At 50.6% G+C, this 136256-nt stretch overlaps 4 protein-coding genes, 2 long non-coding RNA genes and 2 pseudogenes across 12 annotated transcripts; 4 read left to right on the top strand and 4 right to left on the bottom strand.

The window, feature by feature from the left end:
* The first annotated feature begins 7081 nt into the window (after positions 1-7081).
* On the top strand, positions 7082-7496 carry LOC112643214 (60S ribosomal protein L34-like). Its single transcript, XM_049106857.1, has one exon. It carries the CDS (start codon positions 7092-7094, stop codon positions 7467-7469), a length of 378 nt encoding a protein of 125 aa, XP_048962814.1. The 5' UTR covers positions 7082-7091; the 3' UTR covers positions 7470-7496.
* Positions 7497-16738: 9242 nt separating this feature from the next.
* Positions 16739-39334, top strand: ELK4 (ETS transcription factor ELK4). 2 transcript variants are annotated; one of them, XM_035711056.2, is made up of 5 exons: positions 16739-17277; positions 25237-25452; positions 26764-27636; positions 28977-29093; positions 31056-39334. In XM_035711056.2, exons 2-5 carry the CDS (start codon positions 25246-25248, stop codon positions 31152-31154), a joined length of 1296 nt encoding a protein of 431 aa, XP_035566949.1. In that variant the 5' UTR covers positions 16739-17277; positions 25237-25245; the 3' UTR covers positions 31155-39334. The 2 variants fall into 2 exon arrangements, with proteins under 2 accessions (XP_035566949.1, XP_025276887.1); XM_025421102.3 differs by lacking the exon at positions 16739-17277 and adding an exon at positions 17885-18017.
* Positions 39335-42343: 3009 nt separating this feature from the next.
* MFSD4A (major facilitator superfamily domain containing 4A) lies at positions 42344-71819 on the bottom strand. Its single transcript, XM_025421103.3, has 10 exons — positions 71517-71819; positions 60717-60915; positions 59835-60095; positions 56649-56817; positions 56114-56229; positions 54609-54782; positions 50437-50584; positions 47137-47207; positions 45662-45782; positions 42344-44528 (listed from the first exon to the last, which is right to left on the bottom strand). Exons 1-10 carry the CDS (start codon positions 71744-71746, stop codon positions 44473-44475), a joined length of 1545 nt encoding a protein of 514 aa, XP_025276888.1. The 5' UTR covers positions 71747-71819; the 3' UTR covers positions 42344-44472.
* Positions 46787-52350, top strand: LOC112643217 (uncharacterized). Its single transcript, XR_003125715.3, has 4 exons — positions 46787-46989; positions 47123-47245; positions 50073-50226; positions 50450-52350. It is a non-coding gene; the product is annotated as an uncharacterized LOC112643217 (long non-coding RNA).
* Positions 71820-71967: 148 nt separating the features above from the next.
* Positions 71968-79124, top strand: LOC125754530 (uncharacterized). Of its 2 annotated transcripts, none has more exons than XR_007409045.1 (3): positions 71968-74066; positions 74156-74310; positions 78493-79124. It is a non-coding gene; the product is annotated as an uncharacterized LOC125754530 (long non-coding RNA). The 2 variants fall into 2 exon arrangements; XR_007409044.1 differs by lacking the exon at positions 78493-79124 and adding an exon at positions 75229-75967.
* Positions 79125-79262: 138 nt separating this feature from the next.
* On the bottom strand, positions 79263-80379 carry LOC112642861 (actin, cytoplasmic 2-like; annotated as a pseudogene).
* A 2495-nt stretch (positions 80380-82874) lies between these two features.
* Positions 82875-85529, bottom strand: LOC112642919 (ribulose-phosphate 3-epimerase-like; annotated as a pseudogene).
* A 20304-nt stretch (positions 85530-105833) lies between these two features.
* CDK18 (cyclin dependent kinase 18) lies at positions 105834-133081 on the bottom strand. 5 transcript variants are annotated; one of them, XM_049106854.1, is made up of 17 exons: positions 132945-132965; positions 130862-130971; positions 115076-115225; positions 114790-114929; positions 113933-114058; positions 113317-113373; positions 112363-112477; positions 112078-112172; positions 111793-111855; positions 110812-110935; positions 110574-110694; positions 109725-109822; positions 109419-109524; positions 109262-109304; positions 108457-108547; positions 108054-108108; positions 105834-107272 (listed from the first exon to the last, which is right to left on the bottom strand). In XM_049106854.1, the coding sequence occupies exons 3-17, from the start codon at positions 115197-115199 to the stop codon at positions 106882-106884; spliced, it is 1749 nt and encodes a 582-aa protein (XP_048962811.1). In that variant the 5' UTR covers positions 115200-115225; positions 130862-130971; positions 132945-132965; the 3' UTR covers positions 105834-106881. The 5 variants fall into 5 exon arrangements, with proteins under 5 accessions (XP_048962811.1, XP_048962810.1, XP_048962809.1 ...); XM_049106853.1 differs by lacking the exon at positions 132945-132965 and adding an exon at positions 118983-119056 and having other exon boundaries at positions 130862-130984; XM_049106852.1 differs by lacking the exons at positions 130862-130971; positions 132945-132965 and adding an exon at positions 130610-130771.
* Positions 133082-136256: the final 3175 nt, after the last annotated feature.

The raw sequence follows: 136256 nt of genomic DNA, 5'->3' as shown, positions 1-136256 counted from the left end.
GAAGGCTGCTTCTCCCTCTCCCTCTGCGCCTCCCCTCTGCTCATGCTCTCTCTCTCAAATAAATAAATCTTTAAAATGTTCTATATTTTACTTTTATTATGGAAGATTTCAAGCACACACGAATGATGAGCCTGGTACAATTAACTCAATTTTAAACATTAACATCCTGCCAAGTTAATTTTCTCTACTCTCCTCCCTGACCCATTTGGGGGAGGTATTGTTAAAGCACACGGCAGACACAATTTCATTTCACCTGTGAATACTTCAGCATGTGTTTTAAGAAATAGGACTTTTTAGCAGCTTAATCATAATGCCATGAACATAGCCAACAAACAGCAATTCCTTATTATCACTGGTTACTCGACCCATGTAGAATTTTCTCCAATTGCTCAAAAATGGTGTTTCACAGTCGGTTCGTTCAAATCAAGATCCAGCCAAGATAAATTGTGCCTGGTGGCTATGTCTCCGGTTCCTTTTCAACTGTAACAATTTCCCTCTTTTTATTTTATTTTTGTGCCATGCACTTGTGAAGAAATAGCCCTGCCGTCCTCCAGAATTGCCCATATCATATATTGGGTTACTGTATCCTCAGTGTTCTTGAACATGTTCCTCTTTCCCTCCTTTTTTGCCTTTGAGCTGGTAACAAGATCCAGAAGCTTGATTAGATTCAGATTTGATCGTCTCATAGGGGCACAGGCCTTTAAATATTTAACGAACTTAAAAATGCCTCTGTATACTCGTCCTACATAATTTTGAAGCAATTTCAGACCTCCTACTTCATTCCGAAGTATTTCAGAATGTTTTTCTACAAGGTAAGGACTTTCAAACAAAAGAGGCATAACCAAAAAAAAAAAAAAAAAAAAAAAAAAAAAAAAAAAAAAAAAAAGAGGCATAACCACATTACTATGATCAGACCAAAAAATAATTTTGTAGTATAATCAAATATCTGGTGTTCACATTTCCCTGTCTCACAATTTTGTATAGTTTTTGCTCAAATTGGAACCTAAATAAGTACCAGATGTCACAGTTGGTTGATGGGTCTCCTAGATCTCTTGTGATCCATAGATACCTCCACAGTTTTGTTTTGTTTTTGTAATTTATTAAAGAAACTGCATTGTTTTCCTATAGATCATCTGGATTTTGCTGCTAACATTCCCATGGTGACATTTCACACGTTATTGCCTTTGTCTTTCCTATAAATTGGTAATTAAAGTCAGAGACCAGATCAGATTTAATTTTTTTTTTGTAAGAATACCTAATAGATTTCTATACTTCCATAAAAAGGAGCACATACTGCTTGGTTGTCTTTCTTTTTTGATGTTAGTAGTCACTGATAGCCTTACTTATAGCCATTATTTCATAAGCATGGGAAAACCAAAAAGTTTCTGACTCTTTCTTCATATTTACCATTTTTTAAAATAATAAATTGATTCTCAAACATCCCTTATGATGACAGAGAGGTCTTTTCCCTCAGAGTCATTATATGTTCACGAATTTAAACATATTTGATGTGTTTCAGCCCTTTGCAGCTGTCCTCTGTTCATATTCCTCTTCCTATTGGCCAGTGGGAGCCTCTTCAAGTAGATTTTTTTTTAAGATTTTATTTATTTATTCATGAGAGACAGAGAGAGAGGCAGAGACACAGGCAGAGGGAGAAGCAGGCTCCATGCAGGGAGCCCGATGTGGGACTCGATCCTGGGTTTCCAGGACCACATCCTGGACTGAAGGCGGCGCTAAACCACTGAACCACCCGGACTGCCCTTCAGGTAGATTTCTGAGTCCTTCTGACACTATTATTTTTGGTTCTTGGAAGCTTCTTTGCTTTTGGCCACAACTAGATGGCCAGGCTCATCTTGCATATTTCCTGCCACAGACTTGGAACGAGTTATTTCTTCTAAGGCTCTCTGATTGCTGTTTGTGGGATAAGGTTTGTAGAGACCATAATCTCTGCATCAGGTGTGCCCGTTCCTGGGTACGTCATCAGTTTTCGGCCTTTCCAGTGGACAAAACTGAGAAATGTTTTAAAGGTAAACACATTGAGAGTTTACACTGATACTTCCGATTCAAGTTCAAGACTGTACACACACACACTTTTCGTCTCTAATTTCTCCCAGACTGAAATAGGCCCGGCCCAGAGGCTTGTAGTGCGTGCATGTGAGATGTGAGAAGAAGCAAAAAAGAACTACCAGTTAACCATCGATGTGGGCCTGTCTACCATGGGAACATGAAACCTGGCCCACTGGACAGGTGGCCCTCCCCTTGACGTGTACCAACTGTTTTAGAGTACACGGGAGGAGACTGGGAGGAGACAGGGAGGAGGAAGTTGGGGCTCGACGGCGCTCTTTTAGCACAAGCTTTCAATATTTGGGACCAGCTACATCAACTCACAGACACTGGGGCCTTGTACTGGTATCTCCTCAGTTTTTAAACTACATTCCTCTTGGAAACACCACCAATTTGCTAAGACAGGGGAGGAGAGAAGGGAAGAAAGGGGACTCTGGAGTGTAGGAGGAGATGCAAGTGGCCTCAAAGATCTCACAACTAACATTCCTGAGTCCTCTCCACATGAGGTCTCAGACAACTGCAGTCTGGCTCGTGCCCTTAAAGACCGCTGAGTGTGAGAGGATTTAAGTGAATCAAATGTACAGATATGTATGAGGCAGGGTATGAGTGGAAAATGCAGAGCAGAAACTAGAGTTTAGAGGAGAGAAAAATAAGATTTTTCTGTGGCGGAGAGAGGAAGGGTCGGACTATTCTGCAGCCTGCTCTGGCCCCATCATGCAGGGCCCTGCCCATCTTCCAGAGACAGGTAGAGCCCTGGGCCCTAGCCTATGGTCTGAGCCTAGGAATGGGGATTCCTGAGGGGTACTCCATCCTTTGTATCTTCTCGGGTCTTCTCTCTGGCCTGGGTTGCCTGTGGTTGCAAGGCCAGTTACAGTGGGATGGGGAGCAGGAGGTGTAGAGGGGGGATTAGCTGGTGGGCAGCTTGGATCTCGGGTTACTTCTTGTGCTGTTGGGGAAAAACCCCTTGGTTTCCAGGGTCCTATTTGATTACAGCAACCTGGCCAGTCTTATCAACACTGGCTGGAGGCCTGTTGGAGGCAGGGGCCTTCTGACACCCAACACTGTCACTGGACCTCTGCACACATTGGGAGGCAGCTTGGCATGCCCTGGTGACCGGGTCACTTGACCCCAGTCTGCCCCTTACCTGCATGTGACTTCTCCATCCTTCTGTGCCTGGTGCCCCCTCTCCCCCATAAACCACTGAGCACTTTACGGTCCCCAGGTAATGTTCTCTCCTCCTTTTCATCAAATAGTTTTTGTCTACCTTCCCATGTACTGGAGTCTATGTTAGCCCTGGGTCTGTGCTGATGAAAAGCACGATGGCAGCTGGGATGGGGCTGTGAGGAGGCACACTGGGCGCTACCTCTGGTTGCCAGGAGCCCTGGGTCCTGGGGAGGCAGCAGGCCAGACCCACGGACCACCCCACGCGCTGGCCTCATCCCAGCGACTTTATTCCAGTGACATGGGGACAGCGTTGGGGGGCAGACACTGTTAGCTAATAGCAGCAGAAGCCTACTGAGAGGAGGTGACTTGTCCAAGGGCACACTGATTCAGGGCCAGTTTTGTACTATCACTGATTGCAAAAGGTGGAAGTGAGGCGTATACAAGAAGCCTTTGCATTATCCCTGAAGCTTTCCTGTAAATCTAATAGTATTTCAAAATAAAAAGGTTATTATTATTATTATTTTTAATGTGGAGGACTTTTGATCAGTCTTATCACCTCCTGATATGCACCAACCAGCCAGCTAATTAACCATGCCTGTTACCTGACAGATATCCCTGGGAAGGAGAAGACACCACAGTGTATACAATGAAGGCGGGGGGGTCTGAAGGTGTATGAAGTGTGCTCCTTGCTCTCCGAGTTCTCCAATTTCCCTATGGGAAAATGAGACAGGTTCGGGCAAAAGTTACTTCTAACAGTACGAACAGTCTGACAACTACCAGCCAGACACACAGGAGTGTAAAGCGGAGGCAGAGAAAGCACCACCAGGAGAATGTGGGTTTTTTTTTTTTTTGAAGATTGTATTTATTTATTTCAGAGAGAAAGAGAGAGAGAGAAAGAGTGCACAAGCAGGGGGAGAGGAAGGCAGAGGGAGAGAAAGAGGGAGACAGAGGAATAGGGAAAAGCAGGACCCCTGCTGAGCAGGGAGCCCAATGTGGGGCTCAATCTCAGGACTCTGGGATCATGACCTGAGCTGAAGGCAGATGCTTAACCTGCTGAGCCACCCAGGCGCCCCAGGAGAATGTTTTTAAAAAAATGACAAAGATCATTTCCTTCTTTGAAACATGTTCAATATGGTTTTGGCCCAATGAACACTTGAAATACATGAGCATTTTAATCACTTATATATACACCGTCGCTCGGCCTTCATGCAGTAGTCATAAAGAAAACCGCGGAGTCTTCTTGATTCTGCATCCGTACTATGCCTCATGTCGACTGCCTCATTGCTAGCCTCACCGCCACTGTCCCGTCACCTCTCTGGGGGACTGAGATATTAACCACACCCACCCCCCCTCCCTTCCACTGCAGCCTGAATTGATCCCAGTGCACTGGACCACTGCCCACACCTGAGGGACACAGCAGCCTTGGGTGACTCACCTGCACGTGGCAGGGAAGCTCCTTCACGGGTGGCTCCGTCCACCTCTTCACCCCCTTCATGACTACCCCAGCCTCTCAAACCTGCTCCGCTGCAGTGAGCTTCTTCCCACTGGTCAGCCAACCTTGGCTCCTTGCAGCCTGAGTCCCCTTGCCCTGCTACCCTCTCTTCATGGAAAGCCTCTTCTCTGCTACTGAAATTGTACTGCTTCTCCAACCCTCAGCGTTAAACATCTCCTTTCCTGGTCCCCGGAGCTTGATCACTTCCTCCTCTGGCTTCCCACTGCACACTACTCCTATGGCACTCATGCACGCTGGACAAAAGCTTATGTGACATATTCACCTGCTAATTCCTTCTACTGACATCTGTTAAGCAACTAGCATGGGCCAGGGCTGTGGCACGGTGAGAGATAGGAGCAGTCCCCACCGTTGGAGGTCCCCGACCAGTGAGAGGTTCAGAGACATGCAGAGGCAATCACAGTGTGTGCGACAGTGCTGTGTGGAGGGGACAGGGCCAAGGGAGTCACGGTGGGGTCCTAGCCCTGTCCGGGAGGAGGCCTGGTGCTGGGGATCAGAGAGGCTTCCCAGGAGAAGCTGAAGTCAAAGTAGGGATCTGTTACCTACCACGTTCTTCCAGGTAGAAGGCTGTGTCTCATTACCTTGTTGTGTCACCCCAAATCTAGATGGGTAGCCACACAGTAGGAGCTCAATAAATTTGCTTGCTTGATTAAATGAATAACTGAACAAACAAAATGAATTGGCAAATGAAAACCATCTTACTTTTAAGCAAGTGGACAACCTCACCTTACTCTTGCTTCTGCTAGGTATAGCGAGAGCCCAGGCTGAAGACCAAGGCTGTGTTCTGTCTCTATGGATCATGTGGTTTATTGTTGCACTTTCTGTTGGCCTTTATTTATTTTTAAAATTTTTATTTATTCATGAGAGACACAGAAAGAAGCAGAGACATAGGCAGAGGGGGAAGCAGGCTCCTTGTGGGGGTGTCCGATGTGGGACTCCTGATCCCAGGACCCCAGGGATCATGACCTGAGCTGAAGGAAGACACTCAACCACTGAGCCACCTAGGTGCCCCAACCTTTTTTTTTTTTTTTTTTAAGCTTTTATTTATTTGAGAGAGTGTGTGTGAAAGAGAGAACACGAGCAGGGTAAAGGGGTAGAGGGAGAAGCAGACTCCCCATTGAGCAGGGAGCCGGACGTGGGGCTCCATCCCAGGACCCTAGGATCATGACCTGAGCTGAAAGCAGACACCTGACTGAGCCACACATGGACCCCCATTGATCTTTAGAGTCAATTTAGTAACACTGTGTGAGTGGTGAGGAACTTTACACGATTTTGAATGAGTTTGTGGTTTTTGTTGCAGTATGCTACAGAAAGAAGTATTTCACTTAACTTATTAAGTCTATGGATTTCACGGACAATATTTTTCTTAAAATGCTTTTAAGAAAAAAATAAAAAATAAAAAAAAATAAAAATAAATGCTTTTAAGAACTTCTTAGTGGGAAAAAAGAATAAAAGGGGCACCTGGCTGGCACCTGGTCAGGAGAACATGTGACTCTTGATTTTCGGTCACGAGTTTGAGCCCCATACTGGGCGTAGAGTTTACTTGAAAAATAAAAAGTTGTGAAGTGGAAGTGGAAAGAAGTTGTGGTGGTGATAGATGGAGGGTCAGGGGAAAGGTGGAGTTAAATACCAAGGATGGCCCTGCCTTCATGTCCAAAAGGTCAAAAAAGTTTCCCATCTGATGTCTCTTATCACAACCAGGGCCAGGGCTTTTGGGTGACCATTATCTACTTCCACAATTAATTTTGTGTGTCAATTTGGTGAAGCTTTGGGATACCCAGGTGCTTGGTCAAACATTATTCTGGGTGTGTTTGTGAGGGTGTTTTTGGATGAGATTAGCATTTAAATTTGAAGACTGAGTAAAGCAAATGTGGGTGGGCCCTGTCCAATCAGTTGAAGGCCTGAACAGAACAAAAGAACTGACCTTCATCTGAGCAGAACAGAGTTCTTCTTCTGGACTGCATCATATTTGGGACATCAATATTTTCCTACCTTTGGACCCAAACTAAAATATCGGCTTTTCCTGGTCCCTGAGTCTGCTGGCCTCCAGACTGGAGCCATACCACGGTTCTGGTTCTCAGGCCCTCAGACTTGGGCTGGAACCACCTGCTGGCTCTCTCCATCTCTAGCTCACCGATTCCACCTGCACATGGTGGGAGTAGTCAGTCTCTGCAGTCGTGGGGGCCAGTTCCTTGTAACAAGTCTTCCTCTTGATATACATCCTACTGGTCATGTTTCTCCGGAGAAGGTTAACTAATACAAGGAGGTTTTACTACCACCGGACAAATCAGCGACTCGTAGATACCAGAGCTGGAAATCTGGCACCCCCCCCCCCCACTCAGTGGCGTTCAGAATGGTTCAGCGTTTGACATACTGTCGTAGGCTGTCCTACGATACAGCCTCTAACAAAACTAGGCTGTCCCGAACTCCTGGCAATAGAATCCTTTACCTTTATACCGAGAAGGTTGGGAAAGCGCCAAAGTCTGCGTGTGGCGTGTGTCCTGGCCGACTTCGAGGAGTTCGTGCGGTGAGACCTAAAGTCCTTATGAGATTGTCTAAAACGAAAAAACACGGCAGCAGGGCCTATGGTGGTTCCATGTGTGCCAAGTGTGTTCGTGACAGAATCAAGCGTGCTTTCCTTATTGAGGAGCAGAAAATCGTTGTGAAAGTGTTGAAGGCACAAGCACAGAGTCAGAAAGCTAAATTTAAAAATGAGGATTTTTTTGAGTAATAAAAATCAAAAAGCTTGAAAAAAAAATCCACCACCCCCCCCACCTATAGGTGACAACACAGAAGCGGCAGAAGGAAGGTTCTTCCCACTGCACATTTTACCAATCACGTTCACTTCCAAAATCCCCTTAACTGGAGACCATAATTAGAAATAAGACTTAAGCGGCACCTGGGTGGTTCAGTGGGTTAAGCACCTGCCTTCAGCTCAGGTCAGGATCTCAGGGTCCTGGGATCCAGCCCTGCATCCATCAGGCTCCCTGCTCAGCGGGGAGTCTGCTTCTTCCTTTCCCTCTGCTGCTCTCCCTGCTGTGTGTGCCCTCTTTTTCTCTCAGATAAATAAGTAAAATCTTTAAAAATCTTTTTAAAATTTTGAAAAGAAATAAGACCTAAGATGCAAATATCCCTGGGAAGATAAGGTACTGACGTGAATTCATAATGGAACGTAAGTGACTCGCAATGTTTTCTGAAGAGCACTTTTTCAAGGGGGAGTGCAGGGGTACAGGGTGAAAAGACAGAGTTCCTACCCTTTGGGAGGTCCTTGACCAGTGAGAGCTTTGGAGACGTGCCAAAGAGAGCTACGCAGAGTCAGAGGGGTTTGGTCCTCAAAAGTGAGAGGAGGAGGCACTCAGGACAATGGGAGACAAGGTCCAGGGAGGACAGGGCAGGACCACAGACCACACCTCCTTATTCCTTCGTGGAGGGCTGGCTCAGAGCAGCGCTGGCTCGGCTATCCTGGGAGGCTGAGACCGGACACATCTGGGGGATGCATGCATGGAGCTGGGCACATCTGGGGGATGCATGCATGGAGCTGGGCACATCTGGGGGATGCATGCATGCAGCTGGCCCCATCCTTAATTTCAGTGAGCTCACATAAAACTTCTGAAAATATGGATTTCTAGCAGTAGCCCTTGCATCTCTACCGAGATAACATTTTTAGGCGTACCGTCTGCCTTCGTAGTTACATCGGGATGTGTGGTGGGTAGAGTGGGTGGCAGGGTGTTTGGAGCAGTGAGGCAACCAGCAGCCTACTTCCAAACCTTCTGTGCAATGTTTTTGCGTTCTTCCTTGTATGATACTTATGATTGATTTTCTCTTTGGGTCAAGAGCTTGAAAGACAAAGCCCTTGTTCACCCAGTCTGGCCAGTACAGTGACTGCTCCTCCTATTTAGAGCAAGGGCAGGGGGCGAGATGGCGAGGCTGCCTGCAGTCCCATCATGGGCGGGAGGGGTGAGCGCAAGGAGGGTGTGAGCAGCTTGGCGGGAGGCCCCTGGGGAGGCAGGAGAGCAGGCTCCGGAAGGGCTGCCCCGGAGAGGCCGGGAATGGGGTTGTACCAAGTCCTACACAGGGCAGGGCTGGGAAGGGCTCTGGGAACACAGACTTGGAAAGTTAGAGGGGAAGTGGGTCACTGCGGGGGTCGGGGTTCCCTGCAGTGGAAGTACTAGAACACCAGCTGGACCAGCGAACGGTTGGGATCAGGGAGGAGAGTCACGCACACGGAGTGGTTGATCCACGCTGCTCTGAAGCGCCTCTAACCCTGGGATTCTCTGACGCGAAGCTGTAGAGGATGGTCAGTCGCCACAAAGCGCGGGGTCTGAAGGGGTGAACGTATGACCATCCATCCAACCAAACCTGTTGGCAGTAAGGAAGATGGGACATCATAGAGGCTATGAACGGGTGTACAGCCTTCTTCTTCCTCTGTTCCATACAGAACTAGGGTAAGGTGGCAGGTTTGGCTAGAACCTGGGAGATTGTTGTCAGGCAGCTAAGGGGAATGTCTCAGCAGGAGGGAGACGGTGGGTAGGACAGGCTGAGGGGACTAGATGAGGAAGATGCTGGGAGTGACGGGCCCTATGTTGTTGGGGGGGAAGAAGGGACTCTCGTGCCTCCTGCAGGTGCACCCGTGTCCCGCAGCCAGCACAGTAGTCATCCCATGCTATGGTCCAAATGTTGGCACCCCTCCCTCCTCAATGCATATTGCAAATCTTAATCCCTAAGGATGATAGTATTAGGATGTGGGGCCTTTGAAAACACTTAAGTTGTGAGGCTGGAACCTTCCAGGATGGGATTAGTGCCCATGTAAAAGCAACTCCACAGAGTTTTCTCACTCCTTCCACCATGTGAGGACGCAGAGGGAGAGAGAGCTGTCAGCTATGAACCAAGAGGGAGGCTCTCACCAGAATTCAACTATACTGGTGCCTTGTTCTGGGGCTTCCCAGCCTTCAGAACTGCGAGAAATAATATTCCTGTGGTTTAGAAGCTACGCTGTCCATGGTACATTGTTATAGTAGCCTGAATGGAGTGAGATATTATGGAACATTTGATTCATCCAACTCCTCGCCCTCCTCCAACTCTGCCCAGACACCACGCTCACCAATTAGCATGATGGTCATATTTTGGCTTTTCATATTAAATTCTCTACAGGAAAGATATGCGACAGCTTACCCCATCTTAGCACTTCTCTCGGGGTTAGAATTGTTTACTTGACAGTCTATTGCCCTTGAATGAATTTTCTTGTATCCCCCCCCCCTTAGCACAGTGCCTGGGACAGAGCAGGAACTCATGAAATACTAAGTGAATAAAGCCCGAAGAAACAATCACATCTCTTTGGGATGGAACATGGGAAGTGGTCAGGAGCAGCAGTGAAGTAGTGACATTTGAAAACTGAGAACTCTTCACTCAGTATTTACTAGGTCCCTGTCATGTGGCAGGCACAAGGCTAGGTAGGAGACACCAGCTTGTGCAAAGAGGACCAACACAGTGCCTTCAAGGAATTCCATGACATTCCAGGTGGAGAGAGCCACATTAACCAAAGGTGGAGCCCTGGCAGTGCTGGATGTGTCTGTGAGGCTGGAGGTCAGGCAGAAAAGGGGCCAGACTGGAAAGGGTCACTAATGAAAACAGGGAACACCAAAGGGTGATACGGTCTTTAAACTTTGCCCTTCACAGGTCTGTCAGGTTGGAGTTTGGACTTTATCTTGGAAGCAGCCAAGGAATCAGTTGTTGAACACCCTAAAACAGACGAGTGACACAGTCAAGTGCGTGTTTCTGAAGCTTCCTTGTGGAGATGGGCTGGGATGCCTGGATCTGGGGAAAGAAAGCAGAAGACCACGGCAATAGTCCTGGTGAGAGACAGTGAGAGCCTTGGGGACAGCCATGAAGAGGGGATGGGTGTGAGATATTCTGGAGATTAGACACAGATCATAGTGACCAATTGTGTTGGAGGATGAGAAGGAAGGCGTCGTTAGAGATGACAGAGATGCCCAGGTGATGCTTCCGACTGCAGGTGGGAAGGAGGATTTGGTTCAGGTGGCAGGTATAGGTAATGAGTTCAAGTTGTATGTTCTGAGGTGGAGGGGTTATGAGGACATCCAGGAGGAGAAACCCTTTAGGAAATTGGAGATAGGGATCCAGAGGTCAGGGGAGAATTCTGGGTCAGAAATAAAAGTTTGGGGCAGCCCCGGTGGCGCAGCAGTTTAGTGCTGCCTGCAGCCTGGGGTGTGATCCTGGAGACCCAGGATCGAGTCCCACATCAGGCTTTCTGTATGGAGCCTGCTTCTCCCTCTGCCTGTTTCTCTGCCCCTCCCTCTCTGTCTCTATGAATAAATTAAATCTTTAAAAAAAAAAAGAAATAAAAGTTTGGGGCCTTAACACTTGAGTAGTGAACAAAGCCTTGGAGAGAATAAGGCCCCTCATGGGGAGTTCATTGAAGGATCATAATCCAGGGAGAAAAGCCCAAGGCAAGGATAGGACCCATTCTTCTGAGCTGGTGGAACAGAAGCCCAGAAAGAGACCAAAAACAGAGAGAGGGAAAATCACAGAAGCCAAGGGAGGCCAGCATTTTGGGGAAGGGACAGAGAAAGGACATCCGAGCCTGCTTTGGAGGCCAGGGGATGTTTACCTGAAGCGGGAGGTCTAAGCTGGGCTTGAGGAGGACTAGGGGAGGGTGGGTGGGATGATGCCTGAGGGAGCCACCCGTGGGGACAGCAGACAGATTCTAGAGACTGGAGAGTGAGAGGGAGCTGAGTGGAAGCAGCAAAGAAAAAACATTATTTTTTGAAGTTTGATACTAAAGGGAAAGACAGGGGTGCCTGGGTGGCTCAGTGGTTGGGCGTCTGTCTTTGGCTCAGGGTGTGATCCTGGAGTCCTGGGATCGAGTCCTGCATCGGGCTCCCTGCAGGGAGCCTGCTTCTCCCTCTGCCTGTGTCTCTGCCTCTCTCTGTGTCTCTCATGAAAAAATACATAAAATCTTTTTAAAAAATAAAGTGAAGGAGAGGATAGGCTGATGGTTGAAGGGGAAAATTTTCTTAGGATGGGTGAGACTGAACATGTTGACTGGCTGGATGGAGAGGTGACAGGCCAGAGGGGATGAAGCGATAGGAGGCGAAGGGGGCAGGCTCAAGCTTTGGGCACCCCTGCACCTCCCATCTGCACCTCTGAGCTGTGCTGGGTGCCCCTCTTGGCCTCGCTGATCTAGCCACTTGAGCACTTACTGAGCAGCTCCTGGTGAGGGACTGTCCTGGGAGCTGGACTGTGATGCGGACTGCGACGTAGGCTCTCCTCTCAAGGACTCAGTCTGACAGATGGAAAAGACAGAAGAAGAAACTGGAGGTGAGCATGGTGAACGCCACAAGCAGGATCAGTGCTGGTCATGATGGAGACGGTGGGGTTCACCAAGCAGAGCAGGTGACACTGGAGCTGAGACCTGAAGTCAGAGCTGCTCAAGGCAGGGGAGCAGGAATATCCCAAACCCCCTCTGCTCTCCTCCAAGGCCTTATGTGCTCTGTGGAATCAGAGGATCCTCTCCCCTCTTTCCCTTCCCCCAGCACCATCCTCACTGATATTTAACTAAATATTTAACTAACACACCCTCCCATGTCAGAGTGGGTTTTAGCCCTTCATCTTTTAGAAAACTTCCCAGGGCAGCCCAGGTGGATCAGTGGTTTAGCGCCGCCTCCAGCCCAGGTCGTGATCCTGGAGATCCAGGATCGAGTCCCACATCAGGGTCCCTGCATGGAGCCTGCTTCTCCCTCTGCCTGTGTCTCTGCCTCTCTCTCTCTCTGTCTCTCTTGAATAAATAAATAAAATCTTGAAAAAAAAAAAGAAAACTTCTCAGGAGAGAAAACTGATCTTGGGTCATCTTTGCATCTCCTGAAGTATCCAGTGCAGTGCTCAGCACCAGCTTAATGCTTAAAACTTATATATATTTTTTATAAAGCATAGCTTAATTCTTTTTTTTTTTTTTGAAGTAAACATTACCCCCAATGTGGGGCTTGAACTCACAACCCTGAGATGGAGAGTTACACGTTCCTCTGACTAAACCAGCCAGGTACTCCCCAGACTATATTTTTTGCTAGGAAATTTTCTTGGGCTTGAGGACCACTATCTCTTAGTAAATTCTCCAGGGGGCCACTGGCAGAGTTAAAAGGGAAAAGGAAAGTAAGCAGAGAGAGAAAAACAAGGATGAGGGAGAAGGCTGGGGTGGCAGGCAGGCAGGCAGGAAGAAAACAAGTGTACACACTGTGGGAAGGGAGGCAGATCCGAACAAAAGCTAACCAGAGCTCTCTGCGCTCTGTGCAACCTTGTCGCGGGATTCTTCTTCGTGGGAGGAACCCCTTATCTCCCTTCACTCCAGGGCTCTCCCACTGGAGTCTGATTTCTAGACATTCTCAATCAGTGACATGCATCACACTGCATTTACTGAGGAGCAGGGAGAGGCTGAGACAAGAGGTGGGGGAAAGTCCTACAGACCCAACGATTTCCCCATTTTCGAGGTGAGCCTCGACAGAATTTAAATTCTCTTCCCCTGAGAGTCTGGAAGAGGGAAGCAGGTGGCTGAGCCACACTTATGAATTGGGTCTGCCACTCGCCAGCTACGTGGTCTTCAGCATGGCAAAATTCATTTCGTTTCGCGGTTGGACAAATAAAGGGAGGCAGGAAAAAGCTGGCATTACATGTTTCTGAATTAGCACCACGTCTTTAAAACTCCACCTCTCTCAGGAAATGTTCCTGAATGTGGTGGGAGGTGGTCATACTCCCCTCCTGCTCCCTGTCCCTTCTTGCCACAACACTGCAAGGCTGGCTGTAAGAGCCGCACTTAACCCCTTCAATTTGTCAGCCTGATTTTTCCTTCTGCATCATCTCTGGATCCTTAGCTGAAAATTTTTTTTTTTGTCTATGTCAATAGGATCAAAAGAAATAATGGGTGAGAACTGGAAAATTGATGGGAGTCGTGGAGAGTAATGATGGTCTCTGAGGTGTCAGTGCCTCTGGTCCATGACTGAAAATACCTAAAAAAAAAAAAAAAAAACAAAAAAAGAACAAAGCCTTTTTGGTGGTGGTTCCTCAATTAATCTTTTTTTGTTGTTCCTGAATTAATTTTAAGTGGAAAAAAATTCCAGCCAGTTATCATAAAATGGAAGCAAACTTCCAGCTTAAAATTTAGAGAAATACATATCCTACAATGAGTTAGTCAAACCCCCCAGAATCTTACATGGTTACCCACAAGGTGGATTTTCAATCAAGTTACATCTTTTCCAAAGGGCAGTTAGGAAAGAAGTATTCAGTTCTGTCCTCTTTCTCTAACACGTATTCTGCATGGATGTGAAGAAAAGTACATGCATGGAAGAGCAATAAAATTGTTTTAGGTTAAAAAATATTACTGGAGGGACCTTGGGTGGATCAATTAAGATCCAACTCTTTTTATTTTTTTTTTAAATGATTCTATTTGACACACAGAGAGAGCACAAGCAAGAAGAAGAGCAGATGGAGAGGGAGAAGCAAGCTCTCTGCTGAGCCGGAAGCCCAATGTGGGGCTTGATCCCAGAACCCTGGGATCCTGACCTGAGCTGAAGGCAGTTGCTTAACTGACTGAGCCACTCAGGTGCCCCACAACCCAACCCTTGATTTCGGCTCAGATCATGATCTCAGGGTTGAGAGCCTGAAACCCATGTCTGGCTCCATGTTAAATGTGGAGTCTGCGTGAATATTCTCTCTCTCCTTTTGCCACCTCCCCCATAAAGAAAATCTTAAAAAAAAAAAAAATTAGTGGAGGAGAAAAGAAGTAGATTGGGTGTAGATTCCAAAGAAGAACAGTATATGAAGTTATTTCTTAGGTGTATTTGAAACAGGTCATGAAATGTTTTAGATCAGTATATGCCCCAGGCAGGTAACTGCAGTAAGTCATGTCTTGTCATGTCCTCTCTGGGAAAACAGGGTGTTGTGTGAAGTTTACAGCTATAGGGCTGAAAGATGTTTCCATGAGCTTTTCTCATGGTTTAGAGGCCACAAATACATTGTTCAAAGACTTTTTCATTAGTTTTTCTCTGGACCTTGAATACCCTCTGATTATAAGTCTTATTTTTGGGGATGAAACTTCTTTGCCCAGAATAATAGTCTTGGTGTAGAGATATTTCTAACCATCATGCCACTGGTTGTCTTAGGTGAATTTTAGGGTCTTAATAAGTAATGGGGTTAGGAAATGCTGCTAGATTCAGGATCCAGCTAGCCTGCATTTTATTTTCAAAGGTAACTTTTCCTTTGACATTTCAAGTCCCACAAACATAATAACTATTGGGCCATTCAACAAGAACCCAAAGCCCACTTTGATCAACTATCTTTTTCTTTTCCTCCATCCACCACAGACTACAAGTGAAAGGTATGAATAGCTTTTATTTTTAAAGATATTGAAAGTGAGGCCCAGAAGAGATAAATCGAGAGGATTTTCCCAGGAGGATCAAGCTTGGAGTTTAGGGAAATTGAGAGGCTAGAATTCAGGAATCTCCGAGTTTTATTCCTTCATGTCAGACATGCTGCCGTCTGCTTCTCATCTGTCCTGATCTGGGGCTGTTGATGTTTCCTCCGACTTAGTTATTTCTTCTTTACTTCATGTGCTGTAAGATACTGCCTGGAAGAACAGCCGATGGATGGTTCCACGCTTGCTCAGAATCTATGAAATATTTCTTTAGGAAAAAGAGACACAAATTTGGGGTAATGATGAGGCAGCAACATTGAAGAGAGGCAAGGGGAAGTTGCTTCAGGAAGAAATAATCCTAACTAGGTGTTACTGGGTTAGGAAATGTAATTACAGGGGCGCCTGGGTGGCTCAGCGGTTGAGCATCTGCCTTTGGCTCAGGGCGTGATCCCCCTGGGATCGAGTCCCACATCAGGCTGCAGGGAGCCTGCTTCTCCCTCTGCCTGTGTCTCTGCCTCTCTCTATCTCTTATGAATAAATAACATCTTAAAAAAAAAAAAAGGAAATGTAATTACATTAGGGGAATAAGGGTGGCAGGGTTGGGATAACCAAAATGGTTGAAAAACACAATCGAGAGCAGGTCAGGCAGAAAAACATATATTAGACTTAGATACAATCTGCAAATTTTATTTGAGATAGCCCTGAGTAGCTAAGACTAGGATTCGAGATCTATCAAGCAAGAAAGTGACCAAACAAGGTAACAAAAAAGCAACATAACCACCATGGCGGTTGCAAAAACCACCATCTGTTGTGTGATGAACGGTGGAGAGAGATTCTATATTTTTAGAATCTTGAGTGGGAAAACCAGGCACATTAATAAACTTTTTTCCCCCAGTTCACTAATCCGAAACTGACTTTCCTTTTAGTGTCTCTGCTGTCAACATGCACTGTTTTTTTTTTTTTTTTAAGTCAATCTAAAAACAGAGGCTCGCTATGACTAATTTAAGAACTCCCAAAGTGGGCTCTTTTCCAAAAATAAACTGCAATCGACAAGACTGTCAACTCCTCTAAAGCAGTGGTGATGCCGCCATAGCCCGTGGGGCCGCATCAGAGAGGTCTGCTGCCAGTTTGGGCAGAGCAGGGTAGTCTAGCAGAGCTCCACAACCCTTACCTGTGTCTGGTCTAAGGCTTAAAATGAAATATTTCTAGGAACAGATGTTTCCAAGCGTGCATCTTAAACAGCCTACCTTAATCCTTATTTTTTCCTGTCTCTGAAATGGAAACTGTTGCGAGGAAACATCTCACACCAGAGGCCGAGAGTGCCAGGGTTTTGCAGCTATTGCACGTTTCCTCTTAATGGAAGCATGTTTGCACCCTCTGGCAGAGTCATTTTTAAGAAGGTCACACCTTTCGGTAGGGCCGCTTTTACCTGGGTGTTGTCATGACCCTGGATTTAGCGGGCAGGAGGGTTGGAAATGAATCCAAGCGCCGATTCTCCCCCAGAAGCCCCCACCCAAGGAAGAGAGGATCGGTCGCACCTCAACTCAGGGAGTTCAATTGACCCCACCTCGGATTCAGTTGCGGGGGGTGCGGCGGAGGCAAAAACGATGACGTCACCACTTGCCGGGCGTCCGGAAGCGCCCCAGGTGCGCCGCGGGCTTTCATCTCGTTCCAGCGGCGCTGAGCGCGGTCACCTTCCCTCTACACGAGGCACCGAGGTGCAGAGCGGAGCAGCCACTCACTGCGGGGCTTGCAGGGAGCAAATGGCCCGAGAGCGGGGGATTCGCACCCCGGCCCTTTGGTCTCGGGCTGAAGGCGACGCGGCGCCTGGTTCTCGGAGGCGTCGCTGGGCGCTCCCGCCCCGGGCCGCGCATCCCTCCGCGGCTCAACTCCGCCGACGGTCTTCGGGGCCCCGTGCGCCTCGCCTGCTTGGGAACCCCATTTAGAGAGACCGCGCGTGCTGGGAACCCCGCTGGGTGACCCGGGCGCCCGGCCCGCTTTGCCACCGCAACGCTGGGCCCCCGGCTTCTCTCCGTTTGACAGAGGATGAAGCTTTTGGGGAGTCAACAAAGCTGAGGTCTCCGGGACGGCGAGGCGCAAAGCCGCGGCCGGATTCCAGGTCTGACTGCGCCCGTCGGCCCCCGGGCCACGGCGCTGCGGGGACCGTTTAACAGTATTCACGGGGGGGGGGGGGGTGTTCGGTGCTCCTGGGAGCGGGCGCTCGGAGGAGCCAACGGAAAAGCCGCGACTGCTGGCCCAGGACGCAGAAGCCCTCGGGCGACGGCTCAGCGCCGACGGAGGCGGTCCCGGGCCCCCGCCCCGCGGACGGCAGCCTGGGCGCCGGGGCCGCGGCCAAGCGCAGAACCGCAGGTACCGCCGCGCCCACGCGCGCCCCCGGAGGCCCCGACTCGCGGCCCCGCCCCGCCCCGCCCCGGAAGTGACGCGTGGCGGCTGCGCCGCCGGGAGGGGCCCCGACGTAGCCGGGGGGTTTGAGAGTGGCGGCGGCCGCGGAGCGACTGGCAGGCCGGGCCCGGCGAGGAACGCCCCGAGCGCGCGCCCGGCGGGGAGCGGCCCTAAGACCCGCGCCGCCGCTGCCGCTGCCGCTGCCGCCGCCGCCGCGTGCGGGGGCGGGGAGGGCGGGGCGCGAGGAGCCGCGGCGGGCGCGGCGGCGGCTGGCGATGCGGGCGGCTGCGGGCCCCCGGCGGGCTCGGCTGGGCCGCCGCCGCCTTCTCCGGCTCCGCCGCGGGGGTCGCAGCGGCCGCCGCGCCGCCCTCGAGGTCCCAGCGTGAGGAGGCGGCGGGCGGAGAGAAGCATCGCGCTCGAGGCAGAGACCCAGAGGGAGCCCCGCGCGCGGCCTCGGTGAGCGGCCGGCCTCGCGCGCCCGTGCACCCCGCGTCCCCGCGGACTCTCGCCGCCGCCCCCGCCGCCGCCGCCGCGAGGAGCTGGGGGCCTGGGGCCGGGCCGGGTGGGGGGAGCAGGCGGCACAACAGGAAGTGAGCGTGGCGGCGGGGGCGGGGCGGGGCGGGGCGGGGGCGGGGCGGGCGCGCTCCCCGGGGACCCGCCCCCTCCCCTCCCCTCCCCTCCCCTCCCCTCCCCTCCCCCTCCCCTCCCCCTTCCCCCCGGCTCCGCGGCGCGCAGGTGGACGGCGGAGCGCGCGGGCCCGGCCTCGCCCCTCCTTGCGCCCCGCGACGTCCCGAGGGGCTCGGGGTGGCAGGGCCTTTGGCGGGGGGCGGGGGGGTGGGGGACGACGAATTCTGCTTCTTTGTAGCGACAGGAAGTCGGAAAACGAAAGTAGAGTAACTCGGTGCTAGCCGAGGCCGCGGGGGGTCGCGGGGGGCCGCGGGGGGCCGCGGCTCTTCCCCGGACTCTGATCTGCGCGGGGCGCGCGGTCTCCGAGCTGCTTCCGCTCCCCACGCGCGCTGTTCATCGGTGTCGAGTTTCGTCCCTTGTTCTCGTCCTCTCCGGACTTGGGGCTCCTTGCACGGCTGCGGCGGGGCCGGTCGCTTCTCGGTTCCTGCAGGCCCGCCGGGAAGCCTCCCTGGGGGGCGGCGTCGTGGCGGGGCTCGGCGGGACGCGCGCGGTGTTGCCGCTCGGTGGAGTGGGCGGAAGAGACACGGTCGGCTTTTTCCCAGGCTGTTGCTTTGCGAGGTGCAGGGCGTCGCCGCGAGCACCGGAGTCGCCTGCTCGTCACGCCGGCGGGCCGGGTCCTCCCTTGCCCCTGCCGGCGCCCAGCCCCCAGCCCCCACCCCACACCCCACGGTGCGGACGACTTGGTGCTTTCGTAGTCGGGACCGTTAGTGATGCTTTCATCGAAACGTATGATTCAGCCCCCGCTCCCGCCGCCCCGCCGCCTCCCCGTCGGGAATTCCCTTCTCTTTGATTTTACTTGAACATCAAAATGCTAAAGTGAGGGCACCTGGATGGCTCAGCCCTCGATCCCAGGGTCCTCGGGCTCCCTGCTCAGCGGGAAGCCTGCTTCTCCCTCTCGCTCTCCCTCTGCTGCTCCCCCGCGCCCCCCAGTTGTGCTCTCTGACGCTCTTTCTGTCAAGTAAATAAAATCTTTTTTTAAAAACCTGCATAAGTGAAATCTGTTACACTCTTAGGGGAGATGTTGTCTTCAAGTTTTCCTGCAGTGTGGCTGTACTTTCAATATTTTCTTAGTGTAGGGTACTGCACAGGTAAGAGACTCCTGGTCGCTTTCCGAGAACGTTGATGATTTTATTGTTTTTGTTTTTAAAAGTTTTTTCATGAGAGACACAGGGGGAGAGGCAGAGACACAGGCAGAGGGAGAAGCAGGCTCCCTGCGGCGAGCCAGATGCGGGACTCGATGCCAGGACCCTGGGATCAGGCCCTGGGCTGAAGGCAGAGGCTCGTCCGCTGAGCCACCCGGGTGCCCCGAAAACGAAGATGATTTTAATTCAAAAATTTTAATTCAAAACTTTAATTCAAAACTAATGCAGTCTTGATACATGATTTGGTTTTGTCTTATTGAAGCAGCACACTGAATCTGGAGACCTCGTATTTTGGTCTTAGCTGCTGTTTCTGAAAAAATAGTTGGGCTCTGGGTCACCACAGCAACTGGACTATGTGTGTTATAAACATGTTTAGGGTGGAAAAAGTTTCATTTACTAGAGACTTCCTTTCCCTAATAGCTTATTTCAACATACTTTCTTTCAGTTTACTTCTGGGACTGATCTACCTTTGAAGGATTAAGGTAGAATCAGTTATGTTTTCAACATTTAACTCTTCAATCGCATTCTTTGCAACAGTTAAATATTTCCCTCATTACACTTCTGGAAAGTTCTTCTAAAAGCATACTTTTAGAAAACTTGAGTTTTTCTGTGAAGGAAAGTAAAGGTCTATTAATAAGTAGCTAGAATAAAAGTTTTTGTGTTTTTTGATTCATCATCTTTTTAATAGTTTTCTGGAATTTATTCTTTAATTCTCTTTTATGCCTGAGGAAATGATTGAATTTTGTATTAATAGCACACTTTTAGGAACTGAAAGGAAGAGATTCAACTTGACTGTATACCCAGAGATTCACCAACTTTTCAGAGTATGGCCTGATATCAAAATTGAATGAATAAAATATTCCTTTATACTACCCATTGAAGATGTCCACTTTATATCTTTCTGTGAAGTGTTTTTTTGTTTTGTTTTGTTTTGTTTTTGCAAAAGAACATTCTTTTCCAGTGCTTCATTCCAAAACCACAATGCCCTTTGATTCTAAACAACCTTCTATCCCAGCGGCACTGTAAAGTACAAAAAAAGCATCAGTATTTTCCACAACAGTTAGGTTTTGCCCTGAAGTATCGGCAGCAGCTCACCAGCATTTGACTCCATAGGCTCCCCTAATAACCAGAAGGGAAAATAGAAGCTGAAAGGTGAAATCTGAACCCCTATGGGAGCACACATTCTTTGGGGACCCTTCCCTTTGCCCAGTGTGGCACTTGTGTGCTCGTTGTGGAGATGTTGATGCGTGTTTCTGTCTCCACATGTATACCTTAGCCATTATAAACCTGTGGGACTCAAGCATTATCTACATGATAGGTATTAAGACCCTAGGATTACGTTTGGGAATTTTTCCCAAAAAAGAAATGGAATTACGGGTACCACATTTGTGGTCGTTTTGAGATTTCAGTTATTTGTCCTTTCTCTTTTCCCCTCCCTCTCTCTCTCCCCAACCTCTTGGTTTCCTTGGTTTCCCCTTTTTTCTTTCTCCCTCTGTCTTACACACACTGATACCCTGATCTCTGTAAGCTTTTTTTTTTTTAAAGTAGGCTCCATACCCTGCATGAAGCCCAATTTGGCGCTTAAACTCAGGATTCTGAGATCAAGAGTTGGACACTTAACCAATAAGCCACCCAGGTGCCCCCCCCCCCATGCATTCTTGATATGAAGATGATATCTGGACACAGGGAGACACTTCTTCGGTTAAGCTAAAATTTACTAGGGAGTAGTTTTGACATGTTTAGACCAAAAAAGAATAATCATTTAGATGGAAAATATATGTAATGAAAAGGAGCTAGGCATGAACAGACATCATTAGAAGACAAGGTCTCAAAAAAAAAAAAAAAATAGAAGACAAGGTCTCTGGTAAATTGAGATAAATGGATCCCTTCCCATACTTGATGGATCATAACATAAAACTACTCTTTTTATTTAAGTAAGCCCTGTGCTCAATGTGGGGCTTGAACTCACAATCCCAAGAGTCACAGGTAGCCAGCTACTGAGTCAGCCAGGTAACCCCTAAAACTATTCTTTTAACACAGTTTAAGTGAGGCTGTGGGAAAGATTAGTGGGCACTGTTACGCAGTATTAAAGTGACACCTTATTTGTAGGCCATTATCACTTAGTATCTAATTGTAATACTTTTTTTGCAACCAGCTGGTAATGTGATTGCAGTTATCCACCTAGGGAGTGGTTCTCCTGGTGAAAGGAGTACATGACTGTGATGAAAGAGACTTGGCTTATTTATTTATTTTATTTTATTTTATTTTATTTTTTTTTATTTATTTATTTTAAAGATTTTATTTATTCACTCATGACAGACACAGAGAGAGAGAGGCACAGGCAGAGGGAGATGCAGGCTCCACGCAGGGAGCCTGATGCAGGACTCGATCCCAGGTCTCCAGGATCACACCCTGGGCTGAAGGGGGCGCTAAACCGCTGAGCCACCCCGGCTGCCTGTTAGTTTGTTTTTAATGATAAAAGTCATCTACTTGAGTTGTACAATACAGTGGTTTTAGTATATTCAAAGAGTTGTCTAGCCACCACCACAGTCTTTTTTTTTTTTTTATTTAATTGAGAGAGAGTGAGCAGGAGCAGGGGGAGAGACAGAGGGAGAGAGAAAGGGAGAAGCAGACTCTCCATTGAGCAGGCAGCGCAACATGGAGCTCAATCCCAGAATCCTGGGATCATGACCTGAGCCAAAAGCAGACACTTAACCTACTGAGCCACTCAGGTGCTCCTCCACCACAGCAATGTTAAGTTTAGAATATATACATCACCCCATAAGCATTCACTCCCCATTCTTCTCTCTACCCAGCCCCTAGCAACCACTGATCTAATGTGTCTAATACATTTGTCTGTTCTGGACATTTCATGTAAACAAGTACAATATGTGGTCTTTTGTGGCTGGCATTTTTCACTTAATTTTTTTTTTCTAAGATTTTACTTATTTATTCATGAGAGACAGAGAGAGAGAGAGAGGCAGAGACACAGGCAGAGGGAGAAGCCGGCCCCATGCAGGGAGCCCGATGCGGGACTCAATCTAGGGACTCCAGGATCAGGCCCTGGGCCAAAGGCAGGCGCTAAACTGCTGAGCCCCAGCGATCCCCTCACTTAAAGTTGTTGAGGTCTGTCCATGGTGTAGCGTGTACCAGTATTTTAGTCCTATTTCTGGCTGAATATTCTGTGTAGTTATACCATATTTTGCTTGTCCATTCATCGGTTGGTGGACATTTAGTTTCTACTTTTTGGATATTACTATGGAATAATGCTTCTGTGAACATTTCTGTACAGGTGTCTGTGTAGACATGTATTTTCAATTCTTTTGGGTATATACCTAGGAGTGGAATTGCTGGCTCATATGGTAACTCATATGCTGGTTAGCTTTTTGAGGAACTGTCACACTGTTTTCCAAAGTGGTTATACCATTTTATATTCCCACCAACAATGCATGAGGGATTCACTTTCTTTACATCCTAACCAACGCTTGTTGCTACTGTCTGTCTTTTTGTTTATAGCCATCCTAGTAAGCGTGAAGTGCTATTTTACGTGATTTTACTTTTTAGTTCCCTAATAATTAATGTTGAGTATCTTTTCATGAGCTTATTGTCAGTTTGTGTATCTTCTTTGAAGAAATGTCTTTGTACATTCTTATTTCCTAATTATAAGAATTATTTTTAAGATTTTATTTTTAAGGAATCTCTACACCATCATGGGACTTGAACTCATAACCCTAAGATCAAGAGTTGCATGTTCCACTGACTGAGCCAGCCAGGTGTCCCTAATTATAAGAATTCTTGGGGCACCTGGATGGCTCATTCAGTTGAGTGTGTCCAGCTCTTGATTTCGGCTCAGGTTATGATCTCAGGGTCCTGGGATTGACTCCTGTGCGGGAGTCTGCTTGAAGATTTTTCTTCCTCTTCCCCTCCCCTGGCTCACCACCCCCCCAAATAAATAAATCTTTTTTTTTTTAAGATTTTATTTATTTATTCATTCACAAGAGACCCAGAGAGAGACAGAGACGTAGATAGAGAAGCAGGCTCCCTGCAGGGAGTCCGATGCAGGAATCGATATCTCCACCTGGATCACGACCTGGATCATGTCCTGAGCCGAAGGCAGATACTTAACTGCTGAGCTACCCAGGCGTCCCAATAAATAAATCTTTAAAAAAATTCCTTCATGTATTTCTGACAGTCCCATATTTGAAAATATTTTCTCGGGTAGCCGGAGTGGCTCAAAGGTTTAGCGCCTGCCTTCGGCCCAGGGCGTGATCCTGGAGACCTGGGATCTAGTCCCACGTTGGGCTCCCTGCATGGAGCCTGATCTCTGCCTGTCTGCCTCTCTGCCTCTCTGTCTCTGTCTCTCTCTCTCTCTGTGTCTCTCATGAATAAATAAAATGTTGTGTTAAAAAAAAAGAAAATATTTTCTCCCATTCTAAATATTGCTTCTCACTTAATGATATTATTACAGCAGAAAAGTTTAAAATTTTGATGTAGCCCAACTTACCTATTTTTATAGTATTTTAATGGAATTGATTTAATTTGTTTACAAGTCCTATTCTGGTCCATTGAGATCTCATTCCTAGATAAGAAAAGGAGGGTTTTTTGCTCTTGTGTGTGTGTATAGTTCATTTATAGGCTTCTTAGGATGTTTATATATATGTTTGGCCAGAGTTTTTGCCCTAAATAATTCTTCCTAATAAATGGGGTATGGTTTTGAAGTTTTATGAGGAAAATAACTTTGTGAGAGCATTTCTTTGCTACTCTGTTCCCTAAACCAATGGTTATCAACTGGGATGATTTTGTCTCCCAGAACATTTGACGATGTCTAGAGACGTGTTTGTCACAATGGGGCAGGAGGTGCTACTGGCATCTGGTGGGTCAAAGCAAGTAAAATACACGGGACAGCTTCCAAGAACCAAGAATTTTCTGGCCCAAAATATCAATAGAGCCAAAACTGAGAAACTCTGGCCTCAACAGGGAGAGCCTAAAACCTGAGATATTGAATGATTTTTTCATTTCATGTCTTGATAATCAAAGGTCACTCATCAAATAAAGGAGGATCTCTAGGGGCACCTGGCTTGGCTCAGTTGGTAGAGCATGCGACTATTGATCTCAGTGTCCTGAGTTCAAGCCCCACATTGGGCAGAGGAGCCTCCTTCAAAAAAAAAAAAAAAAAAAATGTATCTAGGCAGATGGAATCCCTGTGGGCAGAATGGTGACAGAACTTGTAAATTAAATCAGGGAGCATTTTACTGAATTTTCAGTGCTGCCAATTTAAATGTAAATTAATTTATGAGAACGGAAACTATTCGGAGGAGAAATGCCAGTGGAGCAGAAGTAAATTATTCCCTATATCTTCGGGCCACCGTGAGACACACACATACTCCTGGCAAATAAACCAAGTTGGTTGATTTAAATAAATACTAAAATGGTGGTCTCAGGGGACAGGACAATGAGCTTTTCAGATAAAACTCAGTAGCAGTGGTACTCTGGTGATCGGCAATCATCAGACTGCTCCTGTGACTTATGGAACTAACTTTATCTCCCCACAAGACTTTTCTTAAGCACTGGACTTGCCTAAGGATTTGGACTCTGGGTCCAGATTGCCTGGGTTTAAATGTCAGCCCCACCATTTACTTGCTCAGCCTCAGACAAGTGGCTTGCTTATCTCTTTTCTGATCAGTTTTTTTCAAATGCAAAATGAGGCTCCAACAGTTACCTATTTTGTAGGATTGTCTGGGAATGAAAAGAAGTAATACTGTTTGGAGTACAGTGCCTGGCATGTGGTGTTCCATAAGTGCTGGCTGTTAATATTATTGTGTGTCTTATCTGTGTGCCTCTTTCAGCTCATTGCTATGGACAGTGCTATCACCCTGTGGCAGTTCCTCCTTCAGCTCCTGCAGGAGCCTCAGAACAAGCACATGATCAGCTGGACCTCTAATGATGGGGAGTTCAAGCTTTTGCAGGCAGAAGAGGTGGCTCGTCTCTGGGGGATTCGGAAGAACAAGCCTAATATGAATTACGACAAACTCAGCCGAGCCCTCAGATACTATTATGTAAAGGTAATTCACATCCACCTCAAAACAAGAATTCTCTCTTCTGTTGAGGTTATGATGTACTAATGTTCTGGTTTATTTTTAAGCCTTTTTTAATTGAGGCATAGTTGACATATAACATTATATTAGTTTCAGGTGTACAGCATAATGATTTGGGATTTGTATACATTGCAAAATGATCACTGTCCTCGTTTATTCTGATCTAGTTTATTTTATAACTTCAGCAGTTTGGAATTAGGATGAAACATGTAAATTGTTCCAGCTCTATTTCTGCAATCCCACTCCTCATCCTATTTTATAATTCCTAATTGCTGTTGTCTTTAAAGAAAAAGTGAGTATAGTGTTGGAATAAGGAAAAGAAAATTTGAGATTGTTGAGGATAAAATAAATATTCTTGTGTCTATCATAATTTAAAAATTGTCACATGTATGCTTGTTTTTTGGCTTTACTTAATTTTTACTTTTGAGGTTAACCCAGAGAACACAAATTAATACTTTATTATTATTATTCTTATTTTTAAAGATTTCATTCATTCATTCATGAGAGACACAAAGAGAGGCAGAGACACAGGCAGAGGGAGAAGCAGGCTCCCTGTGGGGAGCCCAGTGTAGGACTCTATCCCAGGACCTCGGGATCATGACCTGAGCCAAAGTCAGGTGCTCAACCACTGAGCCACCCAGGCGCCCCCAAATTAATACTTCGAAGAATAGCTGTTAGTACACAGATTTGATTGCTTGGTTCAAATTTATTTTTTGTTTAATTTCTTATTATTTTGGATATGTTCTTGGGCTCTGAGGTGAAAGTAATGGTTCAAATGGATAGAATTAGAATGAGAAGCTGAGATCTTAATTTCTTTAACCTTTACCAGCTTTCCAGAATGGGGGTGGGGGGGTGGGGGGTGTGGTGTGAAGTAAGAAACAGCTGGAACTCCGGGAGGAAGTAGAAGCCCAAGCAGAAGTAATATTCTCTTCCTTTGTGCTTACCCAGGATGTGCATGGCTGGTACCTTTGGAATTGTTTGAGATCGCAATTCGGTGATTTTTGACTTACTACAGATAATGTGATTGGGCGAGTTAGGCAATTGAAATTTGTCTTACACAACATCATTTCAGCTACTTGTGAGACAGTTAAATGTTCTCAGCTTATGCTCCAGGGCGCTAGGACCTGGGTTTGGTCTGGCTAGATAAATGGAAGTGATTCTGAAGCTCTTAAGTGAACTCCTTGCCAAACCGAGACCCCGTATTAGGTCAGCTTGTTTGTGAGCTGTGGGCGGCACATTTACCAGAAGGTATAAGGTGCTTGTTTTGTTTATCTACAGAATATCATTAAAAAAGTGAATGGTCAGAAGTTTGTGTACAAGTTTGTGTCGTACCCAGAGATTTTGAAAATGGACCCCCTGACCGTGGGCCGGGCTGAGGGAGACTGCGAAGCCCTGAGCTGCGGCGAGGTGGGCGGCGGCGCCAGGGACCCCGAGAGTGGGGGCCGGGAGAAGCCCCCCCAGCCCGGCGCCAGGGCCTCCAGCCGCAACGACTATATACACTCCGGCTTGTATTCTTCCTTCACTCTCAACTCTTTGAACTCCTCCAACAAGAAGCTTTTCAAACCCATAAAGATTGAGAGTCCAGCTGAGAAGCTGGCAGAGAAGAAGCCGCCTCCGGAGCCAACTCCGTCTGTCATCAGATTCGTAACGACCCCTTCCAAAAAGCTGCCGGGTGAACCTCTTGCTGCCGCCACGTCCCTCGGCCCCAGCATCTCTCCATCTTCAGAAGAAACCCTCCAGGCATTGGAGACTTTGGCTTCCCCCAAACTGCCTTCCCTGGAAGCCCCGGCCTCTGCAGCCAGTGTCACCGCCGCGTTCGCCGCCCCCCCCATTTCCTCCGTTTCCCCCTCTGTGCCGGAGCCCCCCAGGACCCCCACGCCGCCGCTGAGTCCTAATCCCGAGGTTGACACGGACATCGATTCCGTGGCTTCGCAGCCCATGGAGCTTCCAGAGAATTTGTCACTAGAGCCTAAAGACCAGGATGCGGCCTTGCTGGAAAAGGACAAAACAAGCAATTCTTCAAGATCCAAGAAACCCAAAGGGTTAGAGCTGGCGCCCATCCTCGTGATCACCGGTAGTGACCCAAGTCCACTGGGAATACTGAGCCCCTCTCTCCCCACAGCTTCTCTTACACCAGCGCTTTTCTCACAGGTAACTGACTCTTTCTTTTTAGTGCCACCGATGTTTGCATTGACTCACCTTTTAAAACATGCAGAATTTATAACCTCACGTTCTCATGCTGTTACCTGGGTCTGTCTTAGAAAAGTGGGCTGTGACCCAGTTCCCTGCGTAATCAGTGAGAGGTTTGGAGTAGCATCGTAGAAGAATCTGTTGTCTCTACAAGCAAATAAATATTTTTCAACTTCCTCCTAAAGCCAACTATTCTCTCTCTCTTTTTGGTCTTATAAAACTCAATGGTATCTTATAAAAAAATAGTGATAACATCAAAAGCTAGAAAACAATCCCAAGAACCTAAGAAAACCTCCTGGTGTGATGTTGAGTAACAAGTTTGTAGAGTTATATTAGTTATTTCTTAACTTACTCATCTCCTATAATATTTATTTATTTATTTATATAAGAGAGGGGGAGAAGGGGTGGGGAGGGAATCTTTTTTTTTTTTTTTAAGATTTTATTTATTTGACAGAGAGAGAGCAAAAGCAGAGGGAGCAGCAGGCAGAGGAAGAGGGAGAAGCGGGTTCCCTGCTAAGCAGAGAGCCTGATGCAAGCAGAGAGCCTGATGCAGGGGATGCAGGGCTTGATTCCAGGCCCCCCCAGGATCATGACCCAAGTTGAAGGCAGGCGCTTAACTGACTGAGCCAACTAAGGTGTGCACTCCCTTTTTAAAAAGTGAGCAGAGTCCAAAGTGCTGAGCACAGAGTCCAGCATGGAGCTCGATCCCAGGACCCTGAGGTCATGACCTGAGCTGAAATCAAGAGTCGGATGCTTAATTGACTGAGCCATGTAGGCTCCTCCCCGTAGCATTTTTTTTTTAAGACTTTATTTATTTATTCATGAGAGACCCAAAGAGGCAGAGACACAGGCAGAGGGAAAAGCAGGCTCCATGCAGGGAGCCTGATGTGGGACTCAGTGACCGGACTCCAGGGTCACGCCCTGAGCCGAAGGCAGACGCCCAGACGCTCAACCGCTGAGCCACTCAGGTGTTCCCCCTCACCCCAATAACATTTAAATAGACCTCCCATTACTAAGGAGAACTGTGTTTGTGAGTTAGTTACCAGTTCTTTCTCTGCCCTTGACCAGATTGGTTTCTCTATTTGGGAAAGACCCTACAAAACACAAATTAGAAATATTTTGCCATTTATATTTCTTAGGTTGTAAAAATAATTTCTGAACTTTTCTCATGATAAAATTTCAGAGATCCTTAGTGGAGAAGAGGACAGTATTTGGGTTTAAGGCTATTGATATATTATTATGAGGTTGAAATGTAAAACTGGCGAGTCACCTAGTGATCATTTTTGTTTTGCATATTGCAGACTCCCATCTTACTGACGCCGAGCCCCCTGCTATCCAGCATCCACTTCTGGAGTACTCTTAGCCCTGTTGCTCCCCTGAGTCCAGCCAGACTGCAAGGTGCTAACACACTTTTCCAGGTAAATCACCTCTAAGTTTGCCTCTTGTAGTTGGGGCCTGACACATGAAGAAAGAGGCCAAAAGGCAGTGTGTCTTCACTCTTTAGTCTAATCATTATAAAACTTGCGTTTAATAAATATGCTTTCCAAGGGTTAGTTGGTTAGTTTTCCAGTCAGCAGACGGTTCCAAAGATATTCACAGCAAGGCTTCCTTTCCCTTTTTTTTTTTTTTTAAGATTTTATTTATTCATGAGAAACAGAGAGAGAGAAAGAGAGAGAGGCAGAGACACAGGCAGAGGGAGAAGCAGGCTCCATTCAGGGAGCCCGATGTGAGACTCAATCCTGGGACCCCAGGATCATGCTCTGAGCCCAAGGCAGGTGCCAAACCACTGAGCCACCCAGGGATCCCGGCTTCCTTTTCATTCTTTACTGTTACATACATTTCAGTTAGACCAAGAATTGTTCAGTACTATAGTAGATTTTGAAACCACCTGATTTCTTTTTTTTTTTTTTTTTAAATCTTTTTTTTTTTTTTTCTTCAATTTTTATTTATTTATGATAGTCACAGAGAGAGAGAGAGAGAGAGGCAGAGACACAGGCCGAGGGAGAAGCAGGCTCCATGCACCGGGAGCCCGATGTGGGATTCGATCCCGGGTCTCCAGGATCGCGCCCTGGGCCAAAGGCAGGCGCCAAACCGCTGCGCCACCCAGGGATCCCGAAACCACCTGATTTCTTTGTCATTTTAAACGCTAGAAATTCTTTTTCTTTTTTGAAAAAAAAAATACATATATGTGTGTGAAAATTTGTGCATATAAGTCTCTTTTATAAGTCTATTTTACATGAGGATTTTTGAAAATGAAAACTTTTGAGAATGGCATATCAAATACTCTGTTTCTCACTCATTTAGAATTAATGTTTATCAAGATTTTATTTACGTATTATTTATTTATTTATTTTTAAAGATTTTATTTATTTATTCATAGAGACACAGAGAGAGAGAGGGGCAGAGACACAGACAGAGGGAGAAGCAGGCTCCATGCAGGGAGCCCGACATGGGACTTGATCCTGGGTCCCCAGGATCACACCCTGGGCTGCAGGCGGCTCTAAACCGCTGCGCCACCGGGGCTGCCCTTATCAACATTTTAAATATGTATTTAAAAAAGGATATTGTATACCCTTTAACCGAGATCATAGGGAAGGTCTTACAGCTTTTAACCAGTGTTTTGGCCCAAGCATCTAGACTTTAGAACTTGTAGAGTTTGTTTTGTTGATTCATTCACTTACTGGTAGACTTCCTTATATCTTGCAATTTAACTTTTTATTTGTTCTTTTGGGAAAAAAAATGAAGGAAAAAATTAAAAATCTTTCTACTTCTACATTTTTTTTGCGAAAAGTTCTGAATTATTGAATAGTGTTGAGAATGTCTCATAGTTTATTTTTTACATTTTTCCTTGCTTCTCACAGATAATTGAGTTCTAGAGTGATCTGAGACCTTAAACTGCACAGTGCTCATGCAGTTTCAGCATGGACTCTCCCTATAGAATTGATCTTAGAACACATGATGGGGGTTCTGTTCTAGCAGAGCATTTATGCATCAGTTATAAATAGAGTTAATGAATGGGCATCTCTTTCTGGACCTCTTTTTGACAGTCTGTGATTTGCTTTGTAATTGAATTATACTCTGTAGTGCATGAACTTTCTAAACATTTGTGTGAAGTTAAACGTAAAGCTGTATACCTTAGGCTCTGAGGGAAGGTTTGGTTTGTTCTTTCCATCAAGGTAGGCCAGAGAGTTAATATTTAACATGTAGGACAGTTTTTTTCTTTAAAGTTTTTGTTGTGACATCACATTTTCCCCTGATAAATAGTTACTACCTTTGTACCATGAGCCATTGCATGCAGCTTTCATGTTCTGCCGCAGGGACAGAAAGTGAAAGTTGGGGTTGAGTAATAGGATGATAATGTGTTTTATTTTCTTTCTCAGTTTCCTTCTGTACTGAACAGTCATGGACCGTTCACTGTGTCTGGCCTGGATGGACCACCCACCCCTGGCCCATTTTCCCCAGATCTACAGAAAACATAACCTATGCACTTACGGAATGAGAGAACCAAGAAATAAAGAAAGAGACATTCAACATGATTACATTGAAAGTGAGCGGTTAATAGTTCTACAATGCTAGTAATAGACTATTGTGATTTTTGCCATTCCCCATTGAAATGCCTTTTTAAGATTCCCTTTGAATATGACTCAAGTTGGACTGTATATAAAAATGCCTTAATTGGAGTCCAAACTCCACCTCCCTCTTCCTTCCTACCTTCACTCCTTCCTTCCTTCCTTTCTAAGTATTTTGAGCTTCATGTTAAAGAAATTTTTGGTGGGGTTTTGCAGCCAGCTATGCTTTGCAAGAGCAGTTAAGAACAAAGTTAGTCCTTCTGCCTTATTCAGACCCTTTGGCCAGGAAAACAGTCCTGCTTGGAGCATATTATTTGAAGAAATGTTAAATGCAGTGGCCATATCTTCAGGACCAAGTGTGTTCTGTGGAATAATGAAAAGTGAGCTGTGTATAAGCAGTGAAGGAAAAGGAGTCATTCCTATTTACACAAAGTAAGATTGGAGCAATATTACTAGATTCTCTTTTGCTGTGAACCGTAACATAGGTAAGCAACTCCACAAAAAGGCATCTTATTTACCTTTATCACGGTGGATCTCTTAGCTGTCTGTGTGATCTTGTCTGAACCTGTGAATGGAGCATGGAGCCTAGTCTGTTTCAACATAGGAAGATTTTTTAAACCTGGGGTTTAAGACAGTGTTTGCAACAAGCAGTGAATAGGGGACCTCATCTCCAGCACAGAAGTGCCGTCTGCTCTCTGGGCTACTGCCTAGATTATACCCCCATGGTACACAGCATGGTAAGTGATAGCTTTTAGGATGAATCTGGTTTTGAAGTCTGGAGGCATCTCTGAGTAAAACATTCAACTGAATGACTTGAAACAACATGTGGGGCTTTCCCAGTTAGAAGAGACTTTTTCTTTTCTGTTCGTTTTACCCTGTTTTCCACCGCATACTTACCTTCTTTTAAATTTAAGGTTGTTAGTGGTTGTGACTGTTTTAAAGATGTAATTAGGAAAATGAAAAGCAAAGTGAAACCTCCAAATCTACGGTGAGGTAAAGATGTGCTTATTTCTTTGAAAAAAAATTTTTTTTTAAATTAGCAACAGAATTTGTTTGGAAGTGCTCATACACAGGGATTGGATTGTTCACATCAGTAGTGAGAAATGTAGGCCTTCATCTCTTCATCACGTTTATAAAATATTATCATATGGTAATCAGTGGTAGATACCGACGGATTTGTGATTGATAGCAACGTCACAGTGGAATCTTCTGAAAAACTTGGTTTTTAGAGTCTAGGATTAGATTATATACCACCACCACAACACTGCCCATTTATCTTACCTTTTAACTCTAGAAACATTTCTATAATCAAGTCACATAAACTAAATGGAATGAAGGAGTAAGGATCTGAGGGCTCAAAATGACACCGAGACAAACCAGCTTCTTTTAGATGTAGAATACTCACTTTAAGTATGTTTCTGTACAGTGTAGAGAAGCTGTAGCATGAGACATCCATGCTAGGTTAGTAGCCTTGGAGGAACAATATTCAGGGAGCTGTCTTTATGTTTGTAGTGTTGGAGACCTGTTAACGGTTCATTTGTGGTTATCAGCTGAGAAATCTGTTGTTGAGGTGCGCAGTAGCAGTGATGAGGGCAGTGTTCCATAGTGATGGGGAACGGATGATGGCCCTTGTCTCCCACACTGTGTCATTTACTTCGCATGCTTGTTTGAAATCAGACCTCTCAGCAGCATTTTGGGATAGTTTTATTAGGTTAATGAATATTTTGTACTTCAAATGTAAGTATCGATGGCTTGATTTAACTAGATATTTAAAATTTTGAAAGCACAAAAGTATTTTATCTTTTTGAAGTAAAGGAGCAAAGCCATTGGTTGTTTTCATAGACAATATCTTTGAAGATTAACTGTCTCAGCACAGGTGCCTAGGGACCAAGGACACCATTAAAACTCAGTACTGGCAACTTCCTAGGAACCAGTGTTACCGAGTCCTCTGTCTGTAAACCTACCCTGGAAGCCTCCAAGAGGTGTGGGCCTCAGGATATTGATGATCTGCTTTCTCTTCGAGATCAATTGACATTGAGACGTGTGCTCTGTGTGTGTGTGTGTGCGTATGTATTTACTTTTTTAAATGAAAGTTTACAACCTTAGCTCAAGTGTATGAGGCAGACCGTTCTGTTTGTAAACTACCTCTTTCCTGGAAAAGTCTCAGCTTCATGTTTTTGGAACATCCAGAGTTGTTCTTAGCATCAAAAGGTGACATACCACTTAAGATCAATATTCACTGGAGACTTCTGTTTGCTATTAGCTGTTATCTATCACGAATCACTTTGCCAGGATGACTGCTGGTGGGTAAAAGCAATCTAAGTTAAGGTAAGGGAGCGGTTGAATGAGTTTTTGAGACATCTGTGATTGTCTTAGTTTTTCATCTGCTCTGGCTCATATCTACTTGTTTGTATGTTGGGGAATGTTTAACAACCAGGCTCTCTGAAGGGGAAAAAAAAAAGTCCTCAAATTGTAGGATTTGCTGATTTCCATGATGTAAATGACCAACCCTCCCACCGCACCTGATTATAAGCCACTTCCTTAGAGTTGAGAAGGAACGAACACAGGGCCGCACACTCAGCCGGCAGCTGCCACATTCTTCCATCCTAGGGTGGATCTTCACATAATTTCTAAAATAATTTTTTTCTTGTTCATATGCTGATTTTTTAAGATACAAAATTAAAATCACATGTCTAGCCTCAGTAATTTTTTTTTAATGGTTTGTCAGTGCTTTTGTGATGTGATACTCCTCATGGTGTATTTTGTGTGTTCTAACAAAGGTAGAAACTTCCATTAATTAAAAAAAAAAAACACATCCATAGGGGAATAATCCATAAATCCTTAAAAAGTCAACATAAGCTTTGGGGGTTAAAATATAGTTTTAATTTTTCCACATTTTGATGGCTAAAATATGAGTATAAATTTTTTCTTCAGATTTTGATGGGAAAAGTAAGCCCATGAGCCTGTGTATACATAAACATATGTATATATGGTGAAAGGGTACTGGATTTTTATTAACTGGAAGAATTCCTTGATAATATACACACTGTATTAGAGATCCAAAAAGTCAAGTCTGAAAAAAACAAACCAAAAAGTCAAGTCTGTTGAATCTATTCACCTGGCACAATTTCTAGTTTTCTTCATACTGTGTGTCACTCAGGCTTGGAGGGGAAAGGACATCAGAGGTTTGGGAGGCAGTGGCCGCCACAGCAGGCTGTTGGTAGTACCCCTGCAGGCCCATTCGTAGCTGGCATTTGTGAGGTCTGGCCTTAATAACCTTGTTTCATTCTGATCTCAGAATGTGTGTCAGGACTATGAAGTTCTAAAGGCAATGTTGTGTGTTCCTAGGGAGCATAAGCACCTGGAAGCACCCACTGGCATTTTAGAAAAGCAGTCTCCAGCCTTTCTGAACACACACCTTACTCAGTAGAAGTTTTTCAGCACCAGTTTCCTATTGTAAAATCATACATGTATAAATTAAGTTGTAAACCATGTGTGAAAGTCCTTCATACATTATAAGACATACACAGAAATAGGAATTAAGAATGATATAAAAAGGAAATCTTGACTGGAAGTTCTGTCTTTTCTTCTTGGCCCAGGGCACTGTCTTGTGCACCCTCTGGCAGCATGGCCTCTCTACCTTAAAGACCACTGACTCAGGATACTGTTTATGGTCTGATCTTGAAAACAAAATGTGGATGCTTTTGTTATAACATTTAGAAAATTCCTTTACATGTTTGATCTGATTTTCATGTAAAATCTCTAGAAGTTCAGTTTGGAAATTTTCAGGAAAGGTTGTCTTCAACTTCCTGAAATTCTATATTTAAAAAAAAAAAAAGATTTTATTTATTTATTCATGAGAGACACACAGAGGCGGGACACAGGCAGAGGGAGAAGCAGACTCCTCACAGGGAACCCGATGTGGAACTTGATCCCTGGACCTGGGATCACACCCTGAGCCAAAGGCAGATGCTCAACCACTGAGCCACCCAGGCGTCCCTATTAATTCTTTTTCCCATTACCCAAATGTTTGCCAGAGGTTTGTGCATATTATTTTTGACAGCCTACTGTCTCTTTTCTCTCCGAATTAGGTATGACCCTATAATTGACTTTTATTTTGCTACTCTGCTTATAAACTTCTTTTGGCCTTATTAATGTTATATTTTACCAACAAATTCTGAATTAAGTTGCTTTATCCTAAAATATATAACCACCTTTGTTTTCTTGCTGTATTTATAAGTTTTGATTTTTTATTTGTTGGAACATTTCAGCATCTGAAGAAATACTTTCCTTGGTGGGTCAGTGCTACTTACCACTTCACTTACTTGTATGTATTTTAGTTATCCATGCCAGAAATCTAGAATTGTGCTCAGGTGCCGCTCTCAGGTGTGTAGACCAGTGTGGAGACAAGTGCAGGTATCTCGGTGCAGAAACGTGGAGCTCTGAATGAATCACCAAACCAATGGGAAAGTGAAAAACACTAGTCACCATGTTATCTGAGGGAATGATAGAACATGTTATTTCTAAGTGGAGCTTAGAAGTTAATTGTTCGCCCCACAGTAGGGAAATGGAGGTCAACATTAATTATCTTTCTTTAGCAGGTACCCTGACCAGAGAATGGGCTCTATGGAAAACATTTTACTAATTATCTTCTTGGTTTGGGGTCAAAAAATAATTGTTACTGTTTTTAATGCTGCAGGCATAACCTGAAACAAGGTGCCCTGTTATTCCTCTTAGGTCATCAGAATTCTGCTTACTGAAGTTTAAGTTTTAATCTTAGAATCTAGAATTCTTGTGGGCGGTAGTGTATTAAGCAAGAAAAGAAGGCGGTTTGATTTCATTTCTCGTACTTGGTGGAACCTGTTAGCACAAAAGTCATGTTTTGACCTGTAAACAGAGCAGTCTGAAAGGTGAGTTGTTGATGTGGTTTAAATGTTCCATTTGAAGCTGCCAGTTTCTTCAGGCTTTTCTGAAAAAAAAAAAAAAAAAAAAAAAATTGTGATAGAGAGCCTGCCAGAAAATGGCAGTCGCTGGGATACTGCCATTTATCCTGAAAGCTGGAAGCCCGAGTGGCTTGTGTGAGTGGGGAAGTGTTGGCTTTCAGGCTTTCTGCAGAAACCAGGACATTCAAGCCTTTGTTAACATCATTTTAAATGAATCGCCTAACAAAACTCATGAGGGATACAACCAAACATAGTAAGACTCTTGAACTCTGGTTTTTTTTTTTTTTTTTAGTATAATACACATCAGAAAGTTTTGTAAGGTTTAAAATTTTAAGTATGTAATTGGGAGACTAGAGCATTACCTTCCAAGTCATTCTGGTGTATCAGCTGAGTACCTGTATATGTGTGGCTATGCTGATGTACTGAGTGTGTGCATGTGTGTGAGTGTGTGTGTGTAAATAGATCTTTCAGAGGGAACATACAGTTTTCATCCTCTAGGATGGCTCATAGACTATTTGATACTAAAACTTAAAAAAAAAAATTGGCCGCACTTTGCAGTTGCCACTTTTAAAAAATTAATGCCTTGCACATTTCATTTTTTTAAATCCCTAGAAGCATAAACCTGAAAGACTAAGTTGCTTGCCACCATTTTAGAACTAGAAGGCTGCACATGACACGTGCTTGAACAAAGCCGTGTTGACTTGCTCTCCCACACATACATCCCTGCGCAAGTGAGGAGTTCATTTCCTAACATTTCTACACTTGCACTTTTGTGTAAAATCCTCATTATGTTGAGGTCTAACTTTCAGAGACAGAGTTTTATACTAAGAGTAGTATTTCTAAAGTACAGATTTGGCCGTGAATTGATGAAATGGTGGGGGAGTTCTGGCACTGTAGCCTAGTTTATCCTTCTAAATTGTACATAAGAAGCATTAGCAGAAACCTCAGAATCTTCTCAGCTTTGCCTTGTTTCCCATCTCATAAGGGCCCATTCTGACTCTTGTCCCTCTTAAGGATTATGAGCCGTGCTAGGACAGGCCTGGGATCTTCTGGACAGGGGTGATTGTGCCCTGTGGCCGGGCCAGAGTTCTAGCCAGTAGAATCACTCAAGTATGCCTAGAATAGAGTTCAGGGGTGGGAATGCCACAGACTGGTATTAAATCACTTGGCACTTTTGGGGGGCACCATTATTAGCACTGTTTTGTTATTAATAACTGGAAGCACTTAATGATTATTTTGTTTAATTTTGACCTAAGGCTGTTGAGGGTCAGAGAAGTAATGTTTATTTCTCGTTTATGTTTTCTGGAATTAAGACTCTTTGGAGAAGAGATAAATGGATTACCTAATGAGCCATTGTTTCAGGCTCTCTGTAAGGTGTGCTCTATTGGCTAGGATGTTTAAAAATCATTTACAAGCTTTGAATACTGTGCTTTGTAGAAATGTATGGCTTTTTAAATGGTTTGCAGTTGAATGGAGTACACTTAGCTTTGTAAACTCTCCACTTTTCTGTTTCTTTTCTGTTTACTCTTTGTTGCTTATTGTCTGTTAGGCCAGGGACATGGTCCCTTCTAAGACATGTCATACTTTTTGGTTTCAAGGGCAGTATTACCAAGGCCTTTATATGTACATTACATTCAGTGCTTATGTGAGAAGTAGCAATGTGTTATGAACTTCCCTGTTCACAATTAGTGAAATTAACTGATGCGCATATATGTAAAGATAGAAATTAATACAATTACATTTTTTGATCACTCGCGGCCTATTTATTTGGTCTGGCCATTTGATTTTCCTAATCACAGTCATACCGGTTTCTGCACTTTTGCCTTCATGTAGTTTCACTGACCTCTGTGGGTAGGGAAGACTAAATATGAAACAGTCCAGTCATTCTGCTACTGGTAGCTTTGGTTTGAGGTGAATACAATTTTTGACTAAAATTAGAATTTTACACTTAATTGACCAGATAATCTAGTTGGCTTAAAAATAAAAAAGCAGATAATCTAGTTGGCTTAAAAAAAAAAGCATAAATTTGCATCTTGAAGAACAAACCAATAATTTTCTATGAGCCCTACTGGATCTTCAGGTGTGGCTATCACTTGAAAGTTGAATGTTATTAAATAGTAAACATTTGGTTTTCATCCACCCCGTGTCTGATGCAGAAGAAAAGCATAGTCCGCTGTGGCATTAACACCAGAGATGAGTATTCTTTTATGTCTGTGTCTTAGTTCAGGGTATATGGTAATAAGATCTTGTCAGGGTGTTTTCCTCCAGCCTATATCAACCTGACTGAGAAGACGGTTCCTTCATTGTTTATTTTTCCCCTTGTTTGTTGAACTCTATCTCTCACAATGTCCAGTATCCACCGGTCCTGTGTATGTGGAACGCTTCTGTGTAATGCAGATGCACACTTGCCCAAAGGAATGAAGGACAGGTAACGTGTCACTAATAACCTGTCTTAGTTTCGGTGTAATTTACATTAAGGAGACCTTCAAAGTATTAAAATCACTTTTTTTCTTCTTTTTCCCAAAACCACAACTAAAATGATGGTAGCTGCTAACATTTATTAAAATCGTACTGATTGGTGTTGCAGCCAGAGGGAAGCTGCTGTGTCTTCTAGCTCAGCCGTCTGACCTAGCCTATCCGGGGAACAAAGGGGTGCTGTTTTAAGGTCCATTAGGATTGACTATAGCCAGAGTCTCGGATTCTGTTTGAATGCAGCCGAGAACCTTCACACAGAGCATAGGGAGGTGAGGAGGAGGATGTGCTAGCACTTTGAGGGCTTTGTGATATGCTGCTTTTAAAAGAGAAAAGTGTAGCTAATACTCAGTGCATCTCCAGATATAGTGAGGGGTTGCTCTGATGACCAATCAGGTGATAGTTTTTTGTATCCCTTCAAGTTTTATGCAAAAATTTTGTTAAATTCTGTATTGGTGATGTGCGTCTTTTTAGAAAGATGATATGTTAAAAACAACTATTTTTATGCAGAAACTGACAGAGGAATTTGCTTTGTATAATGGCAAGCCAGCTTTAAGAAAGCACTGTAGCAAATTTACTGAAGTCCAAAACTCTATAGATATGTTAATAGATATATGTGCAACTAGATATGGACAACAATTGTATTTTTTTAAATAAATATTTTTAACAAAATGACTTTTGGAATTGATTATTCTTCTCACATCCATTGAGGTGGCCTCTGTGGATTCTGTGTTCATCCGTGCTAAATAGATAAATGTAAGGTAAAAGTTGAGTTTCCCAGTGGTTATCATTAAAACCCAGCCTTCAACAATTTGATACATCTCTACATTACAATATTTAAAGACTGAGTTGGGATATAGGTGGTGGAAAGGGGAGACTGTAAAATGATTGTTGACATAAAAAGGAATTTATGGGAAAAAATCTTGGGAAATGGGAAATCTTTTTTATTTTACTTTTGAATTTTAAAAAATATAATCAGATTCATTCTAGCCCTTGTGAGAAGCATGTTTTGCCTATTTCTGCTCTAAGCATTGTTTGTGTAGTTTTCAACATAAGGAATTGGAGACTTGAGTTCATGAAGTAAATGGAATGAGGTACTTTGAGAACTGAGTTGATACAATCTCCATGGGGAAAGTGGGGTTAACAGGTGGCACACATGACATCACAGAGGTCTGTCTCCCATCTCCAGGTGTGGATGACAAGATAGAGTCAGAGTGTTCTTTGAGGACAGCAGTGAAGCGTCCCTTCAGGTGGTGGGTAAGCTGTGTTCAGGTGGTTGAATAGGAACCACTTCTGATGACTGCTGGATCCTCCTAAACCACTGTGGTCAAAATAATATTACCTGAAACAATAGTCTCATGAGATTGATTAAGTTTGGGAAATGGGGTCGCCACCTCTTGGAGATTCAAAATGCATATTAGAAGATTAAAGCTCTAAGAAATCCTTCAGTAGGGGATCCCTGGGTGGCTCAGTGGTTTAGCACCTGCCTTCAGCCCAGGGCGTGATCCTGGAGTCCTGGGATCGAGTCCCCCATCAGGCTCACTGCATGGAGCCTGCTTCTCCCACTGCCTGTGTCTCTGCCTCTCTCTCTCTCTCTCTCTCTCTCATGAATAAATAAATAAAATCTTTTTAAAAAATCCTTCAGTAAAAAAGCTTGTCTGATCTACCATTTTCTAACCTTTCTGATTGTTGACACATCCTCCTGAGGGGCATAATGTCCATTTTTTAATAACTTTCTGTATTTCATAGATGCATCTAATGACAAAATAATAGCCTAACATTGGGTAATTTCCCAGGACTTGTGTTACCAGTTATGAGCTCTCACAATGATGGTCCCTAGAAAGCCCTGCGCTTAGGGCAATGTGCCCTGTTACTGGAGTCCCTGAGGGTGACTTCCTTTGGGATAATCTTAAGAGGATGGTGTATAATGAAAAATGAAACAGGAAAGATAATTTCTGCCAGATGGAAAGCATTGGTGTCAAGGTTGTTGCTGGAGCATCACAGCTGATGGGATTCCCATGTGCTTTGAAGACGTCATCACTGCCAGAAACCCTGCTCTTATCAAGGTCACTGTCCATGCTGCCCAGTCCAGTGGTTGATGTTTAGCTCTCATGGTGGCATTGGTTACTTCCTCCTCCTTGAGATGCTCTTCATGAGGCCTTCCAGGAGACCACACCCCTCCCGAACTTCCTCCTACTTCGTGGCTTCTCTCACGTGCTCTGCTGGGATCATATTCTTTTTTCAAACCTTGGTTTGAAGGTTGGCAAGGCCCAAACTTCTAGTCTCCCTACGTTCTCTCTCTAGGCAGTCTTTCTTCAGTCTCAGGGCTTTAAGTGCTAAGTGTATGTGACTGTGAAATTTATTGTTGGGCTTGACTTTTAAGCTCTAAACTCTTGTACTTACCAGCCTTCTTGATATCCAGGATAGCATCAAAAAATGAACATGTCCGAAACAGAACTCTTGAGCACCACCCCCTCCATCTGCCAGTGGACAATGGCCTCATCACAGGGCCAGTAACTCAGGCCACATGCCTTGGGTCATCCTGGATTCCCGTCTTTCTCACACCCATGCCCAATCCATCAGCAAATTTGGACTTCTCAAAATATAGCTTGAATCTGATCACATTCGCTATTTCTGACGCTACCAACATTGTCCAAGCCACCATCCTGTCCTACGAGGTCTAGGCAGTCGTGCCCTTGCTGGTGTCCCGGTCTCACGTCTGTCCTGCAGTTTCTCCTCCACACAACCACCACAGTATTACTTTGTGTAAATGAGACCACGCGCCCTGCCTGCTCGTAACTCCTGGTGATCTCACATAAAAACCACAGAATCTGTACTCCTGCCCTGGCTTGTATGATCTGGCCCCCGGCTGCCACTCCCACCTGTTTCCGACTCCTGACCCACCTTCCTCACCACACTGAAGCCCCACTGGTCCCCTTGCTGCTCCTCAGGGACAGCACGCGCTGCTCTCCCCCTGGCCCCTGCCCAGTTGGCTCTTTCTCTGGTCCTTGGGAGTTGCTGTTTCTGCATTGTTTAGGTCCCAGCACAAATGGTGCCTCCTTATGAAGGCTTTCCAGAACATCTCTGGACAGTCCTCTTCCCACCCCCTTCCCCTGCTGTATTTCCTCGGTGGCACTCAATTATCCTTCATCCTGTGGCATGTAGTTCTTACCGTCCATCTGTTTTCTACTGCAGTGTAATCTCTGTGAGGTAGGGACTTCTAGCTCATTCTCTGCTGTATCTCTGCACCTAATCAGCGCCTTGAACACAGCGGGTACTCAATAAATCTTTTTAAAATGAATAGACGAATCCTCTGAATGACCTCGAAGTCACTCACTCTGTCTTCCTTTAGTGAGTCTGGCATCCAGATGGATTAGATTCCAAGCTGGGGATGGAAGGCTCCTGCCGCACTCTGAAATGTCAACACTCTTAGCAGGAGGAGATCAGGTGAAAAGCCCTACTTGCCCTGTAACTGATTCTGAAGCGTCGCATTAAAACCTACCTGCCTTCTCCTATTCTGATTATATTTAAGAGGGAATAGTGATTCTTAGTCCTGAGAGTTGTTTCTCCTAAAATATCAGCCGCGTGAGCCTGACTTTGAGAGATCCCACTCTTTGGGAAATATCTGATCATTTGTTTCTGAGCTTCATATAAAAGCTCAATTGTCCATAATGGATAACACACTTATTAAATTTAAAATATTTTATTTCAGGAAAGATACACTTAGATTTGTTTCAATCTTGTTTTCCTATAGTCTTAAATTAATCATGACATCTTAGAGAAAGCCAATGATTCTTCTTTCTAAATCTGTATAAAAAGGATTGTGTGTGTGTGTGTGTGTGTTTTAATTTTGAAAAACCACAAGAAAAATACAACCACTTTCTTTTTGTCCAGGTCAGTCACTCACTCCGGTTAGATTGAACATTTAAGTCTGGCAGCCATCAAATACTTTTAAGTATTTACAAATATAGTTAAAACTACACCCCTAGACCATTGGCTTTCAAAAGAATTTGGATCTGCTTGACTTACAATAAATATGTACCAAACACATGAGCAATTTTGAAGTTGCTAATGAGGTTTTAAAAATAAAGATTGCTAACATTTATTAAGCAGTTTCTGTGTCAGGCAAATGAGAATTGCTTCAAACAAAGTTACTTAATTCTTTCAGAATTCCTTTGAGGTAGGGTCAGTTCCTTTAGAAATGTCACTTGGATTTAAAAACAACAACAACCACCAAGCCGGAAGAGCATCAGTGATCTATCTGCCCAGGGCCATGCAGCTAGAGGGAGAGGCCAGGGCTCACCCCAGGGCTGCCGGAGTCCCTCGGGCACACATGGTGCTGGCAGGTGGAGCGGCTTACATGACAATGCTACTGATCTGCGAGACCGCTTAGACCAGCTCCTGAGAACCTGGATCCACTTTTTCTGTTTGACCACGTACATCTGTACATACACAGGAAAACTGCAGGTAAATGCATGTACTGTCACTGTGATAGCCACTTCACTGCTTCCGGACCGCTCAGTGCTCCTACCCTCTCCAAGCGGCAGCTCTGGACTCTCTCTGTGCTGCTGGGGGATTTGCCCTGGGCAGGAGCCTGTCCTCCTCAGGATCACTAGGTAGCCCCAGCTTTTTGTTAAAGAAAACAACTTGACGTGGTGTAAAGAGCTTTGTGCCCCTCTATAAAAGATGTCAAGTTTAAATTAGATATTTTGGAGAAATTCTTAGTGCCGTTTCTACACCTTTTATAAGCACTGTCAGCGTCAGTAAAGAACAGAATCTTCATCCCATTCTCCCAGATGACTTTGGGGCCGGTTAGCATTGTTGTTAGCAGTGGTATGCTGGCAGATGTTTCACACCTGGCTCTCCAGCGGCTGGAGGTGGGAGGAAGCCAGGATGGACAGCATTTGCCAGGTCCTGTGGGGGGAATACCCCACCCCCAGGGCTGATCTCAAGCCACCAAACACATGATCGCTGAAAGTGCTGCTGGGAAGAGATGCACAGAAGCATACCTTTCCGCCATGCAGATACAACACACATAAGTAACTTTAAGGAAGTGATGGGTTTTGAGTGGTCACTACCTTTGTCTTTAATGTAATTAATTGTAAGTTTCTATAATTTAATTTTGAACAACGGCCGTGTTTCACAGCCAGTTCTCAAAATGAAATTTTAGCAATCTGCTTTTTATAGTCTGAGCTAGCCCAGCATACCACTGAATTAGGGTCCCAAAGACAGCAAGATTCAACTTTTCCTTTTGATGCTATAGATTTTAAATGAACTATTGATATCAGCGACAGGAATTTGCAGGACTTTGGACTCTCAAAAGGTAAAAAGCAACATCAATCTTTTGAGCATGCCAGGGCATAAACTTGGGGTTTGTTTTTGACTAATTTAAAATATATCTACATCTAGCAATGATCATTGAACTTTACAATTTCAACCTATTCTTCCAAACTTCAATGAAAAGTGATTTTTAAACCCAGGCAGGGTGTGGTCCATGCAAGAGGTGGCCAACGGAGTGAAGCGTATGGCTGTCTTCTTCCTTCCCATCTGGGTATCCTGGACAGTTGTGACCAAAGGTTCGAACCAGGGAACTTGAACATCCATCCAGTAAACTTCTAATGATTTGCCCTGGGAGGATCCAGGTACCAGAAGTCAATTCAATCTCTTCTACCCAAGCAAGGATTAGCGGAGAAGATCCAAGCCAAGGTGTGGAGAGATGGCCTCCACCGCCACCCCCAAGCATCTTGAACACTTCAGTCCGTGCGGGTGTGCTCAAAAGGCCGGAAGTCTTCGCCGGCCCCCTTCACCCAGCTTTACCTCTGGTAGCACTCCAGGCTTTCTATTCCTAGGGCTTTGTCCTGGGTAGGAACTACAACAGGAAAAACAGGTAGCGTGTTGTAGCGGCGTGTATGAGCTGTAGCAATTATTCATCTGAGAGCTTACCCAGGCTTTTGTTTCTCTGCCATTCTATGGCTCTCCGGGAGCCAAGTAGAAAGTCAGACTTACTAGTTCTGGCAAACCATCCATTGGTGGAGGAAGTTTGTTGAAACTAGTGTCTAGGACTTGGGGTATAGAGGTTTCTTTCTGTCTCCCACGAATAGGGAACTCATTAGGTGTTACTCATTGCATATTTAACAAACGCTTCTGGAACCTAAGTGAAGCCTCCATGCTGAGTGCCAGGCTAGGTACCTGCCCCCTGAGAGGGGTGCAGGGTAAGGGTACAGTGTGTGCTAACTACGGGGCCCCCGTTATTCTTCTGGGCCTTTACACTGAGTGGCCACCTGAGAGATAGGATTACAGATACCTGTCCCTTCCACTCTTTTTTTGTGATTTTTTTTGCGTTTATGGAGAGGATGAGGGCTCTGCCTGGCTCCTTAAGAACCGGCTCCGTGCACAGCTGATATACTTGTTGGGACTTTGGGATCTTTGGGCAAAGGCAGGGAGGCTCAGGGTTATGAAAACAGCTTTGGGACTCCCCCTCCCTGGGGTCTCCAGGAATGAGACTATTCTTAGGAGGCGCCTCTGCCCTGAAAGAGCTTTCCTTTGCCACTTGGCCTAAAGGATTTCTTTTTGAAAAAGAAATCTGGACTGGAGTCAAAATCCTAAACTGCAAAGAGGTGGCCAATTAGGCTTCTGGGCTGCATTCCAGCCAAGGAGGCAGACTCTGCCCTTCAGGGCCCCACATGAGCTGGAAAGAGATTCTTGGCCCGTGGTCCCATGGCATGGTGGGATGCAGGAAGCCAAGCTCACAATCCATGCCCCTCTCCTAACGGAGAAGCCATGAGTCAGCCTATCCCATTCCCTCCTGCCCTCAGAGTCCAGCCCGGACAATTGCATGGCACAGCAGGAAGAGAGGGAAAGGAAGCTGTAGAAAAATAAACATTTCCTTGCATTTTACTTGGAACATAATGGCATTTGTGGCGTGCTAAGATCTATGGCATCTCCCACAGCCTCACCCCACTCTGTTTTCCTCCTCTGTGGGGAAACAGATTCTTTCCTTACCTGATGAGAGTCCAGGGTGCATCCTGTGGAAAAACAGGAGCAAGATATAGAAGGTAAAAGCCAAGCAACCAAAGATCACGCCACAGACCAGGAAACTATAGCTGCCCTGAGCCTGGAATATCTGCCAAAGGGGAAAACACAAATACAGACCATCAAAACCTCACATGAAGGTGTACCGGAGGAAGCAGCTTTCTCTGACCTCTGGCAGGTTTTTCAGTCAGGTGGAGGGCCATCACGCCGATAGGCAGGATCATGGGTAGGTAGGGGGGCTGCTTGGCAGGAGTCCTGCTCTGAGGCAGGGGTGAGACCTCATGGCCCCTGCAGTCCCTGGAACCTTCTGAAAATCTCCATATTTTTCTTTAAATTCTGATCATACTGTTTCTGTGCCTACAAGGCCTAACCAGAACTTTGCAAAGGATTTTGTATATATATCTTTTTTTTACCGTGGAAAATTTATTTTTTTTTAAAGATTTCACTTATTTATTCATGAGAGACACACAGAGAGAGGCAGAGACATAGGCAGAGGAGCCCTGTGAGGTGCCCAATATGGAACTCGATCCCAGAACCCTGGGATCATGCCCTGAGCTGAAGGCAGACAGTCAACCACTGAGCCACCCAGGTGCTCCGGAAAATTTAAAGCACAGGCCAAAGTAGCTTATGGAACTCCCATGGACCCATCAACTGACTTTAGTGATTAGCACCAATTTCCTCTGTACCCCTACATTGAAGCAAACCCCAGACATCACATCATTTCAGTGCAGCTCTTCCCCCTCCTGGCAGGGCCCCAGAAGAAGGAAGGAGGTTTGTGATGAGGGACATTTGGGAGAGACCGACAGACCTAGGTTTGTATGTCCCATCACTTATTAGAAGCATGACCGACCAAGGGCAAGTTGCTAATTTATCTGACTTTCAGCATCCTCCTTTATAAAAGGGGGATAACAATATATGCCTTAGAGTCTTCAATAAAAAGCAGATGTATTTTTTTTTCCTGGTGAACAGAGGAGACGTGGGGATGTCTGAAGAGAAGTGGGTGAGCTGGCTGTTGATCAGGGCAGACTTGGGCAGGACGGCGGGCCCCGTGGAGGACGGCCAAGGCTGGGAGAGGTGGGGTGGGGACGGCAGGTTGAGAAGGGGTGGGAAATGAACTCCCGACTCCACTGAATCCCGTCCCAGGCTCTGGGAGCGAAGTGACATTCCCATGGGGACCTGCTGGCCCCACTCCCAGAGAGGCCTTGTGTTTGCATTGGACTGTACCCCACATCCCTTCACATTTCCAGGTCCCACATTCGGAAGTTCAGTGTGCAAGGCTGGCTCAGGAGCAGAAACAGGTAACAGACGGAGGGGGCCCTGCCTGCTGAGTGGGACCCTCAGGGAAGGGATAGGGTGGGCTCAGAAGGTGGCTGGCCGCTTCTTCCCACCTGCTCAGAGGGGGGCTCCCCAAATACTGGCCCCTTCCTCTAGGGTCTCCCACATACCGAACCAACCAGCATCTGGAGGACCATCTCACCAATTCCTGCCCCCGTCACCAGCACCGTGGTCGCACAGCCTAACCAAAAGAGAAGGATTTGGGTTAGTAAAAGCAAGGTAAGGAGCCAGAAGTCTGCTGGTATGAGCCCAGTTATTTCTGGGAAGACTCTGGAAAATGGTATGACTGCCTAAGAGGACTACTTCGAGTTCCTTAGATTTCTCAGACTTTAGTCCTTAACTTTGCTTTGGGGATGGTAGGTCCTGCCGTCACTATGCTTTCACTGTCCTAGGACCTTCAAGTACTCAGGGTTGTCTTCAGGGTAAATTCCAAGTTGCTCGGCCTGGCATTAGGAAGGGTCCTTCCCAATCTGACTGCCACTGACCTTTCCAGAAAGCTTTTCTGACCTCCTCTGGCCAGCCCTTGGCTCTGGGCAGACCTGTGTCCTCACTGCCCTGGCGCTGCACTGACCGGCCACACCTCTGCTTGCTCCGGCAACGTGGCACAGACCCTCCGAGTCCAAGCTTCAGGGTCAGACTATGGTCTGGGGTCCCGAGCCCAGCTGTGTTAGCTACTAGCCATGAGATTAGGCCACTTGTCCCTCTTTCTGTAAAATGGGCATGAACTCCTCCACAGGGTGGCCCTGCAGGAAGTGCCATGTGGTACCCAGCCTTGTGTGGGCACACGGGAAACTGCCTTGGGGAGAAAGTCCACACCCATTCATGTAGTTTGCAGGGCCCTTTATACCCCATCCCTGCTGAGAGCTCAGACGCCTCTGAACCTGCTCACAGTCTACCCTCCATACCCTCCAGCGCCGGGAAACCAGCTTGCTTCCTGCCAGGTTCTGACACGTGTGTTCCCTGCCTTCTGAGCATTATTCCTCCTCCTCTCCATCTGCCAAGCTCCTGTTCACCTTTTAAGTTCCTCCTTTAGACCTCCCCCAGGCCCTAAACCTGCATGAAGTTGCTCTTTGTCTGTCTCCCTCGGCCCCTCCAACCTTTTCCTCCTTACCCGGCTGCCTGTTTGCAAGGCAGCCTTCCCCGAGGGGCTGCAAGCCCATGAGAGCACACCGTGCCTTGAATTTTCGTTCAGTGGCTACACACTATTAGCCCAGTGGCCAACCTGTGGTAGGTGCTTGTGTTTTTTGAATAAAACAGGATCATCATTGCCTACTTTGTGCTTCAAGTTCCTCTCTTGGTCTGGCTTATATTTATACCTAGCGCTATGTCTCTGCTGTCACAGTGTCCCCTGCCCCTGCCCTGCCCTTCCCTGGAGCACCTTTCCTTTTTCCTTTTGCCTTTCCAAATCCTGAGCCAGTTCACGTCCTATCTCCTCTGTGAAGCTACATGTGGATTGAACACTGGTCGTTCCCTTCTCTGAGTTCCAGAAGCACCCGTGTCTAGTCCACTCATTCATTCAAAAACCCGCCAGTACTTTCTGTGCACGGGTGTGAAGCTAAATGCCAAGAGTACTCAGATGATCTGAGCTGACATGTCTGCTGAGCACCTGGGAGTCCACTAAGCCGCTAAGCCAAGTGTTCTATGTCTCCTCCTCAAATGCACACACAATCCGATAGGTGGGTAGGTGGGTATGTGCATCCCCATTTTGTAGGTGAGAAAACCGAGGCTAAGAAAGGGGAACAAAATGGAATCGTACGAGGTCACAAAGCCAGAAAGCGTGCAGGCAGGACTGGCGTTCAGGTCTGCCAATGACCTCAAAGCACACGCTCTTGCCTTTGTCCCCTGCTGGTGCCCACAGGGAACACGTCATCGAGGAGAGGACACAGATAACAGGTACAAAAGTCATGAGGCAGGTCAAACACGAGAGGCAAGTACAAAGGGGAGGGGCACATCTTTCCAGGGGAGATTAGAGAAGCTTCCAGAAGGGGTGGAGAGAGAGAGACTGGAGTAGGCAGGCAGGTGCAGGGGCGGGATGGAGCGGAGCGGGCACTGCAGGCAGGGAACGGCAGTGATTCACAAGGCCAGGATGCAGGCCCTGGGTGGGAGCAGGGTGAGAGGAGGTGTGACAAGTGCCCCAGGGGATTCTAATGTGGCACCGGCACTGAGAACCACCAAGGCAGGCAAACGTGAAGGGGACAGGTGGGCACCTGCCGAGGCAGGGAAGTCGGTGATTAGAAGCTGGGCACCGTGAAGTGTTCCAAGCAGGCACGGGATGGGGAAGGCTGAACGGAGGCCGAGATGGTGAGAGAGGAGAAGTGGGTGGATCTGAGTGATCACCTGCGAGCAGAATCAACCAATCCCAATTATTGTTATTACACTCTAGCATTTGGCTTAGCTAATTAATTAATTTTTAAGTAGGCTCCACACCCAAGGTGGGACTTGAACTCACAACCCCAGGGTCAGGAGTTGCATTCTCTCCTGACTGAGCAGCCAGTAGCTCTATCCTCTAACGCGGGCTGACTGCTTAAAACGCGGGGATCTTCTGCGTGACGTGTGATGCCAACATTAATTCACTGCTTCACTTGGTCGCTTGGGGTTTGGAGATCATCCTTAGGTTTCAAGGATTCAGGCTCCCACCTCTCCTAGTGGGTTTAGCTCTAATTGCTCTGGCCACCCCCACGCCGCCTACACCCGTTTCCACCACCCCCTCCTCCCCTAGAGAAATCACTCCTCCTCAGCGTTGGTTTTCCTTCACCCTAGGGCACTCTAGTTACTTCTAAGGGCAATGCTAAATGTTCACAACATAATTATTTTTAATTAACTCACTTTTTAAAAAGGCCTTTGCTATATGAAGTTGGGAAGCTACAGAAAGGGGAGGGAGATTCGTGGAGAGAATCCGAGGCTTCCGACATCAAAGAACCCCACTGTCACAACCCCAAACCCAGGGTGGAGACGCTGCCCTACTCCTTCGTGCCTCCAAACATATCCACAAGAAGAGCAAAGCAAGGAGGTGCTCTTGCTGATAAGTTATAAACCCCTTTCCTAGACCATAACTCTCCCTGTGCAACCTGCTGGTCTTTGAACTTGGAATTTTTGTCACACAAAATGCCAGCTGTGGGCCAGCAGACATCGCCACCCGGAATCGAAAACAGGAAAGAGGAGTGTACTGCTTCTGCGTGGCCTGACGTCACATGACACAGGTACGGTGTCGAATGGGGAAAGCCACGTGGGATAGAATGAGCCCCCTCAGGAACCGGGAACCGGTTCCCACCAGTCAGGAGGGGAAGCAAGCCTTGCTGGGAGGAGGGGGGCAGCGGCAGAGCCGGGATACGACGGAGAGATGGGGCGTGGTGGGAGCAAGTGGTACTGGGGTGGGGGTACCTCCCCGCTCTGCGCACCTGCACACCTACCTTTGTACTGCAGGATGTCCTCGGTGTAGGCCAGCATGCTGGGGAAGGTGCTGCTGAGGAACAGGCCCAGGCTGGCTGTCCCCACGAACAGGAAGGCGACGTTGTAGGAGAAAACAAGAAGCACCAGGAAGGTCACCACCACGCCCACCTGTAACCGCGGGGATGGAGGAGATTAGCAACGAAGGGGCTGCGGGGCAGGGGGATCGCAGGGCTTCAGGCTCCAGAAAGGTCCTCCCTGACCCCAGAGCAGCGCTGCGTGACCAGGACGCCTCCCTGTGGGCTCCACGGGCACTGCGCCTCGCAGCCTCGCTCCTGGTGCCGCCAAGGAAGCCCTGGGAACTAGGACCGCTCAGGAGGAGCCACCCAGACCGCAGGGCAGATGGCCTGCCATCCACGCAGAGAAGTGGAGGAGCGTGGCGAGGGGTACCGCCTGGCCCAAGGCCCTATCTGGGAGCACGGGGAGTTCCAGCCAAGGCACCAGCTCTCTGCCCTCCACTATCATCGAGAGGAGCTGCTTTTCTTGCCCTAAAAGCCATGAGTTCCCAGAGGAAGCCCAGGGGTAGCAGGAGAGGCTGGCAGGGCTGGGGGTGGTAGGGAGGGTGGGTGGTGGGGTCCCCACCCTCAGAGAATCCAGGCACACCGCCCAGAGGGAGGCTCAGTGGCTATGGCAGCCTCCCCCAGGTCCAGCTCAGACCGCCCTGAGCAGATTCCACCCCCTGGTTAGAGGCGCCTGGGATGAGCTCAGGGACCAGAGATCTTTCTAGTTCAGCAAGGGTCTCTGTCACAGGGGAATATTTTTGTTTGATCATGCTTTTCCTAAATTCCTTAAAAATGTTTTTATGTTAACATTGAATACTTTCTTTTTTTTAAACATCTTATTTATTTGACACGCACAGAGAGAGAGAGAGAGAGAGAGAGAGAGAGAGACAGCACAAGTGCGGGGGTGGGGGGCAGACAGCAGAGGGAGGGAGAAGCAGACACACAACTGAGCAGGGAGCCTGATGTGGGGCTCGATCCCAGGATCCTGAGATCATGACCTCAGGTGCCCCAATATTGAATAATTTCTATGCAAAATGCCTTTGGGAAGAAAGTCAGGCAGCTCGGTACTGGAGGCAGAAGACCTAGGTGCAAGTACCAAGTCTGGGGCTTGAAGTCCTAGATCTCTCTGACTCCAGCCCCAAGTCTGCAAAGTGGGTTACCAAAGCTCCACTGAAGAGTCGTGGAGAAATGAAGCAACGCAGGGGCCATGGCTCTAGACAACTATCAGTCTTGAATTTGTGTGTGTGAGCTTCCTTTAATGTCTCCAATCATAAGGGTCTGGAAGACCATGGAAAATCATGGCTTTCAGGTAAAAATCTCGTGGCTGAGTATCTCTGTTTCTAGAAACAAACAAGATAAAATTATAGAGCAGAGGGCCTGAAGGTGTGTCAGAAACCACCTCCAGCCCCAGCTGCACCCTGGCTGAGCCAGAGGAGTGAAGGGACCATCACCCCCGAAGGTAGATCCCAGGGACCCGCTGCAGCTAGAGGAAGAGCCAAGCAATTGCAACCCCGGAGCCCCCTACACTTCCCCCGTCTTCATGGGCCCTTCAGTCTCTGCTGCGAGATCTCTCAGTCTGAGACGGAGACTCAGGGCTTGCCAGCAGAAGGCTGCCCGAGGCGGGGTACGCTGGAGGAAACTCTCCTCCCCATGGAGAAGCAAAGCGAAAGATATCTCTTGTGCGATAAAAATGTGAGAACAAGTAGACAGAGCTAAGGTTCCAAATATAATGTATTTCTTTGGCACAGAAAATGGCCCCATTGCCTCGCTGCTCTTTCTTCCTCCTCTGCTCAATCTTTACATGTTGGCGCCGCCCCAGCCTCTCCTGGCTCTTCTTTCTCTGCATTCCCTTTTGGTCCAGCGCATGGTTCCAAATATCTCTACGCCCAACCTCTTAAATCCATCCTTCCAGCCACGACCTGTCTCCGAGCTCCAGACTTGCACATCCTCCTGCCCCTCCGACAGGTGACTGGCTGACTAACAACGTAGTCTCGACAGAACGTGGCTTTTCCTCCCCCCAGATCTCCTCCTGCCCACGTCCATGAATGGCCTGCCCATCCACCCAGTGGCCAAAAGCCCTGTAACTACAGGAGTCCTCAAGGCCTTATTCCCTCCCCGCCTCCATTCAGGCCAAGGGCAAGTCCCATCAACTCCACCCAAAAAATGCTGTAGACTCTTGTGTCTCCAAACCCATCCTGACCACCCTCATCCAGCTGCCACCACCTGGACTGCAAGAGGGGCTCCTCGCTGTCTCCGTGATTTACTCTTGCCCCTCCTAGATCTCCTCTCACACACGACAGGGGGGTGTGCTTTTATTTTTTATTTATTTTTAATTTTTAAAAAACATTATTTATGAATGTATTTATTTGACAGAAAGAGAGAGAGAGAGAGAGAGCACAAGCAACGGGGGTGGCAGGCAGAGGGAGAGGGAGAAGCAGGCTCCCCACTGAGCAGGGAGCCCAGTGCAGGGCTCAATCCTGACCTAACAGACTGAGCCACCCAGGCCCTCCCCCTGGAGTGTGCTCTTAAAATACAAAGCAGATCACGTCCATTCCCTGTTTAACACTGTCTAAAGGCCTTTCTCCCACTTTGAATAAAACCCCAAACAAGACCTTACAGGATCTAGCTCATGTCTGCTTCCCCAACCTGCTGTCTCTCTGCATCCTATCGCCGACCCTGCCCACTACAATCCCACCCAGCTAGCTCCCCCGTTGGGACCTTTCAATCAGCAGTGCCCTCTGCCCAGAACACTCACCTCTCCACCCCTCATGGTGCTGGCACCTTCTTGATAGTCAGCTCGCAATGGGTGTGCCTGGGGTGGGACCAGTGCTTTGATGGTGGTGCTCTTGCTCCCCCTCCTGCTGCCTGGCCACCCCACTTACAAACCATACATTTCCAGGCAAGCCTTGAAGAGTCACCCTGAAAATCTCTAGGCCTGGGGGAATCTTAAGAACACCTCTCTTATTTTTATTTAGCCTGGGTGACAGAAGACAGAGCCTGCCCAAGGCCAACTAGCAAACTCCACCAACCAGCTCTCCTCGCGGTCAGTGGGGCTCTCCCATCTGGGCCAGTGGCACTCAGCCTGCTTCCCACCTGCCGGCCAACCTCATCGTGACCCTCCAGGCCAGGGCACACTCACGCCCTCCCCTGCCCATCTTCTTCCCAGGCTGACTGTAAGCATCCCCAAGGCAGAGACCCATTGCCTGCAACTCAGCACGCCTGCAGTTCCCCACAGACCCTGCACAAACTGCATATTCATTCACCAGGAAGTGATTGTGGAGACCCAGGAGAACAGAGAGCGGGGTGACCATTAATTTAAAAATGACAGGAATGCTCGGAAGAAGTCAAGGAAGTACTTTTTGACAGTGGGTTGGGCTACACAGAAAGGGAGCGACTGCCCAGTCACTGGAGATGTTTAAATAGACCGTGGACTCCCTGGAGGGGATGTTAGAGAGGTGATTGGAGCTCTGGAGGGAGTCTGGGCTAGATGGCCTTACAGGAATCTATAATCTAGACCCTTTGTCATTGACGGTGACCTGGACACATCTCAGGACAATAGTCTAACCCTACCCCTTGCCTGGACCCCTGCCTTCCAGGCAGGCCAATTCCCTGCCTGCCATCCTACATTCCAGTCTGGCTACTTAAGAAGCACCTGGAAAAAAGAAGAAGAAGAAGAAGAAGAAGAAGTGCCTGGGAGAGTTTCAAAATGCAGCCCAGAGACGGTGATTTCTGAAGGATGGGGGCGCCCCTGGTCTCCACTGGCCAGAGGGCTCTGACCCACGGAGCCTCAAGGTGACACAGGAGGACCCCAGTCAGCACATGTTTTGCCTGTACTCTTGGCAGGTTGTCCACTGGGATCTGTTCCACTCACAGTAGTAATCACCTCCTGCAGCCCCTTTCTTGATGGTACAAAATCAGAGACTCACAGAAGGAAAGGGACTTTCTTTCCCAAGGTCACACAGATAGGATTTCTGTTCCCTCCTCACCAGTGTCTCTCTCTTCTGCTTTCTTCCCTCTACTACCTTCCCATCCTGCTGGCAGACTCTAGTCCCGAGCAAATGTCCTGGGGCTGTGGTAGGGCCAGGACAGAATGGTCCTCCTGCGTCTCCAAGAAGTAAAAGGAGGCCACTTACCACATTGATGAAAACCATGGTGGCTGGCTTCACTTTGGAGGAGACGGGAATAGAGATGAGCCGACCCAGGGTGATGAAGCCCCAGAAGAGGCTGGGGAGGTAACCAGCCACCTTGTGCCCCACAGAGAGCGGTTTCTCCACTGCATAGCTGTACACAAATGCTGAATACTCCCCCTGTGGAGAGACGGGCCCTGCTGAGCACACCTGCAGGGCATCCGGACCCTCCAAAAAGGAAACCTAGGTTGGGGGCAGATGTGCTGAGGGCTGAGGGAGGACAGGTCCTGCTTCTAGAGGTTCAATAAAAGAAAGATGGACTTGAAGCCAGGACACCCGCAGGCCGGAGCTGAGGCTAGGACCTATGGTGCCACAGCTTACAGACTGCACCTGCCCAGGGGGTCAGGCCTGGGGATGTGGGGGGTAGGGAGGTGGGTGTCTCCAGGTCTCCACAGGGGGTCCTGAGAGGTCAGGGCCTACAGGGCACTGCTCCCACCCCTCAGCCAGAGCAGAGTTCCACCGCAGGCCTGATTTAGGAGGATCCCACAGAAAGTTTATTGTCGAAGGAAGGGTACCACAGCTGCAAATAAGGTGTGTAAGAGTGTCTCATCTCACAGCTGAGGGGGCAGAGAGAAGTGAGCTGCCCAAGGTCACACAGAGTTGAAAGTCAACCAGTACTGGCATGAGTATTTCCCACTGGGTCATCTCTTTCTTAGGACCTTCTCTCTGGAGAGTCCCTGATACGGCAATCAATTAATCAATCAGCCATTCAAAGGTATCTGATCTAATTCTAAGAGACTTCTGGAGAAAGACACAATAGTGTAATAGAGGTCACTAATAAAATACAGAGCTGGGCCCAGAGCCTGCCTGTAGCTTGTTTACAACATGGCTTGAGAAGTCCAGGTTTGGAATGTGTTCCAGGAAGCAGAGTGCCTTCAAGTTTACATGGCATGACCTCTACCTGGAGGAACAGGGCTCTGCTCCTTTATTTGTTTATTTTTTTAAAGATTTAATTATTTAATTGAGAGAGCTAGAGCACATGCATGAGCAGGGGTGGGGTGAGGGGGGTGGGGTGTGTGGGGAGGGCAGAGGGAGAGGGAGAAGCAGACTCCCCGCCGAGCAGAGAGCCAGACTCGAGGCTCCATCCCAGGACCCTGGGATCATGACCAACGCCAAAGTCAGACACACTCAACCAACACTAGCCATGCAGGTGCCCCTGGGCTCTGCCCCTTTAAAAAAAGGTGGGTAGCCCGCACTTGGCAGCAAACCAGAGAAGCCCCTATCCAGAGAGTTAAGGAAAACTTTAGTTTCTGTCTTTAACAGAGGGCTGGGACAGAAGACCACAGCACCGAGGGGCTGCGAACAACTCTGCAGACCGTCTCCCCCAGAACTTTTACTTAGCTTCAATGTTTGATTCGACTGTACTACAGGTTTGGTCCCCAGGAAACCCTGGTGCTCCCCTTTCTCTTGCCACCCCCAGCTCGAGTCTCAGGGCAGACAGGCCAGCTCACCGTCATCCCATCGGTCATGAACAGGACCAGGGCGGCTGTGATGTGGATGGCGAAGAAGGAATAAGGGGCTCCTTTGAAGTTCTTTCTCTGGCAGCAGCTGAACAGGTCCTCGTGCCCTGGATGGGACACAAGAACAGGGGTGAGTCTTAGTTTCTGCTCCCTTTCCTCTGCAGGCCCAGGGGGAGCGGCTGGGAGGTAGAGAGCCCGGCAGAATGGGGACCACTCGCTGCCCCCCACCTTCTCTGGCTTCCAACCACCTTCCAACAGCCCCTGTCCATCTCAGTCCCGGTGGAAGCAAGACTCCAAGAGAGCCAGGAACTTGCCCCGGGTGACACAGGCAGGCTTAGGCAGAAGGGAGGCTGGAACCAGAAGCCTGCTTCCCCTACTCTCGACCAGGTTGCTCCATGACCTCACGAGACCATCAGTGGCCACGGTTCGTCTCCAGCCATCATTCCCTGTGACCTGTGTTCACCCTCCGGGGCAAGGGAAGCCTCGGTGCGGGGCTGTGGGCATGGAAGTTCATTAGAGCCCCCACCTGGGTGTGGCTGAAACTTTGGGGGCAGGGAGGAGGCATCTTCCTTCTCAGGAGGCTGTGTCTCCAGGGCGAGCTCATCTGCAGACAGGAGCAGGGGCCTCCTCTGAGGGCAGCAGGCCAGCAGCCGCTCTTTGGACAGCAGAAACAGCACAGCCAGGGGCACCGGGAGCTGAGGGGTGGGCAGAGGGTCAGGAGAGCCCTGGTCCCATCAGGCTGTCCCCTTCCCGTGCCCGGCCCGCTGCACACGCCTCCACCTGGCCTCGCGGCATGTGCGCCCACGGTCCTGATGGAACGCGGCTCTTTTCCAAGTGTCCACTCACAGGCCGGCCCTGGCTCATGCCGCCAGGTGTGTTGACCCAGGGCAGGCTGTTTTAATTGCCGCCCAACCTAAACCACATCCGTTTTCCTGAAGACAGCTCCTTGTCACATGCAAAACTTGGACTCACAGCAGGCCTCCGGTACAGGAGGGGTGCCAGAGAGAAACTCGTTCCTAAGATCCTTATTCTGAATGGTGCCAAAGCATGGCCCCCGTGCTGCTTGGTGCTGGTAGATCATGTGACACTTTACAAAGACAGCTTGACAGCTTGCTTTTGGTCACTGTCCCCATTTTCCAGGCGGGGTGACTGAGGCTCAGAGTTAGCACTCGGTCATAACCAGTTACAATGGGAAGAGACCAGAAGGCAAGCTGCAGACCCAGAGGGCGTTGGTGCCTGGTCACACAGCTGACGTGCAGCAGAGCCCAGGCACCCCAGGTTGGAGCCCGGGCACCCTGACTCTGGGGCCGACGCCACCTCAGGGCTCATCTGGGTGATGTTATCTGCCCCCTTGGAGGTACGGAGGCTGTCCGCAGGGGCTTCGTGTCCAAACTGGAAAGCAGAGACATGCACAGCTTTTGATTGACAGATGAGTGCTCTGAGCAACACGCACACACAAGCCCAGCGTTCCGTGCACTGCTATTTACACGGAGCTGCTTGGGTTTCGAGAACCCCCCAGAGCAATGAGAAATGTCTCCTGCCTCTGCCGTTGCCTGGAGAAGCCTCCACCGCCTCCCTCAGGTGCCCTGCCCGCATCTAACCACCTGGCTGCCAGGAAGCGCTTCATCAAGTCTGACCTCTGCCCTTCCTGCCACAGCCCCATCCCGATTGCTTTCGCTCAGGAAAGAGAGGCGGCCCGGGGAGCTGCAGAAGCTCCCTCAGAGGCCTTGTGGGGGGCCCCCTCCGGCCTGCCAGTGAAGCCCCTGTGGAGGCAGGAGGCAGCGGGATTTGTTTTCCCAGGATTCTGGACACCGCCCTGGTGCAGACACGTTGGGAGCCTCCCTCCACACTCAAAGATGAGTCCGGGTCAGATGCAGCACCCGGACAGCAAAGCAAATCAGGCCCGAGTGGGAGGAGACAAGCCCTGCCCTCGGGAGTCCGGGTCTGACGGGGGAGACAAGCCCTCCTTCCAGTCCAGTCCGATGGGGGAAACAGGAAACCATCACACAGAGGCCTGCAATGGCTGGATGCCAGGGTGAAGGCCAAGGGGAAGCAGCTGTTCAACAGCCTGGTCACTGCAGAGGGGCTTTCCAGGGAGGCGGGTGGTGGGAAGGGCTCCACGGGGGATTGGCTGGTGTGGGCCGCTCAGAACACACCCTGTCTCTGTAAGTAGCCCATTCAGAGAAGGCAAGCTCCACCTTAAGAGTCAGAGAGTGCTGGGTGGGCTGTGTGCGTGTGCGTGTGCGTGTGCGTGTGTGTGTGTGTGTGTGAACATGCACAGCCCCATTCTCTTCTGTGGTGGACTGTTTATCTTCAGAAACAAACCAATATAAAAAGTCCGGACATCCTGCAGCAAACAAAGTGCCTCCAGTCTGCACCTTGAGGGGCAAGAGAAAAACATCCCTCAGCTTAAGCTGGACCTTCTGGCTTCCTGGTGCTGGAGTCTCAGCTTCGACATGGTACTGGCCATTACTCCTTCCCCTTGCAGGTCGCCCTTGGAAGCCACAGGCCCAGAGCTGTATCGTTTTCAAAGCAATGACTGGCATGGGCAGAAAACAGAGCAAAAGAGGGGCGAGCGTTTTTGAGAGCCCCGAGTGAAGATTCTAGTACAAGGAGAGGGAAGTTACAAAGGAGAAGAAAGGGAAAACAAGCACCGCCAGGCACAGAGACAGGAAGGGGGTTTGTGCGGGGAGTCAGGGCTCCAGTCTAGCCAACGTTTTCCTAGCACTTATCAGGCCCTTGCACCAGGGACAGTATGACACCCCTGCCCTCGTGCTCAGTGGGACTGGATGATCTCAAAGACCCCTTTCATTGCGATATGCACCCCATCGCTTTGAGGCCCGACAGCAGCTGGGTGCCTGAACCCAGCCTGCCTGCCTCTGGAGGGGTGACGAGTCTGCCCGGAGCACACCGAGGCCCCAAGTCGTGACAAGCCATCAGGTGCCTCCATCACCCAGGGAAATGGTCATCTGGAATACTCCGCACCTCCGGCCCAGGCGGGCCCAAGCCAGGAGGCCGGGGCCACTCCCTGGTGTTCCTGACAAGTGCTTCCCAAGCTGGAGAGAGGGCAGGGGAGTCTCCCTGCCTGTGCCTCTGGCCCTAGCCTGTGCTACTCTGGGGGCCCTGTCTAGGGTTGCAGAGCACCAGAGCTTTCCAGCCAGAGACAGAGTCAGGCTGACAGGGGAAGATGACAGCTCTGCTCCAGGGCAGCCTTGGTGTAGGCAGGATCCCGGAAGTTATCGTGTCCATCCCCTGGCCTTCACAGGAGCCCACCTCACAGCAGGGCACCAGAGAATCCTAGCGGCGATGCAGGACCCCGGGGAAGAGCCTGACAGGTCCCATGGTGCGCCGTCCCAGGATCTACTTCATTTGGCCTCAGAGGAAAAGAGCTGGTTTCCCCTGGAGTCTCAGATGGCTTGAAAGTTAACCCTGATTCCATCATGCTGAGCCTGCTCACGGCTCTACCTCCCTTTTTTTGAGATCACAATCATAGATTGTCACAACTGAGGACCTTCAAGATGTCCTCCTGTGACCTTCGCATTCAGATGCATCCCTAAGGGAGTCAGTTTCCCATGCTCTGGCCTTCCTGAGGGCACATTCAGCCCAGCAGCACGTTGCTCAGAATCAGAAGAACCTATGCTGGGAGCTGGTGCGGACTGGCATGTGTGGTTGCCCACTTGTCCCCACCCAGCCCTGCCCTAGAGGCACTCACGTTGATCAGGGCCATGATCCAGAAGGCATACGACACGCGGGTCCCTGCTCCATCCTGTGGAGGCAGCCTGGAGAGCGACTGGTTGGACCAACGCCACGCCTCAGCGTGGTGCTGGCCCAGGACCCTGGACGCATGGAAGAGGTGGCTGCCAGAGGTGCTGTTGGCTGTGCCGTTGGCGGGCAAGCAGTTGGCCTCAGACAGGAAGGGGTCGGCAATAAGGGGGCTCAGCAGAGCACCAAAGCCCACAAAGAAATGGAGAACCTGGGGAGAGAAGAGAAGTGGTACGGGTGGGGGATGGCCCAGGCTTCGTAGCCCATCCCCCACTCTGTGCCCCATCTGGGGAGCCCCTGCCTGGCCCCAGAGGGGGGAGCAGAGAAGTTCCTCTCAACCACTGTCTTGGCCCTGGGATAACGTGGTGACAGTGGCGATTCCCATCTCTCCCACTTCCTTCTTTCCCAAAACTTAACCGCAACCAGCTACCACCCCAGAGGGAAGGGGAGCTTTTGATAAAGGGAAGGACTGGACAGGAAGAGAAAGACAGAGAGGGGGATGGAGCCAAGAAAGCAGCAAGAAACCATGCCATCATGGCACTCTCCAGTTCACAAAGAACCTCCTCTCCGGAGCACCTGGATTCCTGTGACCGACCACTCTGCGCACAGGGAGCGTGACCTCATTTTAGAGACAACGAGACTCAAGGCCAAAGAGAGCGTCCCAGTGTGGCCCAGCTGGTGGCAGCCACACTGAACTGAGTCCCTGGTGCCCTTTTTGCACCATCACCTGGCCTATATGAAAAGACACCTAGCCCCAGGGAGGGGACTGGGAGAGGTGAGAGCACCCAGGGAGCCCCCCACCACCCAGCCCCATGCCCGCCTGTGGGCTCACCTGAAGGAAGATGGCTGAATCCTTCTGGTAGATCCTCACCAGTTGCATGTTGGCCACGGTGTCGATGCAGCCCATGGCGAGGCCCGCCAGCGCCATGACAGAGGCCAGCACCGTCACGTCTCGACAGAAGGGGATGACGGCAAACACCAGTGAGATGGCCAGGGAAGATGTGAAGAGGGCCCATAGCGACTGGGCCAGGCTGCAGTAGTAGAAGGGTGAGGTCAAGGGGCTGCCTAGAGTCTTCAAATCAAGAGCCTCCTCCATGTCCTCCCTTGGCTGGACAGCCTTGGAGAAGCCTCTGGTGGGAGGGGGCAGGGGACTGTGGAAGAAGCTCTGTCACTCACTAGAGGTTTGCAGGTGAGACGTTTCTTGTGCCCTGGTCTTCCCAGGTAACCATCCCTCCTCATAGGGTGGCTGTGAGAACTCAAGAAACCATGTGAAGTGGCACACAGTGCACACTTAACAAAGCGTAACTGCTACTATTTTACTTACAAGCAATTTTAAATTGTTTACTGACAGGGGTGTCTGGCTGGCTCAGTTGATAGAGCCTGTAACTCTTGATCTTAGGGTTGTGAGTTCGAGTCCCACGCTGGGCGTAAAGATTACTTATAAAGAAAGTCTTTAAAATAATAAATAAGGGGCCCCTGGGTGGCTAGGTCTGTTAGGCGTCTGTCTGCCTTTGGCTCAGGTCATGATCCCAGCGTTCTGGGATTGAGTGGGGAACCTACTCCTTCCCTGCCTCCCTATGTTTATTCTCTCTCTCTCTCTCTCTCTTTTTTCTCTCTCTCAAATAAAATCTTAAAAAAACGGGAAAATAATAGTTTACTTTACTTATAAACTATAATACACAGAGATATTTCTGTCCCTCTCATGGATGTGCGAGGGGAATCTACTTTGAGTGTCTCTGGGTACTGTGCCATATGCACCAAACTGGAGGTGGGACGGGGTAGAACCCGAACCCCCCACCCCCACCCGCACCAGCTGGGCTGCAACGCGCTCTCCCCACACAGGAAGGGCAAAACGGCCAGGCCCTTTACAGATGTCAACTAAGCCACCTGAACCAAAGCTCTCAGCCAAGGAATTTGGGTAATTTGGCACCCTTCCTTCCTCCCTCCAGCCCTTGGGCAGAGATCTTGGCTCCGCAAGTTTCTGGAAGGGAGGACTGGTGGCTGTCCTCACTGAGAGGTGTCTGGTAGGTGACCTTCCCGCAGAGGAGCCCACAACAGGCAGGCTGAGGGCCTGTTCCCGCACAAGTGGGCGAGTAGACGGACCGTCCGGGGCTCCATCAGGGTCTTGTTGGTACACCCTACCTAATAACCAGACTCTAAGGAAAGAAGGATGCCTTGTATTTTCCGGAACCACTCTGAAAGACTGATGTGGGTAAAGGACATTGGATAGCAAGAAGGTTCTGGGGACACCTGGCTGGGTCATTGGCAGAACACACTACTCCTGATCTCAGAGTTATGAGTTCAAGCCCCATGTTGGGCCTGGAGCTTACTTAAAAAAAAAAAAAAAAACTTCTGGAAGAGAGAGCTATAATTTTCAGATTATGAACAGTTGTTCTGGCTGCTGGACCTGAAAACGGGGCAGGGGCCTGTGGCAAGAAGACTGGTCTGTTGCCAGCACATTAGGGCAAAGAGAGAGGCCCTCAGGAGAGCTCCCAGGCTACATCTTTCCCCAGAGGTTCTTGCCTTTCTTGCCTCTGACCCCTTTGGTTCTCTGCTTGGCCCATCTTTGATCAAATCCTCTGTCAGAAGGGCTCTGCTGATAGCACTAGTTCATTATTTTTTCTTATTCTCAGACTGATCTCTTGGAGAGATCACTGATCATGAATGACCCCTGTCTGTTCCCAGCTCTGAGCAGGAAGGGGGGACTCCCATGATCTTTCACCCCAGCCACTAGGAGGAGGACAGGGAGGATGGTGTTGTGGGGAGGCCTGTTCAGGTCTCTCCTGGCCCCAGTTCTACCTGGCACCCCTGCTCCGCCGGCCCCTGGAGCTGAACGCCCAGGCTGCGCGCTGACCTTCCTGAATATCTGCCTCCTGCAACCTGGTCTCAAGTCTCTCTCTGCTCCCTGGCACCCAGCACAGAGGGGATGCCCACATTTCTACAGGTGATGAAACTGGCTGGCTTCTCATGATCGTTCACTCTCTCTTTCCCTCAGGCAGCCTGCCTCCTGGCTGGCCGGACTTCAAGGATAGCAAGTGGGTCCTCTGTCTCCCCCTCAACCATTCTCCCTGTTGAACTGGCACATGGGATGGGGTGACCTTTCCACCACCTGGCTCACCAGTCTGCAGTAAAGTGTGGCTGCCCCAAGCTAAGTGCACAGACCCTTGAAGAATTAACCCATCATCGTCGTTGCCCTGCAAAACCTAGATTCATTAACGTGGTTAATGATCAGCTCGGTAGGGGTGCCCTCAGTCGGTTAACTGGGTTAACTGTCTTCCTTCAGCTCAGGTCCTGATCTCAGGGTCCTGGGATAGAGCCTGCATCGGGCTCTCTGCTCAGTGGGGAGTCTGCTTCTTCCTCTTCCTCTGCCCCCTGCCCCCCACCCCTGCTCAGGCTGTCTCTCAAATAAACAAATAACATCTTTGAAAAAAAAATCAGTCTTGTAGCAAAGTCCCGAGGGAATGGGACCTGGGATCAGTCAATGAGAGTGGAAAGAAGACTACGGAAAAAAAAATAGCAACTGACATTTGTGTACAGGCCCAAGGCAATAGGCTTTGCAACTGTGCCTGTTTGAACCACAAGCAGACTAAGGCTGGGAGAGGCTAAGAAAGAAGCTGACAGTCTGGACTCAAACCCAGGTTTTCTGTCTTGATAATCCCTACACCATGCTGCTTTTCCATGGAGGAGAGAGAGAGAGAATAAAAGGGCTGGTGATGGGCCACAGACCCAGGCAGGCCCGAGAGAGGGGCGGCCAGGAGGGAGTGGAAGGCCAGAGTCTGCAGAGCCTTGAATGACAGGCTTAGCGAGCAGTGAACAGCTGGCATGGCTAGAACGTGAGCCCCCGTGGTCCCTCTGCGGGTGTTCTGGAGGCTCCAAACACTTCATATTCTGACTGCTGGCTCCGTGGCAAGCTTCCCGAGGCGTCTGCGCAGCCTCACTGCGGAACCCCGTGCCTGGCACCGTGCTTGGCCCTGAGCTGGTGCTCCATCTAGGGCTGCTGGCTGTTGCTAGTCAAATGAGCAAAAAGCTTGAGGAAGGCTTGTCTTGTCACCCACACAGGATGGCCTGGAGCCTTAGGAGCCTGATGTGGGAGTTGTGATGGGTGACACAGAGACAGAGGGAGTCAAAGACAGAGACAGAGAGACAGAGGCAAGAGATAAAGCCTTAGCTAGGGCCAGGATGCCAGGGGGGCAGTAGGAGGCTGGGGAGGTTGGGGTGGAGGGGGAGGGCCACGGTCACGGTCACGGTCACGGTGGGCTGCCCTGTATAGGCCTTTCCGCTCTCCCATTTGTGCCTTTTCACCTTGTCTTTCTGGAGGACACTCAATGCCCCCAGGGAAGATTTTTGTTCCCAGGCCCAGGGACAGGCAGGAAAGGATGAGACAACAGAAAGGAGAGGCTGGAGGGAAACTGGCCTGGGAAGGCCCTTCCTGCATCTCCTGCCAACCCCTAGCGCGCGATTTGAGCCTGCCGCCTACAGCTCCGGCTGGGGAGGGCGAAGCCCATCTTGGGCCTGCGATTCCTGGGCACTGGGGGATGGAGATGTGTCCCCATTTCCTGGGGACAGCTGCAGCACAGGAAAGCTTGTGTTTTAATCCCAGCAAACTGCCTGCCTCCCCGCTTGCTTCGGCAGAGCTGTGCCTGGGCTTTCCAGAACTCAGCCTGAGCACATTTCTCCAGAATGGCATATGGCTGCCAAGAGAAAAGAAGTCCCAGATACATCCCAGAGCCAGACTGAAATACACTAATTGGCTTGGTCACTTAATGGTTTTGGTCAATGGCCCCTTCCAGGAATGTGGGTAATTGAAAATTATGGAATAATGATGTCAAAACAGCTTTGGCACCGCAGATGTACTAGGATTTGTAATCAGACCAGTCCTCAGTATAAAAAGTGTCAAATCACTATGTTGTACACTTGAAACTCATATAACACGTATGTCAACTGTACTCCAATAGAAAACTAAAAATCAAAAGAAAAAAGACTGGTCCTAGACCTAACTCGCCACTTCCCAGCAGGAAGCTCGGGGCAAGGCACCTACACATGGGCCCTCTGAGCCTTTACAGGTGAGTACCTAGCTCCTTGCTAGAATGGGGATCGGCAGCTCTGCCTTCTGAGGCTGCCAGGCGGTGTCAGTGCGATGTTACAGTCCTTTGCTCACTCCCTGGGATCTTCCCCCGGCCATCAGCCATCGGCAGCCCCTTTCCTCGATGATGCTCACCCCCTCTCTGCCAGCAGCCAGGCCCAGGGAAGTACCCTCAGCAGCTCCCAGATTCTCCAGCCAGGCTCTGCCTCTTTGTTCCTGCTGCAGAGCCTGCTGGCCTGGGGTGACCATGGGAGGTTGGTCCGGGAGCTGCTATAGTGGCAGCAAGGACCTAAGAGTCCTGCCCCTTATTTTATAGATCAGGAGCCGTCCCCAGATGGGGGGACAGAACCAGGATCCAGTTTTTTGACTCTCAATCCAGCATCGTGTCACTGATCTTCCCTCCCCTGGTCCCAGGTTCAGAGGTTAATTAAGGCCAATTAGAGAGGGGACCTCACTCCCCCAAGGCCTGGGGAGATGCAGGGACAGCTTGGAAAGTCTAAGGAACCCTTCCTTGGAAGCCTGAGAAATGTCCAAGTTACTCATTGATGGCTCCACGTGGAAGGTGAAGTGGGGGAGGGAGAGCAGGGAGCCAGGTCCTCCCCCAGCCTAGCAGTGGTTCCACTGTAGGTGCCTGAACCACCAGTTTGCTGAGTGACCTTGAGCACGCTGCTCCCCCTGCCAGCTCAGGTGCTCTGCTTTACCCAGAGGGTACATGTGATCACCTTGACCTGGCCTTGCCAGGGTGCTGGCTCTGGCCCTCCTGTTTCTGTGATAAGAGGAGGGGCTGCCTGGCTCCAAACCAGGGGAAGGGCTTAAGCAATAAGATGTCAGCCAGTCCTTCCCGCCCTCTACACCCCAGGGTGGGGAAAAACGCTGCTGAGGACCAGTCCCTTGCCACCTCGATGTGGGGGGACCCCAGGATGGGCACTGACATTCTCCCATCCTTACCTCGGGGCATCCCCCTGCCCATCCTGATAATCTTCTTCCTGGAGGGACCAGGGAAGAGAGGTGCCCTGAACCCAGGAGAAGTCAGAGGCATCCCTGCCCCCTCTCCACCCCAAAAGGAGTAGGCAGCTTGCAAGAGAGGAGTGGGGGCTTGGGACAAGAAACCAGGGGTCAGGGCACGCCCTGAGAGCTAGGGCAGGCTGAAGACTACGGCTCCATATGGCCAACCGGGAAGAGGTAACTTAGACGGAGCAGGCCAGGAGAGGCCCCCCGGAACTGGTCACCCCCACAATGATGCCCCAGCTCGCTCAGGGCCCTGTGTTAAGCCTGGGGAGACTCAGAGGGAGGAGGAGAAAAGCCTGTCTTTGGGGAGATCCCAGCCTAAGGCAGGACTCAGGCCCTATTAGACTTAGGTTGGGGCTGTGCCCTGTGTGTGATGATATTTCTGGCCCGCTGGGGTGCAAGCCCCGCATGTTGGGTGGACTTGCAAATGGGTCAGCCCAGAACCCTTTTCCGATTACTGGCATGCATGGCTCCCTCTTGTCATTCAGGTGTCAGCTCAAATGTTACCTCCTCAGAGCAGCCTTCCCTGACCAACTCTGTATTGTCATCCTCACCCTTATTTATGTCCTTCATTTCACTTACATGGTGCTCCAGAGCGTAAGCTCCATGGGAACACGGACCTTGTCCATCATATTCACCCCGAGAATGGGGTCTGGCTCAAAAGATACGTGTTGGATGAGTGAATTAAGGGGTGGGATGAATTTAGAAATTTTTGGGTTTTGAGATTTTTCTTTATTTAAAAAATTGAGGGCGCCTGGGTGGCTCAGTCGGTTAAGTATCTGCCTTCTGCTCAGGTCATGATCTCAGGGTCTTGAGATCAAGCCCCGTCTCAGGCTCCCTATTCAGCTGTGAGCCTCCTTCTCTCTCTCCCTCTGCTGCTGCTCCTCTTGCTTGTGTATGCTCTCTCTCTTTCTCTGTCAAATAAATAAACAAAATCTTTTTAAAAAATTGAGATAAGGGCACCTCGCTGGCTCAGTCAATGGAGTGTGAGACTCTTGATCTTGAGGTTGAAGGTTTGGGAGTCATGCTTGGTGTAGAGGTTACTTTTAAAAAATTTTTAAATTAGGGCAGCCCGGGTGGCTCAGCGGTTTAGCGCCGCCTTCAGCCCAGGGTGTGATCTTGGAGACCCCGGATCGAGTCCCACGTCGGGCTCCCTGCATGGAGCCTGCTTCTCCCTCTGCCTGTGTCTCTGCCTCTGCCTCTCTCTCTTTCTGTGTCTATCATGAATAAATAAATAAAATTTTTTAAAAATTTATTTTAATTATCTCAAAAAAAAATTTTAGATAATTTACATACCATAAAATTCATCTATTGAAAGTGTGTGATTCAATGGCTTTTAGCATGTTCAGATCTGGGAACCATCACCACAACTTAAGTTTCCAGCATTGCCCTCACCCGAGAGAGAAACCTTGTACCTGCTAGCAGTCACTCGCCACTCCTGCTCCATATCCTAGGAACCTACCACTCTGCTTCCTATATCTACAGTCCCCTTCTGGACTTTCATAGAAATGGAACCATACAGCATGGGGTCTTTTGTGCCTGGCTCCTTCCACCTAGCATGATGTTTTCATGGCTCCCTCATGCTGTAGCTTGCATAAGAACCTCACTGATCTTTCTGGCTGAATACTATTCCACTGTATAGGTGTACCACATTTTGTTTGTCCATATGTCTACTGATGAACATTTGGTCTGCTCCTTCTTTTTGGCGTTATGAATAATGCTGCGATAACATTCCTGTATAAGGTTTCGTATTGACATGTTTCGGTTCTTTGAGGTATATACCTAGGAGTGGCATTCCTGGTCATGTGGCAACTCCCATGTTGAGATGAGTTTTTAAAGCAAGAATCATGTCTGGGGCCAGACCACCAGTAGGCTCTCAGCCCAAGTTTGCTGCATGCTGAAAGGTAGACAAGCTGCTGGGAGGGAGAGACAGAGGCTTTCTAGATGGGAGACCAACCAAGGACCCAGCTCGGAGGACAAAACTGGCTTTTGTGTTGTGTTCCAGGGACTTCAGGGGCCAGCATCTTAGAAAACCAGGTTTGACAGTGGCCTGGGAAACCTCGTGTGGAAGACTGGATTTCATGTAACAGGCAGGAGGGAGTTAGAGCTGGGTCTTGGGCAGGGCAGGACTTGTAGGAATTTGGGGAAAATTAGAGACAGAGAAGGAGACAGTGAGTAGGACAGGGGAGAACTCAAGCCTTCAATTAAGAGGGCGCATGCAGGGGAGAAGCCAAGGTGAGGCTGGGAGAAGGCTGAGGAAGGTCTGAAAGCCATTTACCTACCCTGATGCCTTTGAGATAAAGGGGTCTCCCGAACTACCCAAGGTGGTTAGACAGGTCCCCAAGGAACCAGGAAAAAAACACCCCTAACCTTTTATCTAAATACCCCTTTCTCTTTCCTATCTGACAAAGCACATACCCATACACCCTGCCAACCAGGTGACTTTGTGTTCTTCTCCTCTCTGAATGGCTCCCTGCTCCCGGTAAGCAAGATATTTCTAAGGAAGTTTTAATCCAGATTCTTCTGACCCCAGTTGCACCTATCTCCCTCTTAGGCTGCATGTGGCTGCTTCCCTCAAGATCTCTGTGCTAGAAGCTGGGGGCAGGGGGAGGGAGGCATAAGGAATGGAGGTGGGGGGCTGATCCTACCCTGAGTAGAGAGCTCCTGTCCTGTCCCCTTCTAACAGCCAAGGCTGTCTGCATGCAGATCCTCCAATGCATGTCCCTATGGAGGCTTCCAGAAACCCTTTTCAGCCCTGGTCCTCAGTCTGGGCCAAGCACTAGGCAGGACTTGACTTGGGCCGCCCCATGCCTCTCCCTCGAGTCTGTCCACAACAGCTGGCTCTTGCCATTTGTTAAACCAACTCCCCCAACCCCCCTCACAAGTACCAGCCTGGCCCACTAGCCAGTAATCACTTAAGCTGAAAAGTACTGGGGTGGGGGAAGGGAGGTTAGGGGGTGAGGAGCTGGGAATATTTGCGTTTGAACTTGTGGTGAGGCCCCAAGGTGTCAAGCTTTAGTGGCTGGTTTCAGGGCTACTGGCAGTTCTGTTTGTTTTCAGAAATGGGGGATTGTGACAAGCTATCCTGTCCTAGCTAGGCAGTGACTCCCGTTGACACACAAGCCACCCCTGTGACAAATCCTTCATTCCCACTGAAGTCCACTTTGCTCTTAGCCAAAGGAAAGGCTTCTTTATGGCATTTTGTTTTGCGGGCGGGAGGACTGAGGTTCAGCATCTAAATGTGAACCTGAACTGATAGGACTTATGCCCTCCACCCCACCCTACCCCCACCCTCAGATCCCAGCAGGAAGCCCCAGAGGCCCACAGTTTCCTTCCCAGGAGTGGCAGCTCAGGAATACTCAGCCCATAGGCCTGTGCCTGGTGAGGACAGGGTATAACTTGTACTCTGCACAGTTCAGGCTGACTGCTCATAAAGCAAGAGTCATTTCCCAAGTACCTGGTTCTAGAAACAAATACCTGGATTCAAATCCCAGCTTAGGAGCTGTGTGGTATGACGTGGGGCGAGTGTCTTAACCTCTCTGTGCCTCAGCTTCCTTAGGCACAAACTAGAGATAAGTTAGTACTACTCCATAGGGTTGTGGTGAAGATAAATGAATTGATACAAGTGAGGTACTGGGAACAGTGCCTGGCACTGAGCAAGAACTGAGTGAAATTAGTTACTACTGTTCCCAAAATTATTTTTTCTTTCCTGTGAGCTCACTTCCTCACCCACGACCCTTTCCACTGCCTGTTCATAGCTCCTGGTTAGGTAAGGAGCCCGGACGGAGGTGCGGAGCAAGCGAGGAAGACATGGCCCAGTTGGGTGTGTATCTCTGTTGTTTTCACAAAACCTGGCACACCAATCTGCCATTTAGAATTATCCTCATTCCCCCTTCCTGTTCTTTGCACTGCACGTGTTCTTAAAAAGTTCAAGGTAAGGGAGCTTTTGTAAGTCAAAATACTTTTTAAAAAGAAAGAAAGCAAACAGAAAAACACACTGGTAGATTTCTAAGTAAACCTCTAGGCAGAATCTGGAAGGATCTTGAACTTTTGCGAAAGACTTTCTGAATCCCCCATGCATCCAATCCTATACAAAACCCAGAGAAAACCCAGTGTGCACAAGACTTGCTCCTTAAGAGGATTCTTCCATTTACAAGAGAATTTGACCCTGAAGACAATCGCTCTTTAATTGGTACTGTTTTGTCCACTGGGTGCCGTAAGGTGGGGTCTACCTGTATGACACCTGTGCTCTCTCCATCAGCTCCAGAAGCAAGGTGGATAGGAAAACCTCTCCTCAGGGACACGGACACACGACAGGGGCACGGACACGGGGAGGAGTGAGCCGAAGGGGGAGAGCAATTGGCCCAGAATGCACTCCCTCCACCCCCAGATGTTCCTCTGGGGTCGCCTAGCTCTGGTTTTGTTCCTGGGCCGCCTGCTTACTTGAGTCCATGCAGTCCAGAAAACCACCCAACCGGGAGCTGGAACCAGGGAAATCTCCAGCAGCCTCCAGCTTGCAAGTCATCTATCCCCTGCTTTGGGTCTGTTTTCCCAGCTGCACTAGGACAGCCAATCCTGCTGCCTTTCCAGAGGGCTCTGTGGGGGCGGCCCCATCCAATTTAAGCCTGGCGATCGGGGCTCCGCAATGGTATATACAAGGGGACCTCTGGGGGCCGTGGCAGGCAGAGTCCGGGGCCCTACCCTGGCGCAGAGGCCAAGGAGGAGTAACACGGAGTGGGAGGAGTGGAGGGGGACCCCGGCGCCAGAGATGGAGGGCGCAAGCTCAGCCTGAGACACCCCACGCCTCCCCTACGCGGCCCTCGCGGCGAGTCCCGAGTGTCTCAGAGGCAGAAGGGTTTGGCCTCCGGGGCCCCTGCGGGAGCCCTGACCGTCTGAGGCCGGACCTGCGCGGCGCAGGACCCGGCAGCCCCGTGCCCACCCCGGGTGGCGGGGGGCGGGACGGCGTGTGCCAGCTGAAGTGGAGCTGAGGGTCTGAGTGGACCCCGCGGCCCGCGCCGGCGCCCAGCACGCCCCTGGGGGGACACTCCCACTCTCCTTCCACCTCACTTCCACTCCGCCCCGGCAGCAGGGGCGACACCCACGGAGCTCGGAGCCGCCGCGCACGGGGGTCTCCCCGCCGCCAGCTCCATCACCCCGCCCCCACCCCCACCCGCCGGGCTCCGCGAGCGGGGAGCGAGGGCAAAGGAATAATCCCCAAGTCACCTTCAGTCTCCGGAGAGACTTTTCCGGGGAGAGCTGCGGTGGGGGAGGGGGCGGCCCTGCAGCTCCGGCGGGGCGCGGCCGGCGGCGCGGGGACGGGTGGTCGCCGCCCGCCCGAGGGTCGGGGCGCGGGGCAGCCTCAGCCCGGGGGAGGGGGAGGGGGAGGGGGAGGGAGGGGGGCGGGCAGGGGCTCGGCGGCCGCCAGGGGCGGGAAGGCAGGGAAGGGAGAGGAAGCGCAGGGAAGGGTCGGCGCGGCCGTGCCGAGGAGCGCGGGGGCGCGGGGCGCGGGGCGCGGGGGCTCGGGGCGCGCCGGGCACTCACGTCCTCTTGAAGACGCCCCCGAGGGCGCTGCCCAGCAGGAGGCAGAGCTGCTGCGAGAAGAAGACCCAGGAGATCTGGGGCAGCGAGCTGTGCGTCTGGCAGCGCAGGTCCAGCAGCGTGGGCCCCAGGAAGGCGATGCACAGGCCGAAGCTGAAGAAGACGCTCCAGTAGGTGAGCGTGGGCTGCAGGTTGCGGCGGAGCAGCCCCGACACGCGGCCGTCGCAGCCCATGGCCCCGCTGCGGGCTGGCGGCTGCTGGCTCCGCGCGCCCGAGCCCGAGCCCGAGTGGAGCGCCCGCGGGGCCCGGGAGGCCGGCGGCCGGGGGAGGGGCGGGGAGGGGCGGCCTGGCGGGGGGCCCCGCCCTCGCGCCCGGGGAGCGGCGGGGGCGCGTCTGCGGGGCGCCGGCCTCCCGGGGCCGCCTGGGCCCGCCCTGCCCGCGCCCGCGCGCCGCCGGGGGTTGGGGGCCCCGAGCCCGAGGCGACCCGGGGCTCGCGCAGCCGGAGGGCGGGGGGACCGTCCCCCAGACTGCAGCCGGGCCTGGGCTTCGCGGGGAGGAGCGGCACTGGGCCCCAGTGGGCTTCGAGGGTCGGACCTTCCCTCTGAGTAGGTGACAAGATCCCCTACGTACGGCCTTTTCTTGGGAGACTATATTCATGGCTCCCGCTAACCTCAAGAGGGAAAGCGCTTTGGAGAGAAAAGCTCAGAAGCGTGCGGTCCCCCGCTAAGCCCCGCGTGGAGCCGCAGGTGTCGCGCCCGGACTCCGCGGGTCTCTATTCCCGGCGGGGCGGGGAGGAGGCGGCGGGAAGGGAAAGGCAGCGGTCCGGAGAAATCCCAGGAGGAGGTCGGAGGTAGGCCTCCAGGGGTAAAAAGATTTCTGGGGAAAATTCCTTTTTTTTTGCTGGAAAACCTCGGACGGGATTGCGGGGTGACAGGGGCCAGTGCCCAGACTGGTAGTTCTTGCTGGGGCCTGCGGCCGACTGGGCCTGACCCTCCTCCCAGGAGGCCGCGGAGCTGGTGGGTCCCGTGTGGTCCTGCTTGGGAGGGAGCCAGGGTTCCTGCACCGGCCCCTGGAGGCAGAGTGTCCCCTCTGCTCAGCTGTTCTAGTAGCGGCGGGAGCCGGGACATCGTGCCCACGGCCCTGCAGGGGGACCAGAGCTGAAGAGGCTGAGGACGTAGGAGGGTGGATGCTCTCATGACAACTTGGCATCAACAGAGGTAATTAACTTCTCTTGGGGGGACTGACTTCATCTCCCAGTGGCACTCCAGCAGCTGCTCCCCTGCCCCCACCCCCACCCCCAGACTCTGAGCACCTGAGAGCAGAGTCCCAGGGTCTCTCTGGCTCAGTGGGCTGGAAGGTAAGAACAATTACTTATTCAGGGGTGATAATGGTGAGTCTACACAGTGTTTGTGATTCAGTGTAAAGTTATCCTCTGGAAAACAAAAACAAAAAATAAATCATAACTACAAGCGTTTGACTGGATCCTTCATGCCGTTCTCACAGAATTCTAGAACCACAGAAGCTCAAAGTTGGAAGGAACCGTCTCCAACTGGAGCCCCCTCTTCCCTCTCCATCATTGCTGATAAATGTTTGTCAGTCCTGTTCTTGACTGATACCTCTTGCTGTTGGGGACCTTACCTATCATTTCCTGTGGGTCTTCTTCCAATGTGGGTCAGCTCCAGCTGTAAGGAAGGGTTTCAGGCTCAACTGAAAAGCCCCTCCCTATGTCTCCCCACAGCCACCCACAAGACAAGGCTAATTGCTCTGGGCATGTTAGTCTTTCAAGCACATGACCCCGCCCTAACACTTGGCTTCTTCAGCCCAAACACCTGAAATTCTTTCATAATTTCCTTAGATGGTATTCCCTAGATATACCACCCCACTGGTTCAGCTCCTCCAGCCACAATGGCAGTGACCCTGGTACAGTGGGGGCAGCCCACAGTGTCAGGGACGCTACAAGCATCCTATAGCTTGATCTGGGTGATGGTTACACAGATATAAACATGTGTAAAAATTCATTCCATACAAACAAATGTACACCTAGGATTTATGTCTTATAGTGTACACAGGTTACAGTTTGAAAAAATAGTAAAAAATAAAAATAAGTAAACAAAAACAAAGTGAGGGATGCCTGGGGTGGCTCAGCAGTTGAGCGTCTGCCTTCCGCTCAGGTCCTGATCCCGGGTCTGGGGATTGTGTCCCGGATCAGGCTCCCTGCGAGGAACCCGCTTCTCCCTCTGCCTGTCTCTGCTTCTCTCTGTGTGTCTCTCATGAATAAATAAATAAAATCTTTTAAAAAAAACCACACAACAAAAACAAAGTGAGACACTATTGTGAATGCAATACCCAGCCTCCTTAGGATCAGAAAGCCTGCCTTCTTTTCTTCCTTTCTTTCTTTCTGGCATTCAGGGCCCTTGAGCTGGGACAAGCAGGCAGGGAAACAAGTACAGCAATGAGGTACTTTCTGTCACGGGGATGGTTTGAGTCCTGCAGGCGGAAGTATGTCATTTTGCCTGGGAAGGCTTCATTCCTGGACTGGATGTGGAAGGATGGGTATGTGAAAAGGTTTTGCTCATTTTTTCTTCTTTTTCTTTTCCATCTCCTCTATTTTCCAATATCATCACATTGTCTACCTCTTTCAGGAACCTTTTCTGGAACAATCCAATCCAACCCCCAAATTCCAGCAAGCCTCTGATCCCCTCCTTGCCCCGTACAATCTTCCATGTCAGCTGTTATATCCAGGGATGGTCAGCTTCCTCTTCCTGCCACCCCTGCCTCCCCTGCAGCCAGTTAAATGGTGAGTTCTTAAGGCCTAGGGCTATATTTACCACGTTATATTATATTTACTAAATCTCCCCACCCCCATATGTGTGCCTCACAGAATGCCTTGAAGATAGCAAGTCCTGGAAAAATAGCTGGGGAACTGAATTATTTGCACATTGCCTTTACAATTATTTTTGGTTTTTCATTTACATATCTTATCTCCCAATGATAAGTTCCCAAGGACGGGGGCTCTCCCGTATTTCTTCTGTGTCGAGGATCCAAATGTCTAGCCCTAGCTGGGCACCCTAAGGTTGGTCAATCTTAAATTTTAACAACAAAACCTTGGATGGTCCCTTAGCCACTCTCGGATTTCTCTCCTTGCACATTGGAAGGAAATTATCCCTTTCCCCTAGTAGCTCTGGAAAGCAGTCTGAGGCCCCCAAATAAGGACAGATGGACTAGATTGGCAGAAAGGATCAATGGGAGTGAAGGGTCCTCAGGCTTTTGCTGACTGGAATCTGTTTATTTGCCTCAAGGGTTGCCTCCTCTGGGAAGCTTCCCCTGACTTCCTTGGGGCCCTCCTTGGGGGCCCTTCCTAAATCATTGCTAATCATCCGTTGTGTTGCCTCTCCTCCAAGGCAGGGGCCATTGGGTTTGTTCTTCACCAAGTCCCAGGATCAGCTCCTTGGTGAGAGGTGTTTGCACTATACTGACTCCCACTTGCTCCTCGAAGTTGATAAGCAATAAATGCCCAAACTCCTTAGTGCGTAGAACCACAAGTACACTTTGTCTTTGTTCCTGTTTTTGTTAGAATTGAAAACTTTAAATATTAAAAAATATACTAAAAGAAGAGTTTTGATTATCACAGCCTAGAGGGGGCCACTTGGGCTTGGGCTTGATTTCATGTTTGGCAAAATCCTCTAAGTAACTGTGGGCCTGCTTTGGTCCCCAGGGCCCTCTGGTCTCTGCTTCCCAGACTCTGAGGAAACCAGGCAGGAGCAGTCGAAGAAATCTCTGGTTCAAGGTCATTAAGCACATCTGCAGTTCCTCTGGCCATTCTGGTGAATGAGGCTGCCCTTCCCCTACCTCACAGCCCCCACATCATTGTCTGCTGGCCAGAGTCTGGAGAATAGATTGGCAGGCTCTGTCTGGGGTTGGCATGGGGTGAGTGGCAGACAACCTGGTGCCAAGGACTGGACCTAGATGACCCAGCTACCCTACCCCACATGAATGCAAACAGCAGAGATGCGCATGTGTACAAAAAAGTCTCCTTTGCCAAATATCTGAATGAACCTAGTTATCAGCTGGCATGGAGAGGTGGGGGATGGTTACTGAGGTGCCAAGGGGGATAGGAGAGACAGGAGCAGATGAGATGGCCCAGAAGCATCTTAAGAGGTAGACCAGTGGCCACATGCATCCTGGAGAGAATATTGCATAATACCTAGCATTTAGCTGGTGCTGAGGATATGTTAGCACTTAAAAGTGCTAGTTAGGGGCAGCTCTGGTGGCTCAGCTGTTTAGTGCCACCTTCTGCCTGGGATGTGATCCTGGAGACCCGGGATTGAGTCCCACATCAGGCTCTCTGCATGGAGCCTGCTTCTCCCTCTGCCTGTGTCTCTGCGCCCCTCTCTCTCTCTGTCTTTCATGAATAAATAAATAAAATCTTTTAAAAAAATAAAAGTGCTAGTTAAAGCTAGTCTAACTTTAAGGGTCGGAAGGAACCTCTGAAATGATCCTTCCACTCAGAAACAGAAGCCTGGTTACAGGCTGCTGCAGATAGCCATTCAGCCTCAGCTTTATTATGGCCAGGCTGAGGGCAGGCTGTGAGATGTGTGAAAAACAGCCTTGAATTCCTCCTCTCTAAAATGGGAAGAATAGAGGCACCTGGCTGGCTCAGTCGCTAGAGCGTGAGACTCTTAATCTCAGGGTCGTGAATATAAGCCCCATGTCCCCTGTAGAGCTTAAAAAAAAATAAAATGGGGAGAATAATCCCTCCCTTGCTGGGAGAAAATGTAGACAGAGTGTAATACAGGAGCTTATTCTCATAAATTCTCATAAATACAGATTCTAAATAAATCCTCTTCTTCCTCCTCCTCCTCCTTCACAACAGCACAAATTGTTCTCCTGGTTTTATACACTAATATAGTGGCTAGCAAAGTATGTCCCTAGACCGGTAGCATGGGTATATCCTGGAAACTTGTTAGAAATGAAGATTCTCCGGATGCCTGGGTGGCTCGGTTGGTTAAGCCTCCGACTCCTGATTTTGACTCAGGTTATGATCTCAGCTCAGGTCATAAACTCAGAGTTTTGAGACTGAGCCCTGCATTGGACTCCAGGCTGGGTGTGGAGCTTGCTTAAGATTCTCTCTCTCTCTCTCTCCTTCTGCCCCTCCCCCTCCTGCTACCACTGCTCACACGAAAGAAAGAAAGAAAGAAAGAAAGAAAGAAAGAAAGAAAGAAAGAAAGAAAGAAAAAGGAAATGAAGGGGTGCCTGGCTGGCTCAGTCAGTAGAGCATGTGACTCTTGGTCTCAGGATTGTACATTTGAGCACCATGTTGGGTGCAAGATTGCTTAAAAATAAAATCCTAAAAAAAGAAAGAAAGAAAGAAAGAAAGAGAGAAAGAAATGCACATTCTCAGTCCTGCCCCAGACCTGCTGGATCAGAAACTCTGGGGGTGTGTCTCAGTAATCTGTTTTACTTTTTATTTTTTTAAAGAATAATTCTTTTTTTTTTAAAGATTTTATTTATTTATTCATGAGACACACACACACACACAGAGAGAGAGAGAGAGAGGCAGAGACTTAGGCAGAGGGACAAGCAGGCTCCCTGCGGGAAGCCTGATCCAGGACTCGATCCCAGGACCCTGGAATGATGACCTGAGCCAAAGGCAGACTCTCAACCTCTGAGCCACCCAGGTGCCCCAGTAATCTGGTAGTAAGCCCTCCAGGATACTCAGATGCAGTACAGTTTGAGAATTATTGCTTTAGAGCCAGAAAGGAAAAGTCTAGTTCCCATTCTACAGAGAGCCATTCACTATTTGAAGACATTCTTCATGTTCTTCTTAAGTTTCATTGTCCCCAGCAACATCCTCCTCACTTCCTTCAGCCATCCCTCATTGGCCATGTATTCCAGACCTTTTGCCATACTTCTCTCCAATCACATCATGCTCTGATTGTTAGTGACCCTCGCAAAAATGGGGTCTCCCAGCACTACCCTCAGTGCTCCCAAGTGATCTAAGCAGCTCATGGTGCAATGGGTTCACTGCCTCCTCTTCCCTAGAAACTTTGACAGCTATTTGCTGAGTGCCTGTTCTGTGCCAAGCACATGATATACAGTAACTTTTTGTTTACATTTTTTTGTAAAGTAGACACCACACCCAAAATGTGGCTCGAACTTACGACCCTGAGATCAAGATTTACATGCTCTATGGACTGAGTCAGCCAGGCACCTCTTACTTACTTTTTTTTAAAAATTGAGGTTAAACTTACATAGATTAAAAAGTAAAAGTCTTAAGTGAATAAAATGAATTGTTATATGTGTACTTACCCAGCTGAGCACCACCCAGATCAAGATACAGAGTATTTCCAGTACCCACCCCAGAAACAATAGTGTGTTTGCTGAATATTATGTCTCTGAGAGCGTATATGCCACCATATATACACCATCATTTATTTGTCCCATCTGCTATTAATGGACATACAGGTGGGTTTCCAGTTTGGAGCTATTTATCTATAAGGCTGCTGTGAACATTCATGTACTTGTCTTTCGGGGGACGTAACCACTCATTCTATTGAGGATATGCCCAGAAGTGAAGTTGCGAGGTCACAGGATTGGTTTAACTTTAGGAGATGCTGCCAAACAGTTACCCAAAGGGATTGTACCAGCATACACTCCTGCTAGAGTTCCAGTTGCTCCACATCCTTATCACCAGTCGTGTTCATTTTAACCCTCATGTTGGGAAGTTTGCATCTTAGAGGTTTTCATCTGCATTTCTCTAATAACAGATAATGTTCAGTATCTTATTACATACTTATTGGCCACCTGTACATCTTGTTTTGTGAAATGCCCCTTCAAGTCTTCTGCCTACTTAAAAAAAAAAAAAAAGGTGTATTTATTTGTTTGAGAGCGAGAGAGAGTGAGAGAGCTTGGGGTGGGGTAGGGGGACAGGCAAGGGCAAAGGGAGAGACAGAGAATCTTTTTTTTTTTTGTCTTTAAGGTGTGCACTTCATTGAACTGGTCTCAAGGCAGTGTACAGGTAAGCCCTGGATGCCTCCATGCCTCAGCCCCACTCCCAGGGAGACCAAAAGCCTTCATAAATCTTCAACTGGGGGGACAAAAAACAGGTGCCGTGACGGCAGAACATTCAAAATAAAACAAAAAGAACAAGTATTAAGGCAAAGATTTAAAAAAATTTGGACTACATAATTTACACAAAAGCAATTCTATCACCCTCCCCTGTGTGAACTCGGGGGAGGACAGGCCCTTCTCTGCAGGGAGAAATGGGGTGGCTTTTGGGAAGGCAAAGGACTTCCTGTAACAATGCATCTCATGATATTTGGAATGACTATTAAAAAAAAAAAAAAGAACAATGTACAATCAAAGTCCTTGGCCACATTGTAGAACTTTGGGTATGCTCGCTCCAACCCACTGCTGTCACCTTCACTGTTCCAGTTTTTAAATCCTGAGTCAAGGGCAGCCCGGGTGGCACAGTGGTTTAGCGCCGCCTTCAGTCCAGGGCGTGATCCTGGAGACCTGGGATTGAGTCCCAGGTCGGGCTCCCTACATGGAGCCTGCTTCTCCCTCTGCCTGTGTCTCTGCTTCTGTCTCTCTCTGTGTCTCTCATGAATAAATAAGTAAAATCTTAAAAAATAAAATAAATAAATAAAATAAATAAAAAATAAATAAATCCTGAGTCAAGCGCCCAAAAAACCAAAACAAAACAAAAATTAAAAATCCAAAAACAAAAATTAAATAAATAAAGCCATGCCAATCTCATCTTGGTTTCTGCACAAGTTAGGTTTTGTCAAGAAAGGGTGTAACGCAACTAACTAGCAGTCTGCCTGGAAGCATTTGCGGTGGACGATGGAGGGGCCGGACTCGTCGTACTCCTGCCTGCTGGAAGGTGGACAGTGAGGCAGGATGGAGCCCCCAGCCCACACAGAGTACTTGCGCTCAGGGGGTGCGATGATCTTGATCTTCATTGTGCTGGGTGCCCGGGCAGTTATCTCCTTCTGCATCTGCCAGCAATGCCGGGTACCTGGTGGTCCCACCAGGCAGCACTGTGTTGGCATAGAGGTCCTTGCGATGTCGACGTCACACTTCATGATGGAGTTGAAGGTAGTTTCACCGATGCCGCAGGATTCCGTGCCCCGGAAGGAAGGCTGGAAGAAAGCCCATCGGGCAGCTCATAGCTCTTCTCCAGGAGGAGCTGGAGGGCGTGGTGGCCATCTCCTGCTCGAAGTCCAGGGCCACATAACACAGCTTCTCCTTGATGTCACGCACGATTTCCCCTCGGTGGTGGTGGTGAAGCTGTAGCCACGCTTCGTGAGGATCTTCATGAGGTCGCCCGTCAGGTCCCGGCCAGCCAGGTCCAGGCGCAAGATGGCATGGGGGAGGGGTACCCCTCATAGATGGGCACTGTGTGGGGGGCACCATGTGGGTGACTCCGTCACCGGAGTCCATCACGATGCCAGTGGTGTGGCCAGAGGGTACAGGGACAGCACAGCCTGGCTGGCCACATACATGCCTGGGGTGTTGAAAGTCTCGAACATGATCTGGATCATCTTCTCACAGTTGGCCTTGGGGTTCCGGGGGGCCTCGGTCAGCAGCACCGGGTGCTCCTCGGGGTCACGCGCAGCACGTTGTAGAAGGTGTGGGGCCATGTCGTCCCAGTTGGTGATGATGCTGCGCTCGATGGGGTACTTGAGGGTCAGGATGCCTCTCTTGCTCTGGGCCTCATCGCCCACGTAGGAGTTCTTCTGGCCCATGCTCACCATCACGCCCTGGTGCTGGGGGCGCTTCACGATGGAGGGGTCCTATGAGGTAGGCATTATTATTCCTTTTTTATGGATGAGGAAACCGAGGCTCAGGAAGACAGAGTAGCCCAAAGTCACCCAGCTGGAAAGTATTGAAGCTGAATTTTGAGACCACTGCAAAGTCTGGATCCTTCCCATGATGCCATCTGCCTCTCACATTCAACTCCTACTCACACACCCAAGACTTGTGTATGGGTTTATAGCTGGTGACATTGCCCCCCACCCCCAAGAATTACTATTGAACCAAGTCTTCCTGTCTTGTCTATGTGCAGTTGATTTATTGAAGTCCTTTTTTTTAAACAAGGATTTTATTTATTTATGCCAGAGAGAGAGAGAGATAGTGAGAGAGAACACAAGCAAGGGGAAGGGGCAGAGAGAGAGGGGAAGCAGGCTCCCTGCTGAGCTGGGAGCCCAAAGTGGGGCTGGGTCCCAGGAACCCAGGATCATGACCTGAGCCAAAGGCAGATGCTTAACTTACTGAGCCACCCAGACACCCTGATTTATTGAAGTCCTATGCAGTATAGGACTTGGGCTATGTGGAATAATGGGAAGAATATGGACGCGGGAGCAGGACAGACCAGCACTAGGTTCTGGTCCTGCACTCGACTCTGTCAACTCTGGGCTCGACACTGTAAGCCCAATTTTCTTCAACTGCAAAACATCACATCCTTACAGTGTTGCGGTGGGATGAAATGAAGGCACACTTGAGCCTCTGGGAGAACACCAAGTACGGCGCCGCCTACGCCTCTAAGTCACCTTCTCCTACCCTGAGCCTCATGTAATTTCGATTTGGGTTTCTCCTCCCTACTAGCACACTTTGGGTCTCATCAGCCATGCAACGGAAGGGCTGGCTATTCCTCCAGCTGCTCCCAAGTAAGGATGGCACCTTACATTCTTTTTTTTTTTTTTTTTTTTAAGATTTTATTTATTCATTCATGAGAGACACAGAGAGAGAGACACAGGCAGAGGGGGAAGCAGGCTCCATGCAGGGAGCCTAACGCAGGACTCAATCCCAGGACCCCAAGATCATGCCCTGGGCCGAAGGCGGCACTAAACCGCTGAGCCACCCGGGCTGCCCGGCACCTTACATTCATAATGTAAGGCTACTAACAGTCATCCAACTCATTGAAAAAATATTGAACACAATGCACCATCCTCCACCCTCCTAATGAACCTTTCATTCAGGGCTCAGGTGAGCTCTTCATCCTGTGGGGAGCCCCCGCCTCATCATTGCTACCCCAGGTGCCTGCATCTCCACATACCACAATTCCTTGTGATCACCAGTTGGGGTGTCCTTGATGCAGATAAACTGTCAGCATCCTGAGGATGGAGATTGGGTCACACAATCCTTCTGTCTCAGGCACACAGCCCAGCACCTACCTGGTACATAGTAGACATTTGGAAAATACTAGTATACAAATTTAAAGTTTAATTACTATAAGCTTGAATTTATGAATAAATTCCAAGGCAAGAAATAATATTCATGGAGGATTTCATGAGGAATGTACAGTTCCTCTCTTAGTAATTATCAGACTTGGCTATATATTAGAATCATTTGGAGGCTGAAGAAAGTCAGCCTCTCTGTTGGTGGGGTCTTATATTGGTATCTGGCAAAAGTTCCCCAGAGTTTTCTAATGTGCAGCCGAGGTTGGAAACCACTGCTCCAGAGAATCTACACTCTACCACCGGGGAATAGCTCACATATCCTGGTATACCATTTCGGCCCCACAAGAAAGTATGCCCCTATTGAATTCTACTGGGGCTTTCTGCCCAGCTTGAGTGAACCTATGCTATGTTACTGGAGTTACGGTGGAGCTAGACCCCTATAGGAAGATGCGCAGGAGAGATTTCTGTTGGGCATTAGTACCAAGAAGAGCTGCAATTCTTCGGAGCATCAAGTTCCTTTTCATCTTGTGGATTCTGGGAATCATTTAATTAACACTCTTTCCAAGCTGATAGCAGCTGCTGGAAAGCTCATGGCCAAAGTCATGGTCCACCTTTATCACCTGTACAGAATTTTATAGTATATGTATCCTGTGCTGACTTTATTTTCTGTCTTTTTATCCTCCTTTACTCATTTTTTCTAATTTTTTTTAGTTGAGATATAATCCTCATTCCAAAAAATTCACTCTTTTTTTTTTGTTTTATGCTTTGTTTTTTGTTTTTTTTTTTTTTTTTTTTTTATTGGTGTTCAATTTACTAACATACAGAATAACACCCAGTGCCCGTCACCCATTCACTCCCACCCCCCGCCCTCCTCCCCTTCTACCACCCCTAGTTCGTTTCCCAGAGTTAGCAGTCTTTACGTTCTGTCTCCCTTTCTGATATTTCCCACCCATTTCTTCTCCCTTCCCTTATTTTCCCTTTCACTATTATTTATATTCCCCAAATGAATGAGAACATATAATGTTTGTCCTTCTCTGACTGACTTACTTCACTCAGCAAATTCACTCTTTTTTGTAGTTTCATTGTACATTTGTTTTTTTAAAAAAATATTCTATTTATTTATTTGAGAGAGAAAGAAAGCAAGAGAGAGAACAAGCATGCACGAGGTGAGGGGCAGACTCCCTGCCTAGCAGGGAGCCTGATATGGGGCTCTATCCCTGGACCCCAGGATCATGACCTGCGCCGAAGGCAGTTGCCCAACTAACAGAGCCACCTAGGCATCCCTGTACATTTTTTTTTTTTTAAGAAAACAAAAGCCAGGCAAACCCAAGTTGTCTAGGCAAATAAGCTCAAATATTTTGGTCATGTCTGACATTATAATCTTCTATGTATGTCTTTTAATTAAAGTTATTTCTATATGCCTCATGTTATCTGATGTGATTAAACACCACCTATTCAGGGCACAAAGCTTTTCTAAGTCAAAACAGAAACCAACAAATTTTTACATTGTAGTATAGAAACAAACAAGCAAGCTCTAGTCTATGCAGAAGTGTTAATGTTCTTATTTTTCAAACCTTATTTCTCAAAACTCATAGTAGCCCAAAGAAGTTTAATGAAACTGGTCTCCTGTTTCTTTTTCAGTATATGTAATATATAACAAGAGAATTTGCAAGAATGAAGTAGTGGATACATATCTGTTGTCAAAGTATAATTTGGGACACAATTTTAAATATTTAGTTTACAGATTAACTTTGTACCTTGTCATGTTTTGGCCTATCTGGTTTTTGTGGGATTGATATGATACATATACTTGGGGTCAAAATCCATAGTATCCAGAATGTTCTCAGCCATCTGGTTCCACTACAGGGTAAAATTAGACTGGAAATAAGACAATGTTACATAAAAGAGGCTTCCTTTGCCTAATCTATTTCCCAAGGGCTCCATTTATAAAGAGTACAAACCAGAAATCCTGTGCTTTACTGGATTCTTTCCCTGGTATCAGTTGTTGAGTTTTAGTTTCTTCATTTCATTTCTTCATTTCTTCATTTTTTTACATGGGGTCAAAAGTACCTGTCCTACCACTCATAAGAGTGATTTTGGATTTAATGAGATTATATCGAAGTACTATATAGGCTACAAAACATAAACTTTTATACCGACAGCTACTTTGTATTGAGCATCCTCAGTTCAACTATCCTACAATTCTGGGAATAGTAGTGGAAGCTTTACATGTAGCACACTCTCTCTTAATGCTCAACACAACCCTGCATGGTTATTATAATTATATTCAATGTATAAATCAGTTAACAGATACTCAAAGAGGCTAGTTGATTTGATTTGCTAAAGTTGAATAGTTGGAAAAGAGAAGAGTCCAGATTCAACTCAATATTACTTCCAAATAGAGGCTTTCTTTTCCTTTTGGCTTGGAGCGAGCACATTATTTCACATCCTTAAGAATAGTGAGTAAGAAGAGAGATAGATGGGGATCAGTGTATAACCTGTCCCTCCAGCAGAGCTAACAAAGAAAACACCTTGATAAAATCTATACTTGGACTTTAAAACAGGCCATCTGAAATCCCTGGGCTTCATACACTGTTTTTACAGTTTTTATGTATCAAATACAAGGTGCAAAGTAAAAAATAGATGTTTAAGAAGCAGTAATACAGTATGCCATCTTAGCCTGATTCAAACCTAGATTTTTCACAAGTTCCGTTCTAGTCATATTGTCACACACATACACTCAAATCAATAAGGACACAAAACAGGAATAAGGGCTTCTTTTGCTTTGGAAAACAATCAAGAAATGAGAAGATTTAAAATGCAGAAAAAACACATTTTTTTCATCGGAGCTAGTAGGCCATCATTAGGCATTAAGACACATTTTTTGTTTATAAACTTAATACAGCCATATTTTTACTTTATAAAAACCAAGTCTCCCAGTAAAAATGTTATTTTACCACACTAATCTTTAAATTCCATCACTAAAAATACACACCAATTCCTAATCTCTTGGAACATTCTGCAGAACAGATTTTAGCCACTAGAATGAATAGCTGCTCAGGAAAACAGCACTGTTTCAACTGTGATAGAATTTGGTAGTCCATATTCTTGTCTTCCAGCAAAAGATTTCATGAGCATAAACATTGGACTCCTTGTGGTTTCATCGATCGAGAGAATGGTTCTGAGCAGCTTCTGAGCAAACATTTCTTAACAGGTTGATCACAGACTTGGAGGCATCACTCCTCATAATGGTACTGCCAGACACAATCAGGTTAGGTCCTGCCTCTGCACATTTACGGATAGTGTCAGAACCTACTCCACCACCGATTTCCATGTCCAAGGACAGGAACTGAGTCTTCAATCAATGAACCTTTGACAGCATATCTTCCATGAATTTCTGCCCTCCAAACCCAAGTTCCACTGTCATAACCAAGGCCATATCTATCTGATTAGCCCATGATGCCAAATACTCAACTGTAGTTCCTGGTTTGATGGCAAGGCCAACCTTCATCCCATTCTCCTGAATGTCTTTAATCGAAGCCCTGGGTTCTCGGTGGCCTCAAGATGTATATTGCTTGGCTCCTGCTACAGCCATTGGTTTTACCCACTGTTCCAGCCCGGATACCATCATGTGCATATCAAAGAAACGGTCCTGGCCTAGCTGCTTTTGGAGGTTTTCTACCACAGGATGTCCAAAGTGATGCTGGGAACAAAATGCCTGTCCATCATATCCATAATCAGCCCCAGAGTCCAGCATCTGGAGGCACTCAGCCCCTAAATTGGCCAAATCGCTGTTAAGGATGGATGAGCCAGTCTTGCAGCCAGACGCCATGGTCCTGGTTCCTAAGAGCAAGTTACCCCCCAGTCCCCCCCATAAGACAAAAGTGTTGCCCTGACTGGCTACGCTGTCTTATCTCCTTCTTGGTAGAGTCTTCCGGACTAAAATCCTCTCTTTTAGTTTATTTTTTTAAAAGATTTTATTTATTTATTCACAAGAGACACACAGAGAGAAGCAGAGACATAGGCAGAGGGAGAAGCAGGCTCCCTGTGGGGAGCCCAACATGGGACTCGATCCCAGGACCCTGGGATCACGCCCTGAGTTGAAGCAGACGCTCAACTGCTGAGCCACCCAGGCATCCCTAAAGTTCCGGGTTTTTTTGTTTTTTTTTTAAAGATTTATTTATTTATTTATTCATAGAGACAGAGAGAGAGAGAGAGAGAGAGCGAGAGAGAGAGGCAGAGACACAGGCAGAGGGAGAAGCAGGCTCCATGAAGGGAGTCTGACGTGGGACTCATCCAAGGTCTCCAGGATCCCGCCCTAGGCTGCAGGCGGCGCTAAACCGTTGTGCCACTGGGGCTGCCCCTAAAGTTCTGTTTTAAAGTGTATGATTCAGGGGCGCCTGGCCGGCTCAGTTGTAAGAGTATTTGACTCTTGGTCTTGGGGTTGTGAGTTCCAAGCCCCACACTGGGGGTTTACTTAAATAAATTAATTTAAAAAATAAAGTGTATGAATCTGTGGTTTTTAGTATATTCACAAGATTGTGTGACCATCACCACTACCTAATTCCAGAACATTTTCATCACTCCAAAAAGAAACTCTATCCCCATTAGCAGCCACGTCCCCTCCCCCCTCTTCTCAGCCTTTGGCAATCACTGTCTACTTTCTTTCCTTATAGATTTCCTTATTCTGGACAATTCGTAGACATGGAATCAGATCATATGTGGCCTTTTAGGTCAGGCTTCCTTCATTTAGCATGTTTCCAAGGTTCCTACATGTTGTGGCACCTTAGTACTTCACTCCCTTTTTAAAAAAAAAAAAGATTTTATTTATTTATTCATGAGAGATACACAGAGAGAGGCAGAGACGTAGGCAGAGGGAGAAGCAGGCTCCGTGTGGGGAGCCCGATGTGGGACTCGATCCCAGGACCCCAGGATCATGACCTGAGCCAAAGGCAGATGCTCAACCACTGAGCTACCCAGGTGCCCCACTTCACCCCTTTTTATGGCTGAACAATAAATTCCACTGTACGGTTGTACTACATTTTGGTTTTCCATTCACCCGTTGATGGACATTTGGGTTTCCACTTCTTGGCTATCATGAGTCATGTTGCTATGGACATTCACATGCAGGTCTCCATGTGAACAGGATTCAGTTCTCTTGGGCACATACCTACCGGCGGATTGGCTGGGTCACAGAGCAACTCTATGGTTAACTTCCTGAGAATCTTTTTCTCATGGAAAATTATTTTTTATCTTGTTGTACTGTATGCCTCTCTGTAAGCCTCTACAAATCCTTCTTTTTTGGAACAAGGCAGAGTATAAATAAATAAATAAATCCCGAAGCACTCCCAAGCCATCTGTTTAATAATCTGTGCTAGAATTTTGCCAGGATTCTATATTGAGCCATTTGGCCCGTAGTTTCCAGAAATACCTTCTGTCTCTTTGTGAAAATCAGAACATTCTCTCATCTCCGATGTCCTCATCATTAATCCGGGTTGTTTTTCCCTCCTACCTGCAAGGTATTTCATGACTTGGGTGTCAAATTTCTTCAAGTGTGGCTTCTAGCACTTGTGTGAGGCACATGAGCTCCCATCGCCTGCCTTCTTGTCTACCTTGTGATGCAATTACATGTTTATATCCAAGCACTTCCTGCCCATGGTTTTAACTACGGTTGAACAGAGAAGCCCACAGTAAACAGCCCTACTACCTCATCCCTCCTACCCTGCTAGTCTCACTCCTTGGAGGCAACTACTTCTACCTGTTACTCTGGGAGTGACTTCCATGTTTCTAAATAATCTGCTTATGCTGCTGTTTCTGTATTTCTCCATTGTAGACATCCTCCATTGATTTTTTAGCTGAGGAGGATAGGGATTTAGTTCACATACATCATCTGTACAGCCCTCTCCCCACTGTCCTCCCAACACGGTTAGAGAGCTGTTTTTATTCAGTTCCTTCCAGTAAAATGAAAATAAACCTGTTCGTTACTTGCTGTTTCAAGTAACATATTTATATCTTTATTTCCCATCCTGTCCGTTCTTGCTAGTTTGGACTCACTATTTTGTAGGCGAAGGATACCATCACTCCTACCTTTCCCCTCGGGCTCTCCTTCCCAACTTTGTCTTCTGAGCATTTACTCGAAATGCTCAATGTTGCTAACACTATATTCTAATTTTCTAACCATAATTGTCTTCGTGCTTTGCTTATAGGTTGGTTCTAGATGCTTAAATCCAGTAAATAACATTTACATTTGAGGCAAGGTAAAAATTGTTTGTGGCAGAGCCAGCAATGTCCTATAACAACGTTTCCTTTCATTTGTTTTAGTTTATCCTAGAGTTTGGATGCCTCTCTTCCTCTTCCTCTTTTCTTCTCTTCACTTTACATAACCATTTCTTCAAGTTTGTTTTCCAACTTTTCAGCCTATTAAATATTCTGTGTATGAAGCCCCGCCCTTTCTTTACCCCAGGAACTCCTCACACAGAGTCCTCTCTCTTATGCTCTAATTTGGGCAAGTTGTCTTTTTTATTGTTTATTTACCTTTTTTTTTTTTTTTTAGTAAGCCCTATGCCCAATGTGGGGCTCAAACTCACAACCCTGTAATAAAGAATCCTGTGCTTTTCCAACAAGCCAGGCAGGTGACCCTGGGTGAGTTTTCTGTCACATGGTTGTCCACCTAGGACTTCTTCCTTTCACTGATGCCCTGGGCTGGTCCCACTGTTTTCCCCTTCTTTCCCCCTTCTCTTCCTCCCTCCCTCTTTTTTTCTTCTTTGTTTACACTATCATTTTCCGGCACCCCATCTTCAAGTAATTTCTTAAGAAGAGGCTTATGGTACATGGATTTTCTGAGTCCCTCATTTCTGAAAGTGTCATGGTGCCTCCTCACACTTGAATGGTCATTTGAATGGATATAGATTTCTGCATTAAAAATTGCTTTTTTCACACAATGTCAAAGCCTTAGCTAATGGGAATCCTGAGGCCAGTCTTATTCTTTCATTTTTTTTAAGATTTTATTTTTAAAGTAATCTCTATACCTAGTGTGGGGCTTGAACTCACAACCCCTATATCAAGAGTTGCATGCTTCACCTACTGAGCCAGCCAGGCACCGCTAATTCTTAATATTTTTCGATGTAAACTTTTTCCCCTCTAGGGAAACTTTTAGGATCTTGTGTTTAACATTGCTATTTTAAACGTTTGTCATGACAGTGCTTATGTGTGGATCTCTCATTCACTTGTGATTCTTGATGTCTCCTTTACATTTGAAAATTGTGTTCTTTGGCTTTGGGGAATTATTTTGTTTTCTTATTTTAGAATGTCATCCCTTTCATTTTCTTTGTACATTTTTCCTGGATAGACTTTCATCAGAATGATTCTGTAATTCTCTACCTTCCAACATCTTTTATTGAAATCTTTATTTCTACAATCCTATCTTTAATCTCTGGTAGCTCATACTATTTTCTTTTTTTCCCTTTCTTTATTTTATTTTTTAAAAGATTTTATTTATTTATTTGAGAGAGTGAGTGAGAGAGAACAAGAGTCGGTGGAGGGGCAGAGGGAGAGAGAGAGAAGCAGACTCCCTGTGAGCCCAATGCAGGGCTTGATCCCAGGACCCTGAAATCATGGCCTGAGCTGAAATCAAGAGTCAGATGCTAACCAACTGTGCCACTCAGGTGCCCCACTCACACTATTTTCTGGTTGCTTCTTTCATAGCATCTTGTCCTTGTCTGGGGATGCAGCACCTCCACAAATCTCCCTGAAAATATCTATTAGTTATTTTTTTAAATTTTTTTATTTATTTATGATAGTCACAGAGAGAGAGAGAGAGAGAGAGGCAGAGACACAGGCAGAGGGAGAAGCAGGCTCCATGCACCGGAAGCCCGACGTGGGATTCGATCCCGGGACTCCAGGATCGCGCCCTGGGCCAAAGGCAGGAGCTAAACCGCTGCGCCACCCAGGATCCCTTCTATTAGTTATTGAAAGTTTTCTTGTGTCTTCTGTGTCTGAAGTTATTTCTCTTTCTTGTGGAGCATCCTCTCCTATGTCCTTATCCTTACCTTTGTTTCCTTTTCATACCAGAGGCTTCTTTTTTAAGATTTTATTTATTTATTCATGAGAAACACAGAAAGAGAGGCAGAGAGATCCCTGGGTGGCGCAGCGGTTTAGTGCCTACCTTTGGCCCAGGGCGTGATCCTGGAGACCCGGGATTGAGTCCCACATCAGGCTCCCTGCATGGAGCCTGCTTCTCCTCTGCCTGTGTCTCTGCCTCTCTCCCTCTCTGTGTCTCTCCTGAATAAATAAATAAGTAAAATATTAAAAAAAAAAAAAGAAAGAAAGAAAGAGGGGCAGAGACATAGGCAGAGGGAGAAGCGGGCTTCCCGCAGGGAACCTGATGTGGGACTTGATCCCCAGACTCCACGCCGAGTCAAAGGCAGATGCTCAACTGCTGAGCCACCCAGACGTCCCATACCAGAGACTTTTGTTAAATGTCTGATGGTCTTTGTCTTTCCATATTTAAGAGTGAGGCTGGTAGGTCAGTTGGCAGACTTTATTTCCTTTAGGAATGGAGCCTGGGTCACAAGGGGGGCTCCAAGTCACAGAGGTAGAAGCCCCTTCTTTGGGGTCATTGAACCTTCCAACTGCGGATGGATGCTGGCTGCCCTACGTGTTTCTTAGGGATCTTCCGTCCCTGTGTGTTAGCCAGTCCTCCTCTCTTCAGCCCTGGCTGCATCTCCTGCCTCCTTCCTCCACACGGTCCAACCCCATGGCCTCACTGTGGCCTGAGCCCTGCTGTGGTTCTGCTGGATGATGTGCAACCTTCTCAGCTGCTTCCCACTTTGGGCTCCCTGTCCTCCCTCTTCATCAGGGACCACTCATCTCTACGTCCACCCCTATATACTTGCTGAAAATGTGCATCTGTGCTGGCCTCCCTCCTGTTCTCTTCCTTGTTAGGAAAATGTACTTTCCTTCATTGGTTTACTGTCAGTTTGGGGGGGGGGTCACAGGAGGGATGACAAACGTGTGGCCAGTAGTCTGTCTTAAAACAGAAATCTTCAATTTTCTTGCTCTTTTTTTGTTTTGTTTTTACTTATTTATTTTTTTAAGTAATCTCTATGCCCAATGTGAGGCTCGAACTCACGATCCTGAGATCAAGAGTCACATGTTCCCTCCCCTGACTGAGCCAGCCAGGCGCCCCCTTAACTCCTTCTTAATGTGTCTGTTTTGTTTTTCAGATTGAAGGTCATACTCTTTAACACAGGAGGATGAACCAAATTCAGTTTCATACTCATAATAAATATCTCAATACTTTGGGACCTGGAGGTTCCTGAAACCTGAGATACTTCCTTCCTTCCTTCCTTCCTTCCTTCCTTCCTTCCTTCCTTCCTTCCTTCCTTCCTTCTTTTACTCATGAGAGACACACAGAGAGAGACAGAGACACAGGCAGAGGGAGAAGCAGGCTCCCTGCAGGGAGCCCAATGAGGGACTCCATCCCCAGACCCGGGATCACACCCTGAGCCAAAGGCCGACACTCAACTGCTGAGCCATCCAGGTGTCCCTCCTTCCTCCCATTTGGTTGTTTCTGTCCCATTTGTCACTTCAAGTCAGATGCAGCTTTCCCCCTACCCCAGCACCCCATCATCCTGTCACCCTATCGCCCCATCACAGACCTCTGCATACTCTCATCCAAATGCCCACTCGTGTCTCTGTCCTGATAATTCTAGGTTCAGCACGGTGTTGGAGCCGCAGATCCAGCTCCATCCACTGTCTTTGTTGGGCAGTTCCAAACCACGGTTTAGTCCTGGATGGGTTTCTCCTGCTTGATGGCAGAGCCTCCTAGCCTGCCCTGCCTTCCCCAAAAGCAGGTCCAGGCTTCTGGCCCTCCTTTTTTTAAGATTTTATTTATTTATTCATGAGAGACACACAGAGAGAGAGGCAAAGACACAGGCAGAGGGAGAAGCAGGCTCCATGCAGGGAGCCCAATGTGGGACTCCATCCCAGGACTCCAGGATCAGGCCCTGGACCAAAGATAGAGGCTTAACCTCTGAGCCACCCAGGCATCCCTAGAGGTGTTCTCATGCAAAATGACACACGGTCAAAGTTATTTACTGCAGCACTGTTTATCTGGGTGGAAGACTGTGGACCACCCAAATGGTTGAGTGGAGGCAGAAATTAGGTATATCCATATCACAGGATATTGTGTAGTCATAAAAATGAGAAAACTCTTTATGTATTGATACAAAATAGTATCAAAGATATACTTAGTAAAAACTGGGGGATGTAGAGTAAGTGGCTAACACTTGGGTAACATTTATGTAAGGGAGGAGAAAATAAGACAGGTTTATCTTGTCTATGCATAAAGTCCCTGGAAGTTTACCACAACATTCACTGACTCCTAAGAGGGGACCTAGCTGGTGAGGGATGGGGTGAAAGGGACATTTTCACTATATATGCTCTTGGACCTTTTGAGCTATGGAACACATGAAAGTGTTATCTATTAAAAATAAATAAATAAGGGATCCCTGGGTGGCTCAGCGGTTTAGCGCCTGCCTTCGGTCCAGGGCGTGATCCTGGGGTCCCGGGATCGAGTCCCACGTCGGGCTTCTGCATGGGGCCTGCTTCTCCCTCTGCCTGTGTCTCTGCCTCACTCTGTCTCTCTCTGTGTCTCTCATGAATAAATAAATAAAATCTTTAAAAATAAATAAATAAATAAATAAATAAAATTTAAAACTCTCCCTTTGTGTAATCTCAATTTAGTTTTTTAAAAAGTCACAGTGGCTGGCTCAGTTTAGTTTTTTAAAAAGTACCTGGCTGGCTCAGTTGATGGAGCATGTGACTCTTGATCTCACAGTCATGAGTTTGGGCCCCATGTTGGGTGTAGAGATTACTAAAAAATTGTTTAAAAAAAAACAAAAAATTGGGGGTGGCTGGGTTGCTCAGTGGGTTAAGCGACTGGCTTTAGCTCAGGTCATGATCCCAGGGTCCTGGAATTGAGCCCCATGTCGGGCTCCCTGCTCAAAGAAGAGTCTGCTTCTGACTCTCCCTCTGCCTGCCACTCCTCCTGCTTGCATGTTCTTTCTCTCTCTCTTTCTCTGTTAAATAAAGACATAAAAAAATCTTTTTTTAAAGATTTTATTTATTTATTCATGAGACACACAGAGAGAGGCAGAGGCAGAGACATAGGAAGAGGGAGAAGCAGACTCCCTGCAGGGAGCCCAATGCCGGACTCAATCCCTGGACCCCGGATCACACCCTGAGCCAAACGGAGATGCTCAACCGCTGAGCCACCCAGGCTGCCCAAGAAGTAAAAAATCTTAAAATACATTATTATAGATAGCTTTTATGTTAACCTATATTCTGTGAATTCAGAACATGTTCTAACAATCTAACATGAGGGGCAGCCCATGTGGCTCAGTGGTTTAGCGCCGCCTTCAGCCCCGGGAGTCATCCTGGAAACCTGGGATCGAGTCCCACATCGGGCTCCCTGCATGGAGCCTGCTTCTCCCTCTGCCTGTGTCTGTGCCTCTCTTTGTCTCTCATGAATAAATAAATAAATAAAAAATGTTTAAAGCCCTTTCTAAAAAAAAAATCTAACATGAAATATGCATTTTGCTATATTAATATTCCTGTATGTTACATATTATACTTATCATGCATATCCCCTTCTTAAAGCTCTCTTTAGGGGTCCCGGGGTAGCTGGGTCTGTTAAGCGTCTGCCTTTAGCTCAGATCCTGATCTCAGGATCCAGCTCTCTGCTCAGTGGAGAGTCTGCTTTTCCAGCTCCCTCTGCCCCTCCCCCTGCTTATGCTCTCTCTTTCTCTCTCTCTCTCTCTCTCTCACTCTCTCTCAACTAAATGAATAGAATATTTTTTTAAATTTCTCTTTATAAGAATCTGAAGGGAAAACATCACAATGTTAACAGTGGTTATTTCTGGGTAGTTGGCATATGAGTGATTGTCAATTTCTTCTTTTTCCATTTATTGTTTCTCTCCCAGTTTTTTGTGATAAAGATACATTGCTTCTAATAATCAGGAAAATGTCATGTCGGTTCCTCCTCCTCACTCTTTGCAGAGTAAAGCCTGGCCCCTTCCATATGCTATCGAGGCTGCTGCCTGCATGTCCATCTTCCTCTGTTGCTCCCCATCCCTCCCCTGATCCCCTCCCCCCCACCGAGGATTTGTCAACCCTAAACAAGGCCTCTTGACTGTTCTTGACTGTTCTCCTCTGGTTCAGTAATGCGACCCAGCCCATGCGGCTCAAATGTCCCACCTCCCAGACAGAATCAGTGGTACCCTCCTCTGTGACCTGGGTCCATCCATCATCTGCCTCTGGACTGCATTAGTCATGCGTGTGGCTCTTGTCCTAGGAATCACCAGGCTTCCAGGTGTAGCCCAGCCCTGACTCACTGTGGGCATCTGGAGCGTGTGGGCCTAACAGCCATTCCCTGCTTGCTTCTTCCACCTTCTGCAAGGTACAGGTGCTGAGAGAGTTACCTGCTGGCTGCCATCCCCACATCATGTTGGTGTCTCCTTTCTGCGTATCAGAGTTTCCGGGATGTGAACGTGGTGTTCAGCCTCATCTGGCCTCAGTCCTGGTTCCTCTCCTAGTGGGGTCACCTACATAAGCAGCATTCTTCAGGTCGGGCCGCATCCTCCATACCCATGATGACTACTGGCCCGATCCCCTGTGGTCCGATGTCAGGAGAAGGAGCTCTCCCAGGGTGCTTAGTGGTCTTCAGGAGCCTGAGGAGGCCCCTTGCTCATGTCCTTGGAGAAAGTGGGGCTGGGAGATGAGGCAACATGTGTGCCAGAGACTTACACACACACACCCCCAAGGAGCCTTCCAGTCTTCCTGCCTGCCTCTATCTGGAGGGACACTGGCCAGAAGGGAGGAGATGGGAGCAGGAAGAGTGACTGGAGCAGGGCCCATCTTATCACCTGGAGAACTTGAGTCTCTTGCCGTTTTGCAGAAAGTTCCCTGTTTCCCAGCGTGCATAGATCCAGTGGTTCACAAAGGGCCCCCATGTGCTCCCATCCCTCACCGAGCCCACCCCCAGCTCACAGGACAGCTGGACATAAAGGAAATGGCAGAGGGTAGATGTCAAATTCCTTTCCTGTCCATATATGCCCCAGAGTAAGGGATACTCTTACAGACTCACCCCTAATCCAGCCACTGCTGCTCTCACCCTTATTCCCAAGGAGATTTCCCTAGAGGATGAGTCCCAGCCTGAGAGCCTGGACACTGGCTCCCTTTGCAGCACTGCCCTCCGATAACAGCACCAGGGCTAAGGCTGGCTGTGGTAGGCACACAGCCCTGGACAGACACGGACAGTCACCTACGCAGCCCAGTGTTCAAAATCCTTCCATTAATAAGCACTAATGGCTAATATTTACTGAGAACTTAGTAGGTGCAGGACATGTTCTGAGTGCCTTCCCTGTGTTAAGGAAATAGGTACGGTGACTACATCTGTTCTGCACATAGGGAAACCGAGGCACAGTGAGGTGAAGCAGGTGTCTCCAGGTCGCTTGGCTGGTGAATGTTTTAGCCAGGGTTTGAACCCTCTGGCTCCAGAGGCCTGCGTCCCTAACCACAAGGCTAAACTGTAGGGGGAGAGGTTCTCTTCCAGGCGGGCTGTGCCTCTTATTTGCAACTCCTGTGAAGTGCAGATATTCCTGGGGAGGGCCCAGTATGCCTCTTTCACCTTCTGCCTGTGAATTGGCTTTAGCAGATCCTTCCCTGAGGAGGTGTTGGCTACAGCCTGAGGATGGCCCCTGGGCCTCTCAAAGGGTGTGGGCTGGGCAAGCGATGGAGCCTCCACAGAGGTCATGAGTGTCAAGGAAGAGGGGATCAGTCCTGCGAGCTGCCTGAGGGTGGCGGGGAAGAGAGGGCGAGCACTGAGGCCCCTCATCTCAGCAGGGACAACAGCAGGGAAACAAGGTGAGGAAAAGTGGGGGTAGAACAGGGAAGGGCTCAAGCTGACTCCTCAGAGCCCACACTTTTGGTATGACCTCCCAAAGTGGAGTGAAGGGGCTTGAGAATGGATGGACAGGGGAGTAGACAGACGGACAGGGGAGAGCAGTGAAGGCGAGGGACCGGCTGGACCAGGGCTTCATAGTCCTTCAGCCGTAGGCTGAGCCCTGACCCTCCCAGGATGCCCCAGACCACTGCATCAGAGTCCAGAGTCACGGTTCTGAACTCCAACCCTCCACACCCAACCCAGCTCTTAGCTCCGCAACAGAACGAAGTGGGTCTGGAGCACCTGGGTGGCTCAGTCTGTTAAGCATTTGCCTTGGGCTCAGGTCATGATCCCAGAGTCCTGGGATTGAGTCCCCCATCGGGCTCCCTGCTCAGCGGGGGGCCTCCTTCTCCCACTGCTTCTCCCCACCCCCACTGATGTTTTCTGTTGCTCACTTACTCTTTGTCTCAAATAAATAAATATATTAAGTTTTTTAAAAAAGAAGAAAGAATGAGGTCGGTCTGTGCCAGCTGGATGCTCGATGTTGGGTGCTGCCAGGAGCCTTCTGTTAGCATTGCCTAAAAACCTAGAAGAAGCTCCTTCCACCACACATCTGCTGCTGACTATTCAGAGCCCATAGCATGCTCCCTGGGTCTTCACAGCCATGTGGGGAGGTGGCCCAGATGAACCTCATTTGGCCTGTGAAGACTTGAGCTCAGGGAGGTGTGGTCACTTACCCAGGATTCAAACCCAGAATGCTACACACCGAGTGTAATACTCCTGCTAACCCACAGCTGCACCCCGGGGTTCCCAGCCCATGCTCTAGCCTCGGGGCCTTCCCAGGTTGCCTGAGCCTCCCTGCCTTCCAGACACACTGGGCACCACTTCCCAAACCCGTATTTGCTTCAGAATTGCCTGAGGAGTGGTTTTTCTTTTTCTTTCTTTTTTTTTTTTTTTTTTTTTTTTTTTTTTTTTTTTTTTTTTTGAGGAGTGTATTTTAGATACAGATCCCTAGAGTTCACCCCACAGAGACTCTGACTGTGGAGGTCTGGGTTGGGGCTTAGGACTCTGTATTCTTAGCAAAGCCCAAATAATTCTCAGAGGAGATTCCTGCTTGCACCCAGCTCTGAGAAACCTGTACCACTTGCCATCTCAGGATCTCCGAGGTGTCTGGGCAAGCTCTTTCCTATGGCAGGGGTCCATGAACATCAGAGGGATGAACGAGGACCCCTTTATCCCTGATTTTGTCACACAGGTTCCTCTTGTGGGTTTAAAATGTTATAAAGAGCAATGGGAGACTTTTCTAGGCTGCAGATTGGTTGTCTTCTTAGGTTCCAGGCTGCCTCCCTGGGTTTCACTCCTCAGGTAAGGGATGCGTGAGGTGAGAGGGCCACCCCCTGAGGACTTGGCAGGGGCCTGAGGCTGTGCCCACATTTTCAGACCAGACTGGGGCTCCCTTTGGCTAAAATCATAGAATGGAGGCCAGACCCCAACGCAGTGTTTCTCAACCTGAAGTGGCCCAACCACTTCAGAATCACCTGTGTTATTTGGCAAAAATGCAGATTCTTGCCACACAACCGTGCCTTATTGAATGAGAATGGAGGATGGCGGGGTGGGATGGGGATAGGGCACACAGGCACAGGGCACACAGAACTCTGCATTCTTGGCTAACACCCCAGCCAATTCTCATTTATGTAAATGTTTGAGAAATCCTGCTATAGAACATGGACTTTGCAGTGTCACAGACCTGGGTTCAAATCACAGCTCTGCCAAGAAATAGCTCTGTGTTTGTGTGTATGTGTCGTCTAGAACTAATTCCTTAACCTTGGCAAGACTCCATTTCCTTATCTATAAGAAGCGGATTACCACGTCTGCCCCATGGGTCTTACTGTGAGGATTAAGTCAACCTGTGAGAGGACATGGCTACAGAGCAGCTACACGCCGGAACTCTCTGGAGGCACACCCAGCCTAGTGGTATGGTGGAGAGAGGGAGGCATCGATGAATACCTTCCCTGGGAGTGGATACCCAGCATTACTCATCCACCGCAAACACTGCGCTGCTTTAACGCATTTCTGACCTTGTGTTTCCTGTAGGGTGAGCTCGACAAAGCTTTTCAAAGGTGTCTAGATGGTTCCCATCCTCAGATGTGAGCGGTCTCAAGTTGGAGGCAGGTGGTGTAAACAAAATAACCATTCACTTTGGCTCCTCTGGCCAAGCCTTCCATCCACCTCCACCCCACTGCTTCCGTTCCACCTGACACTCCCAAACCCCTCGTGCTGGGGGGCAACAGGGCCCTCTTGGCAGCCAGCATGTCAGCCGAGGTCCCTGGGACCTTAAGCCTGGCAGCCGGCTGCCAGGAGCAGGGAGTCCTCTAGTCTTCCTTGCCCTTGCTCCCCCAGTCCGGCCGATCCAAAGAAATGCCAACACTTTTGAGAAGCTTCAGTCATTCATAACGGGTCAGTTCCCTCCGGAAATGTTCCCCAGCTCTGCTGAAAGCCAGCCAGGCGACTCAGTGACGTCCAGCTCTCAGCCTACACAATGGGCACGGCCGAACAATGTGGAGAAGGAAAACATCCCGCCTGTCCTCAGACTCACATCCTCCTGGGACCCCACCCCACGCCCACCCCAGGGCTCCCAGAGCTAGTGGGGGAGGGAGGCGGCGGGAGGGGAAGGAGGGGTGCCGGGAGGCCGCCCCCCCAGCAGCTGCGGAGGAGGGAAGGTAAAGAGCAGCTGAATTCTGAACCAGCTGGGCGAGTCAGATTAGAAGTCCGATCTGCTTGTTCTGGATCCCTCTCCAGCGCTGGGGCCAAGGGCTCAACAGCGCCACGGAATGGATTAAAATCCTAGCTGGCTAACAAAGCAGATCAGAGGGTAGTGAGGCAGGTAGCTGGACCTGTGGAGGCCTTGCTTTGTCAGGTAACTAACCGTGTGCGAGGTATTGAACCTCCTAGGGCCTCAGTTTCCACATCCATGGAACAGGTGTAATTGTGCCTGCCCTGTCGACCTCACAGGGTGTTTTCAGAGCAAAATGGACTACCATGCGTGAAAGTGCCACAGTCATCGCAAAGGGATTAATTGGTCGCCAATGGGTGTCTTTGCCCGAACAAAGCAGTTGGGGTGGGGTGGCATGCCTGGGGGAGATCACACTGGAGACCCCGGAGAGTTTAGGACCTGAACCCTAGGAAGACACCTAACAGACATTGGAAACCTGAGTACAGAACACAGGCTGTCAGAGGTGCCCGGGTGGCTTAGTGGGTTGAGTGGTTTAGTGTCTGCCTTCTGCTCCATCCACTTGGGTCCTGATTCCCACATCGGGCTCCCTGCTCAGCGGGGCGTCTGCTTCTCCCTCTCCCTCTGCCCCTTCTTCCTGCCCCTGCTCTCTCTCAAATAAGTAGTCTTAAAAAAAAAAAAAAAAAGAAGAAGAAGGTGGCACACAAAACAACAATACAGGCTGTTAGAATTTCTAGATAGTCAGTTTGGGGCTAGGACTGGTGGAAGGTGGGGGTGCTGGAGGACTTAACCTAGAGGTCACATTTCCATATGAAGCTCTGTTCTTACTCAGGGTGTATATATTTGGGTGGCCTTTTGGGTGATGGAGCTTGTGAGGGACTGAGGCCCCCTGAAACCCTTGCATCAGCACTGGTGTAGCCCTACTTGTTGCCAACAGAACTGAGCACATAAAAAGTGTTCACAGGGTTGTCCAAAGAGGGCTTCCTGGAGGAAGGAGAGTTTGAGGCAAGCTTGAAGGAGGAGAGAGGGAAATGACTCATACAGAACATCAGAGTGTAAACAGGTCCAGTGTAAAATCTGGAGCAGGGAGGACACTCTAGGGCATCCGGGACCCCCCTTGAGATAAGGATGGGGATATTGAGTCCCCAGCAATTGGAAGGCACCTGCCCACGGTCCCGTGAGTCTGACTGAGCTGGAGCTGCTGAAGGAGGTAGAAGAAGTCCAGACAGAGGGAACGGGGACAGATACACTCTGGGGTTGCTGAGGCTTGAGGGAGGAAGGTCCGCAGGGAAAGGCGGATCCTCGGGCTCGCAGCAGGGGTGCAGAGCATGCAGTAGTTGCTCAGACACTAGCTGGAGAAAGAGGGTCAGAGCCCAGCCTATGGGGGCTTAGGAACCCTGCCGTGGAGATGACAGTAGGACAGTCCAGGGCATGTTAGAGCCCCTCTGTCCGTCCCTCCAACCCTCAACCCCTGGGCCCACAGTCCTCTGAGCATCTTGGAGGTGAAGACAGAGGGACTAGAGTCTGGAAACACCTAGAAACAAGATGGGCTTTACCTTGTGACTGTAAATGAGCACTTATGCCTAGAGGTCTGAGCTCAAGGCAGGGGTAGCTTGGGGGGCGCTCCCTGCTGCCCGGAAGGGGAGGAGAGGACTAGAGAAGAGGGGATTCCAGCAGTTTCCTCTGGTATCAGGAGTCTCATATGTTAATTCATTTTTATTCGCCTTGAGCGGGATGGAGAGGATGGAGGTGCCACTCATGGCTTGCAAAACCCACAGGTACTGCAGAGGCTGAGGGAGGGGAGGAGGTGGGAGAGAGGCTTCCAGGGCGAGGCCCCCCAGGCAGGCTGCTCATACCCTCCGGGCTTATCACAGGGGCATCTGTGAGGTGCAGATAACGAAGCCCACTTCGAAGCCATTATTGTAATTTATGCAATTGGCTTATCTCTCTGTGACCAGAGAGATAAGCCTCTTCCTTGAGGAGAGAGCACTGTTTACTTATTTCTAAATCTTTAGTGTTTCACAGACTTGCTTGGGCCAAGGAGATTTTTAATAACTGTCTGTTAAAGAAAAAAAAAATATATATATATATGTGTGTATGTGTGTGTGTGTGTGTATTTTAAAGATTGTATTTATTTATTCCTCAGAGATACAGAAAGAGAGGCAGAGACACAGGCAGAGAGAGAAGCAGGCTCCCTACGGGGGAGCCCAATGTGGGACTCCATCCCAGGACCCCAGGATCACGACCTGAGCCAAAGGCAGACACTCAACCACTGAGCCACCCAGGTATCCCCTCCCCCCCATTTTTTTTTTTTTTTAATTTAGGTAGTTTGTTAAGCTTACAACACTTTGTGTAACAGAGATATATTAGGATAGGGACAGGGCGATTCTCAAACTCTGATGGCAGTTTGGGAGGACGGGTGGCTCCCCACGGACAGAGGGGTTTTTCTCATTCCTGTGTCCCCACACAACCCTGCCTCCTCTAGCAAGAAACTTTTGGCCTCTGGTACCGAACTCGCGGTGCAAACAGAGGGGTGAGCGGTGCCTACCTGCTGCCATCCTGGGAACAGCACTAACGCTTCTTTCTATGTGGCCGATACATTCTGAGTGCTTTCCATGTGTTAGCCATTAATCCCCACGTCAGTCCTACGATCACCCTATTTTACAGATGGGGAAACTGAGGCCCAGAGCAGCCATGTGATGTGGTCCCAACAACCAGGAAGTTGGGGAGCAGGATTCAAGTGGAGGCAGCCAGGCATGAGAGCTCCACTCTTGACCTCTGCACTGCACTGCTCTGTTGCTCATCAATGCCAACCTTCTGCATGGTCTCATATGGTGGAGCTGGCCAGTCAATTCCATCACCAAGTGGAACTGTTGGTCAGAGGTGCAATCATGGGGGGGCTGAGGATAACCTCTCAAAGCATGTGCCCAAGGCAGGAAACAGTACTGGCCCCTAACCCCCTGGGCCCATCCCCTCTTCCCCAAGGCAGCACTCCCACTGTCATTAGCTCCAGCTCCTGGCATCCCAGGTTTGTTCACTACCCAAACCCCAGAGTCAGTCCAACTGGGAGGGTGGCCTGACCCCCTGGAATCCACGCACCCCATGGGCGGTGCCTTGCTGCCCTGCTTGGCAAAGTAGAGACCCAGGGAACAGGGCCAGGCCAGGCAGAGACCTGGCTGACCCCAAGGTGGTGCCTTCCCCTGCAACTGGTAAGACTTATCAGAGGCAGTGCACACACCCTGGGGTTCCCAACAGGTGTTCCCTCAGCCTCTGCTTCAGTACTTCTAGGGACAGAGCACTCACTACCTCCGAAGGAAGCCGACCCACATTGAGTGACACTTTGACCCAATGCTTTTCTTGTAAACTTTCTTCCATGATTACTTCCCCAGCTGCATTTAAATCTCCATGGAGACAAAACCTGGAGTTGAGGTCATCTTCTAAGTAGAATGTGCTTAATACCTCCTTACTAATGATTGAGATCTTATCAAGGGTGAGGAAAGCAAGAAAAGAAAAAGTGTCCAGTTTTAATGCCAGGACTGGGACCCCCTGGGGGAGGGAGCTGGAATTCCTGCTGTCGGAGAAGGGGGTGGGCATGTGCAATGCGTCTACACCACCGTTTACTGAGCACTTGGTGCCCAACCCCAGGCTGGCATGCTCTCATGAATCCTAGAAATCCTGCGAAAAAGGGTGTTGCTGCTATCTGTTTTACAGAGAAGGAAACCGAGGCACAGTGAGGTTAAATAACATGCCCAGGTGACCCAGCAAGCAAGCAGCAGAGATGGGATCTGAATCCAGGTCCGTGTATTTTGGAGCCCTGGATGTGCGAGGCTCCTTCCCAGGAACCCAGGACCCAGCTGACCTCCCCTCCATGGAAAACATAGGTGGCATAAGAAAAGGTTTTGTCATCTCTGAAATGTAAAACACACAAAACAAAAAAAGAACTTGGTAAATTTTAGAAGAATGACTGAAAGACAACTTCCCTTCCCCCAAGTAGCTTAGATCTCACAAAAGGAAGCCAAGACCACATCCTAACCGACTCAGACTCTGCGACTCTGAGCTCCCCCAAGTAGGGTCTAAGCCAGGGTCAAGTTTGTATCTCGAGTACTGGAAACAGAGCCCGGCCCAGAGTCAGAAACCTTCAGATGAATAATGAACGAGGGAGGGAGGAGTCAGGAAGATAAGGACCTGGGCTGGAAGCTCCAAGCGGGGAGGATGCTGACTGCACCCAGGAGGGCCGAGCCCCAGGAGGGCCGAGCCCCAGGAGGGCCACGCACACTCTGGCTGAACCCTGCCTGCCCACGGAGGAGACGAAGGAGGGCAGGGGCAGAAAGAGGGGGTGGTGGAGGGAAAGGGGCTAGAGAGAGGTACCCAGATGGAGGGAGGAGGGAGAGGAGAAAATGCTGATGGGCAGGGAAGGCAGAGGTGACGCCACCTGCCACGGGAGCTGCCCTCAGCCCTGTCCCTCTGTCTGAGCCGAGCTCTGACCGTGGGAAAGGACACCAGCAGGGCGCTGGAGCAGGAAGCGGCCCGGGGTCCTAAGCTGCCCTTCCAGTTGGTGGATGGTGGGAGGCCCAGAGGGTCCAGAGGAGGAGCTGGGTGATGGCAGGGGTCGTGTGGGGGTGGAGGGACAGTGACTGTTGGCTAACCCTCTGGTGCCTGTGGTCCCCGATGCTTGTAGATGACCGGAGGGCGAGGGTGCTGCTCCCAGTCCCCAAGATCCCAGAAGTGGATCCTCGGTGTAGACGAGAGAGGCAAAGCCCGGGTGCCGGCCGCCCACATCTACCAAGAGGCAGGCGGTGTAGCACAGGGCATGGCACTGCCCAGGGGGGCAGACCTGGGTTCAAATACGGACCAGCTGCTTATTCTCCGTGAGGCCAGGCTCATCCCAAAGCCTCAGCCACTTTCTCCGGGAGATATGATGGCAGCCCCACCTCACTGCACTCCGCAGGGGAGAGGCTCCTCCCCCACTCTTTGCTCTGCGCTTCCTCCCCACACCTGGGGAGGGGGTCCTTCCCCTCCGGGTCTCACAGCATCCTCCTCACAGGGCTGATGTCCCCTACTGGCCTCTCTGAGCCTTGAGAAACACAGATCAGTGACTTCCCATCTCCCAATGAAACCCAGAGTTTCTCCCCTTCATGCCCCGCAACACCCCATCATTTGTGGTTCACACCCTGACTATACATAGGGTCATCTGGGAGCTTTTCAAAACTACAAATGCCCGGCCCCACCACCAAAACGATCTGAGCCAATGGATCTGAGCTGGAGCCGGGCATCGGCACCTCCTACAACGTGCTCCTTGGTGACCTCGCCAGCCTGCCCCGCCGCGGTGCCCCAGCCTGCCTCCTCCTTGCTCATCTCATACACGTCCTTCAGGGCCTTTGCTGGAAGGCTCTGTCCTTGGAGTCCACATGGCTCCCCCTCACAAGTCACTGAACCCCCTAATCTTATCAGCGAGCCCCACCCCGTGCTATCCCACCTCCCCCGACTCTGCTTGATTTGCTTTACCACACTTCTGACCCCTTGATGTGCCATGTATTTATTCAGGGGACATTCTTCTAAGTTCTATGACAGCAGGGCCGTGCTGGTTTTTTCACTGCCTCATCATCCGGGCCCAGCACACAATGGGTGCCTGACAAAAATCTGTGTAAAGAAAGGCCCTCTCTGCAGCAGGCCCGAGCCCCTGAAAGATGAAAGTGGACTCATGCATCGGGGTGTGCCAGTGCCCTGCACAGGGCCAGTCTGTGGCCAATTCACAGTGCTGATGATTTGTCCTGGAGACAGAAAGGCTGGTGGTGGTGCTGTGGAGCATCAAGACCGGAAGGAGGAGCCAGAGCAGAGAGAAGTGGAAAGCTGGGTGGCAAGGGGCTGAGCTGCTTCAAGGAAGAAAACCAAGAGATCTGGCCACAGTGTGTACCACGTAGCTGGGCAGGCGGCCCGGCAGGGCGCAGGCAGTGGTGGCCTGTGGGACGTCTCTGCTGAAAGGTTGTGAGCGCTAACTACATCCAAGGCCTGTTGTGAGCGGGTCCAGCGGGCGCCCCAGGCCTTCTAGGGCAGCTGTAAAGCCTTGATGCATCCACAAAGACCTCCAACGTCTGACATCTGGCCACCCAGGTGAGCCTCCAGGACAGAGGGGCTGCCCTGTCCTTAAGGGGCAGGCACCTCTGCGAACTGGCGGCTGCCACTGCCTAGGACACAGTGGTCCCTCCCAGTGCTCCTGCAAAGCAGCCTCTGCCCAGGCTTCTTCCTCGTGTTGGTTTCCCTGGCTCTTAGGGCCAGCCCCCGCCCCCCGCTTTGCACACCCCCTTGTCTCTGCTCTTACTCCCCTGGAAGACCAGTGCCTGGCACATCGGACAGACCTGGGATTCTTATTTGCTTTAGGACCCTGGGGAAGTCACTCAAGCTCAGTGTCCTCACCTGCAAAGTGGGCTGCTGTGAGGGGTCAATGAGATGCTTCCACGCACTATGCTGGCCACGTGGTAGGGAAGCCTCATAAACAGCAAATCTGTCCTAGCTCCTTCTAAACCCTGCCTAAAAGGCCCGACTCCGACGCCCACCACTGCATTTCCCATCAAGCACTAACTGTCTCACAGGTGGCTGAGCCGAGAACCAAGCCCTGGTCTGCCCTTTACTTTCATGAGCTTGGAAGGCATCACCCAACCTCAGCGTTAGCTTCCTTCTCTGAAAGCAGCCAACCTAAGGATGTCTTCAAATTGGAAAGTTCTTACGGCCAGCCGGGAAGCTGCTGGACAGGTAGGGTCAGGAAGTATGTAAGGTTTCGGGCCTGGCATTCTCACAGGGCTCTTGGGAAAACAAACCTGGACGCTGAATTGGAAAGCAGAGCACGATGCGGAGAGCTGTGGAAGCGAGTAAGGAGGCTGTGTGGCCCCCAGGTAAGAGGAGGTTGGGCCACAGGAGGTGGATTCAAGGTTTAGAAATGGCTTCTGGGCTGGATCACAGTGTGATCACGTGCACCCTGGTTCCATGACCTGGCCGTGGCCGTCTCTCATGCCAGCCCTCTCCTACACCTACACCCCTCCGCCCTCCTTCCCAAGAAGTCAGGGAGCCTTTGGTTATGGGAGCAAGTGGGGCAGCTACATCAGCCAGCACCCCAGACTCCGCCCGGGACTCCCTCTGTGCTCTCCCGGCTGGCTCCACCCCGCAGGCCCCATCCTGGGGGAAGGCCCCCTTCACACCTCCCCACAACACCCAGGGTTGACTTCTGGCTCTGGAGGCAGCAACATCCAGAAAACAGCAGGAAGGGTGCAGGGCGCCCCTCTCATGCCCAGGCCACCCTGGGCATTCAGAGATACACACAAACCAAACTCTGGCCTCTTTCTACATATATACACACACCTACAGGCAGCCCCAGCTGCACTCATGAGGCCGGGGAAAGGGCCTTCGGTCCTCCCTCTTTGGCCTCAATCTGTCAAAACCAGCTTTTCTGTACAGACTGCTCACTCTTTTCTGTACATGAATTAAATATATTATCTGTCTTTGTGCTGAGTCACGGGATATTCACAGTACAGTGGGGGAAGGGGGGGACTTGAGGGAGACCAAGAGTCCCCAGGGCTGCTCCTGGGGCTGAGGGGTTGGGCTGGGCAGGGGGCTTGTGTAGAAAAGCCGGGCCTGGCCTCCCCTTGGCCTTGTCATTCGAGATTCAGCCAAGTGTTGAGGAGACCTGGGGAATATAACAGGCGTGCTTGGCAGGGGTGGTGAGGGGTGCCTTCTTTGGGGCTGCGGCCCTCATATTCCCAGCCCCCTAGGGCGGGGTTCTCAGGATCAAAGCCTGTGCCTCCTATCCCACCTTCCTCTACCTCAGACTGTGACATTTACACCCTGCCCTCTGGGGAGGCCAGGGGCACAGGGAGGCTGGTGCCAGGACTGGGTAGAGCATGGACTGGGCCATAGTGGCTGAGAAAGAGGGAAGGGCGGGGGGAGGCTGTGCTAGCCCCAAGGAGCCAAGGCTGGCCTGGCACCAGTTTCAGGGTAACCCTGCATATCTGGGCATTGTCCCCAGGACCCTAGTCCAGGGCTGGCTTATCAGTGCCTGGGCAAGATAAGCAAGGGCCACTCTTGGGAAAGGGTGGACAGGTAGGAGCTTGGGTCAGTGAGTGATCTACCACCTGTCAATTTAAGGCAATCCCGTTCACGCTGGGGAGATGGGCAGGAGCCAGCTGAGGTGGCAGGAGTGCAGCGGGTGGTACCAAGCCACCTCTGGACTCAGTGGGGTACCCAGCAGCATACGGGGCTTCTGGCCAAGAGTGGGGAATGGGGACAGGATGAGGAAGTGGCAAAGAAGGGATAGGCTCCTACTCTGTTGCTCTGAGGACACCCTCCCTTTGGGTGGGGCGGTGGGCTTTGGCACACACACTGGCACCCAGGATTCCGGGGTCCTGGACAAGGTGCCATGTCACTTCCTGCTCTCAGAGGGGAAGAAAGTGAGTGATGAGTGGGCAGGCAGCTCCTGGGTGGGGAGGCATGGTGGTGCCCATGTTCAGGGCTCAGTGCTCAGCCTGGCACCTGGATTCTCCCGTCTGTGTGGGTCCCACGCTGCTGCCCGAGCACCTCAGGGTGGGAAAGGGTCTGAGGTCCCTCCCTGCCCCCTTCTCTCCTCCTGGGAAAGCAGCTCATGCCCAGTGCCAGGGCAGGTGACAGAGGGGTTAATGTCTGGGTGAAGGCTGCAGGGGAGGCATGTGCGAAGTGGAAGAGAAACAGCCGTGGCCGGCAGAGCTGCCAAAAGGTCTTCTGGGCCAGCCACCAGCCCTGGCTCCTCTGTCCGCCCAGAGCCACGCAGACCCCATCCTGCCTGCGGTCGTGCTTGCTGTGACCTCTCGTCCCTGGGGCTGCAGCAGGGTGGGCACGGCTCAGAAGATGCTCTGCCTCCGGCTCTTCCCTCGTCCTGGAGAACAGAGGGGTGGGGGTGGGGGTGTGCTGCAGAGAGGAGGCTGGGCAGGCGGTGCCCCGGGGGCCAGGAGGGAAGGGCTTTTTCCAGTGCTATTCTGATAGGGCCAGTGAAAGTATGCTCTCGGAAGCCAGTCGGTCCTGGGTTCAAATCCCATCTTTGTTACTTACCAGCTGTGTGAAATTGTGACCTAACCTCCCCTGTACCTCGGACTCACTGATTATGAAATGGGGAGCATCGCTAGTACCTATTCAGGGCACCTGGATGGCTCAATCAGGAGAGCCTGTGATGCTTGATCTTGGGGTCATGAGTTTGAGCCCCACGCTGGGTGCAGACATTACTTAAATACACACACACACACACACACATACATACACACAAAGTACCAACTTCAAGGGTACTTTATATGAAATAAAGCACTTGTCACATCTGAGGCCATCAGCTGTTCTAGAGACAAGGTATGGTTCTCCCAGGATGGATGTGAGAGAATTCAGAGTTTGCAGAGAGAATGTACGAGAGCATGCACCTTCGCCAGGGCTTTGTCAGGGTGGGGGCTGACGAGGGACACACTGGAGGAGGAAGCCTGGGTCGGAGATAGGGAAACCAGCCCCTTCCCTGCGCCCCATGGGAGGCCAATGTCGGGGAGGCCCTGCTGATTCCCCACTGCAGGAGGGGCCGCGGGGCCCCACCTCTGTTCTTAAAGGGGGAGGAGCAGCCTGCCCTAGCTCCTCTCATGGGGGGGGGGAGGGGGATGTAGGGGGGAGGCACGAGCCCCTACCTGGCTGCTGGAAGGCCAGGCCCCGGTAGCCTGGGTCCTTCTGGAGCTGGATCTCCTTCAGGGAGAAGATGGATGCCGCTGTGGTGAGAGAGGAGACAGGCAGGCAGAGAGCCAGGTGGGTGCCCCCACACCCACAGAGCACCCCACCTGGCCGGGCAACCCCCTTCATTCAGGACTGGCCCCGGAGCACCTAACTGGGCTTTCGGGAGGCTTCTTAGATCTTACAAGTTTTGCCCATTGTTGCAGATGGGAACACACGGAGGCAAGTCCTGTGCCCAAGGCTGCTCAGCCGGACCAGGGCCACTGGCCTCTTTGTTCCCGCTCTGCCACCCGCACCTGCTGCCCCCTTTCTTTGGTTCTGGGGTGACCCTGGCCCCTCCCCCAACCTCCAGCAGACACTCACTATCTTCAAGCTGGTGCACACGCTCTCCCAGAGACCGGAAGTAGGGGTGACTCAGGGCCGCCTCGGCTGACATGCGACTCTTGGATTCGTACTGAAAGGCACAGGGTGGGCTATAGGGCCCTGGCTGGGGGACCCTGGGGACCCCTCTGCGCAGTGCAACTCCCACATGAAGTTAGATGGCCAGAATGAGAGGGGCCTAGGTCTAACCCAGGAGCCCCCAGGGTCTGCTGCCAGCTTCCACCTCCAAGCCAGCCTGAGGCTGTCTCCCCGCTCAGCTCCCAGGCCTCCAGCCACCCAGAGAAAACCAGAAATGGGACTTACAGAGAGTGACCTCCTTTTGGGATGGAAATAGAGAGGCTAAAGCCACCATGATCATAACGTTAACGACAGCAATATTAACGTGTAACGCCGACAACTACCCTTTACGGTGCGCACACTTCAAGACAGGCACCATACCAGGCGCCACGATCTCAATGTGTCCTCATGACCGTCTTATGAAACAAGATTCATTAATTCTTCTTTGCAACCGAGGAAACAGGAGCCCAGGAAAGTTCTACAACTTGCCCAAGGCCACACAGCTCACACGTGGGTTTGAACTGGGAATTGAGTTCAGGGTGTGTCCGCTGACACACTCTGGGTGCAAAGCAGTGCTCCTCCTGGGTCTGCGGGTGGGGTGGCAGGGTGGGGCACGGGGAGAGGGGGAGCGGGCAGCACAGAGGCAGGCGGGTGGAGGGCCCAGGCGGGGTCTCAGGCCTCCGTGATTGGGAGGCGGCGCCGGCCCGGGTGGGGGGCCCAGCACACTCACCAGGAGGAGGCTGCTCAGGAGGTGGAGGCCGTCAGTGTCCAACCTGCAGGAGGAAGGAGCTGGCACAGGCCGGGCCTGGCCGGGGGGGCTCGGGGAGGGCGAGTGCGGGCACCTCCAGCTGCAGCAGGGCCGCCAGGGCGCGGGGAGGCAGCGCTACCTGGGAGCGTGGCTGATGAGCGGCTGCGGCAGGTACTGAGGGAAGCTGTAGGCTCTGAACTCGGACAGGGCCATCACGCCGGGCCACGTCTCTTCCGTCGGGGTCCCTGGGGAGGGGAGAGCGTGTGGGAAGGGCACAGTGAGGACTCGGGGGGTGCAATGAAGGAGGTGCGGGCGGAGCGTGGTGCTGCCGCGGGGACCGGGGATGGGGACGGGGAGCCCCTCTTCCCGGGCCGTTGGGCGCCTGGGCTGGACGGAGTTCTGGCGCCCCGTGGTGGCGAGAGGGAGGGAGCGGCCGGAGACTGACCGAGGAGTCGGAAGATGAGGTGCAGCTCCTCCTTGACCGTGGAGCCGGGGAAGAGGGGCCTCCCCGTGGCCATCTCGTAGTGGATGCAGCCCACGCCCCTGCGGGGAGCAATGGGCAGGGGCGGCGTCAGGCTGGGCCTCCCCGCACCCGCCCTTCCTCGGGCGCTCTACCGGGGGGCGCCCAGGATGCCCTGCCTTGGCAGCTCCAGGGGTCCCGGCTCTGGGGTGGGCGGCCCAGTCGGCCACAGGGCCTCTCTCTCTGGGGCTTTCTCTGGGCTCCAGGGCGCTTGAGCTCCTCCTCACCCCGTGGAGTTTGGGTCTGCACCCAGGCTGTCTCAAACTCTGTCCCTGTGTGCCCCCTAACTGGAAGACCAAGTCCAGAAATCCCTGGCCTTGGGGACCCCCTGGCACAGAACACATTGGCCATTCACCGGAAACCTGTGCTTTAGCTTTAAAATTGGGCTGATTTGTCGTCGTTTTCGTTCTATACCAGATCATATGCGCGTCAGTTGTAACACAAATACAATCTATCCTTTCCAAAATTCTCAGTAGCACCGATGCTTCCTCGTATTTACTGTGGAAGCCCTCCTGGACCCTCCCGTAACCTGCTGGGGAGCCCTGGGGGGATATTTCATAAGCAGAGCCTCCGGGCGGGGGGGGTCTGTTTAGAGTCAGGGGAACCCTAACGTAGTTCAGACTTAATTCTTTCACATCCGGTTCCTGCAGCAGGTTGTCACACGGCTTCTAGTCAAAGGAGGTTAGGCCGTTCCTTGCAGAGGGCCTCGAGGCAGCAGAAAGGAATGTGAAGGTACGGAATCCCCCTCACCTTGGTCCCATGGTGCTCACTCACCACATGTCAATGGGGGTGGAGTACTCCGTGGACCCCAACAGCACATCCGGGGGCCTGTACCACAGGGTCACCACCTCATTGGAGTAGGTCTTCGTGGGTACTGACTTGGCCCGGGCCAGTCCTGGGGACAGACATGCCACTGAACCTCCCATGTCCCTCTCACAGCACCCATATCCTGAGGAGGCTCTGCCAGAGATGCCGCACCCCTACCCCAGCCCTGGTGGGCTCTGGCTCTCACCAAAGTCAGCCAGCTTCAGCTCCCCCCTCTCACTAATGAGCAGGTTCTGTGGTTTCAGATCTCGGTGCAGGATCTTGCGGCGGTGGCAGTAGGCAAGGCCCCGGAGCAGCTGGAACATGAAAATCTGAGGGAGGAGGGGATGAGAAAGGTGAGCAGAGGTGAGTTTGTCCCACCTGGGAGACCTTCTCTCTGCCCATGGCTTGGAGGGGTGGTGGGGTACCTGGAGAGCTACCTTGGTTCTCCACCCACGCTGTGCCCCATCCTGGATGGGCTCCAACCATCCCAGGGAATCCCATTCACAGGAGAGGGCACCAGGTGGGTGGTAGAGAAGAGCTCTCCAGCTCGGGAGCTGAGGTGGGGGCCAGGAAGGGCCAGGAAGCCCTACTGTGTGTGGAGCTATGCACTTGGTTCTTTTTTTTTTTTTTAAGACTTTATTTATTCATGAGAGACACAGAGAGAGAGCCAGAGACACAGGCAGAGGGAGAAGCAGGCTCCATGCAGAGAGCCTGACACGGGACTCGATCCCAGAACCCTGGGATCACGACCTGAGCCAAAGGCAGATGCTTAACCACTGAGCCACCCAGGTGCCCCTGCACTCGGTTCTTTAACAATGACCAGAAGAGGTCATTCATCCCTTCGAGCTTCTCCAGAAGCCTCCTGTCATCCTTGTGCCCATTTGACAGATGGGAAAACTGATGCTCAGAGTTGGAGAGGGGATTTTCTTTTTTGAGGGGATTTTATATCAACAGCTGGGTGGTGAAAGAGAGTGTGTGTCTGCACTGATAGGGAAGGGGTGCTTAACACAGCTCCCGGTAGTCCCTGCATGGCAGTGACCTTGCACGCCCTCATACACATGAAGGTCTGAGTAGCCTCAGCAGCTGGGACCCTGGTGGTGAGAGTGGGTTCCCATGCTGAGCTTGAGAACAGATGGGTACTGAGATGGGGCGCCTGAGGGTAGGCGGCCCTTACGGAGCCCCTCACCTTGACATTGTGCATGCTCATGAGGTTTCCGCAGTGGTCCAGATACTGCTTCAGGTCACTATCCTGGAACACAGAGCCTGGCTCAGCCCTAACCTGTCCTGACCCCTGGCCGGAAGCCCCTCCCTGGGCAGGGCCCAAGCTCTGAGCTGTCCTTAAACTTCCCTGGCCCACTCTTCCATGGAAGCATCTGAGAACCTGATTCTAAAACAAGGCCTGGGCGGCCCCCACCCTTTTCCCCCACCCCCACCACAGAGGGGAGAAGCCGCTAGTCCCAGCCCAACTCACCAGGTACTCAAACACCAGGGTAAGAGACCGTTCCGTATGGATGAGGTCATGCAGAGTCACAATATTGGCGTGCTTTAGGTTCTTCAGTAGAGACACTGTGGGGTGACAGGCCCACCTGGGTCCCTGGGGCCCCACATACCCCTCACACACTCTCCTCCTGGGAGCAGTCCTAGGAGCCCCCACGCCAGCAATGACCCTCAGCCCCCCAGGCTCCCACTGGGGCTCTGATTAATGAAGCCCTCCTCCCAGGAGCCCCCAGGGGTGCAGGACCCTGGGATGCTATACCCTCTCGGATGGCAGTGCAAGGCGCCCCCTCCTCATGCTCCAGCCGGATCTCCTTTAGGGCCACCAGGTTCTCCGTCAGTTTGCTGCGCCCTTTGAAGACTGTGGCATAGGTACCCTGGGGACAAGAACCCCAGCAGCACCAGCCACACTCAGGGCCCACGCTCCTCTAACCAGTGCCCTCCTCTTGGGCCTCTGCTTGGGCTGTATCCTTCCCCCTTCTTCTCCTTTCACGGAGATTCTGGGTTTGCTCCAAGGCCCATCTGTGACTCTGTCCTTCACTCCTCCCTGTTCAGAATGAACTGTCCTTCCCATGAGCCCCCAGCAGGCTAGGTGCCCTTCTATTGTAACACTCATTGTGTTTCTGCTCATGTTGGTGTTTACAGGTAGGTCTCCTTCCTGGCTTCCTAGAGGGAGAGGGCTGTGTCTTCCTCCTGTCTATAAACCTTTGCCCACCCCAAGGCCCCAACACAGAAGCAGGGTGCAGTGGTAAGAGAAACCGCTAATGGCATACAGTGTTTATTACCATGTGCCAGGCACTGCCTAAATGTATAAATGTTATTATAGTCACCTATTCTGATCTCATGACAACTCCAGAAAGCAGAGCAACTACATCTCCATTTGACAGAGGAAGAAACTAAGGCACAGAGAGGTCACCTAACTTGCCCAAGGCCACAGTGCTAGTAAATGGTGAAGTAGGGATTTGAATCCAGAGAAATACTTGCAGAAAAAGAAAAAAAAAAAAGACTGGATTATGCCCCAGAGCCCACGGGCCCCATTCCATCCTCATGTCCTCCTTCTTGAGGACCTGAGACCCCTCAACACCTGCAAAAGGCTGGGCCAGATTGGACAGCCAAGATGGTATGCCTATACGGGGCGGGGGCAATGAGAAGACAGGACAGGGTGTGCAGGGGGAGAGCCTGTCCCTGCTCCTAACTGGCCTGCCCAGTCTCTTACCTCCCCCAGTTTGTCCAGCTTCACGTATGTTTCCAGTTTCCCAAAGCCAATATCTGACTGAGAGGGAAAGACATAGGGTCCTATGAGCTGGAAGGCTCCAGTAACCCCACATACATGATACCCCCCAATCAGCTTCCAGAAGGGAAGGGAACGAGACCCCCTGTCAGGGGGAGGGAACAACAGAGGCTAGCAAGGATGAGGGCAGCCACAAATCCTAACCCCGTGATAAAAGTGGTCCCCGAGCCTTAACAATACAGATTCCTGGGACCCACCACCTGGACTCTGATTCTGTAGGTATCTGGAGTGGGAGCCAGAGTCCATGTCTGCAAGATGCTCCCAGGGAAACATTATAAGCAGCCACGACCGGAAAGCACATGCCAGCTGCTCTATGGGTCTCACCACGGTGGGGCTCCAGCCCTGGGGAGGGCGGGGGGGCTCACCCAGGGAATGGACGTTGACCAAGGAGCACAAGCGTGTGAATCAGCTGAGGCCAGCAGGTGGCACCAGAGGCCCACAAACTGCTGCAGGCCTCAGCTGGACCAGGCAAAACTGAGGTGTCCATGCTGGGGAGAGAGGGTGGTCCACCCTGGTGACCTCTGACCCTCCTGGGACTCACCAGGGATGCTCGGCGGGACATGCGGCTGAGTGGTTTGGGCAGGTCTGGACTCTCCAGCTGTAGCTTCTGCAGGAATTCCTGGGGTAGGCGGATGTCCATAGGCAGAGACAGCCTCTTACTGATGTCCTATATTAGCCGGGATGAGATGGGGACACCAGTGTCTGCTCCGGGTTACCTGGTGCTGTAGGACCCTTGCTTTTCACCCTGGGGCTGGCATTCCCTATAGAAGCAACCCTAGCAGGGCCAGACCCTAGGCTCACAGCTGCTTCAAAGACATGCTGAGACATCTGTGAACACCCGGGAGTTGCTGTGTGACCTTAGGAGGTCCCCTCCCCTCTCTGGGCTGCAGTATAACCCTCTATAGAATGAGATTCCTACGGACATGAGCCTATTTTTCTTACACATGGGCAATGCCTACAAGCCATAAGAACAGTGGCCAAGGGCAGCCCGGGTGGCTCAGCGGTTTAGCTGAGGACCCAGGATCGAGTCCCACGTCGGGCTCCCTGCGTGGAGCCTGCTTCTCCCTCTGCCTGTGTCTCTGTGTGTGTCTTTCATGATTAAATAAATAAAATGTTTAAAAAAAAAAAAGAACAGTGGTCAAATTGTCCAGCCCTCGCTATACCAGGACTGCTCTATGCGCTTGGGGTATATTAGCTTGTTTAATCTTCATGATGACCATTTTAACACAACGAGACTGGTATGCGGAGGTTGAGAAACTTGCTCAAGGTCACAGAGCTGATCAACAGCAGAGCTGGGATTTGAACCCATGAAGTTGGCTCGCAGGCCACCGCCCTCCTTGGGCACGCGTGGCTGGCGTGTCCTGCTGCACCCACAGGGGAGAGCCCAGAGCCCCTCACCTCCATGGAGAAGCGGCGCTGGTTCTGCCGCCGGTACTGCATGCCGGGGGACGGCTGCCCAGGGTCCTCCCCGCTGTCTGTCGGGGAGAAGGTGCTGGTCTCTGGCTGGGGGTCTCTGCTGAGAGGCCCGAGCTGCAGATCTGAGAGGGACAGGTGTCAGCTGCCCACCCAGCCCCTCTGTCCCCGGGGGGGAAGGGAAGGGGCAGGGACCTGTGCAGGGCAGGGGGGGGGGCCCAGAGGGGCAGGGGGCGGCCAAAGGGGTGCGGGGGGCAGCCGGAACCCTCACCCTCATTGCGTCGATTGTGTAGCTGGTTGAACTGCTCTGTGAACTCAGTCAAGGACTCCTCGATAGTCTCGGTGCGAGGCACTGACAGGGAGAGGCGGCGCTTGAAGTTCTTCATCTTGTTCATGGTCAGCAGGGGCCAGGCAGTGGGGCCTGAGGCGGGGGAGCAGAGAAGAGCAGGTGAGAACGAGGCGTCAGGCCAGCACACACTGGATGCGAGAATTCCGAGGTCTTGGTCTCCAACCTGCCCATTGAGCTCTGGGGCCCTGCATTCGGGAGTTGGGGTTGCATCTTCCTCACCAAGGTTCAAGGACCTCGCCCTCCTCCTCCCTGTGGACCCCGTTCCCCCCGGACACTCCCCTCCACCGCCCCTGGGAAGGTGGTCACACTATGCATTGGTCAGTATAGCAAAGTACTGCTCATAATGATGTGCCAGCAGCATCCTGAGGGCCTCACCAAAACTAGACAGTAACCTGTGAGCTGCTGGAGGTCTAGAGAGTTCTCAAAAGAGGCCTGGAGGGGCAGGGAGTGGACCAGAACTTGGGCCAATAGCTCTTTACTAACTTGTGTGTAAGAGCTTGAGTATGTCAACAGTCGGTAAGCCTTACTGATTGACGCCCAGAAGCTGAGCATCAGCTTGGCCTACAGCCTCTGACGTAATCTGGTCCAAACCCCACTTCATCCTGATACTGACCCCTGGAGGTCCCTCTCTGGCTGGCCCTAGGTCCCTGGATGACGGGAAAAGAGAGGGGACAAAGGGAGGGGATGTGTGCCTCTGAGCTGGCCCAGCCCCAGCTCTCCAGCTGAAATATGGGAGGTCGGGAGCTCGTCTCAGGGGAAACACAGAAGTTTGCTGGAAAAAGAGGGCCCCAGGGACAGGAAGCCGAGCCCCTCTCACGCCAGAGCCCTGATGGGGCAGGGTGTCCAGTCGGCAGGGTACACAGTGAAGGAGAAGGGTGGGCTACTCTGGTCCCCTCAAGGCCCCTTCCCTAGCCAGAAGGGGCTCCTTCCCTGAGGCCCCCCAGCCCCCTTGCCCTCTGAGTGAGGGGATACCCTGCTGGCCACGCAGTTAGACTGCTTCTTCCCGCAGACCCTTCCTTCTGTATCTTGCCCTGAAAATCCACCTCCTTCCCCAATCACCCCCAACCTCCCTCCATGATTTCGTAAGCTCGCCATGGCAGCCCCTCACCTTGCTCTGCCCATATCTCCCTGCTCCCAGGAGAGCAGAGACCAAGAGGCCTCACAAGTGCCCCACCGACGCCAGCCCAGAAGGCATCCAGGGCCAGCCCTGTGATGTGAGGGGGCCACCCTACATCCTCTCCCAGCGTTTACCCGAACCCCCGGCACAGCCCATTCCCAATCACTAGCCAGTATCCTGTTGCCAAAGGAGGGGGCCGCCAGACCCCTCCTGAGTCCTCCCAGCTGAAGGGATTATGGGTCAGCGAACATGTTTGCTTTGCTTAAAGATCATCTTTCTGTCCTCAGCCAGCCTGGAAAGGGTCCCTTCCCTGGGCCTGCAGGCTCCCGGCTGCCCCCAAATGCAGCTGAGCTGGGGCCCTGCAGCGGCCCTGAGCCAGAGACTGGGGAAGGCCAGGCCCTCCTTCCTCAGGCCAGTGCCCCTCGGAGTAGAGGTCTCGGGTCTGCACTGCCAGCCGAACCCATCTCTGTCAGTGGGCCCCGGAGTGTCAGTTGAGCTCAGCAAGTGAGGACTAAGTAGCTACTGGGGCAAGCACTGTGCTAGGCACTCACAGTGGAGTGAAGTGCACTCCCTATTTTCCAGGAACTCAGGGGCTGGTGGTGCCTCCTTTGATGAGAAGGTATCAGAAGCTCTTCTTCCAGCTTCCTTGCTGGGCTTTCCCAGCAGCCTTCAACTTTCCTGATTCTCCATCCCTAAGCTCATTCCTGCCAGCCAGCCTCAGTGGCTCCTCCATGGCCTTTGTGGGGTCGGGCCTGATGTCTGTAGGACTCATAGACGTGAAGCTCGCAGAGGGCAGTCACCCCGCCTAACACTGTAGTGTGCACCCAGCCAGAGGCCAGAGGGCATCCCATAATGGAAGCTTCGTGACAGTGGCAGCACACGGGTTCCAGGGACAAGAGGACCTAGAGATGTCCTTACCTGTTCCTCACATCTCCCAGCATGACAAGAGAGTGAAGATGTCCCCACTGGACAGGTCGGTTGTTTACAAAGTTGGCTGAACATGCGTAGCACCAGGGAATATTTTTAAAAATTCAGATTCCTGGGTCTCACTCTCAGTTTCTGGAACTGAGGATGGTGACCGGGAAAACGAATTTTTAAAAAAAGCATCCCCAGTGATTTGGACCTGGAGCCATGGTGAGAAGCATCTGAGGTCTAGGTGAGGGATGACAGTCCACCCAGGTTTCCAGATTGCCCTCCTGTGCTGAGAGGGGGAATCCTCCTAACTGGGAAGATGCAGGAGGGGAGAAGGCATGCTGAGCGGAGCAGAAGCTCCCCCATCCCCACCCCCACCACTCAGAAGGGGAAGAAATGTCTGCCCTGCAGACTCATGGTCATGGTTCTCCTAAGGCAGGGGTGGGGATGGGGGGGTGGCGGGGGGTGGGGGGGGGAGGCAGGGGAGCCAGGCACTTGGCTCCTTCGGGTCTGAGCTCTGCCAAGAGGGACTAGTCACGCCCCCTTCTAAAAACAGGGCTCCCCCATAAAGCCATCCTGCAGTCTAGGATTTATGGGATGGCATGTTGGGTTTGTGTTTAGGAATCCACCAGTAGCTGCCATAAATCTTACATCCTTGCTCTTGCCTGTGGGGGAGGGGGGCCCATTAAAAGCCTTCTAGGAGGGAAGCCCCCAGTTTCTGCAAAACAGAAGAGAACCAGCCCTGAGTGGCACCTGCTCCTGCTGTCCCCTTGGCTCCTCTTAGGAGCCAGAAGCCACCAGCCTGGGCCTACTGTGAGATGGAGGGTGGGCTGGGGAGCTGGAAGGAGGCTGAAGCTGAGGACGGCTTCTCAAGCAGGAATGTAGGGCCAAGCGACGCGGAGGGATGGGGACCAGCTGTCCTCCACCCACTCAAGAAATCCAGAGGAAGTGGTTGTCCCTGTAGCAGGAGGGATGGAGGGCAGATGTAAGGATGGACTTTCTGATGGTGACAGAGGAGCAGGCGGCAGGGGTGGTGACCAGAGCAGAGAGTGGATGCCTCTCTCCGCTGGGGACAATCGGGGCATTGAACCCGCCAGGGTCTTGGGTGTGACAGGGCAGACTGAGTGGTGAATGGTCTCTGTTGTTCCCGAGCTCAAGACATAAGATGGCTCTGTCACTTTTCTCTTGAGAGAATCAGCTCTTCAGACTTGGGGGTCAAGGGAGAAGGGAGACAGGAAAAAGGCCTGTCACCTTGTTGCTGTCTGCCCCTCACCCCCATCTGGAGACAGAAGGGCTCAGTGTGACCCAGCCCGAGGCCAGCCCAAGGCTGGGCACAGTGTGGCCTTTGTCCCTGGGCCAGGGAGCCATCTGGGGCTGTCCTCGTGCAACTGGTGCCAGGGGAAGAAGGAGATGGGCATCCAGGGATACTGGCCTGGCCAGGCCGGGCTGGGGGATGCTGGACGAGAGGGCTGCCCCTCAGGAGCCGGGGGCAGGTCCCCCATGGGCAGGCCTTCCCTCCTGCCGCCCCGGCTCCCGCCAGGTAGGCCCGAAGGTCTCAGCGCACGTCCTGCCGCTTCCTCCCGGGCACACGGCCACCAGCCCAGAACTTCCTGCTGGTGCCAGAGGAGCGGGCGGGCCGGCGGGAGGAGCCAGGCCAGGAGGAAGCTCACGCTTGCCCAGAGGCCACTACGTGCGTGCCCGGTGGGGAAGGGCTGAACTTCTGGAATGTTAGCGGGAGAAGCCCTTACAGACCCGCCCTCCAGCCCCCTGCTGCCCACGGGACGCGAGGGACCGCCTGACCTGCTCAACATCCGCAGCAATTTCCTGGGCGTCACCAAGCGCACGAACTCCGGGACCTCCGGGACCTCCGGGACCTCGGGGACCGAAACATGCCTCCTTGCCTCTCCTACCGCGCTCTCCCCAGCCTGCCCTCCCCGGTCTTGGCTGCAACAGCCATTTCCAGTTCCAGGCCTTTCCCCCCGAACCCCCAATAAAAAGCCAAATTCATACTTTGGTGCCACCAGTAGCAGGGCTGGATGGTGACACTTAGGTTCCACTTGGCTTATATAATGTCTCTTAGCTTCGGCTCGAATCCTTCACTTGACAATTATTTATTAACAGCTACACATGCCGGGCGGGCACTGCTGTAGATCTCGGGAACCCGCGGACAAGAGAAACAGACGTGGGCAGCCCCGGTGGCGCAGCGGTTTAGCACCTGCCTTTGGCCCAGGGCGCGATCCTGGAGACCCGGGATCGAATCCCACATCGGGCTCCCTGCGTGGAGCCTGCTTCTCCCTCTGCCTGTGTCTCTGCCTCTCTGTCTCTCATGAATAAATAAAGAAAATCTTTAAAAAAAAAAAAAAAACAGACATGATTTCTGCCCTCCTGGTACTTACATTTTAATGGTGGGGAGCAGCACAGACAAGAAAATAAATATATAAAATGCACAAGATGTTAGGTGGTGCCAAGTGCAATGGAGCAAAATAAAGTAGCAAAGAAAAATGTGGGGTGGGAAGGCAGGATGTTGCGATTATAAACAGAGTGGTCAGGGAGTGGACCACCTAAACAGGTGGACGGGAAAGTGACATTTCAGGAAGAATTCCAAGAAGGTGCAGGCAAGGGAGCTTGTCATGCGGAATGTAGGGGAAGCAGATCAGCGCAGGAACGGGAGGTGCAAAGGTCCTGAGGCAGAAGTGAGTTTGGAATGCTCTGGGAACAGCAGTGTGGCGGTGGAGGCAGCCATAGGGGAACCCAGAGGAGACTGTGTCAGCCCCTCACAGGGAACACGAGGGTTTCAGCAGATGAGTCATGTGATCCCACTTAGATTTTAACAGGCTCCCTCTGGATATGGTGTTAAGAACAGACTGTATGGGCAAGGAAGGAAGCCTAGTCAGAAGGCTACTGTAGAGATCCAGGTGACAGATGGTGGTGGCCGAGACCGTGTGGGAGCAGTGGAGGTGGTTGGTTTCGGGATATATTTTGCAGGTGGAGAAGCCAAAGGGATTTGCAGATGGAGATGGATTTGTATGTGGGGTGTCAGAAAGGAGTCAAGGCAGGCTCTGGAGCGCTTTGGCTGGAGCAGCTGGAAGGATGGCCGCACGAGGAACACTGGAGCGGAGGTCCGGGAGGGAAGACCAGAAACTAGGTTTGGGGCAAGTGTTTGGCGTCCAGTAGACGTCTTGGTGCAGACGCTGGGTAAGCTCATGCGATGCATGGAGCACGAGGACGGCGCCAAGAGATGTTAGCCCTTCTCTCCTCCTCTCTCAAGCTCCTGCTCAGATGCAAAGATGTACCGGAAAAGAGGCCCCAGATAAAACTCATCAAACATGCTCCACTTACAGCCTACGAAGTGCTCTGAGACCCCCGATGGAAAAGGGGCAGGCACCAGCAGGCCTGACCACCTGACTGAGAGGGAAAGACTAGGTGGGCAGGGTCCCACCACCACCACCAGACTGACATGACTTGCTGGGGCCACACAGGGCGGGGACCCCCGGCCTCCTGGCTGACTGCTCTCAGCCCCGGTCCTCAGAGGGGAGAAAGCCCCCATGGCAGGCCAGGTCAGCCCACACGCCGTGTCCAGCTACTACAGACACAGCCTGCTGCACGCCCCCTCCCTGCTGCCCGGACAGCCTCCTCCAGGTGCCAGACCTGCCACCTGCCCTGGGTCTGGGCCACCTGCCAGGCCCGGACTGGGAGACTACAGAGGCAGAGAAGGAGGTTGCCAGAGCACCCAGGGAAGCAGGGCAGCAGCCTCCACCCCACAGAAGTGAGACTGGTATAGAGGGCGGGGGTCAGCTTCCTCCCTTAATCTCCAGGGAGCCAGGCTTCTCAGCAAACCCCTCTGACAAGCCTGTGGCCTTCTCCCTGAATAAAGCCTCAATTCACAGCCTGCACCCAAGGTCCTTCGATCCAACCCCCTACCTCCAGTGCCTTGGGTCTCCCCAGTCCCCACAACCCAAGCTCGGCTCCAGCACTTGCATCCCTGCACACAGTTCAGGCCAGCTCAGGCCTGGGGTCTTCCAAGGCTTTCCTGAACCCCCAGGGCCCCTGCGCGGCCCCCCAACGGGCACAGTCCAAGGAAGTGCATCATTTCACAGGGCCACAGGGAGGACTTCTCAAGCACGTCTCTGGGAGGGGGGGTGGGGGTGCCCTGCTCCCTCTGCCTGGTGCTGGGGACATACAGCAGAGGCACGTGGTGAGCACCTCCTGGGTTCCAGGAACACATCACCCACTTTTCCGAGTCCTTCTTCTGCTTTTTTACTGTTTTCTTTTAGATCTGTCTCCCAGGGCCCAGGGGTAGAACGTGAAGGCTCTAACTCCCAGCTGCCCACTCTGCAGCCCAGAGGGTCTGAGCCTCCGTCTCTAAGGCCAGTCCCTGACCAGGATCCTTACCATAGGACACCCTCTGTTGCCTGCTCCCTGCCACCACGTCGGTCACTCTGCCACTTTGGGCCTTTGGGCAGGATTCGAAAGAACAAGAGGCCACGGCTGACCAAGTTTGCAGACGTCATGAGCTGGGACTTCAGAGACACTCCCTCCTCCCAGTGAGGACTGAGCCTCAGGGAGCCCTGTAGATACCATCTCTTCCTTCATCCTCCAGCTGACCCTGCCCAGCACAGCAGCCCACAGCGTGGGGTTTCCATTTCCCTCCCTTGAGACAAACTTCAGGGGCAGTCAGTCAGCAGAAGCCCGGAGCCCTCATCACTGACCTCACCCTGCCCCAGCTCCGGCCTGGATGAGAGGCTGCAAGCCTGGGGCCTTCTGGGTGGCCAGAACCTAGGAGCACAGAGGCCTGCAGCCGTCCTGCCAGTAAGCAGATGCTTCCCACAGCCTCTCTTTGGAATGCAGGAAGCAGGCGGGGATGGCCTTCCCGGAGCCTGCAGGGCTAACCTGCAGGATGCGTGGTCAGGAGGTGAACTGTCTGGGGCTCAGGGCTGCCCTTGCTCTTTGGGCAAATGTGCCATTTACCCCCGCAGAGTGCCACCTGATGGAAGTGTCCTATAATGAGGGCCACATGCTGGCCAAGCCTGCTTCCCAAAATTCTCTGCTGTTTGGAATATGGAAGAAATCCCAGCTCTCCCCCTTACCAGCGCTGTGACCTGGGAAAACACCTCATGCCTTGATTTCCCTGTCTGCTAGATGGGGATAAGAGCTAATCCCAGATCCAACTGCCAAAAAGCTACCACACTTAACTTTCTTGGTCACTTTCTGATGGGGTCACTCCCCTCTTTAAAATCCTTCCATAGAACACTGCCCTCAGACAAAAGTCCAAACTCCAGGGCTCAGCAGACAGAGCCTCTTGTATTTTGATCTGTCTCCTTCTGGGGTCTCGGCTCTCACCCTTCCCTCCCTGGAGGGTCCAGTGTTATGGGGTGTACTTGGCATTCCCAGAGTAAGCCACACTCGTGCCCCGCGGCTTTGCATGTGCCGTTCATTTGGCCTGGGATGCCCTAAGACCACTACCAAACTCAACTCAAGTGTCACTTCCTCTGGAAAGCCACACATGACCACACCTCCTTTCTATAGGTAAAATGGGAGGCTTCCTCCTTGTGGCTTCCAGACCAGCCTAGGTACACTTGTCATACACGGTCTCAGTGTTTTTAGGTTTATCTCCCCAGGCCAGCTCCACTCTGAGTACTAGGTCTTGAACACACCTGGGGTGGGCCTGGCCCTGCCCTCTTTCTGGGCACACCAGAGCAAGGCCTGTGGTCTACTCAACCAGCCCCCAGGCCCCCAGACATTGTTCTTCCTTGGTTCTCCTGACTCTTGGTGGGAGCAGGAACATTAGCAGGATGGGTGGGCCAGGGACTAGGGGAAGCCAGCCTAGTGCTCGCATCTTCAAGGCTTCAGAAACGCATAACGTCTTCTAAGAGGCCTTCTGTGATGACTGCCACTTCTCCTCTGGCCTGAAAGCCCACTGGCCCCAGCCTATGGCATCCTGGACATCCCCAAGCAGAGAGTTTGGCTCCCTGGACTGTACCTGTTCATGTGTCTACTTCCTCCCTGGTTTGCCTGTGAGCTTGTTAAGAACAAGGACAGGGTCTGACTCATCATTACACCCCCAGGGCCTTGCCCTGAGTGAACCCTCAAACGGACAGCAAGTGAATATCTGAAAGCTGTGAGTTCTGAGTTCTAGGGCCTGTGTGGAGACAAGAGAGCAGCCAGGAGACGATCAGTTACCCACTGGGCTCAAAGCCTCAGCTCTAACCTAACCTGCCTTCTCTGGCCAGCTCTCGGCTCTGACGGCGGTAGGGGAGCAGGGAGCCACTGAGGCATAGGGGGAAGCTGCCTGCCCAGCAGCAACTCTCTCAGCGAGGTCTACAGAGATCTCTGCTACGGCAGATGATCCACAGTGAGGATGGACTGGGGATGGGGAAAGTCCTAATGCTAGGTTTCCACCAAACACCGTTGAGTCAGGGCCTTCCTCATGGGCTCCCATCCCTCAGGGGCAGATTCCCAGGGCCTCCTAGGTCAGGTGCACTACGTGGGTTAGACCTTGGCCTTGACCCCTACAGATGATCCCCCCTGCACATCCTGACTGCCCACTCTAGCCCCACACCAACCCTGCTGATGCTCACTCTGTTGCTCTCTTTTTGGCTTCCTAAGGCTCAAAGAATGGAGGCCCATGTATCATCTTCTGCTTTTTCTTTTTGACCTTTTGGGAGGCTCTGGATTTACAAAAGTGATAAGATTGAGCAAGGCGCCCTTCACCAGCTCTGGTCCTGGCCGTGCAGAGCATCCCAGACCAGAGGCTGCAGCAAGGGGCAGTATAGGCAAGGCCTGTCCCCACATGGCCCTGCCTTCAGACCAGGCGCGCCTCCCCTTCCAGGCAGAGGGGACCCTTTCTCTGCTCCTTTTAGCAGGCTCCATATAAGACCCTCAAGGAAGTTCCCTCAGCCACCTTGCCCAGCATTTTCAAAACCCCAAAGTCTGGAACCTTTTCTGAGGTCTCCCTTCAGTCCCAAAGGAACCAGCTCACACCTGTCTCCTCTCCTCTGCGCTTAAGCGCAGAGGCTGGTGCCCACCATCTTCCGCACAATGAAACAGAGGAGGGGCAGCCCCAGTGGCTCAGCGATTTAGCGCCGCCTTCAGCCCAGGGCATGATCCTGGAGACCCGGGATCAAGTCCCACATCAGGCTCCTGGCATGGAGCCTGCTTCTCCCTCTGCCTGTGTCTCTGCCTCTCTCTCTCTCTCTCTCTCTCTCTCTCTCTCTCTCTCGGTCTCTCATGAATAAATAAAAAAAATCTTAAAAAACAAACAAACAATGAAACAGAAGAGAAATAAGGCATATCAAGTTTGCCCACCTGCTAGATCTCTCTCGTCCATACAAGAAGCCCAGCTTTCCTGGTGGTCTGTCTTGGGATCTTTGTTAACATCAAGTGTGGCATCCCTGGGGACTTCTCAGTCCCAGGAGCAGGGAGGGCAGGACAGGAGGCTTTCCCAGCATCTCTAGTCTGTATTCCTATTTATATTCCACTCCCAGCATCCTCCCCTGCCCCCTTCGGTAGAGCCCACCTTCCAACAGGACCCCCACCCTGCCAATGTTCTCCAACCTTCAGGCAAGCTGGCCTCCTCACCTCACCATGGCTTCCCTCCCGCCAGGTTGGGCCTAGGCAGGCCCCTCAGCCCAGACCACTCCCACTCCTCCCTGCCTCCAGGGCCCCTCTGAGAAACCTCTGAACATCTCACCTGGTCCAACTCTTTGGTGCTGGTTTCTCCTAGGCACTCACTCATTCCATGAGTACCTGCTCAGGGCCAGCCACCATCCTAGGCTCCACGTCCTGTCTTCCCCTCCCTTGGCCTCCTGGCTGGACTCCTCCTGCTTCTCTCTCCCTCCCCCATCTGCCAGACTCACTTCCTCTACCTGACAACTCAATGCTGGCCCTCTCCAGAGTTCCCTCTCCAGCCCTCTGTCCTTCCCCTCCACACACTCTTCCTGGTGATTTCACCCTCTCCCGTGGTGGAAACCACCAGCCACGTGCCCATGACTCCAGACCCACAGCTCTGGCCCCAGCAAGCCCCAGCATCTCAATGAGCGGGTCCAACTGCCTGCCAGCAGGGCCCTGCCCTCTGGATGCCCCGGGGCGGGGGGCATCTCACACACTAGAATAAACCTCACTGGGCCTGGAGGGAGCAAATCGTTTGACATGTGTTTTGAAGTGAGAAGGGCAGACAGACGTGTACAACTTGTCAAGCTCTATGTGCGCTGCACATACACATGCCACACACATGCGCTTATATGCGTGCACTTATTAAACAGGAACACCCCGGATAATCCAGAAAGATAGAAGATACTGTGAGAAACTCTCCTATCTTCTTGTTGCTAATTTGCATCCTCCAATACTTCCATAATGGCCATTCGTTGCTTATGTTAAAAGAAGTAACACTTCTTTTTAAATGAAAAGAAAGTATTTTTAGATTGAGATTCCAAAACTCTTTAGTGCAAGCCTGGGAGAACTATAATTATCTCAAACAGGGATTGGCAAACTTTTTCTGTAAAAGGCCAGATAGTCAATATTTTCAGCTTTGGGGGTCATGCAGCCTCTGCTGCAATCACATGACCCCCCAGGTACCCAGGGACAAGATGGAAACAAGGGAGTGAGGCTGTCTTCCAGTAAACTTTTACTCGTGGACGCTAAAATCTGAATTTCATGTAATTTTCAATGTCACAGAGTATCATTTTCTTCTTTTGAATTTTCCCCAACCATTTAAAACTGTAAAGATCATTTTTAGCTTGCGTGCTATATCAGAACAGGCTGGATGTGGCTGAGAGCCCTGCCTTACGGAGACTTGCCCCTGAGCATCCATTGCCTGAAGGGCATCTGAATCCAGCACCCATTCCTTTGGGAGGTGCTTTTTCTCCTCTTATCAGGCAGTGGGGAGGCCTTCCAGGGTTTCCCCAGCCAGGTGGCAGGAACTGGCTTTGCGGGCCTCAGCTGGGGAAAGCCCTCATCTGTGCTCTGGAGTTCGAAAGAATGGAGGTGGGGTCCTTCCTGCAGTCTCAGAGCACAGCTCACCTTAGCAGCAGGATTGGCAAAAGCTGGAACCACAAACCAGTAGTCTTGGATGGAGCTTTAGAAATCCCTTGGTCTGTGCCCTCATTTTTCAAGACTCAGAAAGGGAAATGACCTGCCCAAGGCCACTCAGGTTGGAGCAGCAGAGCTGAGATCAGAAGTGAGGGCTAATGACTGTGACTTCAATGCTCTTTTTGCTCCACTGGGGGCTACGAGGACCTGCCCAAAGATAGCAGTCCCTGCATGGGGCAGCGTTACCGGGCAATCGGCAGCCCACTCAAGGACCACCCTGCCCTAGGGAAGAACCAATGTTGGGTGTGGCCTCAGCCCAGAACATGGCACCCAGCCTAGCCACAGTGGGGCGTACTGGCAGCTGGGTTCCACACCAGGTACAGGCAGGGGGCTCTGGGACCCCTCATCTGGCCTACATCCCATGCCCTACTGGCAGAGGTGGTCTGGAGACCCAGCACTGCTCACATTATGAGGGATACCCTTGGGCACAGAACTTATCTCCTACCTGCTCTCAGGCACCGAATCCTGCCAGGATATGGGGGAAAGACAGAACAGGGCCTGGTCACCCAGGAAGGATCTCCTTTAGGGGCTAGAGGAGATAAGTAGTCCTGCTTTCTGAAGGGACCCCCATGGGCAAGAAAGGGTAGGCTTCTTTAGGGAAGCAAAGGTGTAAGGGCAGACATTATTCTGGAGTTTTTTCAGAACTTACCATAATAACAATAAAATGCAGAAGATCCTTGGAACCAGGGTGAGTAGAAACGTTTTAGGAATAGCTCCCTTCCCCATCTGAGGCCTGATTGTGGTTTCTACAGGGACCGGCTAGAGGCCGGGCTACTGAGAACCACCAAGTGTGGCCCAGTGACTCCATTGGCCACTGCCCCTCGCTAATGACATGAGGTGAGGCAAAAAGCCAAGAGTATCACGGCCACTGTCTCCCTGACATCCTCACGAGCACAAGAAATAATACTCCCACTCTCCCCATTGTCTCAGTGAGGAAACAGGCTTGGGTGAGCAGGGTCCTGCGCCTGAGGCAGCATTTACTCACCAGCAGGGGCAGGATTAGAGTCAACCCTGAAGTTGGTAAACTGCCCCCACTTGTGCTGAACAGAGGACAGGCGCTCGCATATGAAGAATGAATGAATGCACCAGCTGATTAGAGAGTTGCCTTGTCTGTCTCCTCGCTTTCAATTCCAGGGAAGACTTACTTAATGTCAGTAGGTAGGGTGGGGGCACAGGGTGAGACCTCAATCCACAGTTCCAAGAAAGAGGGTCTCACCACCCACCCGTCCCTTCATAAGTTCTGGCCAATGTGTCTGAAACCAGGGCACCCTGTCTTACCAGGGACACTCACGCCTACAGGGAGCTTCAAGACCCTTTTTGGTTGCAAGCCAAACCTCATACTTGCTTCCCTACCCCTCCTCCCCTGCAGATGAAACTGGTAAGATATCAGGAGCAGATGGGCTCCCTTCAAACAGGAGTCCTGGCTGAGAATTGCCTACAGCTTTCCCTCTTCTTGATCTCCTGGGGCACCACTGGCCAGCTCTTGGCAGGCCCGGCCCTAGCTCTGCGGTGATCCTGGGCCTCAGGCCCTCTGCCTGAACCGCGGTTAGCTGGCCTTAGAGCTGGGGTCACCGGTATGCATGTAGCCGTGGGGACCAGGACAAGATGGGACTAACCACAGGGAGCTCCCACCCCCTGGGGATGGCAAAGCGCCCACTCAGCAGCGAATGCCAGGAGGGCAAAGGGACAGGGTCCAGGGCCAGGGAGAGAAGGGGTTAGGGCAGGACACAGGGCTACAGAAGAGAAATGTGACTTGTTCCCAACGAACGAACAAGGTGAAGCTAATCAGGTGAGTTTGGACTGGGGCCAGCCACTCCCTCACAGACGACAGAGCAGAACAGGAACTGCAATTCATTAAGTAGCCCGTGAGGGTCTTCTTCCCCCAGGGGAAAGAGGCCTTGCTGGAGGCCCCCAGGAGCCGAAGGCTGTTGGTTTTCCAACTTCCAGTGCCCACCCGGCTCATGCTGGAAACTAGAGGGCAGAGTCCCCACAGCACAGATTCCTAGTCCCCTTCTAGCAGGTTTCCATCCATCCTTTCCAGGATGCTTAGGGCCCAGCCTGCTGGGATTAGGAAAGCTTGCCTCGGTCTCTATCCCAGAGCCAGGCATAGTGTGATAACTGGGAAATTTCCTTCCCAAATAACCATGCACAATTCAGCTAGCAGTCATCGAGCATCTGCTACATGCTAGGCGCTAGGTGTTATTTCATTTAGTTCATCTAACAACCTACAATGATCCCCCTTTCACAGATCACAAAACTGAGGCTCAGAGAAGCTCGAAAGTCTGCTGGGGAGAGGAGGGTTAGCTAGTATGTTCTAGACCTGGATTCCAACAAGATCCTGGTTTGCCCTCCTCTTTAGGTCTCAAACTCAGGGAAGGGAAGGAATTGGGAGGGATGGGTAGAGATGCTGGATAAAAGTCCTAAACAGGGTGACCCCAGAAAGAAGAGGCATGGTTGCGGTAGAAGGTGAGAAGACCAAACATGGCTCTCTGGGCTACAGCACAGGGCATGTTTGCCCCGGGAAACAGGAAGGCCCCAAGCCAGAGTTTGGATCTATAGAGAAAACAAGTACGGCCCTAAAGGCAGCATCATGTCCCCTGGGACCTAGGGGTTGGCTTTAGAGGAGGCGGCTGGATCCGATGAGATCTCAGACCAAGAACCTACTTGTTCCTCGGATGTGGTGTCTTCTCTCCTGCCACCCTGGCACAGAACAAGTGAGAGCCTCCTTACGTGGAGCACCACACCCATCCATCCCCCTTTCTCCTGAGGACCAATGTTGAACCAGAGAACTCCAGAGCCGGCCAGGATCTCCCCTGATGGGGCAGGGACTGTGAGCAGGGAGCTGTGGGCTAGATCCCACTTATATGAGACTTGGGGAAAGTTGGTCTCTCAGAGTCTCTCTTTCCTTGCCTATCAAGCGGGATGGTAATACCCACTTTATGAAGCAGTGTAACCCACTGTTTGGCACCCAGTGGATATTCTATAAATGGTAGCCACTAAGGCATTCAGAAATCAGATGTAACTTACTGAAGTCTATTCTGACTTTGGAAACCCCCATAAATATGGGAAGAACGAGGGCTCCATTCTCCTGGAGGGGCATGGGCAGCCAGCGGGGAGAGTCCCAGGAACCGAACAGGCAGTGAGGCCGCAAGGGTTGAGGGGAGGCGAGTCTCACTGGCTGCCTGGGAGACGGCTGGGGCAAAGTAATCTGAGCCAGTAGCTTTGCTGTGGCAAGGTGACCCTCTCTCCAAACCGCCTTCAAGATGCAGACCCAAACCCAGAAGCCAATGTTGCCTGGGACCATCCCTGCCTCCCCTCAAATGCTAAGCAACGTTTCCCAGCCCACTCCCGAGGCCAGACTAAAGGTAGGGGATCTCCGTGGGTGAGGGTGCCTGTCAGCATCCTCCGGGATTCTGCTGCCCCAGCCCAGTGGCCTGGAATGTGCTGTGTGCCCATCTCATAAGGTCCTGGCCATAAGGGGCAAGCTCGTGCTGGGAGTGAGTCACAGTGCCCAGGCCGCAGCTGGGGAACTGCTGAGGGTTGGGCTGGGGGTAGAAAGGAGATTCCTGGGGAGCTGACCCCCACCCCTAACACAGCCCTAACTATCCTACCCCTGCTGTCAGGAAAGGGTTCAGAGAGCATTAAAGAGGCCACTGGTGCCTAGGAGGGTGCTGACCCCACAGCACAGAAAATCAGGCACTGTCTCAACAGCCCGACGCCCACAGGGCCTGCAGACAGCTCCAGGGAACCCCCGCCTCGGCAGCCAACAGGGAGGGAGAGGAGAGGCCTCCGGTCCAGACCCCATTTCAGATTTCAGATTTCAGATTTCAGATTTCAGATTCCTGATCCTCTCCCCCTTCCCCCGCCCCCCAAACAGCAGGATCCTCAAGCCACACGGCGCAACAGGCCCCCGCCCGCCTCCCAGCGCCAGGTTAACCCTTTGCCCGCTGCTGCTGCTGCTGCTGCTGCTGCGGGGTCCCGTGTCCCGGAGGGGGTGCCCGGGGCGGCTGCCACCCCCAGGCCCCGGCCCGCGCCGGCGCGGCTCACGTGTCATTCTCCCTCCACCCCGGGCTCTGCCTCGCGCCCTCCAGCCCGCCGCTCCGCAAAGTTCGCCGGAGCCCGGGGAGCCCCTGGGGGCGCGATCCCGCCCCACGCTCGCGCGGGTTCCGCTGTCACGGAGACTCCCGACCCTCGGCCTTCCCAGAAGGAAGGGCGATGAGAAAGCGCCCGTCCGGAGCCTGGGTGGAAACTTTGCTTCCTGGGGTTCAGGCCGGAGCCCGCGGGCCCAGGGAGTCCCCCGGGGGCTCCCGGGGGGGGGGCGCGAACGCAAAGCAGCGCACCTGCACCTCGCGAGGGGCCGCTCGGAGCATCCCCCCGGCGGGGGCCCACGCGGCTCGGGGTCCCGGGTCTCCCCGCGGCGCCCCGGCTCTTCCCTCCAGCCGCCCGCCCCGGGGCCAAGCGCTCTGGCGCCTTTAAGAGCCGCCCCGCGTACCTTTGCTCGGGCTCCCCGGCGCCGCGGCCCCCCCGCCCCTTCCCCGGGGCGCGCCGCCCGCCCGGCCCTCCCGACCCTGCCCGGCGCCCGCGGGACTCACCGCGCGTGTCCTGGGGCCGCGGGGCTGGGCGCCGGGTCCGCGCCCGGGGCTCGGGGAGGCTCCCCCACTCCGGAAAGGTGAGCGGCTCCCCGGGGAAGCTGCAACCTGAGCTGGAGGGGAGGAGGAGGAGGAGGAGGAGGAGGAGGAGGAGGAGGAGGAGGAGGAGGAGGAGGAGGAGGAGGAGGAGGGGAAGGGAGGGTGCAAGAAGGTGGGGAAGAGGAGGGAGGGGGAGGAGGAAGGGAAAAACCGGCCCCCGCCAGAGTTTTTCACGTGTACAAGTTGACTCCTCCCCCGTCCCTCCAGCCCTGCCCACAGCCGCTGCCAATCCCCAGGGCTCCCTCTGCCCGGGTGCCCACCCCTTTCTCCCACTCTGGGAACCAGGGTCCAAGTGCCTCTTCCGGTTTCATTCCCAGGCCTGGCCTCTGCCAGCCTTGTGGGGCTGGCCGGGAGAGCCTTGACTAGGCGATGAGCCCCTCTGGATCGGAGCACCCCAGGACTGGAGCCAGACCACCAGGGGTGATTCGCTGACAGTGCCTCTCTCCAAAGGTAGCTTGCTCACCTTCTGAGTCTGAGCCTGGATCCCAGCACCTGGCACCCCAGGAGCTTATGCGCACAGATTCGCCCTGTTGTGGCCATATTTCCCTTTAGGGTTCTTGGCAACAGTAGCCCCGGGGCTCTCCCTCTGCCTTGTCCGGTGGGACTTGTCACTTATCTTTTGGGACAAAGCTCCCACCTGGTTGACCCCACCTCTTCGGGGCCTCCATGAAGCTTCACTTTTAGCCATCACCCCCACTTACTACCCTGAAAGGTAATTCAGTTTGTTCTTTTGGAATTCAACCCCTCAGGCCAACTGAGGATCATAAAACAACAACAAAAGCCTTAACAGATTAGCTAGTGCTGGTCCAGCTTTCATTTTACAGAAGGGGAAACTGAGGCCCAGGAAGGCGACTGGACTGGCCCAACGTCCCACAAAGAGTTAGTGGCCAACCACGATTAGGACCCAGGCCAATGGTCACACCCTATAACTTCAGGGATCTGAGGAAGATTGGGAAGCAGTGAAGGGCACAGTGGCCCCATCTGGGCCCCGCCCAGCGCTGCCTCCTGGTGAAGACCATGAGGACAGGTGGTGGTATCTCTGATCCTATGGGTATCAAACCAGAGAGGTCTGTGTCATCGGCCTTGCCATGGGGCATGCCTCTGTAGGCTGGGGGCCCTCATGGTGTCTGTGTGGGTGGGGGTGTTTTAAGGAGGGTGGCCCACGGTGTGGATGCGATTCCTTTCCGGAAGACCTGGGCCTGAGGTCCCACTCTCAGGGCCACCATCTGTCCTCTGACACCAGCCTACATCCAGCCTACAACACAGGATCTCTCCAGACTCCAGGAGGACTGGAGATAGCCGAAAGAAGGAAGACCTTGGGCCCTCGCAGGAGTGCAACTTGTGGGTAGTCAGTGGGGGCACCATACAAAGGGCCTCCCAACTCCGCTACCTCTGTTTGCTCTGCTAGGGCATACAGGCACATGCACTTTAGAAAAAGAAATTTGCCTAGTGTTGAAGAGTTACAAAGAGTAGATGGATCCAGGGCCTCCAGGCTCTGAGGATAGCAAGACGCCTAGCTCCACATGTATGATAATTAACACAGGGGACACAGAGGCAGGGAAGGGACAGAGAGGGCGGGGGAGAGGGTTATGGCTAAGGAACTGTGGGTACTAAAGGATTTGAGAGAACAGGGCCAAATGGTAGAGTTTCAAGAAACCAGGGCAATGGATGAGGTCAAGAGGTCTCAACAAAAGTTTTCTGAACATCTCTTACATCCCAAACAATAGCCAGGACGTTGGACACAAAAGTTAGATGGAACATAATCCCTCAAGAAGCTCACAGTCTGGGCAGCCCGGGGGGCTCAGCGGTTTAGCGCTGCCTTCGGCCCTGGGCCTGATCCTGGAGACCCGGGATCGGGTCCCACGTCGGGCTCCCTGCATGGAGCCTGCTTCTCCTCTGCCTGTGTCTCTGCCTCTCTCTCTCTCTCTGTCCCTCATGGATAAATAAATAAAATCTTAAAAAAAAAAAAAAAAAAGAAGAAGCTCACAGTCTAATGGGATAGGGCACAAGAGTCAGGATGTTCTAGGATCCAGGTTAGGGCTGTGGCTGCCTGGAGGCGGTGTTCTGCTGCTTGAGCTGAGGGTCTCGGTATGAGAGGACAGTGGAGGGCAGGAAGGGGCTTCTGTTTTCCCAGGAAGGGTAACACCTTGCAGAGATCAGGGGTGAGAGGCCAGAGCTTAGAGTGGCTGGGGCCAGAGGTGACATCATAGAGGGAGGCAGGTGCTGTTCTAAAGACCCTTCTAACATTTGCTGTATCCTGAAACTAGAGGGTGATGTGGGACATTTCAAAAGAAAGAGAAATCACCAGGTCTGTGACGTAGGATGATCTCTGGGCAGCCAAGAGGAGATGGCACATCTGGAGATGGCAACCCCAACTATAGGCTGATCCTGGTGAAGGACGATGCAGTCCTAGACTGGGGCAGTGGCAGCAGAGAAAGAGCAAGGAACCGACATGATAGGAGCCAGGAGCTCGGAGCTTTGTGCCTGTTTGAGTCTAGAAGATAAGGGTTAGCAAAGAATGGTAAGATTGGCACCTCTGGGATGATAGACCAAGCTGGAAGCTTCTTAGGGATGCTTTGATCCATTGAACCTCCTTTGATTGGTGGTGTGACCTTGGGTAAACGACCTAACCTTTCTAAGCCTAGTTTCGCAATCTGTAAAACAAAGATACTAAAATCCGTCTTGTGTGGTTGTATATATTAAAGATAACATATGCCAAAGGATAGGGCTTAACTCTTAACAGGGATTCGATAAGTAGTAGATGTAATTACCGATGTTTGTCTTTTCTACAAGCATTTGTTAAAGATCTGATACGTGCCACCGACTGTCCTAGATCTTTGGGACTTAAGTCTCAGTCCCTATTCTCATGTAGCTCACCATCCAGGAGGGAAGAGATACGCAGAGGAACAGTCATATAACAAAGCCATCTGGGCTGGGGCAGAGGAGGAAGCTGTGCCCAAAAAATCAGGGACAACTTCACAGAGGAGAGGTGACAGCTTAAACAATGTAGGGCCAGCTGTCTGCTCAGAGACTGTCGTATCACGCCCTCCCTCCCCCACTCCCTGACATGGGATTGAGTTTCAGAATCTGAAATGTTTCATTTTGAAGGCATTTGTCATGCTCCTTGGGGTTGGGAGAAGGGGATGCACTGCAGATGGGCATCTGTATGGAACCCAGGGCATGGTGTGTAGAACCTCGGCGGCCCCAAGGAAGGGCATGAGCAGCTGGGCAGTTAGTTAGAAGAAGGGAACCAGGGCAGCCCCGGTGGCCCAGCGGTTTAGCGCCGCCTTCGGCCCAGGGTGTGATCCTGGAGACCGGGGATCGAGTCCCACGTCGGGCTCCCTGCATGGAGCCTGATTCTGTCTCTCTCTCTCTCTCTCTCTCTCTCTCTCTCTGTCATTAATCAATAAATAAAGCTTAAAAAAGATTTTAAAAAAAAGAAGAAGGGAACCAGGAAAGAGCGCGCATGGGCAGAGCCTGCTGGCTGGAGATGCAGCCTACATGTGTGTGCTCTTTGGGCCATCCTAATGTTTCTGCTCCCTGTCTGTGTCCTTCTAAAAATTCCCTGCAAAACCATTTGGTGTCCCCCGCCTTGCCTCCCATGCCAATTTTCTTTCCATCTATCTCTCAACGAGCCCAGCTTAGAAGCAGCAGCCCTACCAGGTCCTCCACGAAGGAAGGACTCCTGCCCTGCTGCCCCACCAAGCAAGACCTTGGGCTTAACAGCCACAGAGACTATTACCTCTCTGATTTTCCTGTGGTAACATGGAGATAGTACTAATCCCTTTCGCAGGGGGCTGTTGTGAGGTTTCAATGTGATGTAAACTTGGCACCCACTCAATGCTTGTTTCTCTTCTCTGCCTGATAACTGCCTACTTGCAGAGGGTCAGACCTAAGACTCTCAGCTAGGGATATCCCCTGGCACACCAGCTCCTGGGGCCCCTCCCCTATAGGCCCTGTAGGCCCCTTCCCCTCTGCTAGCCTAAGTGACATCCCTGGGTAACCCTGGTCACCTTAGCAGTGCAGTGCTGGCAGGATGACAATAGGGGTCTCAGCTGCAGCCCAGCCCACTCCCCCACTCTGATCCTGTCTCTCCTCCCTGCTGCTGATGACATGCCATTGCTCTGCAGATAGGACAGGTGTCCCTGGGTGCCCGAGGGCTGAGTGAGGAAGCTGGAAACAGCTCTCCCTCACAGACTGTGTGGGCAGTGGACTCGAATAGCTTCTGAAAAACCAAAGTTCAAGCCCGCCCCACTTTCCCTGGGAGGTGCAGCATCCAGACAGGGAGAGTTCAGCCAACAGAGAATCTTCTTTCTGTACATTGCTGCAGGCTCTCCTCCCTCTGGCCTTACCCACACACAGGCAGCACAGTCTTCAAAGGCCTGGAGATCTGACTCTGCCCTGAAGGTGCAAGAGCCATTGGAGTTATCTGGGCCTCAGTTTTCCTCCTCTGAAAAGTGGGAATAATGTGAATGCAGCCTCTCAGGAGGGTTCAGTGAGAGAGTGAATGTGAAGGTACTTTGTAAACTCTAAAAAGATCTGCATGTATATGAGATCATTGGTGTTTGGCTAAAGAGACTTTCTTGGGGGTTCTTTTTTAAGATTTTACTTATTATTCATTATTTATTCATTTAGAGGGAGAGACAGGGACATAGGCAAAGGGAGCCGCAGGGACCCTGATGCAGAACTCGATCCCAGGGCCCCGTGTTCATGACCTGAGCCAAAGGCAGATGCTCAACCACTGAGCCACCCAGGTGCCCCCCTTTCTGGGGTTCTTAGGAGACAAGTGAAGACCAGAGAAACAAGAAACTAAGTAAGAACAAAAAGAAGCTCTCCCCAAGAACCTTGGGAGGGGAATGGCAGCCGAGATCCTAGCCCGTGGACCAAACCCCTGTGGCCTAGCTCCTTACAAGTGTACTAGTCAGTAGGGACAGCAGGACTTGGCTGGATGCAGCCAATTCTTACTCCTCTGAATAAATCCAAGCCATTGTTTTCTAGTGATTTATGGAGAGTGGGGATGATTAGGCGACAAATATTATTTACCTGGTTCTAGTGTGATTCCACTAGTTGCCACATTGTCACTGCACTGAGCGTCACATCCTCTCCTTGCTGCTTGTGCTAAATGTACAGGAATGTATGTCCCTGTGCATGTGTGAATACACACACAGACACATACACACACACACCGAGGGTATGTACAAGCACTGCAGACTTCAGATGGAGCAACAGCTGCATCCCCAGAGGGTCCTAGGACAGGGTGGACACATAAACAGAATAAGCCAATCACAGCCCTGTTGAC

The sequence above is a fragment of the Canis lupus genome, chromosome 38, assembly GCF_003254725.2.
Source record: "Canis lupus dingo isolate Sandy chromosome 38, ASM325472v2, whole genome shotgun sequence".
Classification (NCBI taxonomy): Eukaryota; Metazoa; Chordata; class Mammalia; order Carnivora; family Canidae; genus Canis; species Canis lupus.
Note: the sequence above shows the minus strand (reverse complement) of the source record. Positions and strands in the feature narration are given on the sequence as shown.

Coding starts and splice junctions, on each gene's coding strand:
- LOC112643214 (XM_049106857.1), top strand. CDS start 7,092: ATGGTTCAGCGTTTGACATACTGTCGTAGGCTGTCCTACGATACAGCC.
- ELK4 (XM_035711056.2), top strand. CDS start 25,246: ATGGACAGTGCTATCACCCTGTGGCAGTTCCTCCTTCAGCTCCTGCAG. Junction 25,453..26,763: donor TCAGATACTATTATGTAAAG/GTAATTCACATC, acceptor GTTTATCTACAG/AATATCATTAAAAAAGTGAA. Junction 29,094..31,055: donor GTGCTAACACACTTTTCCAG/GTAAATCACCTC, acceptor TTTCTTTCTCAG/TTTCCTTCTGTACTGAACAG.
- MFSD4A (XM_025421103.3), bottom strand. CDS start 71,746: ATGGGCTGCGACGGCCGCGTGTCGGGGCTGCTCCGCCGCAACCTGCAG. Junction 54,783..56,113: donor TCATGACCGATGGGATGACG/GTGAGCTGGCCT, acceptor GTCTCTCCACAG/GGGGAGTATTCAGCATTTGT. Junction 50,585..54,608: donor CCATGGTTTTCATCAATGTG/GTAAGTGGCCTC, acceptor CCGCGGTTACAG/GTGGGCGTGGTGGTGACCTT.
- CDK18 (XM_049106854.1), bottom strand. CDS start 115,199: ATGAACAAGATGAAGAACTTCAAGCGCCGCCTCTCCCTGTCAGTGCCT. Junction 109,823..110,573: donor TCCACCCCCATTGACATGTG/GTGAGTGAGCAC, acceptor TGCTCCCCGCAG/GGGCGTGGGCTGCATCCACT. Junction 108,548..109,261: donor TCCTGAGCAGCCTCCTCCTG/GTGAGTGTGCTG, acceptor TGTGCCTTTCAG/TACGAATCCAAGAGTCGCAT.